Below are 144,179 nucleotides of genomic sequence, written 5' to 3' on the forward strand. Positions count from 1 at the left end.
ATATCCCCACAAAATGCAATAAAATTGGCGGCAGACATCCCCACAAAATGCAAATAGATTGGCGGCAGATATCCCCACAAAATGTAATCAAATTGGCGGCAGATATCCCCACAAAATGCAAATAGATTGGCGGCAGATATCCCCACAAAATGCAATCAAATTGGCGGCAGATATCCCCAAAAAATGCAAATAGATTGGCGGCAGATATCCCCACAAAATGCAATCAAATTGGCGGCAGATATCCCCACAAAATGCAAACAGATTGGCGGCAGATATCCCCACAGAATGCAAACAGATTGGCGGCAGATATCCCCACAAAATGCAATCAAATTAGTGGCAGATATCCCCACAAAGTCAGGTCCCCTGTTAGTGGGGGCCCCCATGCTGGAAGGGGGTGCAGTGGGCACAGAGAGGCAAGGAGGGGGGGGAAGCTTCCCCCCCTCCCTCACCTGGAGCTCCCCCCTCCCTCACCTAGAGCCCCCCCCCAGTTTAGGTAGGCAGGTCACAGGTGTCCCCAGTTAGGTAGGTCTAATATCCCCCCAGCTTGGTAGGGGGGCAGTGGGCACACAGATCGGCGGGGAAGCTTCCCTTCCTCCCTCACCTGGAGCCCCCCCGTTTAGGTAGGCAGGCTGCAGGCGCAGGTCACAGGTGTCCCACAGCGCAGGAAGGGGGGCAGTGGGCACACAGAGTGGCAGGGAGGGGGGAAGCTTCCCCTCCCTCCCTCACCTAGGGGCCCCCCCTTCCGCGCTCCCCCTTCTGCACTCCCCCTCCCTCCAAAATTTCAGTCAGCGGCAGCGAGCGGGGAATAGCTTTACTGGCATGAAGACATCAGTCATCAGAGGAGATCCATCGCTCTGTGTGCCGCTGGCTGGTCTCCGTCTCTCCTGCAATGCACTGACCAATCACGCTCTTGCAGTACTTCCTGTGAAAGCGTGATTGGTCAGTGCATTGCAGGAGACGGAGACCAGCCAGCGGCACGCAGAGCGATGGATCTCCTCTGATGACTGATGTCTTCATGCCGGTAAAGATATTCCCCGCTCGCTGCCGCTGGCTGAAATTTTGGAGGGAGGGGGAGTGCGGAAGAGGAAGCGCGGAAGGGGGGGGCCCCTAGGTGAGGGAGGGGGGGGAAGCTTCCCCCCTCCCCACCGCTCTGTGTGCCCAATTTCCCCCCTTCCTGCACTGTGCCGGCTCTGGGGCCCCCAGGAGGCGGGGCCCACAGATGGAATCATCGGCAGTTCGGTGGGTCAGTCTGAGGCTGCGTCCATCAAGTTCAACCAGAGAACAAAGTACAACACCAGCCTGCTCCCTCACATATCCCTGTTGATGCAGAGGAAGGCGACAAACCCTTACAAGGCATGGTCCCATTAGCCCCAAAAGGGAAAAAATTCCTTCCTGACTCCAGATGGCAATCAGATAAAATCCCTGGATCAACACCACTGGGCATTACCTAGTAATTACAGCCATGGATGTATTTCAATGCAAGGAAAGCATCTAAGGCCCCTTTAAATGCAGATATAGAATTTGCCATAAGGACTTCCTGTGGCAATGCATTCCACATCTTAATCACTCTTACTGTGAATCATACTGACTTAATATCTTACTGTGACTTAATCACTCTTTCCTAAATAAATGGCTAAAATGTTTTTCCTCCATGCGCAGATGATGTCCTCTAGTCCTTTGAGAAGGCCTAGGGGCAAAAAGCTCATCCGCCAAGCTCTTATATTGCCCTCTGATGTATTTATACATGTTAATTAGATCCCCCTCTTAGCTGCGGCAGCTTGGCATTGAGTACGATTATTTAACTTGTTGTCAATGAGTACTCCTAAGTCCTTCTCCAAGTTTGATGACCCCATCTGTATCCCGTTTATTTTGTATGGTGCTAGACCATTGGTACGACCAAAATGCATGACTATACATTTTTCAACATTGAATTTCATCTGCCATGTATGTGCCCATATAGCCATCCTATCCAGATCCTGTTGCGATATGTCACTATCTTCCTGAGAGTTGATTATTCTGCACAATGTTGTATCATCTGCAAAAATAGCAACATTGCTCACTACTGCATCTACTAGGTCATTAATAAATAAATTGAAGAGCACTGGACCCAGTACAGACCCCTGTGGGACCCCACTGCTAACAGTCTCCCATTTTGAGTACGATCCATTGACCACAACTCTTTGTTTTCTGTCCATTAGCCAGTTCCCTATCCATGAACACAGACTCTTCCCCAGTCCTTGCATCCTCAACTTTTGCACCAGACTTTTGTGGGGAACAGTGTCGAGAGCCTTTGCAAAGTCCAAGTATATCACATCTACAGTAACCCCTCTTAGTAACCCTTCAAATAGTTTGCATACAACTGATGTTAAGCTTACAGGTCTATCATTTCCTGGATCTGATTTATTGCCCTTCTTAAATAATGGGAAAACATGGGCTGTATGCCAATCTACTGAAACATGTTGCATTTAACAACATTATTACTTAAACTGTAGTATAGTAAAGCACCCACAAGATGTCACTGTCTGTAATATGCGGCAGTGATCTCTATGGTATTGTGATTTCCTGAATTCATTCAGTTTTTTTCTCTGTTCTAAGTAAGCTGTATTTCCTGATGGTTGTGTATGATTTATCTCTGCAGTAAATAATACTAACCTGCTATACCAGGTGCCTATCTTCGTGTCCCTACCACTTTGCTCCATCAAAACATACCTCTGGATTTTCCAGTGCATGTTCATGAAACTGTGGCCACAGAAGAAGCCTGGGAAATAGTCAAAAAGCGACAGTTCATAGTCCCTGACCTTTCTGCATTTGTTCAGTAATGAAATACTGTTAACATGAAAGGCAAATATCTAATCCTGTTTGGCTCCACAATATGCTGTAAGACATTAAGCCTCTTTGACTCAACACACACTGATCTAGGAGAAAGTAGTGAAAGTGTGAAAACTGAACTTTATCTAATGAATTCACTTCCTAAAGGCACATCCAGCCAGAAATAGATCACAATGATGGCAACACGTAAAAGATTAGTCAAAGGTCAGGCAAATAATTAGCTGAATGTACACAGATGCAGAGAGAAAAGTCATTGAAACCGCTAGTGTAAAAATAAATCCAGACTAATTGCACGGAGAGGCAAGAATTGTAATGCTTAACTTTGCTGCTGGACTTTGCTTAGTAAAGTGTCTGAAAACTTACTTTTTTAAAGTTAGGTAGACTATTAAAGAGAAACACTGAACGTTTTTTAGCTCAAAGGCTTTTTATTATTGTTATTGCTGCTTCCTTTATACATTTCTTGCTGTGTTTATTAGATTTAATTAGCAGCATCTTCATCTTCTGCAGATAAAAGCACTTAATAGGGAATTCAGGTGCATCACACAATCAAAGATATTAAATATTATTATTAAACTCCATTAATGCCAATGTGAACCACCTAAAAAACAAAACAAAAATAAAACAAAAAAAACCCCACATGGGCCGCTTAAAGAGGACATGTCGCGCAAATCTTAAATTTTAAAACACATAAAAATAAGAAGTACATTTCTCCCAGAGTAAAATGAGCCATAAATTACTTTTCTTCTATGTTGCTGTCACTTACAGTAGGTATTAGAAATGTGACATTACCGACAGGTTTTGGGCTAGTCCATCTCTCCATAGGGGATTCTCAGCATGGTCTTTATTCTTTATAAAGACACTCCCCGAAAAAGATTAATACAAAGATGCTGTCCAGCCTCCCTGCTCACTGCACACTATTTTGGCAGTTGGACAGAGCAACTGCCATTCACTAAGTGCTTTTAAAAATAAAGAAAACCCTGAGACCCCCCCTATGAGAAGATGGGCTAGTCCAAAATCTGTCGGTAATGTCACATTTCTACTACTTACTGTAAGTGAGAGCAACATAGGAGATAAGTAATTTATGGCTCATTTTACTCTGGGAGAAATATACTTCTTATTTGTATGTGTTTTAAATTTTAACATTTTCGCGACAGTTCTTCTTGGAAGCCTTAACTGAGAGGGATATGGGTTTTTCCTTTTCAACAATACCAATTGCTTGTCAGTCCTGCTGATCTCTTTAGCTGCAGTAGTGTGTGAATCACACACCTGAAACAAGCATGCAGCTAATCCAGTCTGACTTCAGTCAGGGCACCTGGTCTGCATGCTTGTTGAGGGGCTGTGGCTAAAAGTATAAGAGACACAGGATCAGCAGGAGAGTCAGGCAACTGGTATTATTTTAAAAGGAAAATTCCATATCCTTCTCAGTTTAGGTTCCCTTTAAAGAGGAACTTTAACCCATCATTGAACTACATTCCAATCAGTAGCTGATACCCCCTTTCCCATGAGAAACCTTTACGTTTTCTCCAATAGATCATCAGAGGGGTCTGTATGGCTGATATTGTGGTGAAACCCCTCCCACATTGTGATGTCATGACCAAGATCCTGACAGTTTACTGTCTGTGAACCTCATTGCATTGTGGGAAACAGCTTTTTCCAACTGTTAAACATGCAATATCTCCCTCTGTGCATAGAACTCTCAGTAACGAACATTCCGTACAGATCACCTGGCAGAATTAAAGATGTCACCCCCAGTGATTAATTCCAGAATGTAAATCAGAGATAGGAAAGATCTTAAAATGGACAAACACTGACTAAATAATCTATAAATGAATACTGTAAACAATAAGCAATTGTATTCATTATGTTATTTTCACTACAGTTCCTATTTAAGTGTTTTACTTAGAGAACACTGTTGTCATGATCGCCACTGCCTCTGATTCCTGGTATTTTAATCCCCAAAGATCAGGCCTGTGTTGCGAAAGATGGCCGCGCCCTTTCCTGCACTTCCAGGTCATCGGCATCCCCCTAAACAACACGCACATGCAGCTACAGAAGGTCAGACTGTATAGAGCTTGTGTGCCCTTGCACACAGTGGCTGGATAGTGTAATGGTTAAGGGCTCTGCCCCTGACACAGGAGACCTGGGTTTGAATCTCGGCTCTGCCTGTTCAGTAAGCCAGCACCTATTCAGCAGGAGACCTTAGGCAAGTCTCCCTAACACTGCTACTGCCTATAGTGGCTGCAGCTCTGGCGCTTTGAGTCCGTCAGGAGAAAAGCGCTATATAAGTGTTTGTCTTTGTCTTTCTCAAAGTGCCACACGCAGTAACAGGAGCCAGCTGTATTAATTATAATAGAAGTCGGTGATTTTCAGGGGTGTAGCAATAGCCATAGCAGCCATAGCATCTGCTATGGTGCCCTGGAGAGGAGGGGGCCTAGATGGTACTTGATGTGTTCAAGATTAACTTTGCTTTGTTGCTCTATCCTCTTACTTTGTCTCAGTGCTTATGGACTATACACAACGTGCACTGCATGAGAATGTAAATTGACCAATTACCTCATACTTAGAGGGTAGCGGCAGGTATCATTGCTCAAGAGTGCCTAGATCTAAAGGCCCCATGAACATTTTGCTACGGGGCCCCATTATGTATAGCTACGCCACTGGTGCTTCTAATGCTAATGCTGCAACAGCATCTCTCAGCTTGCTCTGGGCATTCAGAGCTGAGAGATGTGCAGCATCAGCAGCGCGGCTCAGAGGGGCGGAGACAGGGGTGGACGGGATGGACAAGGGGCAGAGCCATAGAAATCAACTCTGCCTCTTCCTACTTCAACCATATTCGACCGAACTGGTCGATTAGTTTGCAGATCAATTTTGGGTCCAGGGGGTGCTCCCACAGCCACTGCATCGGGACAGTGTCGTACGTTTACCTTAAAGGTACAACATCAATATAATAAAAAAACCTTGATAAACATGGGCTTTAAAAAGAGGAATACCTTACCCCCAAGACTATCACACAGTCTTGAGAAAGCCCTTATTATAGCGGGGCGAAATGATCGTCGACCTCCTCCACAACTCCTTGTGATTCACGGCTTGATCAGTCCTTGAACTGGTGTTAGCTGCATTGTTGTTTTATGCTTGTGGGCCACCAGGGATCTGAAACCCTCCTCTTATCAGATGCCTAAGTCAGTATCTGCTTCATCTGTGGGACCATCTACTTTACCAATTCTAGTTACAAGAAAGATATGAGGGTAGAGGAACTTTGAGAAGAAGTTGGCTCAGGAAATTGTGGCCATCTTGGAAGATGTGGCTGGAGGTATCTGGAAGTGCAACTTCAAGACACCTGCAAATTGAAGAAGAGAAGGACCAGGACGGTGTGGGAGCCTTCCAGAGAGACAGAGTATGTGCTTTTCTTCCTTCACGTTCCTTATAGTGCACAGAGGCACAGAGCTCCACTTTACCTATTTGAAAATATATTTTTGGGTTGTGAACAGGCATGTTTTTCATATAAAAATGGTTACTTTGTATTTGAAAAGAACTTGTCATCCCCCAAAAATGATATCAGAATGATAACCTGTAGATTACTGTTCTCTTCCCCTCTCTACTAACAGTGGCTTCCAATCCAGCCTCTCAACAGGAATTGAGTTATCTGCGCATAAGTCAATTTGCAGCCCTAAGTGTGGAACATTTGCAAGACAACCCATCTGCGCTCGTAGTATTTGATTAAAACTGTGATACATGAGCGGACACGAATAATGTTGTACATTTCTTGTCTAGGCTTAATAAAATTGGAGGTTAACCATTTTATTCCTGATGGTGAGACTCACGCCATCCGCCTGTAGACATGAACAGGCAGTGATTGGGGTGTGTCCTTGGCTGCTGCACGTCAAGATTTGGGCATCACCCAATGCCTCATTTTCTAGTCTGTTTATGCCAAACATCAAACGTCTGATTAGACTCCTTAGCCCATATGCAATTTACTTTTTCTCCTGAATTTTCTCTGAGGTGATATTTTTAAACCTTAATAAAATGAACCAACCCACCAGCAAGCAAGAAAAAAACTCAAAATAATGTTGATAGTATTTTCTCAGCAGCTCTTGAGTACTTCATCAACTGTGAAATGCTGAAAAGTTATTTTAAAGAGAAGATGAAAATGATCTCCTAGGAGGTAACTCAGGTGAAAAAGTGAATGCATATGGATGGCTGTTATCCAATTACATTTTCTCCCGGGTTTTCTCTCAGGAGAACATTTTTCATCTTGTCTAAAAAAAAAATAAAAAAAATTGCAATTGAAATGAAAACGTACTAAAAAGATGGTAAAAAAGTAAAATCAATTGTACTGTATGTTTAGTAATTTCTTGCTTGGAGGGAGCTTTAAAAGCATTTTATTGGCAAGATTTGAAAAATGAATAGGATATGGGCCTTTATGTCTGAATAAAGAGCAACTGTCACATGTACTCTCATTTAAAGGGGATCTTTCGCGAAAAAAGTAGGCAGTTAGAAAATGTAACAGATGACAGGTTTTGGGCCAGTCCATCTTTTTAAGGGGGATTCTCAGGGCTTTCTTTGTTTTCAACAGCATTTCCTGAACAGCAGTTTAACTGCCAAAATAGCAAGATACCAGCCGGCCTCCCTAATCACTTGCACACTATTATGTCAGTTAGATTTTGCAACTGTTGTTCAGGAAATGCTGTTGAAAACAAAGAAATCCCTGAGAATCCCCCTTAAAAAGATGGAATGGCCCAAAACCTGTCATCTGTCACATTTTTTAACTGCCTACTTTTTTCGCGAAAGAACCCCTTTAAAAACATGGGTTACCCTCTAATGATAATAAATTACAAACGTAAAACCAGAGCCGGATTAAGACTGAATGGGGCCCTAAGCAAAGCTCCCCTCTGAATATTATATACATATGCACAGTATATATACAGTATATATATATATTATATATATATATATATATATATATATATATATGTATATACATCCCACTAATCCTACTAGTATAATAACATCCTACTAATCCTACTAGTATAATAAATGGGAAAGGTCGGATGTTTGGATGTTTGTTACTCGATCACGCAAAAACGGCTGAACGGATTTGAATGTAATTTGGCGCACACATAGTACATTACCTGGAATAAAGTATAGGATACTTTTTATTCCTATAACCAAAAAGGGGGCGGAGACAAATACAAATTTCACTGGACTAGGGTTCAATTTCAGAAAGGGGGTGGAGCCACAAACAGCCAATTAGATTTGTTTCATTTCAATGCAAATTATTGATTCCAAACACCGCAAAGATCACAAACTTGGTAATTGATTAATTGTGTGTTAGGGTTAGAAAAATAGGCACAGCCAATACCAGCCAAATACATAAGCGGGCAACGCCGGGTCATAAGTGGGCGGAGACAAATACAAATTTTACTGGGAAAATGTAAACCGCAGCCATTCTTACACTGTTAATGGTAGGGTTCTCAAACTTTGCACAGTTGGTCACTGGGTGACTGGGATTAATATTCATAAAGGTGGGAGGAGCCTACAAAAGCCAATCATGATTCACCTATTGATTTTTCAAGGGGAATATTTACATTGCTGCCATTCTTGCACTGTTAATGGCACAAGCCTCAAACCTGGTACAGTTGATCATTAGGTGACTGGGGTTCAATTTCAGAAAGGGGGGTGGAGCCACAAACAGCCAATTAGATTTGTTTCATTCCAATGCAAATTATTGATGCCAAACACCGCAAAGCTCACAAACTTGGTAATTGAGTAATTGATTAATTGTGTGTGAGGGTTAGAAAAGTGGGCACAGCCAACAGCAGCCAAATACATAAGCGAGCAACACAGGGTCATAAGTGGGCGGAGACAAATACAAACTTTACTGGGAAAATGTAAACTACAGCCATTCTTACACTATTAATTGTAGGGTTTTCAAACTTTGCACAGTTGGTTACTGGGTGACTGTGATTACTATTCAGAAAAGTGGGTGGAGCCTACAAAAGCCAATCAAAAATTACCTATTGATTTTTCAGGGGAATATTTCATTGCTGCCATTCTTGCACTGTTAATGGCACAAGCCTCAAACCTGCTACAGTTGATCATTTGGTGACTGGGATTTAAATTGATAAAAGGGGGTGGAGCCACAAACAGGCAATCTTATTTGTTTCATTGTAATGCAGGTTATGGATGCCAAAAACCGCAAAGCTCAGAAACTTGGTCATTGAGTAATTGAGTAATTGTGTGTTAAGGTTAGGAAAAGTGGGCGCAGCCAGCACCAGCCAAATACATAATCGGGCAATACCGGGTCATCAGTGGGCAGAGACAAATACACATTTCACTGAGAAAAAGTAAACTGCAGCCATTCTTACACTGTTAATGGTAGAGTTCTCGAACTTTGCACAATTGGTCACTGGGTGACTGTGATTAATATTCAGAAAAGTGGGTGGAGCCTACAAAAGACAATCAAAATTCACCTATTGATTTTCAAGGGGAATATGTAATTGCTGCCATTCTTGCACTGTTAATGGCACAAGCTTTAAACCTGGTACAGTTGGTCATTGAGTGACTGCGGTTCAAATTTAGACAAAGGGGTGGATCCACAAACAGCCAATCAGATTTGTTTAATCTCAATGCAAATTATTGATGCCAAAGACCACAAAGCGCACAAACTTGGTCATTGAGTCATTGTGTGTTGGGGTTAGAAAAAGTAGGCGGAGTCAACACCAGCCAAATACATACTCGAACAATGCCAGGAAATCAGTGGGTGGAGAAAAATACAAATTTCATTGGGAAAATGTAAACTGCAGCCATTCTTACACTGTTAATGGTAGGGTTCTCAAACTTTGCACAGTTGGTCACTGGGTGACTGGGATTAATATTCAGAAAGTGGGTGGAGCGTACAAAAGCCAATCATTGAGTAATTGAGTAATTGTGTGTTAAAGAGACTCCGTAACAAAAATTGCATCCTGTTTTTTATCATCCTACAAGTTCCAAAAGCTATTCCAATGTGTTCTGGCTTACTGCAGCACGTTCTACTATCACCATCTCTGTAATAAATCAACTTATCTCTCTCTTGTCAGACTTGTCAGCCTGTGTCTGGAAGGCTGCCAAGTTCTTCAGTGTTGTGGTTCTGTGATGCATCTCCCCCCTCCAGGACCCTCTGTGCACTATTTAGATTAGGGCAGCTTCTCTCTTCTCTCTTATCTTTTACAAGCTGGATAAATCCTCCCCTGAGCTGGCTGGGCTTTCACATACTGAGGAATTACATACAGGCAGAGCTGTCTGCACTCTGCAGGAAGAAACAGCCTGACACTTCAGTGGAAGATAGCTGCAGGGGGAAAGAAACACACAAATGATCTCTTGAGATTCAAAAGGAATGCTGTATACAGCCTGCTTGTGTATGGATGTATTTTCTATATGTGGACATACTGTACATCAACCTACTTCCTGTTTTGGTGGCCATTTTGTTTGTTTATAAACAAACTTTTTAAAACTGTTTTTAACCACTTTTAATGTGGCGAGGAGCGGCGAAATGGTGACAGAGGGTAATAGGAGATGTCCCCTAACGCACTGGTATATTTACTTTTGTGCGATTTTAACAATACAGATTCTCTTTAAGGTTAGGAAAAGTGGGTGCAGCCAACACCAGCCAAATACATAATCGGGCAATACCGGGTCATCAGTGGGCGGAGGCAAATACACATTTCACTGAGAAAATGTAAACTGCAGCCATTCTTACACTGTTAATGGTAGGGTTCTCAAACTTTGCACAATTGGTCACTGGGTGACTGGGATTAATATTCAGAAAGTGAGTGGAGCCTACAAAAGACAATCAAAATTCACCTATTGATTTTCAAGGGGTATATGTAATTGCTGCTATTATTGCACTGTTAATGGCACAAGCCTTAAACCTGGTACAGTTGGTCATTGAGTGACTGGGGTTCAAATTTAGACAAAGGGGTGGAGCCACAAACAGCCAATCAGATTTGTTTAATCTCAATGCAAATTATTGATGCCAAAGACTGCAAAGCGCACAAACTTGGTCATTGAGTAATTGTGTGTTAGGGTTAAAAAAAAAGTAGGCGGAGCCAACACCAGCCAAATACATAAAAACGATGCCAGGACATCAGTGGGTAGAGAAAAATACAAATTTCATTGGGAAAATGTAAACTGCAGCCATTCTTACACTGTTAATGGTAGGGTTCTAAAACGTTGCACAGTTGGTCACTGGGTGACTATTCAGAAAGGTGGGTGGAGCGTACAAAAGCCAATCAAAATCCACCTATTGATTTTTAAGGGGAATATTTAATTGCTTCCATTCTTACACTGTTAATGGCACAAGCCTCTTGCACTGTTCATCACTTGTACCTGGTACGCTTGGCCATTGGGTGATTTGGGTTCAAATTCAGAAAAGGGGTGGAGCCACAGCAAATCAGATTTATTTTATTTCAATGCAAATTATTGATGCCAAAGACCGCAAAGCTCACAAACTTGGTCATTAAGTAATTGTGTGTTAGGGTTAGGGAAAGGGGGCGGGGCCACTGGCGTAACAATAGGGGATTTGACCCCTGCCGCCGCGGGGAGTCCGGGGCTTCCCTAGAGCCTGCTCACGGACTTTTGTGAGGCAGGAGTGGTCGCAGCATAAGAGGAGAGCGTGGCCACAGATCGGTGGGGAGGGGGGACATTTCCCCCCCCCCCTTCCTCATCTCGTACTCTCGTCTCTGCGCTCCCCCTCCTGCAATTATTGGTGGCATCGGGCAGCGGCGGCAGGCAGGCTGAACACATACCTCCTTCTCGCCGGAGGTCTTCTGATCACTATGTGCTTCATAGAATTTCCTGTGTAAACAGGAAGTTCTATGAAGCACTTCCTGTGTAAACAGGAAGTTCTATTAAGCACTTAGTGATCGGAAGACCTCCGGCGAGAAGGAGGTATGTGTTCAGCCTGCCTGCCGCCACTGCCACCAATTGCAGGAGGGGGAGCACAGAGAGGAGAGCCCGAGGTGAGGGAGGGGGGGGGGAATGTCCCCCCTCCCCACCGATCTGTGGCCACACTCTCCTTTTATGCTGCGACCCCTCCTGCCCCACAAAAGTCCCTGAGCGGGCCCTAGGGGGGCCCAGATTTTTTTTTCAGGGGGGCCCGGGGATTCCTAGGTACGCCCCTGAGCAGGGCCAACACCAGTCAAATACATACCCAAGCAACGCCGAGCGTCCAGCTAGTGTATATATATATATATATATATATATATATATATATATATATATATATATATATATATATTTATATATACACACACAATATTTGTGTGAACATTGAGTGAGGATGTGCACTACAAGTAGCTAAAAGTACGTAGCTACTCATAATCAAAATTTAAATTAGATAGCCCTGCCTGCGGCAGAGGGGGGTTAACTTACCCATGCCTTAGCCAATGCGCTCCATGTTGCTCCCATGCTTTCCTCTTCTGGGTAAGAAAAAAAAGCAAAGGAGTGACGTGGAGCACGGCTAAGGCAGCGGCATGGGTAAGTTAAACCTCCCCTCTGCCGTGGGCAGCGCTAATTTAAATTTTGATTACAAATAGCCACCTACTTGTAGGCTTGTAGCTACTCACAGTGCAAAACACTAGTCAAATGTGAGGTTGTAATCAGGGTAGGAAAAGGCAAAAAATGAAGTGCTAGCCATAGGTGCAGGGGGTCAACAAGGTGGGGGGGGGAGAAATCAGGATGGGGTGAAACAAATCAAATAGAAAAGTCAGCTGCAGACAGTGGGGAAATAAAAGCACAACTTCCAGCTCAGGACAGAGTACTCACAAAAATGCACAGTGACAGCACTCTCTGCAGGTATGGTATTCTGCAGCTGTCTGTTGGGGTCTCTCTACTCCCCAGCCCCAACCCGCAGTGAGCTGACATTAGGAGCAGGGGGAGGGGCGGGAACGGCACTGTGAGCCCTCTGTCTGGCCCTTTGCTGAGCCCTCTTGTCTCTCCCTTGTTTTGCAGTGGGGTCGGAAGGGAGGGAAGTTTAAAATCAGCTGCTGCTACATTCCTCCTCCTCTCCTCAGTAAATTGTGCATGGAGGTCTTGCCCTGCTCTCATGGGCTCTGGGGATTCTGACTTGCTGTCCCTCAGCCCAGCCAGACCTGTGCGTCTGTTGCCTGCAACTAAACAGCTGATTTGATCAGCTGATCACACAACCCGGCTCCCGATTCCCTCCTGCTTGGCTGCTTCCTTTTAGCCGCCTGCTATGTCTGTGCATAGGAAAGCAGGCGGCTGCAGGTGAACTTTCCAGTGGCTGCTGAGATTGAGGAACAGTGAAGGGCCGGCCGAATTAGCTTCTGATGTGGCCCCATGCAGCTGCTTGAGGTGCTTGGTGGGTTAACCCGGCCCTGCGTAAAACAAAAAAACTTTGGTTTGTCAGAGCATAGAATAGTTTTTCACTTCATCTTAATCCATTCTGAACCTCTCAAAGAAGGTAAAAGTGTTTCTGGATCCTGTTTATAGACTGTATGATCATCTCTTTGCATGGGGCCATGGCTTAGAACACCAGGCTCCATAACCTAGTGTCGAGTCTTATCGGTGGAGGCGTGAACAGGGGAGGACTGGCCAGGGGGGAAGGGGGGAGATTTCCCCCCAGGCTGCCTCTCATTTAATGATTTAGGGCTGGCCGATCCACCAACCGCTTCAATCATTATTATCCAATCGGATGAGAATCTGTGCTGCCACAAGCATGCTCAATCAACAATTTTACTTATTTCGGGTGGAAAGTAGTTCAATCTGAGATGCTGGGAAATCTCAGGCCGATGTGGTCGTGAAGTGCGATAACAAACTATGAACGCGATGGAAACCATGGCCGTTGTCCCTCAAAATGTATTCTGTGCCTTACGGTGCCTGTGCATTTATACTTTACCTGTCATGCTGTCCCTCTAGTATCCTTGATGTTTTTCTGCATTGGCGACCACATGACTACCGGTATATAGCATGTGGGGCGCGTGTGACGTCATTTGGGCTGAGGCTGCCATGCAACTGGGCCTCTAGTTTGTGTTTTCCCTCCAGGCCAAAAGGTCCCAGTCCTCCCCTGGGCGTGAACCTGACTTCCAGGGTACCAGATGGTCATAAAATTGCCAGCTAGTCCAGGATAAAGAAGAGAATGCAGCTGACTACAAAGATCTGGCCAAAATAAAGGTATTCCCAGCCACTCTGGGTAGGGATGGCAATGCTTAGGACAACTCATGGAGAAGTATGTGATCAGTTTGATCAGCCGATAGTTTTGTAAGGCTTAACAGTTATTGTGTTGTCTCGCACACACTACAGGATCAAACCCATTGTCTCTAAGTGGAGTGTGTCAGCTGGAAAAAAAGGGATGACCCCCTCTGCACAATGTTCAGTCATAAGGAGCTGGCACATCCTAGGTGACTCTTTATTGATTCCATATAAAACATATAGTTAACATTTCGGAGCCATACAAGGCCCCTTTGTCAAGGCACAATTTGCTCTTTGCCTTTGAGCAAATTGTGTCTTGACAAAATGGCCCTGCGTGGCTCCGAAATGTTGACTATATGTTTTATATGGAGCCAATAAAAATTCTTGGATGTGACACTCCTTATGATAGATGATAGATGATAGATTTGTAAGGCTCTGATTTGCTGGTCATGATCATGTGTTAAACCAGGAAGTCCTCAAAGTAAATCAGAACCTTGCAATTCTATCAGCTGATCAAATGGATCACATGTTTCTTCATGAGTTCTCCTAAGGATTACAATCCCTTTCCCTGGGATGTTTGGGGGGCAAGTGTATAAGCAATGCAGTATTTTTTTTAAAAAGTGACACTGAAGCGAAAAACAATTATGATATAATGAATTGGTTGTGTAGTACATTAGTAGCAAAGAAATTAGTTTATTTTCAACTATATAGCTTTTTTATAACATTGCATCATTCTCTAATTTTTGCAGTTTACTCATTACACTCAGCATTCTAAATGATTTCACAGAGCAGGCTAATGAACTTTTGAACTTTCCTCTGCAGAAAAAAAAACAAAATACAGTGACAGACGCTTGAGATATTAAGCTTCAGAAGACAGAGCTCTCTGCGATTATGAAAGTCGGAGAGCTCAGTGAAGCTCTTTTGCATACATAACTAGAGTTTCTTAACTCTTCCTGTACTGGAAACAATATTAGACTCGGATCTCTGCTGCTTATGTTTTATTTCTTAGCTGTACTACACATACAAATCATTATATCATAAGATTGTTTTCACTTCAGATTGGGGCTGCACGATTTTAGGTAAAAATTGAAATTGCGATTTTTCTCTCATAAATTGCAATTTCAATTTTTTTTCAAAACAAGCTTTAGCGGTGGGCGGGGTCAGTGTCTGTTACTGTCAGGTTGATGGCAGGGGGCTGAACGACAAGACCTAGTCTAGCTCGTATGAGGGCGGTGAAGGGGGTGGAGCCTATCTATGGCTATTGCTGTGCATTCGCATTGCATTTCAAGTAATGCACATTTATGAAGCCTGAAGCCCTATGATGACCCCTGGGCTTGAACACTGTGCAGTGTACAGGACTCGGCTTATGAGCCGGTGTAATGTCAGAATGGGCAGCCCGAGAGCAGCCCAGCACGCTGCAGGGGAAACGTCATTGCGTAATAGAGCATCGGGCTACACGTCTTCAGTACGCGACAATGTAAAGCGCATGCCCGGTTTTCTGCTGCTGAATTGTATATAAACGTTACTGCCGTAAATTGTCCAGTCCAGCAGCAGGCAAATTACTACCTGATCTCGCTGTTTATGCAGTAAACTGTACAGTACAGTCCAATGTCCAGCAACAAGCACGAGTATGAATACACCAGCCCAGTTTAGAAGACGTCCAGTCCTCTGTCTAGGAGGAGAAAACAATGCAGAAGGGGCGGTGAGCAAGGGGTGGTGTATGCGGCGAGCAAGGGGTGGAGTATAATGAGAAAGCAGAGCAGCACTAAAATATACACATTCTTCACACTACAGAAAACTGCAGCGTTGGAGGATGACGTAGCACGCACGTCCCACAGCCGCATGCGCAGAAGCAACAGAGCTGCCCAACCTGAGGGGCTGCCCATTCTGACACTACACCGGGCAGTGGATCCACGCGCCGAGGAGACCCGCAGAAGCAGTGCATATTCCAAGATGTTAATGAGCCGGGCAGGGCCGGCCCTAGACTATTTGCCGCCTGAGACTATTTGCCGCTATGTGTAAGAGGCACGGGCGGGTAGGACTCACCTCTTCCTCGTTCCAAGCGTGCGCTCCACTGACGTCACTTCCTGCAGCGTTGCAGGAAGCGACGTCAGTGGAGCGCACGCTTGGAACGAGGAAGAGGTGAGTCCTACCCGCCCGTGCCTTTTACACATAGCGGCTGCTTGTATTTAAGGCTGGAGGGGAGCGGAGCACGGGGGACCCAGGCGAGGGAGGGGGGGGGTACGACCCCCCCTCCCCGCCGCTAGGCCCAATACCCCCGTCCTGCCAGCTACCCCTCCAGCTCGGCGGCCGGCTCCCCGCACCCACGGACGGGCGGGTGCCGCCCCTGGAATTTTGCCGCCTGAGGCAAAAGTTTCACCCCGCCTCATGAGCGGGCCGGCCCTGGAGCCGGGCAGCGGGGGGCGGGCGAGTCCAGTCCACAGCGGCGTACAGCTTCACCAATCGCTGGATAGCGATGGTATGACGGCAGCGGTAGGCGGAGCTGCACAGAGCGTACAGCTCCGCTTACCGCCTCCATCATTCCATTGCTATCCAGCGGTTGGAGAAGCTGTGTGCCACTCTGGACTGGACTCGCCCGCCCCCCCGCTGCCCGGTTCATTAACATCTTGGAATATGCACTGCTTCTGCGGCTCTCCTCGGCGCGTAGCGGTAGGCAGACCATGCGGGCACTAAAAACCGAAAACCGCGGATACTGACGATCACCAGATCGTCTTCACAGGAACCGCGGTTTCAGTTTTAAACCGGAAAATCGTGCAGCTCTACTTCAGATTCCATTTAATGGTGGAATCTGGAACATGCAGATTATACATGCACAAATGTCAAATTGTCAACAAATATTTACATACTAAATGTATAAATCAAGACATAAAGCTTCCTTCTGGATAAATTACATTTAATAACATATATAATGAAAACCATAATTCCTAGCACCAAACGCAAGAAGAAAAATCGAAAAAAATAATGTACAATTTCAGCCAACTGAGCCAACATATAAATTCATAGCATCGCTTCACTCCCCAGCCTTTACATTTCCTGTCCGCGAAGCGCACGGAATTATTCCTGCGATGAGTATATACTTGTCTCAGCGGAGATGAATTACAGTATTAAAATGACCTTAAAGCAGAATGAAAGTAATGCAATTATAACTAGATCAATAGCGGATGTGGCTGCTATATAACAACAGTAAATGAAAAGGCGCATTGAGATGTGCACTCCGCGAACACATTTTATGCTGTTTTATATTGATTTCATTTGCATGCATATTATTGAGCGTTTGATTAAAGCAGAGACACTCTGCGATACCGGCAGCTCTGAGGAGAAGCTGAAACGCAATGAGGCGACTTTATCAACTACAATGCGCGGCGAGGCAATGTAGAACAGGAGTAGCAAGACTTTTATGGGACACATTTATTATCAAATGGCGGCTTGATTCAGGAAGTCCCATCTGTTGTTTAGAAGTAGCGCTGTCTCCTCGTAAAACAGGCTTGGGACAATTTCCGACATGGGCGAGTGCTTTGAAGTTATTTCATCTCACTCACAATTTACCGGAATAGTTAAGAACATTTTCGTACCAATTGGGCGGCACGGTAGCGTAGTGGTTAGCTCTCTCGCCTTGCAGCACTGGGTCCCCGATTCAAATCCCAGCCAGGGCACTATCTGCAAAGAGTTTGTATGTTCTCTCCGTGTCTGCGTGGGTTTCCTCCGGGCACTCCGATTTCCTCTCACATTCCAAAAACATACGGATAAGTTAATTGGCTCCCCCTAAAAAAAAAAATTGTCCCTAGACTGCAGCACTTACACTACATAATATAGACATATGGCAATGGTAGGGATTAGATTGTGAGCTCCTTTGAGGGACAGTTAGTGACAAGATATATATATATATATATATATATATATATATATATATATATATATATATATATATATATATATACACTGTACAGCGCTGCGTAATATGTTGGCGCTATATAAATACTAAATAATAATAATAATAATAATATGAAACTCAAATGAGCTCTGAAGGTGTTCTTTCAAGGTCCCTTTAGAAGCTCATAATTGCTCTACCCATTTGTTATACTCACCGGGAGTCACAGGGATTCAGCACCATCCTTCTGTGCCAAACTCTGCCATCTTCTGGGACGCTGCCTTCCTCGCTTCCCCATCCAGCATGCAACTTGGTAGTGCGCAAGTGGTATACGGACATGTTAAGGGGGCACATCTACAGCACTGGTGCAACATGGGGGGAACAATGTATACCACTCTCAGAGTAGTCAATGATTTGCCAGAGGGGTGAATTAATTGCTGTGACATTCCTTCTGTCCAGTGCAAGAGTTCAGGTGTACTTCAAGGTTAGCACTATATATAGAGGTGGGCCCTCTGTACGAAAATCAACCTGTGGTCATCAAGATTGGTTACAAAGAAATGCATGCCAGCCAAAAAGGATCAGGTCTTATGGATTGTTGTTCAGTTCTGCGGACATTACTTATACCAATCATATTGGGAACCTTATCGTTATGGATAGCTGTTCACCACATTATTCAATTCGCTTTTTCTCCTAAGTTTTCTCCAAGGTGATATGTTCATACCTTGGCAATAAAATGCCTTTCAACACCCCAGCAAGCAAGAAAATATACAAAAGAATTTTGATAGTACCTTTTTTACTACAGTACTTTTGACATACTACTACAATGGGAGCTGTTATTGCATATACAGCTAGCCTCCGGTTTACAACTTGAATTCATTCTTAAGCAGACCCTGAGCAGTGGCATTGTGAACTTACATGGGGCTTCCTCCAACCCCTCCCCCCGTAGCCCACGAGGGCCCTGGTTGTCCTTTGGGTCCCCTCCGTGAAATTTGGGCGCACAATGCGCCGCCATAGGCCTTAATGTGAATTATGGCTATAGCAGCGCTCACTCAGTAATTTGGGCGCCATCAAAAGACGAGGCCTAAATGACTATAAAAATAGCTTAATTTGGCCTCCAGCAATCGCTGATAGCCGAATTATGTCTTACCCTAGAGCCATGGTGGCCTCTGGTCCCTTTTTCTATTGCTGGTATAAAAAACGAGCTTACCAACGTCACACTGAAGCCAATTGTGCCGCACTCCCGCCACTGCAGCTCACTCGCCCTGCTGGCGGTATGACAGCAGAGCTCCATGAGCCAGTCGGGAGCAGATTTCATTGGCTCCTGTGATCACTGTGAGCCAGTGTGATTGGCTTACAGTGATCACAGGGTCAGGAGTCAATGAAATCGGCTCCTGACCAGTTCACAGAGCTCTGCTGTCATACTGCCAGCAGGGTGAGTGAATTGCAGCGACTGAAGAGCAGCTTGATCAGCGGTAGCAGCAGGCCCATGCGGAACATGTGAAATCTACACCCTGGGAGGCTTAAGCGGATATAAACAGGGCGTAGATTTCAACTACGCTTGTCCGGAAGAGTTTAATAAGCACTTCTCTTTTAGTATACAGTAGGATGCATACGTTTGGGCAACCTCGCTATTTATCATGATTTTCCTGTATAAATCGTTGGTTGTTACGATAAAAAAAAAGTCAGTTAAATATATCATATAGGAGATGATATTTGAGAAGTGAAATGAAGTTTATTGGATTTACAGAATGTGCGCAATATTTGTTTAAATACAATTAAGCAGGTGCATAAATTTGTCATTTTATTGAATCCAAAACCTTTAGAACTAATTATTGGAACTCAAATTGGCTTGGTAAGCTCAGTGACCCCTGACCTACATACACAGGTGAAAACAGTTATGAGAACGAGTATTTAAGGGGGTCAATTGTAAGTTTACCTCCTCTTTTAATTTTCTCTGAAGAGTAGCAACATGGGGTCTCAAAACAACTCTCAAATGACCTGAAGACAAAGATTGTTCACCATCATGGTTTAGGGGAAGGATACAGAAAGCTGTCTCGGAGATTTCAGCTGTCTGTTTCCACAGTTAGTAACATATTGACGAAATGGAAGACCACAGGCTCATTCAAGTTAAGGCTTGAAGTGGCAGACCGAGAAAAATCTTGGATAGATAGAAGCGACAAATAGTGAGAACAGTCAGAGTTAACCCACAGACCAGCACCAAAGACCTACAACATCATCTTGCTGCAGATGAAGTCACTATGCATCGTTCAACCATTCGGCGCACTTTACACAAGGAGATGCTGTATGTGAGAGTGATGCAGAGCCTTTTCTCTGCCCACAGCACAAATAGAGTTGTTTGAGGTATGCTAAAGAAAATGTGGACACGCCAGCTTCATTTTGGAATAAGGTGCTGTGGACTGATGAAACTAAAATGGAGTTATTTGGGCATAACAAGGGGAGTTATGCATGGAGGAAATAGAACACAGCATTTCAAGAAAAACACCTGCTACCTACAATAAAATATGGTAGTGGTTCCATCATGCTGTAGGGCTGTGTGGCCATTGCAGGGACTGGCAATCTTGTCAAAGTTGAGGGACGCATGGATTCCACTCAGTTTCAGCAGAATCTGGAGACCAATGTCCAGGAATCAGTGACAAAGCTGAAGCTGCGCCGGGGTTGGATCTTTCAACAAGACAACAACCCTAAACACTGCTCAAAATCCACTAAGGCATTTATGCAGGGGAACAAGTACAACGTTCTGGAATAGCCATCTCAGTCCCCAGACCTGAATATAATTGAAAATCTGTGGTGTGAGTTAAAGAGAGCTGTCCATGCTCGGAAGCCATCAAACCTGAATGAACTAGAGATGTTTTTTACTGTAAAGAGTAATGGTCCAAAATACCTTCAACCAGAATCCAGACTCTCATTGGAACCTACAGGAAGCGTTTAAAGGCTGTCATTTCTGCAAAAGGTCTCTTTCACAGTGCACCTGTCTAATTTTATTTAAACAATTATTGCACACTTTCTGTAAATCCAATAAACTTAATTTCACTTCTCAACTATCACTGTGTGTGTCTCCTATATGATATAAATAACTGACATTTTTTATCGTAACAACCAATGATTTATACAGGAAAAACATGATGATTAACAAGGTTGCCCAAACTTTCGCATCCCACTTTATAGTAGCACATGGATCAATATAACTGAATCCACTACAGGATCCCTTTAATAAAAGCTTTACACTTTTATCTTATAAGGACAAACTATCACAAAACATTTATTTGCACATTGCCCTTGGATTTATTTAAAATAATGTCCTAATATCGCAGCATCTAGAATGAAATATCCTCACACTGTTCTACTGATTTAGTTCAGGGAATAACCTCAAGCTTTCCCGGCATTATAATAATAAAAATAATACAGATAAGCAAAATAAAGGTTATCGCTTGGAAAAAATAAATACAACAACAAACGCTTAACGGGTTGCAGAAAATAAAACTGAATTTCACCATTTGTCAAAACCTCTCTTGTCAAGACCATAAAGGTCAGACTTTCTGTGTACGGCTCTGACAACAGTATAAATTAATTTATTTTTGCGACATAGCCTGTCATTAAAAAATCTGGCTGCAATTTATTCTGAAAATTCTAATAAGAACTCAGAACTCATCAAAAATGTTTACTCGGGACTCTTTTACACCAGAAAATTGCAGTGTATGGGGAGAAATGCAATCGTTTTTTCCCCGCATTTGTTTTACATTTTTTGGTCCAATTGTGCAGTGATTGGAAACCAGCATTCAATCAGTGATGAGCAAACAATTTGCATAACCGTAATAATGGTAATTAAGCATTGTAATTCACAATTACGATGTGAAATCGTAATGCAGAATTAATTCGGTTTCTAAGCATAATCAGGAACTGTAATATCACAATTTCATATAATTTTTGCGTAATTTTAGCAAGTGAACCCGAGGTAAGATTGATATGAAGGCTGCCATATTTATTTCCTTTTAAACAATACTAGTTACCTGGCAGCCGTGCTGTTTTATGTGGCTGCAGAAGTGTCTGAACTATAGCAGAAACAAACATGCAGCTAATCTTGTCAGATCTGACAATACTGGCAGAAACACCTGATCTGCTGCATGCTTGTTCAGGGTCTAATATCAGATGCAGAGGGAGGCCAGCCAGGCAACTGGCATTACTTAAAAGGAAATAAATATGGCAGCCTCGGGTTCAATTTAATAGTAAACTACCCATACATGCTATTGTCACACTATGTTAAGGAGAAGTGTGGGAACAAGTCAAGAAAATAATTTTTCAAAAAGTCCCCGTAGTTTTTGAGAAAATAAATTTCAAGAGCGCAAAGGAAAAATGTTTTTTGTTTTTAACTTTTTTATTGAGCAAAAGTTTCAAATGTAACAAACATTCAAAGTTGTTATAACAGTTCACTCATTTTGTCACAAAAAAGGAGAATTAACAGGATATTCAAGGATTTAGAATAAAGCAATGGGCAATAAATATCCAACTATTTAGCCCATAGGAAAAAAAAAGAAAAAAAAAGAGAAGGAAGGAAAATAAGTATAGTAGGGACAACATTTTAACAGTGCTTTATGTCATATGTTCACAATATCACAGTTTCTGATATATATCAATATATCCTTAAAAAGCAATGATCACTTTAAAGTTAGCAAAAAAAAATGTCATCACAATTTAATAATTAGTATTTGGTATTTGGCATCTCCCCTGCGAAATGGAATGCACTCTACACCTCTCCCTCCACTCCCCGTATGTTCCCTTCTGTGTTTCTAATGAAAATTTTTGTAAGTTTCCTTATCCCACCAATCCCAGTTTTGGTCAAATTTTTGTATTGAGTTGTGCAGATTTGCAAAAAAAATTCTCGTAACCATAATTGGTGTCTATTATCTTTATGGTCTCCTGAAAAGTTGGGGAATCAGCATCTTTCCAGTGCCTGGCTATTGCTATTTTTGTTGCTCAGGTAATGTTTGAGATTACTTTTTGATGTACTGATGGAAACTTATCTATCCCCAGATTTAATAAAGCTAGGACTGGGTCCATATCATTTTTTTATTTATTATTTGGCTAATTAGATGAAAAGTTGTATACCAAATTATTGCAATATATGGGCACTCCCACCAAATATGAATCAGTGAACCTATGTTTCTACAGTTTCTCGAGCATTTGTCTGAGTGTATTTGGAAAAAGGAATTGAGTTTTTTAGGGGTATAATACCACCTATATAGTATTTTATGGTTTAATTCTCTGTGATTTATGCATTGAGTGGTCTTGTTTAGAGATTTGATAGCTCTAGTCCATTGATTATCTGAGAATACACTCCTCAAGTGCCTTTCCCATTACGTATGAACCAATGTTTGTTGAAGTTATCTCCCTAAATAATCTCATAGATAGTGGAAGTTCCTTTAAGATTTTTAAAGTGGGGGTTTAGTAGTCTAAATATTTCTTTGTGTAATGGGAGGTTCAAAATATTATTTCTTTGAGTAAGATTTTGAAGCCTTAGATAATTGAACTGTTATTTTAATAGCAGTGGATATTGAGAAGTTAAACTTTGAAATGTTCTAAGCTTGTTATTCTCACATCATTAAAGTTTTTAATTCATGAATTTCGCCGGGGCTCTAATTTAAAGTCTGAAATGAGGTATTTGATCCATTCGAACGGGAAAGGGATATCATTTTCTGGTAGACCATTATTTGGGATTTTTTGGTAGGATCCCCAAGCTTTAAGAGTGGCTTTTTGGGCTAAGAGAAAAGGAGGTTTAGTGGCATGTTTATAAGTATTTAAAGAATAGCAGAAACGGTTGGTTGATTATTTATTGTTTTTTCTATATGTAACCACCTTGCATTATATGGGCTGGAGAAGAACATACTTGAGTGTTCTATAATGGTTGATATATAGTATGAGTGGAAGTCAGGAAGACCCATTCCTCCTTTGGATAAGTGAGTGGAGATTATTCTTTTACTTATTCTTGGATGTTTATTGGAACAGATAAACCTAGTCAGTATTGAATTAAGCTTGTTGAAGAACGTTTTAGGGATTAGTAAGATTATTGTTCTGAATAGGTACAATATTATAGGGAGGATCATCATCTTGACCAGGGCTATTTTAGCAGTCTAGGAGATCATAAATTTACTATATTCATTACATATTTTTTCTATTTTGGTTAGTAAAGGGGGTAGTTTTTAGTATATAGTAATGTGCTTGGTGTGATTAAAGCGGAATATAACCCTGCATTTCAACTTTGCTCTAAAACATTATTTACAGCATATTATATGCAACCAGCATTGTTTTTTACTAGACCAGCATTGGAAGGGTTACACACAGAGCTTTAAAGTTCGTGGAGAGAACTGCTGAAGTTTAGATAGATACATTTCAGTAAACAAAATGTAGCAAGTGAGGAATGTTACACACTCTTTGGCTGTCCTCCAGCTCCTGCACAGTCAGAGAGAGTGAGTCACATTCCACAGTTGTTACATTTTGTTTTGCTTAAATGTATCTATGTAAGCTTAGGATGCAGCAGCAGTTCTCTCCAGGAACTTTAAAGCTGTGTGTGTAACCCTTCCAATGCTGGTCTAGTAAAAAAAAAATGCTGGTTGCATATAATATGCTGTAAATAATGTTTTAGAGCAAAGTTGAAATGCAGGGTTATATTCCGCTTTAAATTGATACCCAAGTAGGGAATTGGTGATTTAGTCAATTTATATGGAAAGAGGAGTTTTAATCTCTGATGTAGCTTTAAGTTAGTTATATAAATAATAATGTCATCAGCATAAAGTCCTATTGTATGTGTTGTTGAGTGAGATACCTGTTATATTTTGTTTGGATCTTATGGTTTCAGCAAGGGGTTCTATTAGAAGGTCAAAGATGAGGGGTGAGAGGGGACACCCTTCTCTTGTTCTGTTTGAGATATCAAACAGATCCGAAGACATTCCTGAGGTATAAACCATGGCAGAAGAAGAGCTACAGACCACCATTAATTGATTTCGAGAATATTTCTGGTATGCCAATTTTTTTTAAAACCAGCTCTAAGTAGGTCCAGTTAATTCTGTCGAAGGCCTTCTCTGCATACAAAGATAGGAGCAGAGAAGGCCTTCCAGAACGCTCCGCAAGCTGAATAAGATTAATTGTTCCTCTAGTGCATACATGTCAAACTCCGGCCCGTGGGCCAAATTTGGCCCTCAGAGCCATAAAAATTTGGCCCTCAAGTGGTTTCCCCACTTTGCATTATGTTTGGCCCACTCTAGACCACAAGTGAAGCTATATTGGAGGTGAAGCCCTAAAAAACCAGGGAGGCCATATGGGGAAAGCACTAAACACCAGGGAACTGTATAGGGGAGGGTGGGGGTCTCTTGACACCAGGGAACTGTATAGGGGAGAGAGGACCTCTAGACACCAGAGAACTTTATAAGAGAGAAAGGTGGCCAGTAGACATTGAGGTTGGCACCAGTGTACAATTTTGGCCCGCGACTAGGCACCAGTGTACAATTTTGGCCTGCGACTAGGCACCAGTGTACAATTTTGGCCCGCAACGAGGTCCCAGTGTATAATTTCGGCCCACTTTGTATTTGAGTTTGACACCCCTGCTCTAGTGGCATCTGATGTCTGTCTTCCTTTGATAAATCCAACTTGATCTTCACCAATAAGATAGTGCATGACGTTTCCCAACCTACTTGCTAGTATTTTTGAGTAAATCTTTATGTTTGTGTTTAAGAGGGCTATTGGTCTAAAATGACTTGCTAAATATGGGTCTTTACCTTCTTTTGGAATAGTTACTATGGTGGCTTGTAGAATTTCTTTATATAGGATACCTGAGGATTTAACGGAGTTGAACAACTTTTCCAAAAAGGGTAGAAGGTAGGGAGTAAGAGAGGTGTAGTATTCAATAATGAATCCGTCTGGAGATTTATTTTGTTTCAATGTTTTAATTGTTCTCAAGAGATCTCTGTGGTTGAGATTGGATTTGAGAGGGATTCAATCTATTGTTGCTTAATTGTGGGAAGGTTTATTTTGGTAAGAAAGTCTTGGAAAAATGGTATTTAACCTCAGAAAAAGGACAATTTAAAAAACGTTTCTATGGTGCATTTTCAAAATTGATTTTTTTCAAAAAAACTTTTATTGACTTGTTCCCACTGTTTTAGTGATTTTGGTGAAAATAGCGTGTATACGGGCTTTGCTATTAACCGCTTGAAATTCTGTGAAAATGCCGCAAAAATTATGCAAAGTTACAAGTGTATTACATAAAATCAATTGAATGTCCAAATCGTAATTACATATAAGACGCACCTTGGTTTAGAGGGAAAAAATCAGAAAAAAATAAAAATAAATAAACCTAGTTGCGTCTATACTGCAGGGGCATCTTATAGACCAGTGATGGCTAACCTTGGCACTCCAGCTGTGACAAAACTACAAATCCCATCACGGCTCTGCCTCCCCCGAGTTATGCTTAGAGCTGTCAGAGTATTGCAATGCCTCATGGGACTTGCAGTTCCACCACAGCTGGAGTGCCAAGGTTAGCCATCACTGTTATAGACTTTTTAACCCCTAAAACTGTCTCAAAGCTACTCTATTTATACTACACTGCTCAACTACACTACAATAATCCCTGTTGCCCCTACCGGTTACGCTACACTTATCCCTGCTGCCCTACCAACTAAGCTACACTACACTACAATTAAACTAAACTACACTAACACTACACTGCACTAAACGACACTACAATTAGCTAAACTACACTAACACTACACTGCATTCAACTACACTACAATTAGCTAAAGTACACTTCGTCATGCGTGACCGACAGCGCACATGCGACGCTAGTGTACAGGATCAGCGTGTATGGAACTAGCGATATGGAGAACCTGGCGGTTCTGCACACCAGTAGGTGGCCAGTGTCCCTGCCTACCCCACTGCAACAGAAGGCGAGTGCACTGCCAGGAGGAGGGGATCAGAGAGGATTGCAGAGGATGCAGGACACGGAGCCAGGGGGAGAGGATCGTGGAGGATGCAGGAGGACACAACGGGGAGGATGGGGGCAGGCATAACGTGGGCGCGGATGGAGCAGCATGCGGCGGAGGAGGGGGGCGGGCAGCAGCCAGTCAGACATGGAATGGACAGTGCAGCATGGGAAAGGAGGGGGCAGGCATGGCACCCCTCTAAATATGCTACTGCAGAGGAGGAGGGAAGCACGTGCAAAATTTTGTATATGTGAATTTGAGAAGGTAATTACTAGAAGAGGACAAAAGTAGGTAATATGTAAAGTACATATAGTCAACTTGTTACATGTGTATGTCCAGCTAAGGTAAAACTATATATACAGCGTTGTGCTTGTACATGTAAGGCACAAATGCGGCCCTCCTTGCCATTGTATGTGGACCTCAAGAAGTGAATCAATGTAAGCAGTAACAGAACAACAGCAAACTGCCTTCCCATCCAAAGCAGCACACAGGTGACCGTGTTACCATGGGCGTAACAATCACCCTTGCAACCACGGCCATCGCAGGGGGGTCCAGAGACTTTGGGGGCCCCTCCTCCTCCCTCTCCACAAACGCAAGTGCAGCCAATTATCAAAGAAACCTTCCCTTTTACTCACAAAAGTCAGCCCCGCCACCTCCTTCCGCCATGCACAGTAGCAGGAGCGTCTGTTATTTTTTCCTGCTTCCAGAGTCTGCTTCACAGCAGAACACGCCCTGCTGCCATTTGCCAGCTCCCGATCACATGACCTGCATAAGGTACGGAGACCAAGGGGGCCCCATGCTAAGATTTTTGCAGGGGGGCCCTATTAATTCTAGTTACGCTCCGCGTGTTACATTGTCAGTTTGAGCTGGGTTGCAGCAACAACCAACAAGACAACCCAGCAAAATTACCATAGGGCCCCCTCCTGGAATCCAAATCCCCTTATGTCGCTGGTGAAACACACACTCATACACACCAAACTCCCCACATCCCCCCTTCCTTCCCCCGACTTCCTCTCCCCATATTGCAGAGTAGCGCAGCAGAGCAGAGTTTACCTGCTCAAGCGATGCATCGGGTCTCTTCTGTTCTTCCCAGCAGCTGCACACTCTGTGCTTCCACACCTCCAGTTCCTGATCACATGACATGCATTGGGAGCCAGAGATATCCAGCGTAGAGCATGTAGCTGTCAGAGCGATCAGAGGAGTCTCGAAGCAGCGCTGGAGCAGGTAAATATTAAACAGCTCCACTGCACTACTCCGCAAAAAGGGATAGGAGAAGGCCCCCAGTCTTGCCATTAATTTGAGACAGTAAGTGTTAACAAACAATTGGACCCATGACTTAGACTATGTTTTAGATTTTGGCCTCTTCTGTGATTGAGTTCAACACCCCTGATGTGAGGCCTCTTTTACAATGTACTCTAAATAACGTATGCGTTTTACTTGATCAGTTGTTCCATAGCAGTGCACTGTGAAAAAGCTTCAGTTTTTCAGCATACAGTGTGAAAGAGGATATAGGGTAACATGGACATTACCTTCAGCTGGGCGTGCAGCCCAGCTGAAGGTAATCAGTTGTCCTTTCAGTTTTAACTGAAAGCCACAGACGCAATGGAGCCTGAATTCCAAAAAGAGTTCTTCTACGACCACAGGATTGCCATACGTTTATGATTCTAAGTTTCTAACAATCATGTTATCTGCTCTCTGCCGGATTTAGCACTGGGCACACTTAGCACATGCCTAGAGGATATCAGAGCGTCGGAGTGTCAATAGGTTGGCACCACATTGTACAGGAATGAGGTGGTAATTGCAGTTTGGAATGTACTCACTGGTTATGTGGAATCCAAGTCCAAGTCACATAAAAGAGCAAAGAGCCATGCACTGATCCATCACCATGCAGATTTATGACCTCCAATAGACAGCTGCAACAGGAAGGATACAGACAGAACATTGGCCTGACAGACGTTTCGCGGGTACTCCCGCTTTGTCAGAGGCCACACAGATCATGGAACTATGTTGAGAAGTGGCTGTCACAGGTTTGCAAACCCACACTCGCCATGCTGAGATCACTGCCCCCAGAGCATGGAAAGCTGGATGGGTGGGCTAGATGGGCAGTCCCATCCCACCCGTGCATCCATCTCTATATGCTACATCCACCTGTGCATGGCATCCAAACAGCATATTCTGTGACTGGTGATCAGTGTCAGACTGGAAGTTGGAAAAGCTGAGGAAATTCCCGTGCTAGCCAAGCAGCAGTAATCAGGTGTTATCGCTCACAGTGAGGACTTGCTGCAGGTTTCTATTGGGAGTGATAACACAGGGTTACTGCTGCTTGGCCAGCAGGTGGATTTCCTCAGTTTTTCAACCTCCCAGTCCAACACCGTTAGTGATGACAGGGTTAATGCTTTGAGCTTCTCTGGAATTCAATCTGTCTTCAAGGCTGGCTTATTTTCATTCCTTCCTCTCTGTACTAGGAGACAGAGCTGCCTCTGTACTCATGGCAATCAATGAGCTAGCAGCCAAAGCACTGAATATAAGCTATATCTATACACCTGTGCTGAATGGAGAGAGAGGAAAGCTGCCTCAGTGCAATTTACTTTTCAATTATTACCACTAAGTGGTCCCCACCAGATTACTGGGGGTGTGAAGGGCTTCTCAGAGCTCCATTCGTGGTTTATAGATGTATTTTGCATTTTCAGACCTTTTTTGTAACAAAAGACAGTTTTCTTAACCACTTCGGTACCAGCTATCTCAGGCCCCAAGGACCAGAGACCGCTGGTACTAATGCCGGGGCTCACCAACATCACGCCGCACAGAATCACTGATGTCGCCGGTCATGCCGCGCAACCATCAACTCAGCCCACCCGCTCTACCGTCTCTATGGAGGCAGAGCTCTGTGAGCCAGTCAGGGGCCGATTTCATTGGCTTCTGACCCTGTTATCAATGTGAGCCAATGAGTTTGGCTCACAGTGATCACGTGGTCAGGCGCCAATGAAATTGGCTCCTGACTGGCTCACAGAGCTCTACCGTAATACCAGTAGAGGGATCGCAGGGTGCAGGGTGATCGAGCTGCAGTGGCGAGAGCAAAGCGATTGGTGGTAGCGGCGGGAGCGCGCAGCAGGAAAGTTGAAATGTACGACCTGTCAGAAGTAAGCGGCCACAAATAGGACGTAGATTTCAACCAATGCAGTCCCAAAAATGTTAAACAAACAATTAAGTGGTAAAAAAAAATTACTACCTGATCTGGGGGGCTAGCTGGATCAGGTGGAGACCCTTACCACAGCTCCCCGCTGCTCCTGCAGTGTTTTATAGATTTGTTTTTAAATGACCACGACCCTGAGGTCACAACATTGCAGATTCAGCTCTGTGCTTCTCCTCCCAGAGCGTAGAGAGGAGCGTAAGGCCTTGCTCACATTACAAATCGCTAGCGCAATCATAGGCGTTGAGGGATTTGTTGAGCGATTTTAAAGGCGCTGTTCCCTGCGCTTTGAAAAGTGCTTTTATAAGCTCTTTTGCTGAGCGATTCATTTTGACACTTCCTGACGTCAGTCAGAATGTGAAAGTGAACAATGTATTTATTCATTAAAGCACTCGGGAAATTGCTATACAAAGCGCTTTGCAATTTCCCTATACTTTCTATTGAACACAAATGTTTAGAAAATGGTACAGGAGCCACGTTTTTGATTCAATAGAAAGCGGAGCGCTCATACTGTATATGAATATGAACACTCCCATAGGAAATCATTGCACAAGCACTTTTAGAGCGATTAACAAAATCTCCAGCACTTTAAATAATCCACACAAACTCATAAGGCTTGATTCACTAAACCATGATAACTTATATCATGGCCGCAGTAGCGTTTTTTGTGCGCGTTTTCGCGTGCAATCGCAAATTTTCCCATTTGCTGGCATGCGAAAACGCTAGCGCAGCCATGATATGAGTGATTGCGGTTTAGTGAATCAAGCCCATAGTGTGAACAAGCCCTAGGGGACCGGGGGAAAGGTGAAGAAGAGGCAGGGAGAGGCGGTGCAGGGGCACGGAGAGGCTGGGAAGCAGAGTTTCTTATGCCAGAGGGGTTTACAGGAGTTCCTTTCCTGCAAAGGAAGCCCCTTGCTGACAACCTAATGTGGATAGATTTTGGGAGGGAAGCACAGCGCGGGAGTGGGGGGGGGTTGGCTTTTAGAGAGCGGCAAGGAGACATGTCATGTAGAAGGGAACATGCCTCTGTGTTCCATTTGCCCCTAAAATCCCCCTTGGGTACACTTTAACTTCACTCAGCAGATGTTTGCTAAAAATAGATGCATTGGAAGGCTTGGGGCCTTACAATGCACTGTAACTACCGATTACATTTGCAAGTCGTGTAACGTTTTTTTGCAACATTGTCCATCATGACTTCAAAGAGCTTTTTAATGCAATTCTGGCCATTGTACAGGGATTGCGATTTGCATTGTTCAATGTTTTTTTGTGCGTGTTTAGAATAGTAAAATCGCTGCAAGATCACTTTTGTACAGCGATTGCAAAACGATTTTACAGCGTTCCTATACTTTGTAGTGGAAAGTAAACACTCCAAAAATGCCGCTCTTGTGGGATCACCCCCATTAAATCTAATTACTTTTGGAAAAGTTTGTGATTGCGGCTGAAATAGCTCTTGGGGGTCCCGGGCCTGAGTAAACAGGCATCAGCTAGAGTACCAACTGTGTCCCATTTCATGTGATCAGGGAAAGTGGACCTGGTAGCTCCATTCCACTTCATTACTGATCTTGTGCTAGAAAATGCAGGTTTATCTCCACTAGAGCATTAGTATGTTGGCCTAGTGCAGAAATATACACAGCAAAATCATATAACTCCCTAACCTAACCTTCTGACTGGCCTATTTTAACCCACAAACTGTACTTAGTTCACATTATAAATCACCAACGCAATCGCTGAGCGATTTTGTGAGCGCTTTTGTGTAGCGATGTTTTGGTCACTTCCTGACGTCAATCAGGAAGTGAACTCTTTGACCTGGAAATGAATAAACACAAAGTATTTATTCATTAAAGCGCTCGGCAAATGGCTTTTCAATCGCTTTTTCAAGCGCTTAGCGATTTTGATATACTTTCTATGGAATGGCAAACGCTCTGGAAATGATGCAGGAGCCATGTTTGTGATTGGATAGAAAGCTCAGTGCTCACATAAGCTTTTTTTTAAATCGCCAGTGCTTAAAAATAAGCGAAATCACTCATAATGTGAACAAGCCCTAATCAAGGATGGCTCGTCATTCCAATCAATAGCTGATACCCCCTTTCCCACGAAAAAATCTTTACCTTTTCTCAAATAGATTATGGGGGTCTGTGTAGCTGATATTATGGTGAAACCCCTCCCACAGTGTGATGTCATGATCATAGTTCCTGAAAATTTGCTGTCTGCGAACCTTGTTGCATTGTGGGAAATAACAGCTTTTTCCAACTGCCAAGCAAGCAATATCTCCCTCTGTGCATAGAACTCTCAGTAACGAACATTCCGTACAGATCACTTGGCAGAACTAAAGATGTTGACGCCTGTGATACATTTCTGAATGGTTGGATGGTGTTAACCATTAGGTTAAAGGACTTACGAGGCGAATATTAGGAAAAAAGTTAGTTACCTTATTGCAATATCAGACCTCAGGGCAGACGATCAGTGCCTCCCCTGTCAGTTTCAGGTGCTCTGTTATCTAAATCCAGGATTCATTACAGGCCCCGACCCTCTGCAGGGTCGCCTGAACGGATGGGATAAGAATTGCCGCTTTAAACAGCAAACGCCTGCGCAGTTCGCATGCCGCTAGTGCGCCTGCGCAGGTTTCCAGACGGTGTCGGGGGTGAGGTCCATTCCTAGCTGGTTAGAGCCAACTTGGTCATATGGATGGTCACTGAAGAGCCGCTGGCTCATATAGAGCAGAGAGTCACTGAGGAGTTGCTGGTGAGCCGGCTCACGTACGAGCGGAGTGCGGATAACAAAGAACCGCTGGTGAATCAGAATCAGAATACAAATTTTGATTCACCAGCGGTTCTTTGTTATCCGCTCGTACGTGAGCCGGCTCACCAGCGGCTCCTCAGTGACTCTCTGCTCAATATGAGCCAGCGGCTCTTCAGTGACCGTCCATATGACTAAGTTGAGTTCTAGTTAACCGGCTCAGCGTTGCTAGCTAGTGTGTGCTGAGGGGGCGCTGCTAACTACAACTGAACTAGTCTTGTCAGCATGTCCAGAATTCCTCCGAAAAAGGGGATAGGGTAGATGTGCTGGCTGCTCGGCGGGTGGGGGAAGGGAGGCCGCGGCGTGTGAATGGATGGTACCGGCAGGGCTGACTACTACTATAGCAGCGGCTCCCTCCTAGCAGCGGCTCACAGCGGGGGAGGGAGCTGCTATGTGGCGGCCGCGAGTCTCACATTACGTATATATCAGTAGAGGCGTTTGCTGTTTAAAGCGGCAATTCTTATCCCATCAGTTCAGGCGACCCTGCAGAGGGTCGGGGCCTGTAATGAATTCTGGATTTAGATAACAGAGCACCTGAAATGGACAGGGGAGGCACTGATCGTCTGCCCTGAGGTCTGATATTGCAATAAGGTAAGTAACTTTTTTTCTAATATTCGCCTCGTAAGTCCTGTAAGGGCTCTGCCTCTGACACAGGAGACCAGGGTTTCGAATCTCGGCTCTGCCTGTTCAGTAAGCCAGCACCTATTCAGTAGGAGACCTTAGGCAAGTCTCCCTAACACTGCTACTGCCTGTAGAGCGCGTCCTTGTGGCTGCAGCTCTGGCGCTTTAAGTCCGCCAGGAGAAAAGCGCAATATAAATGTCTTGTCTTGAATGTAAATCAGGGAGAGGAAGCATTTTACAATCGGCAAACACTGACTAAATCTGTATATAAATACCTTGAAAAATAAGCAATTTTATTCATGATGTTATTTTCAGTACAGTTACTCTTTTCCAGAGTCAAAGCTTGGATTCAGAAACACATACTTACCTAAGGAGAGGGAAGCATCTGTTTCTTAATGAGGCTTCCCTTGTTGTCCTCCAGTCTCCTGATCACTCACAGGAACCCCCTTTAACATTGGGAATGCGTCCTTCTTTTGTCACAAGCGCGGTCATGCTGCAGCTGTGCGAGCATGGCCACCCTGCACAGCAGCACAGAGGTAATCGTGCAAGAGCAGCTCTGGCTTACTGCGAAGGCACGGCCACACTTACACAGGTGCTGGAGGAGGAGCGCAGTCCCGATGTTATTGCTGACAAACTCTTATCAGCAATCTCCTAGGGAATCTGTGGTCAGCGACTGGGAACTGGATATTGCTGAGGAAGACTCAATAGGATCCAAAGGCTTCCCTCTTTTTGTACCCAAGCTGCCGATCAGGTACACTTTAAAGCAGGACTCAGGAACCTTTTTTGGCTGAGAGAGCCATAAACGCCACATATTTTAAAATGTATTGCCGTGAGAGCCATACAATATGTTTCAAACTGGGATAGTGCACATGCGCAGCAGAGGACTCACGTCCCTGTTGCCATTGTGATGTGTATACAATTGATCCGCCGGGCAGCAGAAGTGCCAGACATGTCTTCAGCTTCTCTCGGGTATCAACAACATCAGCAATTTCCCCGAGAGACAGACAGGAGAAATACAGACTAACAGCTTGTACAATTAGCTAGCTGACTTGGGGGTTGATTCACTTTGCAGGATGAGATCCCCGCACATTGGTCCAATAGGCTGCCTGTCAAGTGACAGGCAGCCTATTGGGCCAATCAAAGTGTAGGGATCTTGTCCTACAAAGTCACTGGACCTGACAGAGTCAAGAGTAGGACAATTGGAGCAGCTGTTCGTTTTAGGGAGAGCACAAGTAGGTTAGCAGTGCATGCTACAGCAGTAGTGTGCCTACTTTGAAAATTGTACTTGCGCTGCCACACTAAGCTGCGCTGCTTGAGCAATGTAGCTTAGTGAATCAACCCCTACTGATTTCTCTGTGAGCCAGATGTAGCCATCAAAAGAGCCACATCTGGCTCCCGAGCCATAGGTTCCCTACTCCTGCTTTAAAGCGTACCTAAGATGAGATGTCAGAAAAAATGTATACATACCTAGGGCTTCCACCAGCCCCTTTCGGCCTGATCGCTTCCTTGCCGCTGTCCTCCACCTTCTGGATCCTCCATAAGGTCTCCCGTAATTTTGGCCAGTTGGGGCCAGTTGTGGCATATGCAGTGCAGTTCCCCCATTGTGCGGCCGGGCCACGCATGCGCAGTAAGCCTCAACTATTTATCATCTAATCTCAGGTTCACATTAAAGGAGAACTCTATGAAGTGTTATTGTATTGGGCATTGAGTAAAGCTACTTAGTGATGTGCACTTCGAGTAACTATGAGTAGTGATGGGCTCAAGGGTAGAAAACTATCCGAATCCGTGATTCTAATGAAGCTTAATTGCGGCAGGTGTATGCATGGGGGATAGGGGGTTAATTACCCAGATGTCCGTGCGCTTCTGCGTATCACACGCTCGCACATGTCCAATGGGACGCGTTCCACGACTCAATACCGTGCACTTAGTCCACAGTATTGAGTTATGGAACGCATCCCATTGGACACGTGCGAGGGTGTGATACGCAGACTCGCACAGACTTCTGGGTAATTAACCCCCTATCCCCCATGCACACACCTGCCGCAATTAAGCTTCATTAGAATCACGGATTCGGATAGTTTTCTACTCGTAAGCCCATCACTATGAGTACGTAGCTACTCGTAATTTAAATTAGACAGCGGGCAGAGAGTCGGTTAACTCACCCATGCCATTTTAGCCAATGCGCTCCACTTCACTCCTGTGCAGGAACACGAGTGGAGCGCATCGGCTAAGATGGCACTCTATACATAACAATTGATACGGCGCACCAAAACCTGCCAATGGCAACTACAGTGTCTGAGGTGGAAGAAGGGGATGGGGTTTGCTAATGATTACTACTATACAAAGTATCTATAGAAGTGATGCACAGGACCAATAGAGAGCCAATACTGTAGTTGAGGGAGGGCCCTATTTGGCCCAAGGGCTCTGATGCGGTTGCTACCTCTGCAACCCCTATTACTACTCCCCTGTTAACCCCCAATGTCCAATTTTAACTTCAATTATGAGTAGCTACCCGTAGTGCACATCACTAAAGCTAGGTACACACGCTAAGGCCTGGGACCCACTAGCAGCGCCTTTCTAATCGCTGTGTGACATCACAGGTGCTCCCACGTATACGTCAACTATGTGGGTTGTGTGTATGCAGACGGAGCCAGCGACGGGCAGGTAAAGCCAGCAATGGACAGGCAGCAGGCACTGGGGGGGTGGCAACCAGTGGCGTAGCTAAGAAGCTGTGGGCCCCGATGCAGGTTTTACATTGGGCCCCCCAAACACTTTATACATAACAATTGATACGGCGCACCAAAACCTGCCAATGGCAACTACAGGGTCAGAGGAGCAAGAAGGGGATGGGGAACAGTTTGTTAATGATTACCACTATTCAAAGTATCTATAGAAGTGATTATTACCAGCACAGGATCAATAGAGAGCTAATACTGTAGTTGAGGGAGGGCCCTTCGGGGCCCCTCTGGCCCAAGGGCCCCGATGCGGCCGCTACCTCTGCACCCCCTATTGCTACGCCCCTGGTGGCAACATTATATTGTGGGGCCTCGCCTCGGGAGGCGGCAGATGCGGCGTCACAAGTCTATTTCAAAAAGATTTCAAGCTGAAATCGATCAGGAAGTGGCCTGTGGTGTATGGGCAGCCAACAGATCTCTCCTATCAGATTTGGATCAGAGAGAGATCATTTCTTGGCTGATCTTCTGATGTATGGGCACCTTTAGTTTTCCCTATATCAATAAGCAGCTGCATGATATATCCGCAGGGCAGCACAATAGTGTTGTCCGGATCATGAACGATTCGGATCTTTGATCCGAATCTATTTTATGAGTCGATCATCCGAATCATCAAAATGAGTGATTCGGATCACAAAAGGGGCGGGGCCAGGAGCGACACGCCCCCTCTCAGCGGGAAAGCGGGGTCCTGGAAGCAGAGCAGAGATGGATCGCTCTGTTGGAGGGGACTCAGCCTTGCAGGGACAGGTAGAGAGGACATGGGTGCCACTGCCAGATATGTGTAGAGAACACATACTGGCTGCAATGTGCTGCTCATTATAGGCTGGCTGTTCCGTAGTGCTGCACAGTGATCACATTGGAAGCTTTTGGCTCAGCACAGCTCAGTAACTTTGCAGGCACTGTGATTGCTGGGCAACAGTGGCGTCCCTACCATGGGGCGGCCAGGAGCGCTCCGCTCCGGGTGTCAGCTCCAGGGGGGGTGTCATCAAGGCCTCCCCAGAAGCCTTGATGACACAGGAGGGGAAGCAGCGCTGAAGAAGGGGTGGCAGCGTCGGCGGGGAGGGGGGAAATACCCCCCCACATCTCCCTCACCTGGGTCCCCTCCTTCGGCGCTTCCCCTCCAAGGGCAGAACGGGCACTGACAGGGCGGCTGATAGCCGCCCTCAGTTTACCCGAGCAGGGCTACGGGAAGATGGCCGCCGAAGCCCGCACTGGAGACAAAAATAGACGGCAAGATGGCCGCCGACGCCATCTTGCCGTCTATTTTTGTCTCCAGTGCGGGCTTCGGTGGCCATCGTCCCGTAGCCCTGCACTGATGACGCAGCAGGAGACGGCGCGGGACATTCAAGAGGAGCTGCGGAGGCTGCCTGGGATTCGGAAGAGAGGTTTCATCTGCAGGTAAGTGAATGGTTTTTTTTTCTTTTACAGGTGCACCGGCCCGGCCACCCACCGCTGCTGCCCACCTACCCACCGCTGCTGCCCACCACCTACCCACCACTGCTGCCCACCTACCCACCAGGCTACCCACCGCTGCTGCCCACCTACCCACCGCTGCTGCCCACCTACCCACCACTGCTGCCCACCTACCCACCAGGCTACCCACCGCTGCTGCCCACCTACCCACCAGGCTACCCAGCAGGCTACCCACCGCTGCTGCCCACCTACCCACCACTGCTGCCCACCTACCCACCAGGCTACCCAGCAGGCTACCCACCACTGCTGCCCACCTACCCACCACTGCTGCCCACCTACCCACCACTGCTGCCCACCTACCCACCAGGCTACCCAGCAGGCTGCCCATCTACCCACCACTGCTGCCTACCTACCCACCAGGCTACCCACCACTGCTGCCCACCTACCCACCACTGCTGCCCACCTACCCACCACTGCTACCCACCTACGCACCACTGCTGCCCACCTACCCACCACTGCTGCCCACCTACCCACCACTGCTGCCCACCTACCCACCAGGCTACCCAGCAGGCTGCCCACCTACCCACCAGGCTACCCAGCAGGCTGCCCACCTACCCACCACTGCTGCCCACCTACCCACCACTGCTACCCAGCAGGCTGCCCACCTACCCACCAGGCTACCCATCAGGCTGCCCACCTACCCACCACTGCTGCCCACCTACCCACCACTGCTACCCAGCAGGCTGCCCACCTACCCACCACTGCTACCCAGCAGGCTGCCCACCTACCCACCACTGCTGCCCCCCTACCCACCAGGCTACCCACCATGCTACCCACCTACCCACCACTGCTGCCCACCTACCCACCAGGCTACTCAGCAGGCTGCCCACCTACCCACCACTGCTGCCCCCCTACCCACCACTGCTACCCAGCAGGCTGCCCACCTACCCACTAGGCAATCAGGCTGCTCACCCTTAACCACCTACCCACCAGGCTATCAGCTTGCCAACACTCAAATCTGCTACCGATATTGTGTATTTTGTGGTCAGATCTGCTACCGATATTGTGTATTTTGTGGTCAGATCTGCTACCGACATTGTGTATTTTGTGGTCAGATTAACTGCCGACATTGTGTATTTTGTGGTCAGTTTAACTACCGTCATTGTGTATTTTGTGGTCAGTTTAACTACCGTCATTGTGTATTTTGTGGTCAGTTTAACTACCGTCGTGTATTTTGTGGTCAGTTTAACTACCGTCATTGTGTATTTTGTGGTCAGTTTAACTACCGATATTGTGTATTTTGTGGTGAAATCTGGTGCTGACATTGTGTATGTTCTGGTCAAATCTACCGCAAGATTGAATGATTTTTTTCTGGTCAAATCTGCCGACATGATTGAATGTATTTTCTTGTGAAATCTGCTCACATAACGTGTAATGTCTGGTGAAATGTTCTCGCATTACGTGTATTTTATGTTGAAAGCTTCTGACATTTTGTGTATTTTCTGGAGAAAAGCTGCGCAATGATGTGAATTTTCTGGAGAAAGGTTGACTAAAACTTGGGTGCACTTTTAAATTAGCTCCGCCCCATCCGGTCATAGCCACGCCCATTTTTTCGCCGCGGCGCAGGTGGCGGACCGTGGGTGGTGGGGTGTCTTTCAATACCTAGCACCGGGTGTCAAATGCCCTAGGTACGCCACTGCTGGGCAATTATATAATCCTCCTGCACTCGGCACTAAACAGCTGCACTTATCTTTGGGGAATGCTTTCTTTCACTGTGCAACCTTTTCTTTCAAAGTGTACAGATGAACATGTAGGTGAACTATATGTAAAGCATATGACTTCAGCATGTGGGTATTACGTGCAAACATTTCTGCTCTCTGCTGGTCCCTCCTCCCATCTCTGTCCACTCCCTGCCCTCTGTCCATCTTCTCCCCTTCTCTGGGCTCTATTCATAAAACCTTCCCGCAAGTTTTCCGCTCAAAACAGCGGATTTTCCCGTCCATTTAGCAAAGTGGGCATTCAAAAAAGCTGTTCCCGCATGAAAATCTACAATCCCCCAGCAGAGCGAGACATTTCCGCCTTCTCCAGTGTTTTTCTAGATTAATCTAGAAAAAAGTAACAAAATGGCCATTCATAAAGATTAGAGGAAGCGGTATGTGGACGGGAAATACCGCTTCCTCTGATTTTGCGGATTACATACAAGTGAATGGGACAGACCTCCCAGAGAGAGCAGTGCACGGAGGGACTCTGCCGGCTGAAGTGTTTCCGCATGCCTTCCGACAGCTTACCGCCAGCTTTCAGCGGGAGATCTCCGCTCTTGCATCGCAGCTTTCAAGATTTCTTTGAATGACCACCCAGAAGTGTAAAATACCGCTGCGGTATTTTACCTCCAGGAGTTTTCTCGCAACAACTTTTTTATGAATAGAGCCCTCTGTGTGTCCACTCCCTCCCCTTCTCCTGTCCACAGAGGCACAGACCTGTCCTGCTGTTCATTTCACCCCGAATGCTTCAGGTAGTAAAATGATCCGAGATTCAGATCAAAGATCCGGATCTCTTCAATGATCCGATTCGAATCATCCGGATCATTGAAAAGATCCGAACTTCCCATCTCTACAGCACAAGATGATGCTGATGAGACTGAACAATGCCGCTTTTCTTCCAGCGCTGGTGGGGTTAGTCCAGCGGTGGGCGGGTCTACAGGCTTCCTCTCAGCCAATAAGGAGTTAGTTCGTGTTGGGTGTCAGGAGGCGGCCAATAAACAGCCGGAGTCTGCGGTGTCCTTGTGCTCCTCTGCTCTAGCTATGTCGGCTGCGGTGTGTCGCTGTTTGCTGCTCTGCTCGCTGGCGGTGCTGGGGCTCCGGGCTGATGGAGGGAAATACTCCCGACAGGCGAATGAGAACCGGCCGGAGGGTGTGGAGTTCCGCATGCAAAGGCTCAATCAGGTCTGGGAGAAGGCGCAGCGGGTGAGTGATGTGCGGTCATGTGACCTCTACCATAGATTCCTGTGCTGGGCCGTGAGAGCTGTCACGTGACTCTCTGTATAGCTTCCGCCTGTAGTAATGTGCTACCTGTGCTGTTGAGTGATGGGTAGTGGTAGCTGGGTGACAAGTGATGTGACCTAGTATACAGCTGGCTTATAGTGTGGGGCTGCGTGCTAGGTGGTGGCAAGAGTGCAGTTGTGTGCCAGGTGGTGGCACGAGTGTGTCTGTGTGCCAGGTGGTGGCATGAGTGTGCCTGTGTGCCAGGTGGTGGCACGAGTGTGCCTGTGTGCCAGGTGGTGGCACGAGTGTGCCTGCGCGCCAGGTGGTGGCACGAGTGTGCCTGCGCGCCGGGTGGTGGCATGAGTGTGCCTGTGCGCCGGGTGGTGGCACGAGTGTGCCTGCGCGCCCCAGGTGGTGGCACGAGTGTGCCTGCGCGCCCCGGGTGGTGGCACGAGTGTGCCTGCGCGCCCCGGGTGGTGGCACGAGTGTGCCTGCGCGCCAGCTGGTGGCACGAGTGTGCCTGCGTGCCGGCTGGTGGCACGAGTGTGTCTGCGCGCCAGGTGGTGGCACGAGTGTGTCTGCGCGCCAGGTGGTGGCACGAGTGTGTCTGCGCGCCAGGTGGTGGCACGAGTGTGTCTGCGCGCCAGGTGGTGGCACGAGTGTGTCTGCGCGCTAGGTGGTGGCACGAGTGTGTCTGCGTGCTAGGTGGTGGCACGAGGGAAGCAGGAGATTTTGTTCGACAAGTGGACAAAAAGGGCGCCCCCATTCACTCCCATTATAAATATCGTTTAATGGGCGCTGAACAGGGGGAAAAAAGGCGCCGGAGATTATTAACGTTTTACAAACGGCGCCCGGTGGTTTTTAAGGTTTTATAACTGTGCTTGTGGTGATTTAACTTTACAAAATGAGTCTGTGACGAATAACGTTTATAAAGATATTAAACATATTTATCCTGTTTAATTAAAACATTATTTAACATTTTAACCCTTACTGTTTGTAAAACATTATTATTCACAAAATAAAGCGATCAGTACGTATCGTAAATTGTAATATATTTTTTACAATCACTATTTGTAAAACATTTCTAAAACATTATTAGTCACCCAAAAAAATTATTTACATTTTTTTTATTTAAATGTTTTATTTATTAATGTTTGTAAAACATTATTATCCATAGGGGGTCTTAGGTTTAGGCACCACCAAGGGGGTCTTAGGTTTAGGCACCCCCAGGGGGTCTAGTGGTTAGGGATAGGTACAGGGAGGGCTTTGGGGTGGTTAGTTTTAGGCACCACCAGGGGGGTCTTAGTTATGGGCACCACCAGGGAGGTCTTAGGTTTAGGCACCACCAGGGGGGTCTTAGGTTTAGGCACCACCAGGGGGGTCTTAGGTCTAGGCACCACCAGGGGGTCTAGGGGTTAGGGATAGGTACAGGGAGGGTTCTGTGTGAGAGTAGGGTTAGGTATAGTTTTAGTACAATTTTAATTATACTAATCAACAGTTATTATGAATGCCAGGTGGTGGCACGAGTGTGTCTGCGCGCCAGGTGGTGGCACGAGTGTGTCTGCGCGCCAGGTGGTGGCACGAGTGTGTCTGCGCGCCAGGTGGTGGCACGAGTGTGTCTGCGCGCCAGGTGGTGGCACGTGTGTCTGCGCGCCAGGTGGTGGCACGAGTCTGCGTGCCAGGTGGTGGCACGTGTCTGCGCGCTAGGTGGTGGCACGTGTGTCTGCGCGCTAGGTGGTGGCACGAGTGTGGCTGCGCGCTAGGTTTTGGCATGATTGTGCAGATGGGTGCTAGGAGTTGGTATGAGTGTGACTGGTTGCTGGCCGGTGGGCTGCGTGTGGCTGGGTGCTAGGTGGCGGGCCAAACTATGACTTGGTGGCAGGAGTGTGGCTAGGTTTTGTAGATCTTGCAAAACAATTATTATTTATACATGTAGTAAACCTGAAAATAACGAAGTAGGTGAAATCAAATATTGTTGTTTTACATGTACTTGCCATTTCATGTTTCCTGTTAGTGCCACTTCTGGCATACATTGACTGAACATATACTGAGGGAAATCTCTAGTCGGGGACACAGCAGTAATATGACCTCTTTCCACACTAGTTATATGACCTCTTTCCACACTATCCCAAATTAAATCTGTTTAAGCTTTCAATGTTCAGCAAGACATGCAGAAAAGTGTCGCAATACCATTATGAAATGAAGAAAAACAATTCACGCTCTGCTATTGAGAAATCGCTGTGCAGGTTGATGTGGTTTCCACTGAAATCTGTCCTATAATCCGCATTGTTTTTGGATAACTGAATGCTTGTGAAACAGGAAGTGACATCATTTAAGACCAGTGTTGCACTGAGCGTGGGCCCAGTGCAAAATGTGACACACCTAATGGCATTTGTGTATTAATAAGGTTGGATCTCACCAAGGGAGAAAAAACAACTGGATTTTTTAATAAATATGTTTGTTTTAGCAAAATTTGAAGCCCTCACTTTTGAGTCCAATCAAATTATGGGGGTGGTGTTGTAAGGTCAGGCAGTCACTTGCTAAACCACACCCCCAGCAAGAGAGTTTGGTATAAATAAATCCAGGCTGTATGGACATAAAGGGAAGAGGTATAAGGAGGCTTCCATATTTCATTTTAAAAGGACCCTGAGCAGACGGTTAAAATGAAACTCTGCACTTAACTGGGGCTTCCTCCAGCCCCCCTTAGGCTGTAAGGTTTCCCCGGTGTTCTCCTGCTGGCAGCCCTGTTAAGCTGGTGATTTCAGGCGAAATCATGCACAACTGTGCATGCGTGGCCCATCCGCGCACCCGGCTCAATCACGCGCATTTAATTGTAAGCCTCCTGCCCATGCTTAATTCTCGAAAGACTGAACGTGCAGGAGACTTATGGCGAAGGGCGTGTCACAGTGCGCGGATGGGCTGCGCAGACACAGTACCTCGTGACTTCGGCCTGAGGAGACGCAGCGGACACCGAGGGACCTCATGGCCTATGGGGGGCTGGAGGTAGGTAAGTGCAGCTTTTCATTTTAAACGTCTGCTCAGAGTCAGTTGCTGGACAGCCCTGCTGATTCTCTGCCTCTAATACTTTTAGCCATAGACCCTGAACAAGCATGCAGCAGATCGGGTGTTTCTGTCATTGTCAGATCTGACCAGAATAGCTGGATGCTTTTTTTTTCTAGTGTGATTCAGACACTACTTCAGCCACATAGACCAGCAGGGCTGCCAGGAAACTGATATTGTTTAAACAGAAAGAAATATGGCAGCCTCTATATTTTTCTCACTTCAGGTTCCCTTTAACTAAATATATCCTCTTTATGTGTGCAAGTAGAAGGAAAAGTTCATGAGGGCGTTAACGACGGCTGACACACTTGTCACTTAAAGGGAACCAGAGATGAACGTTTCACACAAAATAAACATATCAGTCGATAGCTTGTAAAGAATAAATGCTCTACCTGATAATTTCGCCGCTCTGGTGTGCCTTTTTTAGTGTTTTTTTTTATCCATTATTGCTCCAGGAAAATCAAATATGGCCGCCGGCTCATATCCCTACTGCTTCCGGGTTATGAGTTGTTGTTCTGGATGTGCTGTCTAGGCTATATGAGAAAGGCTGCTGTGTGCTTTCATTTTGGTATGATGTGCAGCTGCCTGTAGGAAGTGTCTCTCATAGGAATGAAACTGCAGTCATCATCAGTATCTACAGTATGCAGACAGAGCACACAGGGATCATATTGCAGCCACAGAGCTTCTCTCTCAGCAGGAGCAGCCCCTTCCATGTCATCACAGCTCTCAGTATGCAAAGCAGGAAATCTAAGCCAGGAGGTGGCAGGCTTGGGCTTGAAAAGACTCCACAGTGAAGAGTGACTCAGCTATAAGGTCAAACCTAGACTGAGCCTGTCAGGGATTCTTATCACAGCTGCTAATAGACTAATTAAGCAGATAAGAATGAAACTAAAAGCAGGGTAGGTGTTTACTGTCATGTTCCCACTGATAAATGTAATAAAATACATGAGGGTGCTTCGTCTCTGGTTCTCTTTAAAGGACCACTATTGCGAAAATCGTAATATTTAAAATACATTACGGACAGGTTTTAAACAAGTCCATTTCTCCAAAGGGGATTCTCAGCATGGCCTTTATTCTTTATAATGACACTCCTTGAAAAAAGATTAATACAAAGATGCTGGCCAGCCTGCCTGCTCGCTGCACACTTTTTGTAGCAGTTGGATGGAGCAACTGGCATTTACTAAGCGCTTTTGAAATTAAACAAAACCATGAGAATCCCCCATGAGGAGATGGGCTAGTCCAAAATCTGTCGGTTTTGTCAAATTTCTACTACCTGCTGTAAGTGACAGCAACGAAGGAGATAAGTAATTTATGGCTCATTTTACACCGGAAGAAATGTACTTCTTATTTCTATGTTTTTAAATTTTACGATTTTCGGGATAGTGGTCCTTTAACCACTTGCCGACCACCCACTACCAATTGGCGGCGGCAAAGTGGCACCCCCAGGACCGCGTAACGCCAATTGTGACAAAAAATTAAATCTATGAACTCACCATCCTCTTAACGGAATACCTTGAGGTAGGCCTGAACGATTTTAGGAAAAAATTGAATTGAGCGATTTCTGTCTGAAATTGCGATTTCGATTCTATTCACGATTTCCTTCAAATCAAGCTTTGTTCCCCCTCTGTCCCCCTGTATCTATTTGTGCCCCCTTTGCCTCTTTATGCCTCCTCTGAGTCTCGCTCTTGCCCCCTTTGTGTCTCTGTGCCCGCTCTGTTTCTCTCTGTGTCTCCCTCTGTGCCCGCACTGTCTGTGTCTCTCTGTGCCTCCTCTGTCCTCGAAGCTGCATCAGTTCTGGACATAGCTTCAAGCACGAGTCCAGCGATGCCCGTCTATCCACTTCGCCTCCTGCCAGTTCTAATCCATGGAATACTTCCTGTAGGTCATGTGACAGAGTAACACAGTTTTGCCAAGCACCAGAGCCGGCAGACGATGATAGAGGATGGAGAGCGTTGGACTCGAGCGGTAGGTATGTCCAAAGCTGCGGGCTGCACGCGCCGGGACTTTGGGGAGGTTTGCAGCCATTTCTTCAAACTTCCCCATGTGGAACTTATGTGATCGCGATAATTGTTACTTTGACGATTCCGAAATTGTGATGTTGGTGATCACGATTTCGGTTTAAATTCGATTTATCTTTCAGCCCTACCTTGAGGTGTCTTCTAAAATGGGGTCACTTGTGGGGTTCCTATACTGCTCTGGCATTTTAGGGGCCCTAAACCCTCAAATTCTCCCCAGACACCCCCCCCCCCCCCCCTGTGTACTGTATGCATCGATCCCCCCTGATCACCTGTCAATCACCCCCTGTCACTGCCACCCATCAATAAGCCCCTAACCTGCCCCTTGCGGGCAATCTCCCACCCACACCATTAGATCGCCTGCAGACCCGACGTCAGATCACCTCCCAAGTGCACTGTTTACATCTGTTCTCTCCTCTAAACACCCACTAATTACCCATAAATCACCCCCTATCACCACCTGTCACTGCTGCCCATCAGCTTAGACCCTAATCTGCCCCTTGCGGGCACCCAATCACCTGCCCACACGCTCAGATTGCCCTCAGATCCCCCCCTTATCAATTCGCCAGTGCATTATTTACATCTGTTCTTCCCTGTAATAACCCACTGATCACCTGTCAATCACCCCCTGTCACTGCCACCCATCAATCAGCCCCTAACCTGCCCCTTGCGGGCAATCTGATCACCCACCCACACCAATAGATCGCCTGCAGACCCAACGTCCGGTCGCCTCCCAAGTGCACTGTTTACATCTGTTCTCTCCTCTAAACACCCACTAATTACCCATCAATCACGCCTTGTCACCACCTGTCACTGCTATCCCTCAGATTAGACCCCTATCTGCCCCTAGGGCACCCAATCACCCGCCCACACCCTCAGACCCCAGCCCTGATCACCTCACCAGTGCATTGCTTGCATCTATTCCCCCCACTAATCACACCTTAAGACACCCATCAATCGCCTCCTGTCACCACCTGTCACCCCCTAATACACCTACCCATCAAATCAGGCCCTAATTTGCCCCGTGTGGGCTCCTGATCACTCGGCCAAACCCTCAGACCCCCTTCCGATCACCTCCCCAGTGCATTGATTGCATCTATTTTCCCCTCTAACCACCCCCTGAGACACCCATCAATCACCTCCTGTCACCCCCCCCCCCCCCCCCCCAGCACTCCTATCCATCAGATCAGGCCCAATACAACCTGTCATGTAAGAGGCCACCCTGCTTATGACCGGCTCCACAAAATTCGGCCCCTCATAGACCACCTGTCATCAAAATTTTCAGATGCTTATACCCCTGAACAGTCATTTTGAGACATTTGGTTTCCAGACTACTCACGGTTTTGGGCCCGTAAAATGCCAGGGCAGTATAGGAACTCCACAAGTGACCCCTTTTTAGAAAAAAGACACCCCAAGGTATTCTGTTAGGTGTATGAAGCGTTCATAGAAGATTCTATTTTTTGTCAAAAGTTAGCGGAAATTGATTTTTATTGTTTTTTTCACAAAGTGTCATTTTTCACTAACTTGTGACAAAAATAAGATCTTCTATGAACTCACCATACCCCTAACAGAATACCTTGGGGTGTCTTCTTTCTAAAATGGGGTCACTTGTGGCGTTCCTATACTTGCCCTGGCATTTTAGGGGCCCTAAACTGTGAGGAGTAGTCTAGAAAACAAATGCCTCAAAATGACCTGTGAATAGGACGTTGGGCCCCTTCGCGCACCTAGGCTGCAAAAAAGTGTCACACATGTGGTATCACCGTACTCAGAAGAAGTAGTATAATGTGTTTTGGGGTGTATTTTTACACATACCCATGCTGGGTGGGAGAAATCTCTCTGTAAATGGACAATTGTGTGTGTGAAAAAAAAAAAAAAAAAAAAAAAAAAAAAAAATTATATATACTATATGTCATTTACAGAGATATTTCTCCCACCCAGCATGGGTATATGTAAAAATACACCACAAAACGCATTATACTACATCTTCTGAACACGGCAGTACCACATGTGTGGCACTTTTTTGCAGCCTAACTGCACTAAGGGGCCCAAAGTCCAATGAGTACCTTTAGGATTTCACAGGTCATTTTGCGACATTTGGGTTCAAGACTACTCCTCACGGTTTAGGGCCCCTAAAATGAAAGGGCAGTATAGGAACCCCACAAGTGACCCCATTTTAGAAAGACAAAAAATAAAATCTTCTATGAACTCACCATGCCTCTCAGTGAATACTTTGGGATGTCTTCTTTCCAAAATGGGGTCATTTGGGGGGTACTTATACTATCCTGGAATTTTAGCACCTCATGAAACCTGACGGGCTCAGAAAAGTCGGAGATGCTTCAAAATGGGAAAATTCACTATTTGCACCATAGTTTGTAAACGCTATAACTTTTACCCAAACCAATAAATATACACTGAATGTTTTTTTTTTTATTATTATTATTATTTGAAAAATGTCAGCACAGAAAGTAAAAAAGTCATCTTTTTTTTTTTGACAAAATTCATGTCTTTTTTTGATGTATATAATAAAAAGTAAAAATCGCAGCAGCAATCAAATAGCGCCAAAAGAAAGCTGTATTAGTGACAAGAAAAGGAGGTAAAATTCATTTAGATGGTAGGTTGTATGACCGAGCAATAAACCGTTAAAGCTGCAGTGGTCTGAATGGGAAAAAAAGGCTCTGGTCCTTAAGGGGTTTTATGACTGCAGTCCTTAAGTGGTTAAAATTGCTGCCATTCTTGCACTGTTAATGGCACAAGCCTCTGACCTGGTACAGTTGGTAATTGGGTCACTGGGGTTCAAATTCAGAAAAGGGGACAGAGCCACAAACCGTGAATCAGATTTGTTTCATTTCATGGGAAAATACAAATTATTGATGCCAAGGACCCCAAAACTCACAAACTTGGTCACTGAATGACTGTGTGTCCAAGTTACAAACAGTGGGCGGAGCCAAAAACAAATTTCACTGGGAAATGTAAACTGCAGCCATTCTTACACGGTTTATGGCAGGGTTTCTAAACTTTGCTCAGATTAATATTCAGGGAAGTGGGTGGAGCCTATAATAGCCAATCACAATTCACCTGTTGATTTTCAAGTGGAATATTTCAATTTGCTGCCATTTTTACACTGTTAATAGCAGATGCCTCAAACCTGCTACAGTTGGTCATTGGGTGACTGGGGTTCAAATGCTGGAGAGGGGGTGAAGCGACAAACAGCTAATCTGATTTCTATGGGAATATACAAATTATTGATGCCAAGGACCCCAAAGCTCACGAACTTGGTCATTGAGTGTTTGTGCGTTAGGGTTAGAAAGTGTGCGGAGCCAACACCAGCCAAATACATACCCGAGCAACGCCGAGCAATCAGCTAGTTAAAAATACAGGGACTGCTTTATTGAAGCAGCACAAGTAACTAATTTTGATTGGTTTATTTCATTTTTGTGGACTGAGCACAGCTATTACTGTATACAGTATATACATTATTTTTAATGACTATTATCTGAGAAATAGAACATTTTATCATATTTTCTATTTTAATTACAAATTCATTAGGAGTCGGAGTCAGTGCATTTTACTCCGACTCCAGGCACCCAAAATTGCTCTGACTCCACGACTCCGACTCCACAGCCCTGGTTTTGGGGTGTATTTTTACACATACCCATGCTCGGTGGGAGAAATAGCTCTGGAAATGGACAATTTTGTGTAAAAATAAATTGGTAAATTTAAAAAAAAAAAATCTCATTTACAGAGAGATTTCTCCCACCGAGCATGGGTATGTGTAAAAATACACCCCAAAACACATTATACTATTTCTCCTGAGTACGGCGATACCACATGTGTGACACTTTTTTGCAGCCTAACTGCGCTAAGGGGCCCAAAGTCCTATGAGCACCTTTAGGGCTCGTTTCCACTATCGCGAATCTGCATGCGTCCAACGCATGCAGATTCGCACATGTAATGCAAGTGGATGGGCCTGTTTCCACTGTAGCGTTGTTGAGGTGCGTTTTTTTCAGCGGTAAAAAACGCACAAAAGAGCCAACGAATTCGCCTGCGAGTGGAATGCATGCGAATCGCCGCTAATGTATTTAATAGGAAATTCGCATGCGGCTATGGTATGCGAATTTTCATGCGAATTCGCATGCGAATTCGCATAGGTACCAATGTAATTCAAACAGGCAGTGACATGGTTAATTTCGCATGTACCCTCACCTATGCGAATTCGCATGCGAATTCGCGGCAAAAAACGCGCAAAAATTCGCATCCGCATGCTAATTCATGGAATTTCAACAGCGGTGGAATCCAGGCGATTCTGCACCGCAATAGTGGAAACGAGCCCTTAGGCTTTACAGGGTTGCTTACAATTTAGCACCCCCCCCCCCCAAAATGCCAGGACAGTAAACACACCCCACAAATGACCCCATTTTGGAAAGTAGACACCCCAAAGTATTCAGAGAGGGGCATGGTGAGTCCATGGCAGATTTCATTATTTTTTTTTTTTTCACAAGTTAGCAGAAATGGAAACTTTTTTTTTTATTTTATTTTTTTTGTCAAAGTGTCATTTTCCGTGACAAAAATAAAATCTATGAACTCACCATGCCTCTTAGTGAATTCTTTGGGATGTCTTCTTTCCAAAATGGGGTCATTTGGGGGTGGAATTCTAGCACCTCATGAAACATGACAGGTGCTCCAGAAAAGTCAGAGATGCTTCAAAATGTGAAAATTCACTTTTTGCACCATAGTTTGTAAACGCTATAACTTTTACCCAAACCAATAAATATACACTTATTGGATTTTTTTTAATCAGACATGTAGTACAACAAAATTTGGACAAAAATGTATATAGAAATTTTACTTTATTTGAAAAATATCAGCACAGAAAGTAAAAAAAAAATCATTTTTTGGCAAAATTCATGTCTTTTTTGATGAATATAATAAAAACTAAAAATCACAGCAGCAATCAAATAGCACTAAAAGAAAGCTGTATTAGTGACAAGGAGGTAAAATTCATTTAGGTGGTAGGTTGTATGACCGAGCAATAAACCGTTAAAGCTGCAGTGGTATGAATGGAAAAAAAGTGTCTGGTCCTTAACCTATTTTGGTTTCTGGACGTAGAAACTACGTCCAGAAACCATGTGCGCTACCGCGCGCCCCCGCGGCCGATCGTGCACGCGCACTCCCGGCCGCGGATTCGGTAGTCAGGGAATCAATGTATCGGACTATGAAGTCCGATCACTGATTCCTCTCCCCCGCTGAAAAAGCGACAGCTTCTCTCGGAAGCTGCGCCTTTTCTGGCCATTCACTGCCTGATGCGCCACTCTAAGCGTGTGTTACGCTTAGAGTGACGTCATGTAAACAAACTCATGGCCGCCATCTTGTGGCCAAAAAGTAATACTACACCTGAAAATAAAAATGAATTAAAATCAACACACATTTACATTATAAATCTATTGTTTACCCCCCACCCTCCCAAAACTACCCAAATAAAATGTTTACTATAAATAAAAAAAAAACATTACAATAAAAAAAAAAAAAAACATGTAAATATTTACCCTAAGGGTCTAAACTTTTTAAATATCAATGTAAAGATGAAATATTTCTATTTTTTTTTATTTTAAACTTGTTAATAGTGATGGATGCAAAATGGAAAAAAATGCACCTTTATTTCCAAATAAAATATTGTCGCCATACATTGTGATAGGGACATAATTTTAACGGTGTAATAACCGGGACATATGGGCATATACAATACGTGAGTTTTAATTATGGAGGCATGTATTATTTTAAAACTATAATGGCTGAAAACTGAGAAATAATGAATTTTTTCCATTTTTTTCTTATTCTTCCTGTTAAAATGCGTTTACAGTAAAGTGGCTCTTAGCAAAATGTACCCCCCAAAGAAAGCCTAATTGGTGGTGGAAAAAACAAGATATAGATCAGTTCATTGTGATAAGTAGTGATAAAGTTATAGGCTAATGAATGGGAGGTGAACATTTCTCTCGTGAAAACCACGGAACCTGAATGGGTTAAAGGTAACCTTAAGTCTCCCAAAAAAATGACTTTTACTCACCTGGGGCTTCCCTCAGCCCCCTGCAGCCGATTGGTGCCCTCGCCGTGTCTCGGAGATCCTCCCGTCCTCACCGGCGACCACTTCCGGTTTCGCCGTCAGGACCCGACAGGCATGGGAACACGAGTGATTCTTCGCGTTCCCAGCCACAATATCGCCCCCTATGCTGCTATTGCGGCCTCCTGGCCTAAAGGGAAGGTTCATGCAAAAATAAAAATACCAATCCACTTACCTGGGGCTTCCTCCAGCCCGTGGCAGGCAGGACATGCCCTCTGCAGGCTCCCGGTCATCTCCGTTGGTGCACCCGACCTGGTCAGACCGACTTCCAGGTCGGGCTCTTCTGCGCTCCAAAATGAGCCTCACTGGGGCGCGCTGACGTCATCGGACGTCCTCCGGGCTGTACTGCGCAGCTGCAGAACTACTGCTCCTGCGCAGTACAGCCCGGAGGACGTCTGATGACGACGGCGTGAGGCGCACGTTGGAGCGCAGAAGAGTCCGACCTGGAAGCCGGGCCTAGCCAGTAGCGCGGATCTTCCCTTTTAAGTGGTTAAGCACTGTCTATTTAAATGAATGGACAGTGCCAGTGCCATAATTTATGTAGCTTCCAGGATCGTTAAATGCTGCAATTCCGTGCCATCCCGTGGAGGTCAGAATTTACATGCATATTTTCAGTAGTGCACTTGTGAAAAACATGCAAAAGTGTGCTCCCAGCCTCAAACACAGCAAAGGGAATTCTTTAGCAACTACGGGTTTATATGTGGAACAAAGACATTTCATTGCGCCCGAGTTTGGACCGCTTTAAGTAAGGATTAATTGTGTGTATGTGGGGGGGAAAGCGCGCGAGAGAGTTCTGAACATAAAATTCTTCATACATGTGCAGACTATCTGCAGTTGAGGTTGCTTTAAGGCAGCCATACACTGGTTGATTGCCACCAGATCGACCAGCAGATAGATCCCTCTGTGATTGAATGTGATCAAAGAGGGATTCATTGGCTGCCTACGCTGCAAACAGATTTTGAATAGATTTCACTATGAAATCGATTCACAATCTGTGGCGCTACCGCCGCCCCCAGCATACATTACCTGATGCGGCCGGCGCGAGTCCCTCTGGTCTCCGCTGTCTCTTCTCCGCTCTGGGCTTTAGCTTCACTTTACTTCCGGTTGGGGGAAGTTTAAACAGTAGAGGGCGCGCTACTGTTTAAACTTCCACCGACAGGAAGTGAATGAAGCCAGCCGGAGCCCAGCGCAGAGAAGGGACCGCGGGGGCGCGGAACAGGAAATGTATTGCTGCTAGCGTCGGCCCTTGGACATTCGAACGCCGCTATCGACACACTCCCGACCCGCCGGAAAATCTTACAATTTAAAACACCTACAAATAAGAAGTACATTTCTCCCCGAGTTAAATGAGCCATAAATTACTTTCCTCCTATGTTGCTGTCACTTACAGTAAGTAGTAGAAATCTACATTACGGACAGATTTTGGACTAGCCCATCTTCTCATAGGGGGGTTCTCAGGGTTTTTTATGTTTAAAAGCACTTGGTGAATGACAGTTGCTCAAAATAGTGCACAACAGCCTTTCTCAACCTTTTTACCACGGAGTAACCCTGCAAATAATTTTTGGATCTCAAGGAACCCCTGCATTTATTTTGCAGAAGGCATGGTCTTTAAAAGTATGTGTGGCCGTTTATTTCACTACCCCCATTACACTGCCACTCATTATACCATCTCCTGATGCCCCAACTTTAGTGCTTCTTGTTACAGTATCACCTATTATAATGTGCTCTATTATACTTCCCCCACGATGGGGGAAAATGCCAGGGAGCCCCTGCAGAGTACTCAAGGAACCCTGGTTGAGAAAGCCTGGTGTACAGTGAGCAGGGAGGCTGGCCAGCGTCTTTGTATGAGGGCTCGTTCCCACTATCGCGAATCTGCATGCGTCCAACGCATGCAGATCCGCACATGTAATACAAGTGGATGGGCCTGTTTCCACTGTAGCGTTGTTGAGGTGCGTTTTTTTCAGCGTGAAAAAAACGCACAAAAGAGCCAACGATTTCGCCTGCGTCGGGAATCCGTGCGAATCGCCGCTAATGTATTTAATAGTAAAAACGCATGCGTTTGTTACATGCGTTTTTACCCGCGATTTCGCGTGCGATTTCGCACCTTTTTCAATTTTATTTAGCCCTGGCAGTGTCATGGTTAATTTCGCATGGCACTCTGCCACGCGAAATCGCATGCGAAATCGCGGGTAAAAACGCATGTGGAAACGCATTCGCATGCGTTTTTACAAGCGTCGGAATGCGGCCGAAATCGCGTCGCAACAGTGGAAACAAGCCCTTAATCATTTTCAGGGAATGTCTTTATAAAGAATAAAGGCCACACTGAGAATCCCCCATGAAGAGATGGACTAGCCCAAAATCTGTTGGTAATGTCAGATTTCTTTTACTTACTGTAAGTGACCACAACATAGGAGGAAAGTAATTTATGTCTCATTTTACTCTGGGAGAAATGTACTTATTTGTATGTGTTTTAAATTGTAAGATTTTTGCGACAGTTCCTCTTTAATATCTGCACTTCTCAGATTTTTAACTGTGAACTTAGAAACAATACTTTTATTGTTGGAGTGCAGCACCGTAGACACAACTCTTCTGTGATGACCTAATCGCTGAACAATTAACTAAGCTTTTTCAGGGGAGATTTTTTTTTTTTTTTTTTTAAGTATACCAGAGTCCCGTGTTTCCATCCTGCCTGGTCATTGTTCTACCTCTACAAGGAAAGCGCCTCAACCGTTTCTCCTTGCCAAGTCCACAGAGGATTATGGGAGATCATGACATACAATCCACTCTCCTTGAGGCTGTGTCTGCATAGAGCGTGTAGTGAGCATGCTCCAGATTACCTGGCCAGAATTCATGAAGGGGAAATTAGTACATTGCTTAGATGTACTCCTAAGGCAACGGAAAGGGACGCGGTGCAGATAAAGGTTTCTTTGCAATTGCTGGTTTCACACACTAGGATGTGATGCTTCCCATCAGCCAAGGGTGAGAACCTTTGACCTGCTCAGAGCTGGTGAAAAGCCTCTATCACCCATTTGCAGACTGCTTCTTTTGCCTGAGTCAAGTATTAAGTACACCGCACGGCCGAGGACATTTGGGTGCCTCCATAAGCTGTAATGTGTGTTACGGCTGTAGTGGCTCATTGAGTAATTTGGGCGTTGGCAAAAGACTGAGCCGAAATTACCAGAAAATAGTGCAATTCAGCCACCAGCAATAGTTGAAAGCTGAATTGTATCTTACCCCCATTGTGCGGCGCCTTGGAGGGGGAATGGTGATTAATACCACCGGAATATTTGCCACAGTAGGGTTTTGTTTTGTTTTTTTTCTTCACACTGCGCCTAAATTTCCCAATGCCTTAATTGGTGTGTGTAGGATTTTTTTTTTGTCTTCTTTCTTCTTTTTATTCTTGTTTGAAGAACTGCCTTCTGTCCACTGATCCCTGCCGAACTACCGTCACTGCTTGTCGCTACCGCTGCTCCTATGCTGGGCCCTGTTGGTCTCCCCTCCACAGAGCCACTCCTCCCAACAGGTGTGCCAGGCAGCGCTACTCCCCCCCCCCCCCCCTACAGGACTGCTAGGCACTTCGATTCCGTCCACCACCACCCCACTCTTCCCCAGGACCCCCCCCCCACTTAAGAATGTGGTGAGCCCCGGCAAAGCATCTTTGAACCTCCTGCTGGGGCTCCCCATTGATCCACGGTCTAAACCAATAAGAATCCTCACTGAAAAGGATTCTCATTGGCCAGTTAATAGACACCCGCTACCGCTTCTACATGTTGGGCTCCCCTGGCGCTGTGCACTGACCCACCAGGACCGCCACAGCTCTCCTCTGCTTCTTCTTGACGCACTGAAGCTCCAGCTAAAGCATCTATAATGCTCCCACCGGGGCTACCTATTGGTCCATGTGGTTTGCTGCAAGCTTATTACTTTGTATTGCATATGGCTTTAGGGTACTAAGCTTTATGTCACTTATTTACATGCAATTAGAAAGAAAAATAATTTGGCCAGAACTTCACTTTTTTAACTTTATTAACTGCTAAAAGCTGTTACTTGCTCATTTCCTACTGTCTCTTGGGTGGAGCCAATGTTCATATTAGTTAAATGTTTTGATCATCTCTGCTTTGTCCTATTGGTCTGTCCATCAGCTCCAGCTTTCCTCTGTGAAACTTGCGGAACTCCACAGTGATCTGAAAATACAAGAAAAAGATGAACTGAACTGGAAGAAGCTGAAGGCAGAAGGGTTGGATGATGATGGGGAAAAGGAAGCCAAGCTCAGGAGATCTCTCAGTGGTGGGTATTCATATCACGGCAAATCAATAGAAAGCAAAATCATTATTATTTAGTGTTTTATATAGCACTGACATCTTCCACAGCACTTTTACAAAGTACAGTATAATGTTGTTTATAGTAAACTCTGATATAGTACCTACATGTACAGCCCCCGGCCAAATACCACTATAATTATATGGGAGTAACACCTGATATAGCTATCCTGATATAATAGAACTTCTGTTTATAATAAACCACTTTATTTGTTTATTTTTATTTTTTTGTGGCTCCTGGTGTATTCTGTATCCAGCTATAGTGGAAAGTGGGTGGGCACATGCATCATATGTTAGTCAGAGACTCATGGTCCATGGACAGGCTGGCAGCAAATTGTAGCCTGCTCGCTATTTGCTCACCACTCTGAACCTGCGTGGATTATCTCAAAAGCACCAGCTGATGAGACCTATGCTTCCTGTAGAAGCTGTTGCATGATAATTGCATGCAAATCCCTGCATATTGAGCACTGCATTTTGATCTAGCATAAACATTGCCTGTGCTCGCTTGCTGAAGCATTGAAAAGAAAAAAAATGACTCCAAATTATTGACTGAATAAAGATACAGCAGTGTTCGCCCCAGAAAAAAAAATTTTTTCAGCCTGGTGCCATGAAAAAGTAGCCGGGCGGGGCAATATGAGAGAATGCAGGGCCGGTGCTTCTGTGCGCAACTCTGCTCAGAGGAGGAGGTGAGCGGATGACAGCCGGGTGCTCACTAAAACTAGCCGGGTGGAGTACCTAGCTAAAAGAGCCTGGGGAGAACACTGTACAGCACTATAGTATACGTTCTGTGCTTGAGTTTGACAATTTCTGATATAGTAAACCACTTTTCTCAGTCCTTGGGAGTTTACTATAATGGGATTGTACTGTGTGTATATATAGTATTGTCACCATCTCTCCCTCAGATGGGCTCAGTATCTAATCCCTACCTTATTTGTATGTCCATCTAGTCTAGGGCTAATTTTGGGTTTTCCGATGTGGCAGGCAAGTCCTAGTCATTATCCAGGCAATGGTTGATGACGGTTTAATAGTTGTCAGAAGTTGAGGCAGGTGGTAGACATGCATTGTTGGGCCCGGCAAGGTTTGATAACAAGGGCAAAAAACAAACCAAAATTAGGAAGCAGAACATGGGATGCTGGTTACACTGCAGGTGCTGTTTTGAACAAACAGCTCTGAATGTCTTCATGTCTTTAGAGACTCCCACCGGGATTCCTGGTTCTTTCTTATTGCTATAGCTGTTGAATACTTATTTTTGTTTGGTATTTTATTTAGTGCTTCTATCTTCTGCAATGAATTATCGTCCATATAGTTATGTCATTAGCTGTCCCTCAGAAGCACTCACAGTCTAATCCCTACCACAGTGATAGTCTAATATCCAAATTAGACACTGGTGCAATATATAGAATTGGTAGACCTAGTAAATACAGTGTCAATTGTAACATGATGAATAAAATGTATAACAAATTCCAAGACACAAAAGGGTGGGAGAGCCCTGTCATTGTGAGCTTACAAATGAAAGGAATGGGGGGGGGGGGGGAGGGGTTGGCAAAAGGTGTGGTAGTATACTAGTAAGACGTACAACTGGGCCAGAGTTTGAAGGGTATGCTTGTCAAAAAAAAGTGAGTTTCGAGGGAGCGCTTACAGATTTCAGAGTTTGGAGAGTGTGCTGGATGTGTTTTAGAAGGAGATTCCAGCGGAGGGGTGAGGCACGTGCGAAATCTTGTATATGTTACGGCCAGAACCCGAAGTGTGGCCACTTCTAGTTCTGGCCGGCCACTTCGGGTTCTGGCCGGCCAATGCGCGAAGTGGCCGCAGCGCAGCGGCCAATGTTAGAAATGGAATGTTTCCTTTTAATATGAATGTAGTTTTCCTGGCCGTCTCTGGCCAAATGTAGCAAAAAAAAAACAGTTCGTTCATTGAATGAAATGAAGCCGCCCGGCTTCTGCTCCGCCTCCTCTCCTCCGCCCCTGCCTCTCTCTCTCTCTCTCTCTCTCTCTCTCTCTCTCTCTCTCTCTCTCTCTCTCTCTCTCTCTCTCTCTCTCTCTCTCTCTCTCTCTCTCTCTCTCTCTCTCTCTCTCTCTCTCTCTCTCTCTCTCTCTCTCTCTCTCTCTCTCTCTCTTCTTCGGGCAGCCGGCGGGGACACGCGTGTCCCCGAGAGTCGTTCGTGGCGCCAGGAAAGCAGAGCGGGGAGGCTGCAGACATTGCTTCTGCCAGCCCCCGCTCTGCAGGGACGAACGACAGGATTGCCTGCCGCGACGAAAGACTCTGGAGGGGACACGCATGTCCCCCGCTGCCAGTGTCGGGGAGAAGAGAGAGAGAGAGGCAGGGGCGGAGGAGAGGAGGCGGAGCAGAAGCCGGGCGGCTTCATCTCATTCAATGAACGAACTGTTTTTTTTTTTTTTGCTACATTTGGCCAGAGACGGCCAGGAAAACTACATTCATATTAAAAGGAAACATTCCATTTCTAACATTGGCCGCTGCGCTGCAGCCACTTCGCGCATTGGCCGGCCAGAACCTGAAGTGGCCGGCCGGAACTAGAAGTGGCCACACTTCGGGTTCTGGCCGTAACATATACATGAAAAGGAGATGATTCTAGAGGAGGACAAAAGAAGCTCTGTGTGCAGATCTGAGATAGCAGTTTTGTTGGTATCTAGAAACTTCTAGTGAGATGGACAGGGGAGAGAGATAGTGGAGAGGAGGGCCTCTTTTGATCCTGTTTTCATTCACAATCCATATGAATACATAAAGCAGGGCAATGTTCTTCTAGCTTTCAAAACCAATGAAGAAAGAAGTTTTTCAGACAACTTTTTTTTTTTTTTTTTTTTTTTTTTTTTACATTCAATACACGAACTAATGAAAGTACCGTAATGCATTGGCTACTGGATTTCAGGTTCATCACATTGAAAGCTGTACTTTAATTAATTTACTTGTAGAGCAAGTTTTTACAATTTGTGCCACTCTGCTTTATTAAACAGTAATCTTGGCCAAGTACGGGCTGGATGGCAAAAAGAAAACCCAAACAGAAGACAGTAACTACATTAAGGAAGGCACAGAGAATGATGCGTTGAGTGATCCGCGTTTGGAGAAGCTGTGGAACAAGGTAAGAGCTTTATTCCCCAAGCAGCACCATCATTATAGGTCCAGGATTGCTTTTTGTTGCTCCCAGAAGCCCCTTCCTTGGCAGATGTTCTGTTATCGAGGTGCTGTGTGCAACGAGAACCGAACATAATCATGATGTTCAACAGACTCTTCCCCATCCGCACAACAGTGAAGCCAGACCATGATGCCTGTAGGGGTTCCTGATCACTAATAAATGGCTAATCTCCCTGCCTACTCAGTAATCTCTGAGAAAGGTTTGTAAGATCAGACTCCAGCCATAAAATAGAGAAACCAGATGTACTGGATATTGATAAGGATGAAATGCCTCTGATCATGGTAACAAGCAAGATCGATAGATTTATTTACACGTGAGAGTTACAGCATAAAAGAAGCAGAATAGAGATAATAAATCAAGATCTCCTATACAGTGCATGGGTCACTGAAGAATGGTAGTAGTGATGGCCAGAATTGTTTGCTGGTGAACACTCCCTGTGCAGTGACCTCGTGGTTACTTTCAGTCGGCGAAGTCCATCAGTAGTGTGCAGTCCTGGTGGTGCGCATCATTAATCCTGTGGCCGGTAGCACTCTGCCTGACGTCATGCACAGAGCACTGTAATCTCTTTTCCACTGCCATGTTAGCATGGAGCCAGCATAGATTTGTCTTATTAAAGCAGATCCGAGATTAAAAACGAAGTAACTTGTCGATATATCTTATCTAAAGTTAAAGCGGAATGAAACTCAGCATTTCTTCTTTGCTCTAATAGATTTACAGCATATTATATACAACCAGCATTCAAAAGGTTACACACAGGACTTGGAAGCGTCCCGGCCAGCAAAGCTGGATGCATCCGAAGTTGTAGATAATGTTATCTTGTGTTTAATTGTATCAAGTGAAGAATGTAAATAAACACTTTTGACACTGCCGGGACCCCTGAACAAAGTCAGACAATTTGGAAAGCATTTCTGCTTGTTAGTACATGAATAAAGCAGTTATAAATAAAATGCAAAGTCAGCTTTCAGAGCAAAAAAAGTGTACGTTGGGAACGTATAAATACTAATACTTATGCACAAAAGCAAATATGATAACCGTATGGCATATAAAAAGTAGGAAAACCATGTTTTTATAGAATATTATGTCAGGGTTTTATACCGCTTTAAGATAGTTTACACAGCAAATCTAGCTGCAAACTGCTTCCCATCCCACACCTGAGATTGTGTGTGCTTTCCTAAAAAATATGGGCCTTGAGGACAGGGTTGGGGAACTCTGCAAAAAGACACTAAAAGTGAGAGGGATATGGAGGCTGCCATATTTATTTATTTCCATTTGAACAATACAAATTGCCCGGCTGTCCTGCTGATCCTCTGCCTCTAATACATTGTCAGAAATGTTTCTGCTGAAATAAATCTTATCCCAGTCAGCCTATCCATCGCCAACGAGAGGGAAGTTTGTCATCTCCCCTCCCAAATTTCTGCTCCTCACTGATTGGCTGAGGGCAGTTCAGTGTGAAGCTGCTGAAATCTGATCTTATGCTGTGCTCATGTGTTTACAAAGCTAGCTAGCTATGACTGCAAAGGGACGAAATGACATCAGGTTTGGCATCAGTAAGAGGGAATCAAGGTGGCAAATGCCAAGAACAGAATTCTCTTTAGTTACTATATAAAATTCACTGAAATCAAAACATGGACAGTACAATACATGTTATGTAGAGCAAGTAAATATCTACTTATATGTTGTTTGTTTTGTTTGTTTGTTTTTTTTGTTTTGGTTTTTTTTTTCTTTTTTTTTTTTTTTTCCCTGGCATAGTAGCTGCTTTAAAGAGAAACTCCAACCTAGAATTGAACTTTATCCCAATCAGTAGCTGATACCCCCTTTTACATGAGAAATATGATGCTTTTCACAAACAGACCATCAGGGGGCGCTGTATGACTGATTTTTGTGCTGAAACCCCTCCCACAAGAAGCTCTGAGTACCGCGGTACTCTGGGCAAACTGCCACAATGTAACAATGTTCACAGACAGGAATTAGCTGTTTACAGGTGTCTCTAACAGCCAAAACAGCTGGGAGCAGCTACATAACCTGCCCACAGTAAAAATGTCACCATGTAATAAATGTCAGAATGTAAATCGGGGAGAGGAAAGATTTTACAATGAGCAAACACTGACTAAATCATTTATACATAATTATTGTAAAAATGAAGCACTTTTTTTTTTTTTTTTTACTACATTATTTTCACTGGAGTTCCTCTTTAAAGCTGCAGTCAATTAGATGAATATTTACCTTTTCTGAATTTGCAGGCAAAGTCCTCTGGGAAATTCTCGGAGGAAGAGCTGGATAGTCTGTGGCGGGAGTTCCTCCATCATAAGGAAAAGATGAACGAGTACAACATCCTGCTGGACACTGTGACCAGGACTGAAGGTACACCATGCGCGCATAATGTCAGCACCCACCATGTACTGCTTCTTCCTCATTTTATAGTTTGATGTCTTTTTGTGCATTAAAAGCTGCTTTGAAGGACGACATCACCTTAAATTGACAGATCTGTTTACTTGTTGCCACCTGCAGACTTGCGAAGAGCTCCATAAACATTTCCAGCTCTGCCCAAAGATTACTGCAAAGTCATGGTCTTGCTCTTGTTTGATGGGCTCATAATTATGTGGAATAAAAAGAATTTAGGAGTCCAGCTGCCAGAGTGTCTATACTTGTTCTAACACTGTGGCTGAGGGAAAGAGAAGACAAACTCTCACAGAAATGGCCAGATTTTCCTGCAATCGACTGAGACTTATGAGAAGCTGGTCAGTTATAACTGGAGAGGGACTAAAAAATGCTTGAGTTATGTTTTTGTACACACAGATTACTGCAGCAGACTCCAGTGCACCTGAGCAGCCATGGAAACTTCAGACCTCAATAGTTTGATTGTGTAATGTGCATCCATGAGTCATTGTTCTTGTCCTATACACTGATAAGCAAGCTTGTGGGGCTCATCTCTTCTGTGCTATTATTCACCTTACAGGCAGTGGCGGCACTACATTGGGACACTGCCCTCCCCGGGAATCACTGTGCACTAAACCTCCCCATCCCCCACGCTCAGTAACATACAGTTAACTGTTACCAGGCTCCTAGAGCATACACTGAACAGGACAGGGTCTGTAAAAAGGCTCTCCATGTTAGCTGGAGTATATGTAGGCGTTAAGTAAACTAAGGATCTTATCTGTTTGCCATAAATACCTCACGATCCTTACAAGGTCCCTTGTTAATGTATCTGGATGACCCTTAAAGGGGCACTATGGTGAAAAATTGTAAAACTTATAATATGTGCAAACATAAACAAATAAGAAGTACGTTTTTTTCCAGAGTAAAATGAGCCGTAAAGTACTTATCTCCTATGTTGCTGTCACTTAGGCCTGGTGCACACCAAAACCCGCTAGCAGATCCGCAAAATGCTAGCAGATTTTGAAACGCTTTTTTTTTTTTCTTTTTCTGTAGCGTTTCAGCTAGCGTTTTGCGGTTTTGTCTAGCGGTTTTGGTGTAGTAGATTTCCTGTATTGTTACAGTAAAGCTGTTACTGAACAGCTACTGTAACAAAAAACTCCTGGCAAACCGCTCTGAAGTGCCGTTTTTCAGAGCGGTTTGCGTTTTTCCTATACTTAACATTGAGGCAGAAACGCATCCACAATCCAAAAAATGCCTCACCCAGGCATTTTTCGTTTCTGCAAAATGCCTCCCGCTCTGGTGTGCACCACCCCATTGAGATACATTGACCAAGCAGATCCGCAGCCGCAAGCGGATCTGAAAACGCCCAAAAAGCCGCTCAGTGTGCACCAGCCCTTACAGTAGGTCGAAGAAATCTGACAGAAGTGACAGGTTTTGGACTAATGCATCTCTTCATGGGGGATTCTCAGGGATTTATTTCTTTTCAAAAGCACTTAGTGAATGGCAGTTGCTCTGTCCAACTGGCCAAAAAAACTGTAGCGAGCAGGTAAACTAGCCAGCATCATTGTTTAACCACTTGAGGACCCACCCTTTACCCCCCCCCCCCCCCCCCCTTAAGGACCAGCGCTGTTTTAGCTGATCTGTGCTGGGTGGGCTCTACAGCCCCCAGCACAGATCAGGGTGCAGGCAGAGCGACCAGATCGCCCCCCCCCCTTTTTTCCCCACTAGGGGGATGATGTGCTGGGGGGGGTCTGATCGCTCCTGCCTGATGGGTGTTGCGGGGGGGGGGCACCTCAAAGCCCCCCTCCGCGGCGAGATTCCCCTCCTCCCTGTCCCCCCTGGTGATCTGGGCTGCACAGGACGCTATCCGTCCTGTGCAGCCAGTGACAGGCTGTCACCTGTCACATGGCGGCGATCCCCGGCCGCTGATTGACCGGGGATTGCTGATCTGCCTTACGGCGCTGCTGCGCAGCAGCGCCGTACAATGTAAACAAAGCGGATTATTTCCGCTTGTGTTTACATTTAGCCTGCGAGCCGCGATCGGCGGCCCGCAGGCTATTCACGGAGCCCCCCGCCGTGAATTGGCAGGAAGCAGCCGCTCGCGCGAGCTGCTTCCTGATTAATTAGCCTGCAGCCGGCGACGCAGAACTGGTCCTGCAGCTGCCACTTTGCCGACGCGCGGTATGAGTGCGCGGTCGGCAAGTGGTTAAATCCTTTAGGGAATATCTATATATATATATATATATATATATATATATATATATATATATATATATATATATATATATATATATATATATATATATATATATATATATATATATATATATATATAGTTTCCAGCTTAAAATTTTTGGGAGTCACCATCGCAGAGAACCTGTCCTGGGCTGACAATGCTTTAGCTCTAACTGGCAAAGCACAACAACATCTCTACTTTTTGAGGAAACTAAGGAGCGCTAACCTCCCACAGAAGCTGCTGGTTAATTTCTACAGATGCACTATAGAAAGCGTTCTGACCAATTGCATGACGGCCTGGTACAACAGCTGCACCAAGGCTGTCTGACCAATTGCATGACGGCCTGGTACAACAGCTGCACCAAGGCTGTCTGACCAATTGTATGACGGCCTGGTACAACAGCTGCACCAAGGCTGCAGAGAGTTGTTAAAACAGCAGAAGCCATTATTGGCACTGAACTACCATCACTGGAACTTTTGTATAATACTCGCAGCGTGAGAAGGGCCAAAAACATTATCAAGGACAACACTCACCCTGGAAATGCCTTGTTTGAGATCCTTCCATCAGGTAAACGTTTTAGATCAATCCGCACACACACAAACAGACTGAAAAACCGCTTTTTCCCATCCGCCATAAACTTGATGAACTCTGAATCCTCTCCGAAATAATTAACACTGTGTACAAATTGTTAAAATATCTAATACCTGGCATACTTGTATAATTTCTTCTCTTTCTACCTTTGTTACTATCACTATGTTCCCTATTTGTCATGAAAAGTAATTTCGTTGTGTTACACAATGACAATAAAGTGATTAAATTGAATTCATATCTCCGCTCTTCCAGTTCAGTAAGCCAGCACCTCTGGACAAGACTCCCTAACACTGCTACGGCCTATAGAGCATGCCTTAGGGCCCGTTTCCACTATCGCGAATCTGCATGCGTTTCCTGCATACAGATTCGCACAGCCAATGCTTGTGGATGGGCCTGTTTCCACTTGTCAGTTTTCCTGACCGTTTTTCTGTGCAGGATTTTTCTGCACGGCCCTCAGAATTCGCCTGCGTGTGGAATGCATGTAAATCGCCGCTAATGTATTTAATAGGGAAATCGCCTGCGGCTTTGGTATGCAAATTTTCATGCGAATTCGCATGGAAATCAATGGAAAAGCACACCGGCACTGCCATGGTTAAATTCGCATACAGCCTCATCCATGCGAATTTTCATGCGAATTCGCACGAAAATATGCATACAACCGCATGCAAATTTTTACCGCGGCGATTCGCACCGCACAAGTGGAAACGGGCCCTTAGTGGCTGCAGCTCAACCGCTTTGAGTCCACCAGCAGAAAAGCACAATATAATAATAAAAAAAAATCTTAGAAGCGATCACAAAATGCTGCATGTCCTGTGATTATGATTAGCTGTAGCCACAATCGCTCTAATGGGTTCAGTATTATTAACGCTCCAATAAATGTCTGGGGAAAAGCAGAGAGTGCGATACTTGAACATTCTAGGATGTTGTTGACATTTTGAAAACCTTCTTCAATCTTTCTAATAACTTTTCTCTAATTGTCATCCGGGACAACCCGAGATCCGGTCCCGCCCAGGATCTGGGGAAACACCCAAATCAAGAAGTTTAAAAGCCCCCGCCCTCCCTCAATCCTCAGTTCATCTGTTTCCGCAGCGGAAACACCTGTTGGAAGCAAGCTCCGTTGGAATATATTGTTTTATTGTTTTCTGGTACTCACCAGAGGGTGGGTGTTTTCTTGGAAGGCAGAGGGACTGGTCAGTGGAGTGGCGTTTGCGGAGGTGGGCGCTCAACTGCAAATTCCTCTACATCTAGGGAGGCAGCGACCGAGTGGCATTTTTAGTGTCGGCATGCCTTCCCTCTCCTCGCCAGACGCCGGCTCTGCAAGGCGTATCCGGCGTCAGGCTTCAGCGGCCTCCGCGATGACGTCAGGCGCAAGAGGCGGAGTGCGCACGGACGTCACGTGGCCACAGGAGGGGAGGATCACGGGGAACCAGGAAGTAAAGGCAGCGTGCTCCTGGCGTCTCCCCTAGCGTTCTGTGTCAGCGGAGGCATGTCGCATCAGCAGCAACAGCCGCAGCCGCCACAACAGCAGCAGCAATCGGAGGTGGCAGTGCCGGCAGCCAAGTCCTCCTCACAGACGCAGCCATCCGGGTCAGGGGTGGTAAGTCCTCCAGTGGAGGGTGATGTCTTGCTTATAACTGTATCACCTTGGATGACTTGTCAGTTATGCGCCTGTTTTTTTTGTATGTTTTATTTCAGGCAAGAACTGAGTCTAAATCTAATGTTCCGCCCAAGTATAAAAGATGTGGGTTGTGTAACACTAAGATCGCTCCAGATGCCCCTAGAAATGTTTGTCAAGCATGCACAGATTCTATTGTGGTATCAGAGACTTCTAATATTTTAAAGGGAGTTATGGAGGCAGTCAATAAGAATATGCAGGAAACATTTAGATAAATTTAAGGAATCTTTTGTTCCTCCTCCCTCTGATCCCCTGCCAGGCCCTTCTACAGTGCCTTCTGGGGTTGGGGTGCAGCCTCCTTCCATAGCAGATATTTTGGGAGCTGAGGAAGAAGAGGAGGAAGAGGGGGAGGATATTTCTGGGTCAGTCTCCTTAGAGGAGGGGGAACAACCCAGGTCGGAGGACTCAGAAAAAGAGGATTTAGTGAGAGCTCCTAGATTCCTCTTTTCCCCAGATGAATCTTCCGAACTATTAAAAGCTGTATACACCACGGAACAGATTAAGGAATCAGTTCCAGAGATTACACCTCAGGATCAGGTATACTCAGGTCTGGGCCAGGCTACAGGAAGAGTGTTTCCCATCCATAAAACTCTTCAGGAGATTATTACCTCCCAGTGGCAGAATCCAGAAAGGCCGTTATTTATACCCAAATCCTCTAAAAGAAAGTTTCCTTTTTCTCAGTCAGAAATTGATAAATGGACGAAATGTCCAAAGCTAGACGCCTCCTTATCTAAATACTCCAAAGATTCCGATTTTATCTTTTGAGGATTCGGGTGTCTTCAAGGATGTAATGGACAAAAAAGTGGATTCCCTACTAAAAGCCTGGGAATCGGCAGCTTTTGGCTTCATCCCAGGGATTTCAGCCACCTGCATTTCTCGCAACTTAAGAATTTGGATGGATAATCTGATTGAGCAAATTTCTAAGGGGGCTCCTCTTAAAGATTATGCAGCCTCCCTTCCTGTGGTACTTAAAGCGGTAGCTTTTTTGGCCGACGCAGTCACGGAACTCATTCAGGTTTCCGCACGTACCACGGCGTTAATTAATTCTGCACGGCGGGCAATATGGCTGAAAACCTGGGAGGGGGACCAGACATCTAGAAACAGGCTCTGTTCGATCCCTTTTGAGGGTAATCTATTATTTGGATCGGGTCTAGAAGATATTTTAGCCCGCTCGGCAGAAAGAGGGAAACAATTCCCCAATAAAAAGAGAAAGCCCAGAGCTAAAAAACCTTTTGTTCCTAAAAAAACAGGGAGAGGAACAGGTAAGAAAGAGGAATGTGCAGAGGAAATGGTCCTTTCCGAAAGGAAAGGGAAAAGGGGGTTTTGTCCTTGGCAGGACAGACCCTCCCAAGCAGAATAAATGACGTTTTACCAGTAGGGGGAAGACTGATTTATTTTCGGTTAGAATGGGAGAAATTAAATCCCAATCCTTTTGTTTTTCGTATTATAAAAGAAGGCTATCGTCTTCAGTTTTCAGTCAAACCCCCTCTAAGAAGGTTTGTGAATTCATTTCCAAGGGACCCGGAAAAAGCCAGGGGCCTGGAAATGGAAATTCAGAAACTTCAGGAAAAAAGAGTTATCATTCCAGTTCCCCAGGAGGAGAAATTCCAGGGGTACTACTCCCATGTCTTTCTGGTGAAGAAAACCAGCGGGGAGTTTCGTTTTATTTTGAATCTGAAGTCTCTCAATCCATTTCTGATCTACAAGAAATTCAGGATGGAGAGCATTTATTCAGTAAGGGGTCTATTGCAGGGGAAGGAATTCTTTGTCTCAATAGACCTCCAGGACGCCTACCTGCACATCCCGATTTTTTTTTTTTTTACAGACATCAGAGGTTTCTAAGGTTTGCAATTCAAACTCCTTCCCATGTTCAACACTTCCAGTTTCAGGCGCTCCCATTTGGCATAGCATCAGCCCCTCGAATATTCACGAAGGTCCTGGCAGAGATTATGAAAGAATTAAGGATCCAGGGAATCTCGATAGTTCCATATCTGGACGATCTTTTGGTTTTTGCGGAGACAAGGGATCTGGTGTGTTCACACCGGGATATTGTCATCAGGACTCTGACTCAGGCTGGATGGATTGTCAATTACGACAAGTCAGCTCTGCAGCCGGTCCAGCAAATGTTTCTGGGCTACAAGATAGATTCTATGAAGAGAAAAATCTTTCTTCCTCCAGACAAAGTTCTGAAAATCCAATCAGAGGTAAATTCTCTGATGGTTCAAGAGAGATCTTCTCTTCGCCACATCATGAGAGTCCTCGGTCTATTTTCAGCATCTATCCCTGCAGCGACGTGGGCTCAGTCTCACGGCAGAGCGCTACAGTCCCTGTTGCTTTCCAATTGGGACAAATCGGAGGATTCCCTGGATCTACTAATTTCTATTCCCGACTCAGTAAAGTCCAGTCTTCTCTGGTGGTTGGACAGTCACAATCTCAGCGAAGGTCGATTTTGGAGGCAGATAGATCCAGTAAAGATCTTTACGGATGCAAGTTCTTGGGGTTGGGGTGCAACAGCCAGGGGGAATCACGCTCAGGGGAGTTGGCCTCAGGCAGTCAGCAAGAAATCATCCAATTTCAGAGAACTGATGGCAGTACAGAAGGCCCTTCCATCATTCCAGTCTCTAATAGAGGGGAATCATGTCCTTGTGTTTTCAGACAACGTCACGACGGTGGCTTATCTGTCAAAACAGGGGGGAACGAGGTCATTCGATCTCATGACTCTCTGTTCAGAAATTCTGACCTGGGCAGAACTTCGCATTCTGTCCTTATCAGCGATCCACATAAGGGGGTCTCTCAATGTAGAGGCGGACTTTTTAAGCCGCCAACAAGTAAACCAGGCCGAATGGGAACTCCATCCAGAGGTTTTTCAGAGTCTGGTGGTGAAATTCGGTCTACCAGAGATAGACCTATTCGCATCCCCAAAGAATGCGAAGGTGGAACGATTTTTCTCCCTTCACAGAAGCAGCAGGTCTCTGGGATTGGATGCGCTAAATCTTCCTTGGGAATTTGTTCTGGGGTATGCCTTTCCACCAACAGTCCTAATTCCTCAAGTTCTTCTAAAATTTCAAAGAGAAGGGGGGAGCCTAATTCTGATAGCACCCCAATGGCCAAAAAGGCCTTGGTATGCGACATTACTGAAAATGACAATTCAGCCTCCATGGCCCCTCCCACTCCGTCCGGATCTATTAATCCAGGGGCCTCTAATCCATCCCAATCCAGATTTGTTCAAACTGGCAGCCTGGATCCTGAGAGGGTAATCTTAAGACAGAAGGGATTGTCAGAGAAAGTTATCGAAACCTTAATGAAATGCAGGAAGCCTGTAACTCAGCATTTATCGCAAGGTCTGGAAGGTCTATTTAGCATGGTGTGAGTCTAAGGCGAGGGATCAGCATTCAACCAGTTCTGTGCTGGAGTTTCTCCAGGACGGATTTGAGATGAAGTTAGCTCCCAGCACTCTCAAGGTCCAGTGTTCGGCTCTATCCATATTGTTGGATAGACATTTGGCGCGGGAGGAATTAGTAAAGAATTTTTTTCAAGGCATTACAGAGATCAACTCCAGTTAAATCAAAGATTTTTCCTCAGTGGGATCTGTCTTTAGTACTGAACAGACTGACAGGTGGTCCTTTCGAACCCATAGAGAATATTGATATAAAATTTTTAACACTCAAATTGGCCTTTTTGATTGCTATAACGTCGGCCAGGCGTTTGGGTGATCTTCAGGCATTATCCATCAAGGACCCATTCCTCATTATCTGTCCTGATAGTGTAAGACTCAGATTAGACCCTTCTTATTTACCTAAGGTAACATCTAAATTTCACAGGTCTCAAGAAATCATTCTTCCCTCATTTTGTGATAGGCCAGCTGGGGTTAAAGAGGAATCTTTCCATTGTCTGGACGTTAGGAGATCTTTATTAGTTTATCTTTCTAGATCTAGAGAGTTTCGGATATCCAGTAGTTTATTTGTCCTATTTTCAGGGAAAAATAGAGGTCAGCAAGTGTCCAGACAGACAATCGCAAGATGGATCAGGCAGACCATTACCTTAGCATATGAGGGTAGTGATAGTCCCGTTCCTAGTAACATTAAAGCTCACTCAACTCGCTCTTTATCCACATCATGGGCAGAGAGGGCAGGAGCCACCATTCACCAGATTTGTCAAGCGGCAACATGGTCAAACGCATCTACCTTTATCAAGCATTACAGAGTGGATGTTTTATCGCAACAAGACCAGTCGTTTGGCAGAAAGGTGCTTCAGGCGGTGGTCCCTCCCTAGGTGAGTCTTTAGCGAAGACTTCTTGTCTATCTCTCGGGTTGTCCCGGATGACAATTAGAGAAATACTCCTATTAGACCTACCGGTAATGGAGTTTCTGGTTGTCATCCGGGACAACGTCTATAACCCTTCCCTTTCCTATCCAGCACCTTTCTGCTATTTAGGAGCACAGGGAATTTTTAGTCACTAGAGGTGTCTAGCTCTTCCTTCACCTTGGTGTTTCTAGGCTACTTACTTTCAGACGCACTGAGGATTGAGGGAGGGCGGGGGCTTTTAAACTTCTTGATTTGGTGTTTCCCCAGATCCTGGGCGGGACCGGATCTCGGGTTGTCCCGGATGACAACCAGAAACTCCATTACTGGTAGGTCTAATAGGAGTATTTTTAAATTGCAGGGTGGCTTGTGTAGCAACAAAATATTTTGAAATTGGTTTATTTGTTAATCATAGTTGGACACTGACCTAAAATCAACTCTGAAGAGATTAAAAAAAACAAAACATTATTTTGACTATATATCTTTATTCGTCTCATTGTAGTTTGGCCCACTGTTCAATAATGGCTATTGATGCAGACACCTGTGGTGATTCTTCTGCCGTTTGGTTAATCTCCTCCCTCATCCTGGACTGAGATTAAAAGAAGGCCTGCAAACAAATGTCCAGTGACTGAGCGTGTTGGAGAGTCTCTCTGTGAGGCCAGCATATTGGACAGCTTCCCAGAGTATTGTCAATACAGAAATGATTAGAGAGGGAATGGAAAGCTCTCACAAGGGCTTCACAAACTCATTGCTCGAGGCACCAGAGGCAGCGGGAACAGAGGCTCCACAGAGGCATTGTGTATTCCTGCTGTTTGCTGGAGGATTTCGGGGAAATCATAGTCGCCGTTTCAGGGTGAGGTGCAGGTGATGACAGGGTTTAAAAGTCTTCTAAGAGGTTAGGGATAAGCCGCTGGCAAGTGAATCATTCTTTTCTAATCCTTAACCTTAACTGACATTTGTTTTGCACTGAGAAATGGATAACCGTTAGAAATATGATATCTAAACAAAATGCACAGTTCTCATACAGAAGACCTCATTCTTCCAACTCTTAAAGCAGATCAGAGATGAAAAAAACTGACTATAACCACTAACAAGTAACTTGTCTGTCTATCTTATCTAAAGTTTAGATAGTTTACACAGCAAATCTAGCTGCAAACAGCTTCAACAGTTTGATTATTTATTCCTATGATACAATGAGAGTGGCCATGTTCTGTTTGTTACATTACACACAGGCAAGCTGATCTGCACCTCCGGCCCTCAGCCTGTGAAAACTTCACTCCCCTCTCCTCCTCTCTCCTCCCCTCTGCCTCTGAAATCTCTGGCTAGTAACCTCCTCCGGCCCAGACTGAGCTCCCATAAGCCCTTGCTACTAACGCTAAGAGTGCCAAGGCTCCCTGGAGAAGCTCTGGGCGAGGCTTGTTTAGTTTATAGGGAATTAGATTATAAAAATATAAAAACAAAAGAAAAAAAGTATTTGGCTTGAGGAATGCCCTAAAAACCATATAAAAGGAACACAATTATGCGATGAGTAAAAGTTTATCTCGGATAAACTTTAAAGGGAAATAATATGGGGGGGGGAGGGGGAAATAAATACAGAATCCGGTTAACTGGAACTTGAGTAACCAGCAGTCTCAACCAACCTGCACAAATCACCGGCTGTGCTCACATTGGTGAAGGCTATTTGTGGCTCTGCTGTGCTTAAATGCTGTATTCCCACGGCTCCCTCAAAGTTAATATACTTTAAATTACTGCATTTTACAGTACAGTATCTTACATCTCTGACAGCATGGTTATTTCCTGATATATATTTTTTTTTTGGGGGGTCTAAAAGCGGTATAATTTTTTCTTGTGCTTTTTGACCCTAACATTCAGAAAAATTATACCGCTGTGAGAGCTGCAGTAGCGCCTGCACATTACTCACCTCCCAGGGATCCAGCACTGCAATTCTTCCTCCTGTCCTCCAGGTGGCACTCTACTTCTGTGATGAGATCACCGTTTGTTGTCATGTGATAAATGGCGCTCTTACCCAAGGGATCGAGATCCTCGAAGGACCTGAGAGACTGGCTGCAGGCGTCCAGCGAAGCAGGTTACTTCGGTGCTCAGCACTGGGTACCGTCGTAGCAGCAATGCTATGATGCGCGCCCTGCGCAAGAATAATTCAGGGATGGCCAGAGGGAGAATAGTATTTTACGATACTGGGGAGTTTAGTGGCACGGGGAGAGCCATCATTCGGCTTGCCCTGTGCCCAAATCGCCGGCGACCGTACCATATGTATGTGGCGTGGTGAGTGATAGCTGCTGCTGCACAATACCTCTCGGTGGCTAATAATCTTTTGTCTCTTGTTGTATTTACTGGCTTTTCCCTTAAAGGGGAGCTGTTAGGTATAGGGTCTCACAGAAAAAAAAACACATATCGGTAGCTAAATATTGGCTGTACTTACATTCCATATGCATTTCACTGTCCACGTTTGGATTTCACAGATTTTTTTATATAGTATTTGCAGAGAATGGTGCTCCTGACAGCTCATGGCAGGTTCCATGATTGTCTGTCTCCTATGAAGCCAATTGTGATGTCATGTCCTCCCTGCTTCCTGATGATTTGACTCACAAAAAAGATCCTAATAGACAACACTACTGTGCAGTGAATATTAATTAGCCATGTGGCTAGGAACAATAGCGGACTCATGCAGTATACTCTAACGGAACATGTGCCCTGTGATTTTTCAGTGCTGTGAGTTAGGCTGCTGTTACAAGCTGCTGTAACATGAGCCTGTAACTTCTCACTGTGAAAGCAGCCTTAGGGCGGGATAGGGGAGGACCAAGGTAGTCCAGTGGGGAGAAGCAGCCCCAGAATGCTTTGCAGTATCTGTTATGCGTCCTGCAGCCTCCTTAGGAGCTTGAGAATAACCAGCCTTGCTGTTCAGCACACATCAAAGTAAGAGATTTTTAACTTCAATATTGCCTTTTTGGCTTCCTTCTAAACTGTTTAACACAGGAGAATAGAGGTTTAAATTAGCTTTTGCAGCCTGACAGTTACTCTTTAAGTACTTTGTACAAGCTGTACAGTTTTTTTTGTATAAAATGATCATCTAAAAGTGAAATGAATGCTGTTGATTTAAGAAGACCCAACACCGAAATCACACATATGAAAATCTATAAGCAGCAAAACTTGACTGAAAAAAAAAATAAGTTGCATCGGGCAAATCAAAGTCAGGAGCTGCTGATCAATTGATACATCTGCCAGTTAATTAATCACCAGCTCCTGGATTTGATTTAGCAAACATGGCTACCATTTCTGGTCAGATTGAAATTTGAATATTTGGCAGAAGGTTCGCCCTTCGCAGGATATGAATCAGTAGGACGCAGTCGAGTGGGGCAGCCATTTCTGCAGATTGCGTGGCATGTTCTGCTTCACAGTCGTGGCTTTATTGCTTTTATGTAATGACCATCTGATCTCATTCAGGCAGTTTCCAGTTAATATGCGGCATGAATGATGGCTTGATACATAGCAGAACTATAAGCCAGGTCTGAGGTGACCTTAGTCAGTCCTCGGCAAGTCAGAAGTTTTGTTGATGAAAGGTAAAGCAAGACACCAGGGAAAGGCTGATATTCTGCAAAACGATTGGACTGCTGAGCACTAGGGTAAAGTCCTTTTCTTTGAGGCCCCTTTCCAAATGTATGGGGCATCTGGCAACATGATTGTCCAGAGAAGAAAAGGTGAGTACCACCTTCAGTCCTGTCTCATGTCAACTGTTATGTGTAAGTTAATAATAATAATTATAATCTGAACATTTGTATAGCGCTTTTCTCCTGTTGGACTCAAAGCGCTCAAGAGGCCACCCTGCAGTGTTAGGGAGTCTTGCCTTGAACTCCTTACTGAATAGGTACTTGACCTAGCCAGGATTCGAACCCTGGTCTCCCATGTCAAAGGCAGTGCCCTTAACCAGTACACTATCCAGCCACTACACACTAAGTTACACACATGCAGCACGGTGGCGTAGTGGTTAACACTCTCGCCTTGCAGCGCTGGATCCCAGGTTCGAATCCAAGCCAGATCAACCTCTGCACGGAGTTTGTATGTTCTCCCTGTGTCTGTGTGGGTTTCCTCCGGGCACTCTGGTTTCCTCCCATATCCCAAAAACCTACTGATAGGTTAATTGGCTCCCCCCTAAATTGGCCCTAGGCACATACACTACACAATACATACATAGACATAGGACTATGGTGGGGAATTAGATTGTGAGCTCCTCCTGAGGGACAGTTAGTGACAAGATGATATACTCTGTACAGTGCTGCGGAAGATGTTGGCACTATATAAATACTAACTAATAATAAAAGTATCCAGAGTCCATTCATGTGTGAGGCTGCTTCTCATCCAAGGGAGTGGGCCCACTCTCAATTTTGACTAAGAAAACAGCCATGAATAAATGATGATGCTAAAACATCCTCAGACAGCAACTTCTTCCAACCATCCAAGAACAATTTGGTGAAGAAACCATGCCTTTTCCAGCATGACAGAGCACCATGCCATAAGGTCGAAGTGGCTCGGAACAAAACTTTAAATTTTGGGGCCATGGCCAGGAAACGCCCACATCTTAATCCAATTTGGTCTTTGAACTTTTTGGTCAATCCTCAAGAGGCGGGTGGACAAAAAAAACCTCCAAGCATTGATTATAAAAGAATGGATTGCCATCAGTCAGGATTTGGCCCAGAAGTTGACAGCACGCCAGGGTGAATTACAGAGGTCTCAAAAAAGAAGGGCCAACACTGCAAATATTGACTCTTTGCATAAACTTGATGTAATTGTCAATAAAAGCCTTTGAACAGAGCCGGCATTTCAAGTGTGGCAAAGTAGTCAATTGCCCCTGGCCCCAGAGTCCATAGAGCCTCCCAAAGAGTCTGCCCTTTAAAAATGTGTGGGGCTGACGGCTACTGTGGCGTGTAAGGAGTGGTGCTGGTGAGCGTCAGGCAGGGAGAGCTATACTTTACCTGATTCTGCCATGCTGGCCCGGCTGCCTTCCGCCTTTCTTCCTGGACCTAGTGGTGAGATACACCACAGATGGCTGCTTCGGCGCTCTCCACCTCGTAATGCAGGCATGTGACGTCATGTCAGTACGTCCACACCTGGAAGGAGGGAAGAGGTGCCCTGCTATCGCCGCAGGTGGATCCTCAAGCTACCAGAGGGATCATGACGGTGTCTTAGTAAAGTTGCAGTCATGGGTGGCCTCAGCCAGCTCAGGGGCTAAGTTTGCTGGGGAGTTAATTTTGTCCACGACTGTACACTACTAGTAGAGTGAGAGTCTATTCCTCTAAGTAGAGCCTTCCCTGATTACACCCACCTCCTCCCTCTACTTCCTCCTGTGGCGTTCATAAGAAATGAAGAATGTGAAAATGGTTTATGTGCAGTGCATACATCTTAGTGAATTGCCAATTATAATATATCCCATGCAATAATTGGCATATAAAAAGAAAAAAGCAAACAAGAGCTAAGGCTTTAAAGCACAGGAATTTGAAAAGATTTTGTTGCCTGTTAAAAGTTCTCAGCTAATGATCACCTGTCGTTTTTTATTTATTTGCAGAGATGCACAAAAATGTGATTAACCCAGATGAGCACGAGGTGAAGACAAGCTATCTGCACAGTAAACACGCAGATCTCAAAGATAAGCTACGAAGCATCAACCAAGGGTACGATCGCTTGCGGAAGCTGAGTCACGAAGGGTACACCGGTGACCGAGGTACGGCCCTGCAGAGTATCCACACTTGTGTCAGGTTAAAGGGAATCAAGCAGCATTTTTGATTCTTGCAGCCTCTTCTGTTTTCTAATAGCTGAAGGAACTATAGCGGTAGGAACTGCCATGTTTCACCTCTTCCCTTTATCAAGGTGTGAAGTTAGGCATGTGTGACTTCTCTAAACTGTTTGAAGCACAATGTCCTAATCCCCCACCCCCGCTGATTAAGGCTTTTGTGCTACTGTGCGGTAAAACTAATTAGAGCGGTCTTTATCTGCCTTCAAACGTTTTTAAATGTAAAAAGAGGTAAAATGGAAGTTATTTTTATTGATGTGTCACATTGTTAGCATGCATTTTTATGTGCTATTGAGATGCTCTGGGGGTTAACCTCTTTAGTGGTAATCCCAAGACTCGGGATGAAAATCCGCAGCTCAGAGCGGTAATCCCGAGCCTGAGTGAGTTATATGCAGGAGCTGCTGCTGATCTCTCTGTTTTGTTTTTTTTTTGTTTGTTTTTCTAATAGTTTGTGAAAAAATTGCATGGCTTTTAGACCCTGAATCTGGAAATATTAACGCCAGGGAGGTAAAAATGCTGCTCGGTTCCCTTTCCCATGGGCAGCTGAAGGAGGGAAATTAGCCGCCTTTGAGCTGCTCCCATTTTGCTAGCCCTCAGTATGGGCAGTAGACAGAAGGCCTCCCTATGTAGTTGCATCTGAGCAGGGTGGTTGTGGTCTTCAGATGCTACCTGAGACCACCGCACTTCAAACATGACACGCACGGAATTGCCAAACACTGCCCTTTAAGTGGAAGCTGAACCAGTGCATATGGTTGGCAGCAAGCGAGCCCTGAGGGTAGAAGTTGCAAATTACAGTCTCTTTTTCACTGTACTATGTCTATTAGAGCCCAATGGGAAAAAAGTTAAACTTTTGTGTGGGTGCTGTTGTGTTTTTGTTTTTAATTTTTGTTAGTGAAAGCCTGTTCTTCTTCTGTCAGGCTGACTTGTCTGTTTCCCATTTAATTTGCTGTCTGCAAATTGGTCATGTAACCAGTAGCTACATTAAAACACAAAGGGTATCTTTGAACACAAGGGCGCCTGAGTCGAGCAGCTAAGTCAATTCATCTCAGCCAGAATTAGTTTTTCTTTTCATTAGCTTGAATACTGTCTTCCTGCAATATTTTAAGGCATGACATAAGGAAAAGAAATACTATATTATAAAAACTGCACAAAGCTGATACAAAAAAGGAGGTACCTTCTTATAATACATACTAGTAGGCCTAAGCCTGTTACAATAACGGGCTCTAGGCGTCCCTCATAACACCCCTCCCGCCCCTTTCACTGCCGTCACGTCAGCGCGCATGTGTGCTCCCTTGCACCGCCGGTGCGCACACGCCCGCCTCCCTGGCCCCGTCATCCTCCTGTCCCAACGGCCACCCACGTGCTGCACATGCGCAGTAGTGCAAAGGCACGGACACAGGGACAGGAGAGGACGCAGGGACAGGGGGTTTATTGTATAGGATTAGAAAGATTGATCTGTATACACGCTTCGGGACTGTTGTAGTTGGAACCTATGTCCTGCTGGTGGCTCTGACGGCGTAGATTCCAACTATTCACTGCCGCACACTTACGCCGCTCATGTCACTGTTCCGTCGCTGCACCCACTCGCTCTGCTGTCGCAGTGAAAGATCCCCTTTTTGTGTGTATGGCACACACTGATGCTATTTTAAAGGATACCTAAAGCGAGGAGTATAAAGATGGCCATATTTATTTCATTCTAAACAATTCCTGTTGCCTGGCATCCTGCTGATCTTTCTGGCAATAGTGCTTGAGTCACACACCTGAAACAAGCATGCAGCTAATCCAGTCAGAATCGCCTGATCTGCATTCTTCTTCAGGGTCTGTGGCTAAGGGCTCGTTTCCACTATTGCGGTGCGGAATCGCCTGGATTCCACCGCTGATGAAATCGCATGCGGATGCGATTCTTTCCCTATTAAATACATTGTGTGCGATTCGCCTGCATTCCACACGCAGGCGAATTCTGCAGGGTGTTCCGCATAAGTGGAAACAGGGCCATTCACTTATATTGTCTATGCGAATCCGCATACGCAAGACGCATGCAGATTCGCGATAGTGGAAACGGGGCCTAAAAGTATTATAGGAAGAGGATTAGCAAGAAAGCCAGGCAATATGCATTGTTTTAAAATGAAATAAGTGTCAGCCTCCATATGGCTCTCACTTCAGGTGTAATTTGTAATTGTGTACCAGCTTTTCAAAATCCTCTCATAACTATTTGTAAAGGAAACATATTTTTTTTCATGAAGTTTAATGATCATATTCGTTGTTTCAGAATTTAACGAACCACGGGTCAATGATTTATGGGATATGGTAATGAACGGAAATTTTTCTGAGAGCGAATTGGAATCCTTTAAGGTAAGTTGTGGGGTAAGACTGAAGAGACTCGAGGGTAGATCAAGCATATAGTGTTGGATGGCTCAGGCATTCATTATGGCTTTGGCACAGGGAATTGTTTTGCTAGCTAGCGATTCTTAACAACAAGCTGTCCATGGCAATGGGGGTGGCTGATCACGTGATCAGTGGCTAACTTTTTACAATCTTGACATTTATCGTACCTGCGGCAATCCTCAGATCAGCTTCTGTATGTTTCAGGAAAGTTTGATTATTTATAACCAAATAACTAAAAAACAAACCTGAACTGAAAATAAACCTATGAGTTAATGAATTGGTTGTAACTGAGTTGAAGTGCTGAGAACATCTGCAGACAAAGTACGGGCTGCTGATAGCTCATATTTTATAACGTAAATACATACGATACAGCGATAAGCTTCTATTTTAGAATGTAAGTAACATTGATAAGGAGATGACATTTATTGATTGGAGACTTGATTTATGTTTTAAAGGGAACCTAAAGTAAACTAAAACAAATCACTTACCTGGGGCTTCTACCAGCCCCCCTGCAGCCACCGTGTGCTCGCGCCATCATGGAACGATTTTCCAGCCCCCCTGCAGCCACCCTGTGCCCTCGCCATCCTGGAACGATCCTCCAGTCCCCTGCAGCGGCTGAGTATCGTTCCTGACGACTCAGCCAGTCAATGGCCACTACACCTGCATGGCTCTGGCCCGTGCGTATCCTCAGTCACGCTCCCACCACCGGCAGCGTTCTGCACATGTGCAGTACGAGAACAATTGAAATGTATCAGTTAAAAACTGCATCTTTACTACTTGCAAGGGAAATCCCTGTGGAATTTTATTTATTTATTTTGAAGTGAGCAGTAAGGTCACACAAGCTCTCTAAGGTGCTTCTAGTCCAGAAGGCTACATGAAATCCTATTCTAAGCTAACAAGCGTCTGATGCTGATAATTGACCACTGAGGCCCCTTTTGCACTGGGACCAGGGCTGGATTTAAGCAAAGGCCACATAGGCCATGGCCTAGGGCACCACAGGATCAAGGGCGGGTGGGCAGCAGGCTATACTAAGGGAAGGGTCACCTTGCTACCTATACTGGAGAGACGGAGGTCATCAGGCTATCTATATAGAATGTGGGTGGTCATTGTACTTCTTATACTAGAGAAATGGGGAGGGGGAGGTCATCAGGATACCGATACTGGAGGGAAAGGAGGGTCATCAGGCTATATAAACTGGGGGAGGTGGTGGGAAGGGTCATCCAGCTAACTATACTAGGGGGAAGGGAGGCCCATCAAATTTCCTGACAGTGGCCTTGGGTGGTAAAGAGTACAAATCCGGCCCTGACTGGGATGTTGCCTTACCCTGCAGTAAAAACAGGGTAATGCAACACCGATGAAAGTCTATGTGACCTTTCATACTGGGGCAGTGTAACGGGATGCAACAGAAGTGACGTGTTTTGCTGCCGGCCAATGCGAGAGGAACAGCATGTTGGGGGCCAGCTTGCGTGGCGACGTGCGGCAGACTGGAAGTTATATAAGTTTATGGTGCTGCTCTTTTAAATTGTTCGCCGCAAATATTCAATTATTTTGTCAATACACATCCATGCAATTCGTCTTTTCGGCCACAAGAAGCGCTAGAGAACCTCACTTTCTGTTTGGCCTGATGCCAGAACGGGGATTACCGCGCATTAAGGCAACTGATCTTGATTAAATGGAAACAATTATGCCATCCTCCATATGTCTCTCACCTCAGCTTCCTTTTTAATGTGAATGATTGCTGCTATAGCAAATGGCAGCAATTATTCAGTAAAAGTTTTTTTTTTTTTTTTTTGGGGGGGGGGGGGGGGGGGTTAAAAAGTAAAAAAAAACAAAAATACACCTTGGTTTTCTGTGTTTGAGTAAGTTCCACCCCTTCCTGTACAAAGCCCCTCATCTACAGAGCTGGACACCTCTTAGAAAACAGAAGCTGATTGGTTAGTCATGCATATGATTGATGGACAAATTACTTCTGTGTTGTTGTTGAGGTATGGCTTGTTTACATTAGCATAAAACATACGCTGTAGTAACAGTACCATCCGTATTGCTGATAGCATTTTAGTGCACAAAAGTTCAAAGGGTCATTACGGTGCTTCTCTGTGTTTGAATGAGGCCTCTTGCACACTGCAAATCACAAATCCAATTTACGATTTTGATTTTCCCTAGAAGCTATCAACACAAGAAGAGCAATGCAGCATGCGGGACCGATTTCAAATCAATTAAATATTAGAATCGCATGTAGTGTGCAAGAAGCTTGAAGCAGATTTTAAGAGCTGGTTCACGTGGCAGTAAATGACAGTCACAATGCTCATCATTTCAGGGCTGTCCATCCAAGTGAATGGTCATCTGCTGGCACAATCATTGGCAAACACCATGCTCTATCACACCATTGTCTTTATTTCCCTACAGGGTTGGGTAACCACAGCACTTCCATGTAGGGGCCAAAACCCTATGCACCTTCCGAACAACGGGGAACCGATGCCTAACGCTTCGCTGCTCATTTGTAGAGAAGTTTTTACCATCCGCTGAAACACGACATGCCCGTGTCCACCCGGCCCTACATTAGACTGTCACAGCTGCGGTTTAGAATGCAGTCTTAAAAATGAAATCTTTAAAGAGGAACTCCAGTGAAAATAATGTAGTAAAAAAAGTTCTTCATTTTTTTACCATAATTATGTATAATAGTCAGTGTTTGCTCATTGTAAAATCTTTCCTCTCCCCGATTTACATTCTGACATTTTATTACATGGTGACATTTTTACTGTGGGCAGGTTATGTAGCTGCTCCTAGCTGTTTTGGCTGTTAGAGACAGCTGTAAACAGCTAATTCCTGTCTGTGAACATTGTTACATTGTGGCAGTTTGCCCAGAGTACCGCGGTACTCGGAGCTTCTTGTGGGAGGGGTTTCAGCACAAAATCAGTCATACAGCGCCCCCTGATGGTCTGTTTGTGAAAAGCATTATATTTCTCATGTAAAAGGGGGTATCAGCTACTGATTGGGATAAAGTTCAATACTAGGTTGGAGTTTCTCTTTAAACTGAAAATAAATGATGTATCCTCTGCTTTAGGTTTCCAATGTCCTATTTACCATTAGTCAAACACATACAATTATCTCATACGTTTTTCAGTTCAGGTTTGCTTTAATGAGTCACTGATTAGGAGCGCACATTCAGGTCAGCTCTTATTATTCCCTTAATGAGTTCGTGCTTCTTCTGGGGCAGCGGCTTACTAAATTGTGACGCCATAGGATGAGCTGACTGCCAGGAATACTCAACAGTGGCGGTTTACTTCTGTCACACATTTGCATTACACGTGGATTGGATGCTGGTCTCCAGTTGTAAGCGCCAGAGTTCAGTGGGGGAAACAAGCTGACTGCCGTTGTGTGGCTGAGTGTCAGAATGGAACGTACGCTCTCCCTGATTGGGATGAGGTTCTCCCTATATGACAGTAAGGCCAGATCACTAGGAATTGCTGCAGCGCTTTAAACTCCCTGGTTTCAATTTCCCCAGGATTCCAGCCAAAAATGTATCCAATTAATTTTCATAACCTTTTTTCCTGTAACTTGCCAAAATGTGTCAAGCAAGGGTCTAGTATACAGTGCAGGAGAGTATTGACGTGTATGCATGTCAATACTGTTCACAGCATGTTTTGTATTGACGTGTATAATTGTCAGTACTGCTAGGGAGGTTAAAATTGATGCAGTGCTGTCACGGACGGTTGCGGGGCCGCAGATGTGTCCTGGAACCGCACGTGAAGAAAAAGCGATTGCACTCGATTCTCTGCATCGATTGCGCTTCAGATCAATAGAATCTGGGTTGATTGTGTAAGAGGATCTACAGTCTTTTCTTAGCTGAGAGAATCTCTGTAAAAGCCTGGGGGGAGGTGTTAATTAGCTTGGACATATTCCCTGTGGAAGGCAGAATAACATGGAGGCATACATTCCCTTTTCTGTTCTGGGAACCAGGTGACACCTAGCTGATCTCATGTAGATGTTAATTAACCAAAGAGTGATAAGGAGGTCTAGGTTCAGCCAGGCAGGCTACGAATCCCCGAGAGGTCTTGACACCTTGCTCCCTGGTAAGGATCAAAGGGAAGCCAGCTGATAGCAGCTAGCACACATCCTGAATAACCTGAGTCTCATAGCATAATTCATAACTTCCCAGATCTGTCATATTTCTGGGGTTCCTGAGATGGCAGCTTCGCCAAACGTGGGGGAAGTGTAGCATGAGTCCCGGTGCTGGTTCTGAGGAAGTTTCAGAACATTCTGAGGTAAAGACTGCCAGTTAGGCAGTTTGAAAGTGCCCTGATGATACCACAGGGGTCCCACCCCTCATGTCTGGTATCAGGGCGCTGGGTAAATCGAGACAGACCTGAAAATGTTAATAAATCTGCCCTGACCTGTACCGTTCTGTGAGATAGAGCCCATGTATGGTTAGATATGATTTCTGGTCCCCAGGACAAGGGGAGGGCTCATCTCATGTTCTAAGGGGGTGTGTGGCTCCCCGACCTCACTCCTACTGAATCAGGGGCATAAGAATGGCAGAGGACCCAAACTCAGTGTCCTCCACCCTGAAACATCATCTTGATTTCATCTGTGCCAGCTTGAGGATATGCTGGCATCCACCTGGTCTGAACTCTGAACTTTGAAACCAGGAACTTTACAAGTTTTCCCACTAAAGGACATCTTTCCAGGAACTAAGTATTTTTTCTCCCTTCTTTTATTTTTCATACTGGCTATTACTGTTTTAATAATTGTTGATTTTAATAATTGTCTGTATATATTAATTATTTATATTGCTTTCAATAAACCGACGCTATCGTCAGTTGTTGTTCTAGCTACCCTATTATTCAGCACACACACAGAAACTGATCCCAGGTCTCTGGAGAGACGCTACTACTATTGTTTGTTGTTGGCTAGACAGAATAGAGTGTGTTTAACCGTTTTTAGTCGCAGAACTAGTCAGTCAGCGGGCTCCTCGGGCCCATGGTAACCGAGGTGGTGGCAGTTATACCCTGAATCGTGTGTAAGTTGTAATTACCGTACCTCACAGGCTCCCTTCTGGTTTGTCTGCGGCCAATTCCCCAACGGTTCCTGCGCATTGACTGCGACCAGAGTTCGCATGATCCGTGCGCTAGCACCGTTTGGAAGGCAATTTGCGGTCTGACCACCAGGGCCTCCTGTGAAAAGTGCTATGTGCAGTGATTCTTAGTGCGATTGCAATCGCATTTCTCGGCGCTTGGAAGAGCTGTACAGTGCTTCCAATTGGTGATTTTCAGGTGTTTTTTTTTTTTAATAAACTTTATTACACTTACCGGATGTCAAAAGCCCGGCTTCTGTCCATAGCCCGGCCCCCTAAAGGAAGAGGTCATGGGTGTTTCTGTAGGACCAATCAGAGAAGCGCCTGTGATCTCTGCTGCTAGGTGGCAGAGCTACAAACGGAAGCCGGAAATATGGACGCCTGGTAAGTGCAAATAAATGTATCACTTTTCAAATCGAATTAGTAGCACTACTATACACCGCATTGAGCTCAAAATGCTGCATGTCCTGCGGTTGCAATTTCCCCTAATGGCAATCGCACTAGTGGGTTTCCCACAGCTCCCTTTCATTGGCAAACCGTTTGTGGGAAATCGTCGTCAAAATCGCCCTAGTGGGTCCCAGCTCTAAAGTCTCTTTTCTACTATGAAACACTATTACAATTGCAATGCAATCACGTTTCAGACGAGACAAGCAAAAGGTGCAAGGAATTTGGGTGGCCACAGGTCATAATGTGAATTATGTCTATAGTGGTGCTCAAACAGTAATTTGGACGCCCTCAAATGACAGAGCCCAAATTACTATAAAAACTGTGTCAATAGCAGGCAGCCGTAATACGTCGTTCCTCTGAGTCTGTGGCTGCCTGGAGGGAGAATAGTAATTAACGCTGCAGGGTGAACTGTTTTTCGGCTTTGCCCTGAGCCCAAATTGCCCAGCGCTGTTTTTGCATGTATGCTGTTTCAAACTATTGTAATTGAGCTACTATACTCATTATAGGAGTTCAATCACACCCAAACCAGTCAGAGCGACTAATGCATTCAGGACAAAATCACAACGCAATTGGATCGCACCAGTTGAAACAGCTGCTGCATTCCCTGAATCAAATTGCTCTGAAAATGCAGCAAGCAGGAGTTTGAGATTTTGCCAAATCTGTCGCTGTGCTTTTCTTAGTGATTCCTTGACAGTGCAAATCACATCCGAAAACGCTCCTGTGGGACTTGTTGCAGAGGGTTACATTGGGTATATAGCTTAAAGTTTTCTTCAGATTGGTATGTATTCATGCTTTTCCTGAGCTCCAGGCACAACTGTTAGGCTCGGTTCACATTAGGCTGTTTTCAGCCTACGTTCCGCTCCGATGAGCGGAACGCCGCAGCAATGCTTTCCCGATGGGAAAGTTCACATTACTACTTTACGTTCCCTGTGTTCCGCTGATTAGAGCGGACGTTCCCGACGTGTCGAGACCTTGCGAACGCAAGCATACGGGCGGATGCGTCCTAATGTGAACCCGGCCTTACTTCAGCCTTCAAATGTTGCTGTCATCTGTATTGCAAAAGGAATAATACTGTATCTGCAGTTGCTATGGTTTGTTAATCATCCTTCCCACAGACCTGCTGGATGGGTGCTTTCCTGTAGACTGGGCGCAGAACGGGATTCTTCCTTTTTACTGTGCTTTTGTCTTGTTTTTTTAAGGGGAACCAGAGACTACGCACCCTCATGTATTTTACCATATATATCAGTGGGAACATTAGAGAAAACACTTACCCTGCTCTCTGTTTCACCCTTCACTGCTCAGTCTTCTTCTTAGCAACCCTGATAAAATCCGCGACTGAGCATTCAATCTGGCTTTGTTCAGGAATCATTATAGCAGAGCCAGAAGGGGGCAGGCTTGGGCTTGAAAAGACAACAGAGAAGACAGACTCGGCTATAATGATTCCTGAGCAAAGCTAGACTGAATGCTCAGTCGGGGGATTTTATCATGGCTGATAAGAAGCAGGCTGAGCAGTGAGGGATGAAGCAGAGAGCAGAGTAGGTGTTTCCTACTGATATATATGGTAGACTACATGAGGGTGCTTCTTCTCTGGTTCACTTTAAGTTGTTCTTCTTCGCAGTAAGTTTTAATACAATAGAATCTCGGTTATCCGACACCTTACGGTAGTGTTCCCCAACCCTGTCCTCAAGGCCCACCAGCAGTGCATGTTTTGTGGAAATCCACAGAGGTAGGTAATCGGCTCTGCTGAGACACTAATTACCTCACCTGTGAATGTTTGTGGTTTCCTGCAAAACATGCACTGTTGGTGGGCCTTGACAGGGTTGGGAAACTCTGCCCTTCGGGGATTGGCAAATGCTGGAAAAATGTAATTTCTGGTTGCGTGAGAGTTACTATTAAATATAGGCCTAATTAAAACTGCAATTTCTACACCATACATTCTGTATTAAAGTGATACAGATGCAAAATTAAAAAAAAAAAAGTATACTTGCCTATGGAGACTGAATGCTCTATATTCCAGAGAGCCCCTCACGGTCCCCTCATTCCAGCGTTGTCACCCCCATTGCACGTATTCGACCACCTGGTTGAATGCACCTTAGGGGATCCTTGAAAGCACTAGCATCCCCAAGTGGTTCCCAAGACAGGCGGCTCCATACTGCGCACTCTCGCATGCGTAGTTTGGAGCCACCTGTCTTCGGAAGCATTTAGGGATGCAAATGCACCCGAGGCCTACTTTATTAGGTGGGTTCTAACTACATATCAGAGTATAGTATTACATTTTCAAGTTCAGCATGAATATGAAGAGCAGTTTTATTTTGTTGTTAATTCACCTCTGCACATGGTTGTTTATTAATGCAAGTTTAAATGAATTGCAGTTCACTTGAATTCACGTTTAGTAACTTGGTGTATGTTCTCCATATGCAGCTCAGTTATGAGTTCCTCTGGTTCTGTTCCCATTTTGTGTAGACCTTCAGTTTATACAATTGACCTACAAGATGACTTGTGTGGAATTGGTTAATTTTTTTTAGCAGAAGTATAAAAATAGCCTGATGATTCCCCTAATGAGACCTTTTTTTCCTGGAGCTCAGTAGATGTGTTGCCATCAATATATTGACCATCTTACAACCAATGCATACATTTTGAGGCATTGATGGTAATGGTATTGACCTGGTCTTACAACTGCCTGTCTTCCCTAAAGGAGGAATTGAAACACTTTGAAACTAAAGTTGAAAAGCACCAGCATTATCAGAAGCAGCTGGAGATCTCACACGAGAAGCTGCAACACATTGTAGAAACTGGCGATAAGGAGCACATAATGAAGACTAAAGAGAAACATAATGCCCTCACAGACAGGATCAAGGAGTTGGGCTACAAGGTGAGAACCCGATGAAGAGCGGGCAGACACATATTTAACCACTTAACATCTCAGATCTCAGTCGTTTTCAGCTTATGCATCCGAGCAATGTTCACCTCCCATTCATTAGCCTATAACTTTATCACTACTTATCACAATGAACTGATCTATATCTTGTTTTTTCCGCCACCAATTCGGCTTTCTTTGGGGGGTACATTTTACTAAGAGCCACTTTACTGTAAATGCATTTTAACAGGAAGAATAAGAAAAAAAATTAAAAAATTCATTATTTGTCAGTTTTCGGCCATTATAGTTTTAAAATAATACATGCCTCCATAATTAAAACCCACGTATTGTTATTGCCCATTTGTCACGGTTATTTCACCATTTAAATTATGTCCCTATCACAATGTATCGCGACAATATTTTATTTGGAAATAAAAGAGCATTTTTTCCGTTTTGCATACATCACTATTTACAAGCTTATAAAAAAAAAAATAGAGAGAAATATTTCATCTTTACATAGATATTTAAAAAGTTTAGACCCTTAGGTAAATATTTATGTTTTTTTTTTTTTTTATAGTAATGTATTTTTTTTTTTTTAATTAAACATTTTATGTGGGCATTTTTGGGAGGGTGGGATATAAAAGTGTTTAATTTGGGGAAATATTGGTGTATTGTAATGTTTTTGGGAATTTACTTGTAGTTTTACTTTTTGGCCACAAGATGGCAATCTCGATTTTTTTTTTTACATAACGCCACTCTAAGCGTACAATGTACGCTTAGAGAGACACAGCTTCAGAAAGAGCGAAGCTTCCGAGAGAAGCTGTCGCTTTTTCAGCAGGGGAGAGGAATCAATCATCAGGCTCCATAGCCCGATAAATTGATTCCGTGGCTACCGACTCCGCGGCCGGGAGTGCGCGCGTACGCGCGCGATCGGCCGCGGGAGCGCGCCTGTCCTCCTTGACGTTTTTATACGTCAAGGAGGACAAAGTGGTTAAGGACAATGGGTTTCTTCTGTTTTGCAGTTATGTCTTAAAGGGGAACTCCAGTGAAAATAATGTAATAAAGTGCTTCATTTTTACACTAATTATGTATAAATGATTCAGTCAGTGTTTGCCCATTGTAAAATCTTTCCTCTCCCTGATTTACAGTCTGAAATTTTTTTACTTGGTGACATTTTTACTGATGGCAGGTGATGTAGCTTCTGCATGCTTTTTTGGCAGTTGGAAACAGCTGTAAATAGCTATTTCCCACAATACAGCAAGGTTCACAGACAGGAAACTGCCAAGAGTACGTACTTTTCTTGTTTCTTGTGGGAGGGGCTTCACCACAATATCAGCCATACAGCGCCCCCTGATGGTCTGTTTGTGAAAAGGAATAGATTTCTCATGTAAAAGTGGGTATCGGCTACTGATTGGGATAAAGTTCAATTCTTGGTCAGAGTTTCTCTTTAAGACACACCTGAATCGGACCAAAACAGTACATTTTTACTTACCTGGGACAGGTCCCTCTATGTCTTCCTGGTCCAATTCATTGTGCCACTGTCCCCTCTGGAAGATATGCGACTAGACTTCCAGTCGCGGGCTACTACTCGTCTAAACACCTCCTTGATTGCACTTCTGTTGTCGCGAGCATTCTATGTATGTCTACTGTCTCTGGCATGCACAGGATGCGATCGAGGCTGCGGTCGTATGGGACTGTGCATGTGCAGTAGCCTGTGACTGGTGTTCTAGTTACAGGGGGCAGCAGAACAATGCAGCGGGCAGCGACGTGATCAAAGTAATGGGCCGTCGCCGTGCTCTGATCCGCTTGTGGGTCGGGGCTGCCGTACACGCTTGATTATTGGCTGAGGCAGTCTTTATCTGTCACCTCTGTCCACTTTAGCCAAGTGTGTGTACAAGCCTTGAGTACACACATATACTGTAAGTGTGTGTGTGTAATTAGTATGTGCGTATTAGCAGAACCTCTATACAGGAAAATCCATTATTTAGGTGTGAATGCTCCCAACATGAACTCTAACACCAACTCAAAATTCATCTCAAAGATTTCAAGGGTCCCCAAAGGTGCACATGATCTCTGGGGGAGAAGGCTGCCTGATATCCTAGGCTGAGAATCACTGGGAGGGCGGGGCTACATACCAATATACATATTAGAAGACTGTCTGACACTGAACCCTGGATAACTAAAGGATAAAAATTTAGTATCCTGAAAAAATGGATTCTGTTCTGCTGTATGTCATTATGGGTTCTATTAAATTAATCAGAGGTGTTTCTGCCATTGGTGTACTGTGTCCACCTTTCTTTTTACTGTCAGTGTCCTGGCTGAGCTTTGTGCCTGAGATTGCAGCTATTGCCTCGGCCGTCATCCTGCTGCCCATAAACTATGAATGCTGCATTCTCGAAACATCAGTTCCCTACTTAAAGAGCAACTATAATGTGAGTTCCAAAGTGAAAAAGTAGCAGGATGACACCTTCTATGACTGCCCCCCCCCCCTTTTTTCTTTGTTTTCCTTTTTACTCATTGCAGCAACAGGTGACTTCAGTATTAACCACTTCACCACTGAGGGGTTTTACCCCCTGACCACCAGAGCAATTTTCACCTTTCAGCGCTCCTTCCATTCATTCGTCTATAACTTTATTATTACTTATCCCTATGAAATGAACTATATCTTGTTTTTTTTGCCACCAATTAGGCTTTCTTTAGGTGGGACATTATGCCAAGAATTATTTTATTCTAAATGTGTTTTAATGGGGAAATAGGAAAAAATGTGGGAAAAAATTATTATTTTTCAGTTTTCGGCCATTATAGTTTTTAAATAAAGCATGCTACTGTAATTAAAACCCATGAAATGTATTAACCCATTTGTCCCGGTTATAAAACCATTTAAATTATGTCCCTATCACAATGTTTGGCGACAATATTTTATTTGGAAATAAAGGTGCATTTTTTTCAGTTTTGCATCCATCCCTAATTACAAGCCCGCAGTTTATAAAGTAACAGTGTTATACCCTCTTGACATAAATATTTAAAAAGTTCAGTCCCTAAGGTAACTATTTATGGGTTTTTTTTATTGTATTTTTTTTTTTTTTTTAATTACAAAAAAAAAATAAAAATTGGGGAGTGTGGGAGGTAATGAGTTAATTTATTGTGTAAATGTAATGTTTGTATATGTAAAATGCTTTTAGGGTGTAGTTTACTATTTGGCCACAAGATGGCCACAGAGTGTTTGTTTACATGCGACCTCCGGACGCTTACAGGAAGCAGTAGGAGGCTGGGAGACGCACAATGATCTCGCTGTTTCTGAAAGAAGCAGCAGATCATTGCGGGGGCTAGATCAACGAACGGGAATGGATTTTCCCGTTCATTGATCTCCGAGCGGGCGGCGGCGTGCACGAGCGGCGGGTGCGCGCGCACGAGCGGCGGGAGCGCGGACAGCGGCGGTAGCGCGGAAGGTACGGATTTCTCCGTCCCTGGTTTTTTAGGAGGGAAAAAAGGGGCGGAGAAATTCGTACCGCTGGGGGTAAAGTGGTTAAGCAGGAGGGAAGCATTGCAGCAGGCCTGGTGTGCGCTATAGTGTGTTAGTGTGACTACTGTAGTTTGCAGTACACGCCTTTTCTCTTCACCCCTCCTCCCTTTGATTGCCTGGCTCAGCGACATGTGATAACACACCTGGGCTGCTGTAACGGCCGCCTCCCTGCCTATGGCACAATCTCTTAGAGCAGCCTTTCTCAACCTTTCAAGGAACCCCTGCCAACAATTTTTTGATCTCGAGGAACCCCTGCATTTATTTTGCAGGAGGCATAGTATTTAAAAGTAGGTGAGGCTGTTTATTTCACTACCTCCGATTACACTGCCACTCATTATACTGTCTCCTGAGCCCTCAATTTAGTGCTTCTTATTACTCTACCACCTATTATAGTGTGCTCCATTATACATCCCCACGATGGGGGAAAATGCCAAGGAACCCCTGCAGAGTCCTCAAGGAACCCTGGTTGAGAAAGCCTGTCTTAGAGACTTTGCTTGGGAAGAGAATTTCTATAGCAGTTTTTCAGAAAGGGGTGTGGCTAAACAACAAAACCTGCATTTTCTGCTACAAAAGGTCAGTTTTTAAACATTTGCTACTCTATTATAACTTCTGTGGCCTTTATTTTTACACTTTAGATCCACAATAAGGTGGCCACTAATGATACAATTTGCCAGCTTACAAACGATTCTTTGTATGAACAATCGTAAATGATAGTTTGGGACTACAAATGGTCAAAAATCTCCTAACCAATTACATCAGATTGACAGGATCCGTCCGGAAATCAGATCGATTTCATTAATCTGATTGAATTGGTTAGGAGATCTTTGGCCATTAGTGGTCCCAAACTATCATTTCTGATTGTTCATACGAAGAACCCTTCATAGACAAAATGTATCGTTGGTGGCCACCTTTAAATACCTTTAAATACATCAAACATTAGAAATGCACTTTCCCTTTTGCCCTGTTATACACGGATTTAACTTGTGAACTCAGCTGAACTCTTGGGGAAGAGAATTCTATTGTGCCCGTCTATCTAGGAGTCCTAGCGTGGTTTTTATTGTCTTGGGAAATGTAAAACATCATAGAGAACAAAATCTGTATTCCGCAGCAGCGAGATGTTCTTTAGCTGCTGACATTTGTGATGTGCTAAAAAGAATAGAATTGTTAATGTTGGCTGGAACGAGGTGCTTCTCTCTGTGCCTCTCCAAGCTCCCCTCCACCACAGTGACTGCACTTTTATCACCGCTACATTAGCACATAGTCCCTACAGTGTTCAAGGGTGTCGTTTTTACTCTGAAGACTCCAAGCTATATAGAGTTTTTGGCTCAAAGCTCATTCGGTATTTCAGTGTTCTGTGGTACCAAAGAGCTGTACTGCCTAAATTATTTCTCTTGGTGGTTCTCTGCACATGATTTGCCAGACTGGCAGCCCTGTGTGACAAGTTAGACAGGAATCCAACTCGGATTGTCAGATTTACATTTTATGCGGTAGAGACATTAGCAGGCGGAGTGTGAACAGCCACACATGAGCAATAATACAGCCAGTGGGATAGAAGAAGTCAGCGCATGATGCCACTTCCCCTGTGACTCAAGTACTTCTTAAAGGACAACTGAAGTGAGAGGGATATGGAGGCTGCCATATTTATTGCCTGACTATCCTGCTTATCCTCTGTTTCTAATACTTTTAGCCATAGCCCCTGAACAAGCATGCAGCAGATCAGGGGTATCTGACAAGATAAGCTGCATGCTTGTTGCTGGTGTTATTCAGTCACTACTGCAGCCCAATAGATGAGCAGGACTGCCAGGCAACTGGTATTGTTTAAAGGGAACCCGAGGTGAGAATAATATGGAGGCTGCCATATTTATTTCCTTTTTAAGCAATACCAGTTGCCTGGCTGCCCTGGTGGTCCTCTGCCTCTAATACTTTCAACCATAGACTCTGAACAAGCATGCAGCAGGTTGAGGGTTTCTGACAATATTTTCAGATCTGACCAGATTAGCTGCGTGCTTGTTTCTGGTGTTTTTCAGACACTACTGCAGCCAAATAGATCAGCAGGACAGCCAGGCAACGAGTATTGTTTAAAAGGAAATAAATATGGCAGCCTCCATATACATCTCACTTCAGTTGTCCTTTAAAGCCCATCTAACCCCGAGGCTGAACAAAGCAAATCACACTATGGATAAGTGAGCTTGCTTCAATCTGGGGTGACCATTTGACACTCAAAGTGGGAAGAACAATAGATGCCAGACTACTACGTATAGCGTACTGTATGCTCCAAATGCACTTTGGAAATCCACCTGAAGTCGTAGCTTAAAGCGGATCCGAGATGAAAAACTAACCATAACAAGTAACTTGTCTATATATCTTATCTAAAGTGTAGATAGTTTACACAGCAAATCTAGCTGCAAACAGCTTTAATAGAATATGATAATTTATTCCTGTGATACAATGACAGCAGTCATGTTGTTTGTAAACATTACACAGAGGCAGGCTTATCTGTATCTTGAGAAAAAAAACCTAATTCCCCCCCCCCCCCCCCTCCTGCTCCCTCCTCCCATCTGCCTCTGAAATCTCTGGCTAGTAATACCTCCCCCTCCTCCTGCCCAGACTGAGCTCCCATGAGCCCTTGCTACTGTCTGAAAGTGCCTTGGCTCTCTGAAAACCTGTGGGCGTGGCTTGTTTAGTTTATAGGGAATTAGAGTATTAAAACAAAAAAGGGTTAGGCTTGAGGAATGCCCTATAAACAATAGGAAAGGAACACAATTATGCAATGAGTAAAAGTTCATCTCGGATCCACTTTAAAGAGAATCTGTATTGTTAAAATCGCTCAAAAGTAAACATACCAGTGCGTTAGGGGACATCTCCTATTACCCTCTGTCACAATTTCGCCGCTCCTAGCCGCATTAAAAGTGGTTAAAAACAGTTTTAAAAAGTTTGTTTGTAAACAAACAAAATGGCCACCAAAACAGGAAGTAGGTTGATGTACAGTATGTCCACACATAGAAAATACATCCATACATAAGCAGGCTGTATACAGCATTCCTTTTGAATCTCAAGAGATCATTTGTGTGTTTCTTTCCCCCATGCACTGAAGTTTCAGGCTGCTCTTTTCTTCTTGCAAACAGCTTTGCCCTTGTTTGTAATTCCTCAGTATGTGAAAGCCCAGCCAGCTCAGAGGACGATTTATCCAGCTGATTAGAGCAGCTTCTCTCTTCTCTCTTATCTAAATAACACACAGGCAGTGTGCATAGAGGGGCCAGAAAGGGTGAGTTCATAGCAGAACACAACACTGAAGAACTTGGCAGCCTTCCAGACACAGGCCGACAAGTCTGACAGGGGAAAGATACATTGATTTATTACAGAGATTGTCATAGTAGAAAGTGCTGCAGTTAGCCAGAATACATTAGAATAGCTTTTGGAACATGTAGGATGATAAAAAACAGGATGCAATTTTTGTTACGGAGTCTCTTTAAGCAAAGTGGGGGTGTAGAGTTCCTTTACTAGCAAGTCCACCTTGCTAGTAAAGGAACTCTACACCCCCACTTTTCTTAAAGTTATGGGGTGGTTGTTTTTGTTTTGTTTGTTTTTTTTCCAGTTTGGAATGGTCAGCACTGAGTAGTAGCAAATTTATTAAGAATTTATTTCAAGGCATCTGCCTTGTGTAAGAACATTGTTGATTATTGATTTTTGAAATGCTTTACAACGCATGTTGGCTAACCTATGGGGATGAGTTTGGGTTGACTAGCCTATGTGGGTGGGATTGGGTTGACTAGGCTATGGGGATGGGTTTGGATTCACTAGCCTGTGGGGATGGGATGGGATTGTATTGACAAGCCTATGGTGATGGGATTGGGTTGACTACCCTATGGGAATGGGATTGGATTGATTAGCCTGTGGGGATTGGATTGGCTATCCTATGGAATTGGATTGGCTAGCCTAAGGGGATGGGTTTCAATAAACTAGCCTATGAGGGTGGGGTTGGATTGCCTAGCCCATGGGGATTGGATTGACTAGCCTGTGGGGATGGGTTTGGGTTGACTAGCCCATGGGATGCATTTGGATACCACCCAATTCCAGTTGGTTTGTTCTAGAGTAATGGTGGGCATACACGGTGCAATTCTGCGCCGGCATCGAGCCGCTGGTTCGATGCCGGCTCGTCCGCGTGGGCACGCGGATCGATTCCCGCTCGTCCCCGCCGGCGCTTTTAATCAGAGCTTCGTTTATTTCTATTGTTCTCTCCGCCGGTATCGAGCGCAGAATCGATCCGGCGGGGTATCGGACAGGTTGGATCTTATCAATAGAGCCATCAGCGGCTCGATTGATAAGAACTATTGCACCGTGTATGCCCAGCATTAGACAGATCTTTCAGAGTAACTTTGACCACTGGTATCTCATCTTGTAGTTCTTTTAGTCTTATTTGTCTTATATCACCAAAGACGGGCACAAGGCATAGCTTTGCCTGCCGCTTGCCCATATTTACTTGCATTGCCTTGCTCTCAATTGAATATGCTGCTACATTGGATTTAAGTAGCACAACTTAAGGTCCATACTCACGGGGGACGGCCGTCGCCGCAACCACGTGGCACGCGCGTGTTGCGGCGACAGTTCCCCCGTGTGTATTACGCGCGCACCCCGAACCGTCGCCCGTCGGAGCTGTCGCCAGGCGATTGACATGTTCAATCGCCGGCTACAGCTGTCGCCGCAACCTCGCCGGAACTGTCGCTACTACCGCGTGTGTACACGGGATAGCGACAGGAGACCTACGCAAGTGAATGGAGCATCCGGCCGGGGGATGCTCCATTCACAAACAGCTTCCGCCGCTTCTCTGCCTTTCTGGCGAGACGTGTGGACAGCTGTTGCTGGCAGGGAGCTGTCGCTCCCTGTTCACGTGCACACATGCAACGGGGGACAATTGTCCCCCGTGTGTATTTAGCTGTACTTTGTTTACTTCATATGTTTACCAAACAAGCTTTAGATGTGTCTTCTGCAGATGCTAGGTAGGCCTACCTTTCCTACAAGTCAAAGTAGATGCTTGTTTTGCTTCTACAGTGTGCTCATGTTTTCAGCGCTTTAAATAAAGAGATAACTGAAGTTGGCAAAGAACAGAAAGTCAATACGGATTGATCAGTTTTTCAGATGATTGGATTTTGCTGTTTACCTTCTTGGTCTAATCTCATTGACCCCAATTCTTTTAGTAGTTTTGTAACTATTCTCACCTCCATTCTAATTTCAAGGCACTGCACAATCTGGTCACTATAAAATATTATACAGTGGGATGCGAAAGTTAGGGCAACTTTGTTAATCGTTATGATTTTCCTGTATAAATCATTAGTTGTTATGATAAAAAAGTCAATTAAATATATCATATAGGAGACCCACGCAGTAATATTTGAAAGTGTAATGAAGTTTATTGGATTTACAGAAACTGCGCAATAATTGTTTAAATAAAATTAGGCCAGTGCATAAAGTGGGGCACTGTTGTCATTTTATTGATTGCAAAACCTTTAGAACTAATTATTGGAACTCAAATTGGCTTGGTAAGCTTATTGACCCCTGACCTACATACACAGGTGAATCCAATTATGAGAAAGAGTATTTAAGGGGGACAATTGTAAGTTTCCCTCTTTTCTCTGAAAAGAAGCAACATGGGGGTCTCAAAACAACTCTCAAATTACCTGAAGACAAAAGATTGTTCACCATCATGGTTTAGGGGAAGAATACAGAAAGCTGTCTCAGAGATTTCAGCTGTCTGTTTCCACAGTTAGGAACATATTGAGGAAATGGAAGACCACAGGCTCAGTTCAAGTTGAGGCTTGAAGTGGCAGACCGAGAAAAATCTCGGATAAACAGAAGTGATGAATGGTGAGAACAGTCAGTCAAACCACAGACCAGCACCAAAGACCTACAACATCATCTTGCTGCAGATGGAGTCGTGTGCATCGTTCAACCATTTGGCACACTTTACACAAGGAGATGCTGTATGTTGGAGTGATGCAGAGGAAGCCTTTTCTCCACGCACAGCACAAACAGCCGCTTGAGGTATGCTAAAGCACATTTGGACAAGGCCGCTTCATTTTGGAATAAGGTGCTTTGGACTAATGGAACTAAAATTGTGTTATTTGGGCATAACCAGGGGCGTTATGCATGGAGGAAAAACGCAGCATTCCAAGAAAAACTACTGCTAACTACAGTAAAATGTGGGGGTTCCATCATGCTGTGGGGCTGTGTGGCCAGTGCAGGGACTGGGAATCTTGTCAGAGTTGAGGGACACATGGATTCCACTTAGTATCAGCAGATTCTGGAGACCAATGTCCAGGAATCAGTGACAAAGCTGAAGCTGTGCCGGGACTGGATCTTTCAAGAAGACGACGACCCTAAACACTGCTCAAAATCCAATAAGGCATTCATGCAGGGGACAATGAATATACTGTAATTGAAAATCTCTCATTGGAACCTACAGAACCGTTTAGAGGCTGTAATTTCTGCAAAAGGAGGATCTACTAAAATATTGATTTCATTTCTTTTTTTTTTTTTTTTTTTTTTTTGTGGTGCCGAAATTTATGCGCCTGCCTAATTTTGTTTAAACGATTATTGCACACTTTCTGTAAATCCAATAAACCTTAATTTCACTTCTCAAATATCACTCTGTGTGTCTCCTATATGATCTATTTAACTGACTTTTTTTTTTATCGTAGCAACCAACGATTATACAGGAAAATCATGACGATTAACAAGGTTGCCCAAACTTTCGCATCCCACTGTATACTAAACTTAGACTTAGTAATCCAGCAACTAGAGTTTTAGTGCTGTTACCACTAGGAAATGCATTTGCAGCTTGAAAACTCATGCATTTCCATGCTTTTTCCACATTTCTTCTGAATTTGTGTTTTGTCAATGAAGAAAACCCATAAAAAAACGAAGAAGCCCGGCTTCCAGATACAGACTATATGAACTATAAGGCCTGGGACCCTGTAGTAGCACTCCTCTAAGCACCTGTGATTTGAAAAGCTCTTGCTAATGTAATGTTATGTGGGATTATTTTTAAAAAAGCACATTACTCAGGTGGGGTCACACCCATAACATTACATTAGCAAGAGCTTCAAATCACAAGAGCTTACAAAGTGTTTAGAAAAGCACTGCTAGTGGGTTCCAGGCTTAACTGCAGGACATGCTGTTCTGATGTTGAAAAAACTATGTTGGGCGGGGCTTAAGGTTTCCCCACCCATAGCTCTGCTCAAGATTCTAGCTCACGGCAGAACTACAGGATGCAAGTCACCCCCATGACTGTGATGGAATCTGACGTTCTCATGTCTACCAGCCTCTACGAATATACCATATGGTTGAACCAACTGAAATAATATATTCTTTTTCTATTTCCATTTAGGTGAAAAAGCATCTTCAAGACTTAACCAGTCGGATCTCCAAGAACGGGTTGCCCCACAATGAACTTTGAAACGCGTGATTTCATAGCCTATAGACGTTTCCGTATATTCCATCAATATGGTACCAAGCTGATTCTGGAAACTCCCAACATTCATTCCAAGATGGTGACTGAAGAAGGTGTTCAGTGAAGCAAAACGCGGTGGACTTCAGGGACGAGTAATGAGATGCAAAGAATTCTGAGTTGTTGCAAGTTTTATGCAGCTTGGAAGTGGACTTATCAAATGCAGGTGGTCCATTTTCAGGTCACATAAACGACCATCAGTTGAGACTTTAATTAACATCTCATCGACCATCCCTAATTGACTTTAGGTGTCCATTATTATGATTTGAAGGTAGAGCGAGTGAACTTCAGCGATGGGAGAGCGACTGGTCCGTGGGGTGTGCCATCGGTGATTTCTGGTCCTTAAGGGGCCAGAGACTGCTGGTACTAAAGTGGTTATCATATGTTTTCCTGCACATGACTGCATATTTAAATTCAGTTTTGATTCACAACACTTCTCTAAAGGTGCCATTAATGGTACAATTTTTAGTGAACGATCGTATTTTCAATGAGATTTTTCAGATTGCGTTGTATGAAAACAGATAACTTTGTGGGCCCAATCATTCTTGAACAAATCACATTATCGATCAACATGGAGGACATTTTCTCATGTGGTCTCAACCAGTTTAGATATTAGCGTATGTTGAATTCTATAATGCTGTGGATCACTTTAACGTGATTTTCTTTCAATATGAAGGCTCTTATCGAAAATACAATCCTTCACACTGTTAATGGGCACCTATAGGGTCTGTACACACACCCAATTAATTGGTCAATTTAACCACTTCCATGTAGTATGAGGGCCAAAATATTTTGAATACTATGAACAGGTTGTGCAGGTAAACCCTACAGAACAGGGGTAAAATTGGTCAATCACTGGCCAATAAAAATTGGATGGGTGTACACACACCCTTAGCACGCCCCTCTGCGTCTACAGAATGTTTTCATCACACATCAGCATCATGACTGCTGTCCTCCTAATTACCATTATCGCCTGCTAATAATTTTTTTTTCTTTATTGCCAGGAGAGGAAAATAATCATTCCAATCAGCTGAAATTTGTCGCTGCCTAAAGCGTTTAGTTGTTACTTGCTGTATTATATCATGGACATGATGTGATCATTGTTTGTATTCATCATTCACAATGTTTTTGTATATTATTGCCTCAGATGACTTTTACATTGCCTTTCGAGATTCGCTGATTGGAATCTGAAAATAAATATTTTGTAGGAAACTTCTGCCGTCGATCATAATGTTTGCCAGCATAAAGTTTTACACACACACACACACACACACACACACACACACAGATACATACACACACACACACACACACACACACACACACACACACACACACACACACACACACACACACACACACACACACACACACACACACAGATACATACACACACACACCACACACACACACACACACACACACACCACACACACACACACACACACACACACACACACACACACACACACACACACACACACACACACACACACACACACAGATATAGATACACACACACAGATATAGATACATACACACACACAGATATAGATACACACACATAGATATAGATACATACACACACATAGATATAGATACATACACACACATAGATATAGATACATACACACACATAGATATAGATACATACACACACATAGATATAGATACATACACACACATAGATATAGATACATACACACACATAGATATAGATACATACACACACATAGATATAGATACATACATACACACACACACACACATATACACATACACATAAAGGTGCATAAACACACACCTCACTCAGCTTGCCGTGATCAGAACTTGATTCCTCTGGTTTCAGTTCAAGGCTGAGTGCCACGCAGATGCGTTATGAGTCTACAGGCTTTGAGTAGGGATGGTCAGTGAAATGTAAATAATTCAGAGTTGATGCAGAACTTCCTCTCTGCTCTAAAAGATTAGCCACAACATGGTAACCTTTAGGCCCCTCTTACACTAGGCCATTTTTGTTGCATTGTGTTACCCTTTCTGCACGCAGAGTAATGGTACACCAATGAAAGTCTATGGGGCCTGTCAGGAACCGGCCCTGCGGCAAGTCTGCATATACGGTTCCCGACTGCGGGTTTGACCAGATCAAGCGGGGAGCAGCCTTATTCAAGCTAAAACAAGGCTGTGACCCTTTAGAACACTTCTCACTGCCACCACTATCTGCCGCTAGACACTTCCACTCTGCTGTTGAGTGATATGCACGCAATCCGTGTTTTCGTATTCGGGTCAGAATTGCGCTTTAGGCCGATTTACGAGAACGCCACGCGCGCACACACACACAGTACAATCGTACAGTAGCAAGACACAATCAGGCACTGAACTTTGTAACGCAAGTTACACTGCAGTCTCTCCTTCTAGGCTATGAGCGTTAGTTTTAGTACAGCAGATGTCAAACTTATTAAATAACAATGTAACCACCCTGGCGTTCTATTAACTGCGCCAGGGTGGTGGCATAGCCTTCTTTTTTTAATACTTTTTTTAAATCCTGTAGCTAGCCTAGTTCTAGCTACATGATGCCCCCTCCCTGCGGCATCCGCCCTTACCTTTCGATCGCCGCCGGCGTGTACCCATGTAAGGAAATCCCGTTCTGAACGGGATTTTCTTGAGGGCTTCCCCCATCGCCATGACGTCGTGACGTCAGACGGAGTCCCGATCCACCCCTCAGCACTGCCTGGCACTGCGCAGTGGTCTCGGCGGGGGGGGGGGGGGGCGTTACGCAGTGGGTAGCGGCGCATCGACGGCGATCGGGACCAACACGCAGCAAGCAAAGTGCTTGCTGCGTGTTTTTTAAAAAAAAATTGTGAAAATCGGCCCAGTGGGGCCTGAGCGGCGCCCTCCAGTGGTCATGGACAAGCTGAGCTCGTCCATACCGCCAAGGAGGTTAATATTCCAGAAAAAGTGGAACAATGGAGGAAATAATATATACAAAAGATGTACAGAACACAAGGTAAAAAGTTACAAAATAAAAGTTCCGATACACACAAGGATATTTGCATAAAAATAAATTGGGAGTCAAACGTTACCAGCATATACAGAGCGTTGTTTGCGGGAGAACGCAGCTTCTGGTCAGACCAGAATAGCCCTAGCGTTTGCTATCTCCAAAGAGCTACCAGTTGTGACTGTCCTAGCTGGGGTTTTATAGCCCGCTTTGGGGCCTGGGGCATTTAAGGGTCAGTCCCAAATTGTTTGCACAGAACGTTTGTCATATCCCTTCTGTGATATGCGAACTTCAAAGGGTTCCTGTTTCAGCTTTTGAAGTTTGCAGATTTCAAACACTCAAATGTTTTCAGAACAATATTCAGACCACAGGTAAAATTGTATCAAAAGGACTTCAAAACACTTCACCCACGTCCCATAGGCTGTCATATGTAATCTTCAAACATTCCTGTGTTAGCTTCCACTGTCCCCAGACTCTGGTAGTCTTGATTTGTATATTGGGACAATGGGCTGTCTACATGTACACAGTGTTTAAAGCAAGGCAACAAAAGACAAGAGGGGCTCGTTATCTAATTACCTCTTTCCTAATTAGAAGCAGACAATGATAGCTTCTCCCCCTGGCCATTGAATGCAGAGTTAATTTACATTTATATAAGGAACTCCAGGAAGCCAGACTGGCCTACATCCACCTCTGAAAGCTACACAGCAGAGGAAAAATATGTTCCTGTATTATCCTTAACATCATAACTAGCTGCTATCATAACACCTCCCCTCTTCAAGATGGCGCTGGCAGTCGATTCTGACGAATCGTCTTGCCAAAGCCTACACTGACGGCCGGGCCTGGGGGGGGGGGGGGGGTGTAACTCCTTAGCATTCTTATGAGGGTTCCCCACCTGGCAGTTAGCTCCAAGCTATACGGCTGGAAAACTAGGCAAGGTGGCTGCAATGCGTCGTTGCCCCTTGCAACCGGACGTAACCAACTATGGGGATGATGGTCCATGACGACCGTGAATTTGCGACCATAGAGACAGTGCTGCAGCTGGGGAAGGGTTCCGACCATCACTACACGCACTTTCTCTATAGTGGCAGGAGCTATCTCTCTGTCCCTTTGGGGAACGATATCTGCTAGTCTGCCTCCTCCATTTCGGACAGCTCCGAGGGAATAACTTCCCAGAACCCTCTCAGCCTGCCCCCTCCAGCTGGTGACCTGCTGGCCAGGCCCCTGAGCTCTTCCAGGCTGCTGTCAAATCGAACAGCCCCAACTAGCTCAGTGCTGCCTGTCACACACGCCAGGAAGGCTGCAGACGGAGAGGCTCCTGGGCCCTCAGGGCCAGGTTCCGAAGTGGATGTTCCTGACCCAGCAACATTTGCCACTTTAGTGGACAGTCCCTCTGCTGTAGACCCGCTAGTGCTGCTGGTTTCCACTGCAAGGGAGGGAGCGTCCGCATCATACATATCATTGCTCATACCTTTTATTTCAAAATCACCTGAAAGAGAAAGATCTGGCCTAGTGCCATCTGTCCTTTCAGTGGGCAGTTCATCTGCTGAAGCCCAGCGAACACTGCTGGTTACTCCTGCAGCTGGCGGAGTGTCCACATGACACACAGCATTAGGTAGTACAACACATATGACATCAGCATTATCAGCCCTACATACAGTGGGTTGCAAAAGTATTCAGCCCCCTTGAAGTTTTCCACATTTTGTCATATTACTGCCACAAACATGAATCAATTTTATTGGAATTCCACATGAAAGACCAACACAAAGTAGTGTACACGTGAGAAGTGGAAGGAAAATCATACATGTTTCCAAACATTTTTTACAAATAGAGTGCACCTGTGTGTAATCTAATGTCAGTACAAATACAGCTGCTTTGTGAGGGCCTCAGAGGTTGTCTAAGAGAATATTGGGAGCAACAACACCGTGAAGTCCAAAGAACACACAAGACAGGTCCAAGACAGGTCAGGGATCAAGTTATTGAGAAATTTAAAGCAGGCTTAGGCTACAAAAAGATTTCCAAAGCCTTGAACATCCCAAGGAGCACTGTTCAAGCGATCATTCAGAAATGGAAGGAGTATGGCACAACTGTAAACCTACCAAGACAAGGCCATCCACCTAAACTCACAGGCCGAACAAGGAGAGCACTGATCAGAAATGCAGTCAAGAGGCCCATGGTGACTCTGGACAAGCTGCAGAGATCTACAGCTCAGGTGGGGGACTCTGTCCATAGGACAACTATTAGTCATGCACTGTACAAAGTTGGCCTTTATGGAAGAGTGGCAAGAAGAATGGCAATGTTAACAGAAAAGCATAAGAAGTCCCATTTGCAGTTTGCCACAAGCCATGTGGGGGACACAGCAAACATGTAGAAGGTGCTCTGGTCAGATGAGACCAAAATGGAACTTTTTGGCCAAAATGCAGAACGCTATGTGTGGCGGAAAACTAACACTGCACATCACTCTGAACACACCATCCCCACTGTCAAATATGGTGGTGGCAGCATCATGCTCGGGGGGGTGATTCTCTTCAGCAGGGACAGGGAAGCTGGTCAGAGTTGATGGGAAGATGGATGGAGCCAAATACAGGGCAAACTTGGAAGAAAACCTCTTGGAGACTGCAAAAAACTTGAGACTGGGGCGGAGGTTCACCTTCCAGCAGGACAATGACCCTAAACATAAAGCCATGGCAACAATGGAATGGTTTAAAACAAAACATATCTATGTGCTAGAATGGCCCAATCAAAGTCCAGATCTAAATCAAATCGAGAATCTGTGGCAAGATCTTAAAACTGCTGTTTACCTATGCATAGGAAAATATTGCTTCAAGACGAGAAATTCTGACATCTATATAGAGAAATACGACAGGATATATAGATCATATGGAGCGGCAAAATTTTTTAAATGGGGAAACAAGTCAGGAAAGCTATTAGCTAACCTGGCCAAGGGTAGGAGATCTTCTCCGATCATATCGGCAATTAGAAATCAGGAAGGAAAGATCCAGGCCACTCCGGAAAAAATACTTAGTGTCTTCCAAAATTTCTATAAGAATCTCTATAAATCCCAACCTAGAAAGCCGGAAGACCAAGATGACTTTTTGCGATCAGTTAAATTACCCTTTCTAGATGAGGAAATTCTTGATCTTCTGAATGCCGATGTCACATTGTAACGAACGGTGAAGCACAGAGAGGATCTGATTACCGGTGATCTGCAGTATCACTGGGAATGCAGATGTATACCCGATTATAAGTGATCTGCAGTATCACCGATAATCCGATATACCAGCTAACCTCTGTTCACCTGAGTAGAGTGTAGTGTTTGGTGTAACAGTAACACTTAGAGGACTGGGCCTCAGTGCAGTAAGGAGTACTGCACGGCTTCCTTCCGAAGACCTGACTCTCCAAGGCGGGAGGAGTCAGGCTGACAGTAGGAAGGATAGTCTGAAAGTGACACTCAGGAGGAAGTGTCACTAACAGGACTGGGAACCGCCTCCAAGGGTAAGGTCGGCTCTCGAGGTCGGACAAGCCAGGTCGTAAACACACGGACAGATAAAGTACAGATACAGTAGGCAGAGGCGGAGTCTAAGGTACAGGCAGGGTACGGCAACTGGGTATCAGAAATATCGAGGTACAAGATCAGGAGGCAGAAACAGAGTCTGAGGACGAGCCAGGGTTCGGCAACAGAGTATCAGAAATATCGAGGTACAAGATCAGGATTCAGGAGGATAGTCAGGCAGGCAAAAAGTCATAACAGATGATCACAATCAAACTAGTACTTTAAGCTATCAACAGAATCTAGCTTAGTGTAGGATTACAGCTCCAGCTGGTCCCGGCACACTAACGGATCTGACTACAGGTCTGAGTGCTCTCACGTATGTGTTTGCAACGCCAGACACCAGAGGAATGACCAGGCTCCAGTATATATACTCTGAGGCTGCCCAGTGCCTCCCCTAAGTGCTGGACCAATGGGGTGTGGAGCCAGTGTCAGCTGACCAGCCTGGTCAGCTGACTACCTCTGGCTACCACATAAGCCCTGCCTTAGTGCGCGCGCACGCGTCACTCTAAAACCAGGGGGACTACGAGTCCCAGCCGCACCAGCACCGCTCTGCGGTGTCTCAGCAAGGGGCCTATGCGCGCTAACCGCCGTGTCCAACGCGGCGGTTCCTCCGCGCTCCGCACAGCCCTGCATGGAGGCAGCCGCCTCACGCTGAGAGGAGGCGGCTTTCCCTCCGCACTCTGCCCTGCCATCACGGGAAGCAGCCGTCCCACGCCGAGTGGAGGCGGCTGCTTTCCCGCAAAGCCTCACACACATCAGGAGAAGTTTCTACAATTATTAAAAATATGACATTAGGTAAAGCTCCTGGCCCGGACGGCCTTTCACCAGAATTTTATAAACTATTAAAAACAGAAATCTCCCCACATTTAGCCTGTCTCTATAATGATGTTTTGACGAACCGCTCCTTCCCCGACACAGCCAATGAGGCATTTATAAAATTAATTCTTAAGCCAGGGAAAGACCCCATTGAGCCAGCATCATACAGGCCTATCTCTTTACTTAATGTGGATTTCAAAATCTTATCAAAAATCCTGGCCGACAGGTTATCCCACTTTTTACCGACTTTAATTCATGATTCTCAGGTGGGCTTTGTCGCGGGCAGGAGTGCTGTTACAAACATCAGAAAAACACTGGCTGTCATGGAACACTGCAGGCTGGGGAATCGGGGAGCGCTGTCGGAGGCCTTCCTGGCTCTTGATGCTGAGAAGGCCTTCGACAGCGTAGAATGGTCATGGTTGATCAAGGTATTAGAGAAGCTTGGTTTTTCAGGTAATTTTTTATCTTATATCAAAAATATGCATGCCTCCCCAAGAGCGCAAATTTCTCTGCCATTTGGATTGAGTCAACCCCTTGGCCTTGAGAGAGGGGTGCAGCAAGGCTGCCCCCTATCTCCGCTTCTCTTCAATTTGGCCATTGAGCCTCTGTCCAGGTATTTTCTCCAAAACAACATCTTTGAAGGAATATCACTGAATGAACGACAGAAAATCTACGCTACACTCTTTGCTGACGATATTATGGTATTCATGGCAAATCCAGAGAAAGACATTGCACACTTAATACATCATATTAAGAAATTTGGAGCCTCTTCTGGCTTTGCCATAAATTACTCTAAGAGTGAGCTCTTATTTTTGTCACCCTCACGAAATGCGATTCCTCACCCTAATTAAGACACCATAGGCCTCCAATGCAAATCTGCCCATATCACTTACTTAGGTATTAAGATACCCAGGCAGATAGACCAACTTTATGGCTTAAATTATTCTCCACTAATACAAAAGATCATAAAAGAACTACAAACTCTCGACCCCCTTCCAATTTCACTAATGGGTAGAATACAAATAATTAAAATGTTTAGCTTTGGACGTCTACTCTACCCTCTTCAAACTATCCCAATCCTACTTAAACATAGGGATGTTCAGCTACTAGAATCAACATTTATACGTTTCCTATGGAAATCTAAAAAAGCAAGAATAGCATTGTCCAAATTGAAAGCCACAGTTCCTCATGTGGGAATAAATTTCCCTGATCTGAGGACTTACAATCTTGTAGCAAATTTTCGGCATATCCGAGATTGGATTGGTGGTACTAACTACTATACACCTATTGACATAGAGTGCGCGCTAGTCCAACCATATACTCTCACTGGAATCTTACACACCCCTCTTAAAACTCTGCCACACAAGATAAAGCAAAATGTACTCCTTCTAGACACTTTAATAACCTGGCGAGAGATTAGGAAGAAATATGATCTTATAGGACATCTTTCTCCATTGTCTCCATTAACAGGAAACCCAAGTTTCCTCCCTGGGAATATGTATAGTACCTATACTAAGTGGGCAGCATTGGGTATAAAAAATTTGGGAGCTCTCTTGGATACTGAAGGAAAAGTAATCTCCTTCCAAAATGCGGTTCGCCATAAAAAAATTCCATCAGAACACTCCTTTTACTATGGTCAATTAAAAAGCTACTGTCATGGGACATTAGGCCAAAGAGGCAAAATTCTAACAAACCCCCAATTTGATAATCTCCTCTCCAACCTTAAAGAGAATCTGTATTGTTAAAATCGCACAAAAGTAAACATACCAGTGCGTTAGGGGACATCTCCTATTACCCTCTGTCACAATTTCGCCGCTCCTCGCCACATTAAAAGTGGTTAAAAACAGTTTTAAAAAGTTTGTTTATAAACAAACAAAATGGCCACCAAAACAGGAAGTAGGTTGATGTACAGCATGTCCACACATAGAAAATACATCCATACATAAGCAGGCTGTATACAGCCTTCCTTTTGAATCTCAAGAGATCATTTGTGTGTTTCTTTCCCCCTGCAGCTATCTTCCACTGAAGTGTCAGGCTGTTTCTTCCTGCAGAGTGCAGATAGCTCTGCCTGTATGTAATTCATCAGTATGTGAAAGCCCAGCCAGCTCAGAGGACAATTTATCCAGCTTGTAAAAGAGAAGAGAGAAGCTGCTCTAATCCTAAATAATACACAGGCAGTGTGCAGAGAGGGGCCTGGAAGGGGGAGATGCATCACAGAACCACAACACTGAAGAACTTGGCAGCCTTCCAGACACAGGCTGACAAGTCTGACAAGAGAGAGATAAGTTGATTTATTACAGAGATGGTAATAGTAGAACGTGCTGCAGTAAGCCAGAACACATTAGAATAGCTTTTGGAACTTGTAGGATGATAAAAACCAGGATGCAATTTTTGTTACGGAGTCTCTTTAAAGAAAAAAAAATCTCTCTCGTGGCTCTACTCAGTGGTTAGAGAAACCCAGAAAAAAAAGAAAAATTTCTACCAACATCTTCAAAAATGGGCGGATCTGTCAGGTAAGACAAAGGAGGATATTGATATAGCCGTTAAACAGGGATGGCAGGCAGTACGGAAGTCCATTCTAGGAGAGGATTGGCGGGAATTGTTTTTTAAAACGGTCTATAGGGCATACATACCCATTACTGGCCCTTTTAGACATCAAGGAGAAAAACAATTTGTGAACTGCCCAAAATGTTCTCACTCCACTCCAAATCTGGATCACATGCTATGGTCTTGTGCATCTATCCAGAAGTTTTGGAATGAAGTCTTGACTTTCATTGAAAAAATAACAAATAATAAACGGACGCTGAATTTAATTTACTGTTTATTTCATAGCCTAGAAGTAACTACAGACAAAGACAGACCTAAAATCTCTAAATTTGAACACCTTGTACTAATTGCGGCTAAAAAAGCGGTCCTAAAAAAGTGGCTAGATAATACTCCCCTGGGAATCCCGGACCTCATTATATTATTAAAGCACCTTCTACAACTGGAGTGCTTAAATCTTGAACGACAAAAATCCAAAACTATCACCAAATTCTTTAAAACATGGCAAAAGTTCATTGAAAAGACCTTCGACAGAACTCAAATTCTGGAGTTGATGAATTTTTTTAAAAATACCACTTGGTATTTAAAGGGCAAGATTGGGGGCTACCTAGGTAAACTAGAAATATGACTAAGGGGAGAGAAAACTCTAAAACTACTGATGTAGGGGAGGGTGGGGCGTGGAATGTTACCTACACAAATTTAGAGGTGAGTGCCTGACTCAGGGTTAATACCATTAGAATTTTATTCTATTCTTAGGATCTTAGGCCTACAGTCAACGGAGGACGATGATATCTGGATTACGTCACAGGAATGGACAAAGACTTATTATTATTACGAATATCTTTTCTTTTATCATATTTCCGTAAATATGTCATAACCTCCACTGTACGGCCATTTTCTGATTGATGTTCAAGTGTTAAAAAGTGATTTGGCGGGAAATCTTCTGTATTAGATATTCTCTACAATTATTATTGTATTTCTGATGCTTAATCACAAATAAAAATTATATTTAAAAAAACTGCTGTTTACAAACGCTGTCCATCTAATCCGACTGAGCTGGAGCTGTTTTGCAAAGAAGAATGGGCAAGGATTTCAGTCTCTAGATGTGCAAAGATGGTAGAGACATACCCTAAAAGACTGACAGCTGTAATTGCAGCAAAAGGTGGTTCTACAATGTATTGACTTAGGGGGCCGAATAATTGTGCACACCCCACTTTGCAGTTATTTATTTGTAAAAAATGTTTGGAATGATGTATGATTTTCGATCCACTTCTCACATGTACACCACTTTGTATTGGTCTTTCATGTGGAATTACAATAAAATTGATGCATTTTTGTGGCAGTAATGTGACAAAATGTGGAAAACTTCAAGGGGGATGAATACCTTTGCAACCCACAGTATACTGTCATTTAGAACATCACATACAACATCAACATCTGCATTGCTACTCAGCACTTCACAAGTAGCATCAACAGTTCCTGCATCGATCGCCTCGATAGTCTGTGCATCATAAATGACCTCCTCAGTTTCTGCATTCCCTGTATCAACATGTCCCACTCCAGGCCTAGGCACTGGAGACTCACTAGGACTGGCTCCTAGTTTACTGTCCGTAGCCCCTGGAGCCTCACCAGCACCCCCCACATGCAAAGAGTTATCACACAGTACCTTACATGAGTCTGGGACTTCTGGTGGGAATGTAGGCTCCATGGGGGCTAGATTAGGCTCATACCGGGCTACTAACCGTCCCAGGTCAGTACCCAGCAAAACGGTGGGGATTTTGTCGGTTACTCAAACTTCTTTCATTCCACTGCCGGCCCCCCGATCCAGGTGGATCAAGGCGGTGGGTATGGCTGGGGTGACACCCCTAACTCCTTTGACAGCACTCATTTTCCCAGGTATGTACTGCTGGGGGTGTATGAGAGTCACTTCTGCTCCAGTGTCTCTCAGCCCAGTGGCAACTGTACCCCCAACCGTGACAAGCTGCAGATTCTCCATAGCTAGTGGCATTCCTGGTAGCACACAAAACAGCTTGGACTTCACTGGGGTTTGAGGCCTCACTGGATTTTGGGGCCTCCCTCTTCCTCTCTGGGCAAGTCATGCTGATATGACCACATACAAAGCATTTCCCGGTGTTAGTGGTTGGTTGCTTGAATCCAGGAAGCAGCGGTGCTTGCCTCCTCTGGGTGATGGGTGAAGCAGGTTTAGCGATCTGTTCTCCATTCCATCTGGGCGTAGTAGTCCTCCGGGACTCTGGTGCTCGATGGGCTGTGTAGGAATCGGCAATTTCAGCAGCCTCATCCACGGTCTTTGGCTCTTGATCCAGCACAAACAGCCGGACCTCAACAGGACAAGTGTGGAGGAACTGGTCTTTAATCATCAGTTCCTGCAGGGCATCAAAGGTTTTAACAGACAGTCTTTTTAACCACTGCTGGAAGCACTGCGCGCAGGTTGCATGATCCAGGTAACTATCATTAGGACCTCACTGCACTGTCCTGAAACGTTTGCGATACACCTCTGGCGTGAGGCGATATCTTTTAGCAATAGCCTTTTTAATGGCCTCATAGTCCTCTTCTTCCTCCTGTGGAAGCCTCACAAACTCCTCCAGGGCCTCGCCTCTCAGCTCTGGTGTGAGATACCTTGCCCACTGCTCACGGGGCACCCCATCCTGCCGACAAGTCCTTTCAAACTCCTGTAGGAAAGTGTCTATGTCAGAGTCCTTGTCCATGGCGGGGAACTTATCCAGGGGGATTCTGTGGACTCGCTCACCTTCACGTCCGGGGCCCCTGGTCATCGTGCGAACCAATCGTGTGTTTTTAAGCTGCTGAAGTCTAGCCAGCTCCAGCTGGTGTCACCCTTCAGCTCTTCCCTCCTCTGTGTTGTGAGCTGCATCTGCTGGTGTTGGAGCAAGGGCTTGCTCTGCCTTATCATACTCCTCGAGGGCACGAACTAACTGCTCCTTAGTCTGGCCTCTCACCGTCTCGATGCCTCTGTGCTCACACAGGTTGAGTAAGTCGTTTTTGATTCTGTTTCTTATAGCTGGTTGTTTTCTGAGCTATCGTGTTGCCAAATAAAAAGAAAAAAGGGGGAGGGAAGCAAAATGCCAAGTGTGTATCCTTGAACAGAAAAAGTATATAGATTTTGCACTGAGTAGACTTCTGTAGGCTATTTGCTTCTAGCAAGCTTCCCTTAGTACTCAGAATAGTGAGCTAAATTGCGTACCAATGTACTAAAAGTTCCCACCACTGCCAGCCAATTATGTCAGGAACTAGCCCCGCAAGCCTGCAGATACGGTTCCCGACTGCGGGTTTGACCAGATTAAGCGGGGAGCAGCCTTATTCAAGCTAAAACAAGGATGTGACCCCTCAGAACACTTCTCACTGCCACTACTAGCTGCCGCTAGACACTTTCTCTCTGCTGTTGAGTAATCTGCACGCAATCCGCGTTTTCGTATTCGGTTCAGCTTTGCACTTTAGGCCGATTACGAGAACGCCACGCATGTACACAGTACAATCGTACAGTAGCAAGACACAATCAGGCACTGAACTGTGTAGCGCAAGTTACACTGCAGTCTTTCCTTCTAGGCTATGAGCGTTAGTTTAGTACATCAGAAATCAAACTTATTAAATAACGATTTAATATTCCAGAAAAAAAGGAACAATGCAGAAAATAATATATACAAAATATGTACAGAAAACAAGGTAAAAAGTTACAAAGATAAAGGTTACGATACACACAAGGATATTTGCATAAAAATAAAACGGGAGTCAAACATTACCAGCGTATACAGAGCGTTGTTTGCGGGAGAACGCAGCTTCTGGTCAGACCAGGATAGCCCTAGCGTTTGCTATCTCCAAAGAGCTAACAGTTGTGACTGTTCTAGCTGGGGTTTTATAGCCCGATTTGGGGCCTGGGGCATTTAAGGTTCAGTCCCAAATTGTTTGCACAGAATGCTTGTCATATCCCTTCTGGGCAAACTTCAAAGGGTTCCTGTTTCAGCTTTTGAAGTTTGCAGATTTCAAACACTCAAACGCCTCCAGACCAATATTCAGACAACAGGTAAAATTGTATCAAAAGGACTTCAAAACACTTCACCCACTTCCCGTAGGCTGTCATATGTAACCTTCAAACATTCCTGTGTTAGCTTAAACTGTCCCCAGACTCTGGTAGTCTTGATTTGTATATTGGGACAATGGGCTGTGTACATGTACACAGAGTTCAAAGCAAGGCGACAAAAGAGGGGCTCGTTATCTAATTACCTCTTTCCTAATTAGAAGCAGACAATGGTCGCTTCTCCCACTGGCCATTGAATGCAGAGTTAATTTACATTTATATAAGGAACTCCAGGAAGCCAGACTGGCCTACATCCACCTCTGAAAGATACACAGCAGATGAAAAATGAAAAAATATGTTCCTGTATTATCCTTAACATCATAACTAGCTGCTATCATGACAGGGCCTGGCACACTTGCCCCATTGCGTATCTCTACATCTTTCAATATAACTGTATGAAATTCTGCATTACTTGTTTTCTACCTGTATTCTAAAGCTGTAACTGTTCATTATTATTTAAAGTGTACCTGGAAGTGTACCTTTCCAAGGAGGAGGGGGGTGGCCTCATTATGGTGGGAGGGTCCAATACAAAGTATTTTGCATTCAAACTATCTTGGAAGCGAACCTCCTCCAATATTGGTGATTTGGTGCATCTGGTTTGAATGCAAGGTGTGCATGTTGTCTACAGGTAGGCTCTACACACCAATGGAATTAGTCATTCAGATATAGTTTGTTCCAAGAAGCGCTGCCTTTCACTGCTGCATCCAAAGAAACCGTTACATACTTAACTCAGTAAAGGAGAGGGAAGCCTCTGCATAATCCAGAGGCTTCCTGCATTTTCCTCGCTCCCACTGATCCAGCGAACAGGGTTGCACGGCCGTGCTCCAGTCCGTGTGTGGCCACACAGTGCAGGCGTGGTGATGGCCTGTGCAGTAGCATGGAGCCACTTGTGAGGGAAGAAGAGGACTGATGAGATCAGGGTGAGTTGGGAGAACAATGCCCTCAGCCAGTGCTCGGCTGATTCGATTCACTAAGCCAAGCATGTCAAACTCCACCCCACAGAGCTACCAAATTTGGCCCCCAAGTGGTTTCCCCACAAGGGAAGCTATATTGGAGGTGAAGCCTTCGATCACCAGGGAAGGTATATGGGGAGGAAGGCAGAAAGTGATAGACACCAGGGAACTGTTTAGGGGTGTGATGGGAGGAAAACGGGGAACTGTATGGGGAGGGAGGGGGAGCACTAGACATTAGAAACCTGTAAAGGATAGGGAGAACCTCTAGACACCAGGAAACTTTCAAAGGGAGGAAGGTAGCCACCACACCTTGAGGTTGGCCCGTGACTTGGTTCCAGTGTTTAATTTCGACCCACTTGGTATTTGAGTTTGATACACCTGCACTAGGCGTATTAGTCCCCGATATGCCAAGGGAGATTGGAGATACATACATCATGCTTTAGTGGTCACGTATGGTGCTCCTAGTTTTTTGTCTCTAGTGTTTCATCATAGAACATCCAGGGAAAGTAAAGAGACTGGGAGAAGCCCCGTTGGTGGAGATGAGACATGGGAGAAAGCTCCGTGGCCCCTACACTCAGTATGGCTCGGAGGAGGGGACTGGGGACCTGGCAGGCAGCGCACAGATTTTCAATAGATTTCATGCTGAAAATGTATGTACATTGTCTGCAGGGATATGATTAGATAGACTCTGATCAGATAATGATCTGGGAGGGGTCTCTGATTGCCACATCAACTGTAGTATGTCCAGCTTGAGGTGCAAGTCGAAACCAGCTGGATTTAAACAACACTTTTAATACACTCCTTTTTGGCCTCTATCACTGCAAGGTGAAGACGAATATGGCTCTCTGACATCACTTGTGAAGTTGAGTACTGCTGATACAGGAAGGGCGAGGTTTTAGGGCCCATTCACAATGGGGAGCTTTTGGGGCAATTTCCACAGTGCTTTGAATAGCCATCGCTTTGAAAAGAGACACTGTAATTTATAGTTTATGGCAGTGATCTGACTGTAGAGAGCGGCGATTCGTGGAAATCAGAAATGCAGTGCTTTTTCGCAATTTTGGAGCAATCGCGGTTCGAATGTTGAAAAGATTGTGATTGCTCAAAAAACGTGTTTGTGTTCAATGTAAAACTAAAAAATGAACTCTGCAAAATGCTAGCATTTTTGTAATTTCCAATGTGAACTGGGCCTTATAGTATCCTTTTAGGTCATGGAGTACCAAAAATCACTAGGATTTTTTTGCTAAGGAACCGAAAAGTTAACCCGCTGAAAAAACCCATGCCAAGTACACTTGTCACTACACATGAGCAAGAAGCACAGAATATGTTGGTTGAAAACCATGACAGGAAAATGCTGTGGAGGAGTCTAGTACTGAACATACTGCGTGCAAACTGTTTTTGGAAGCCATCGTCCTCCATTTGCTGCATCTGTTTTGAATGCAAGTTGTGTAATCTGCCCGTGTTTTGGGATCTGCACATCTATGCAGCTGGTCAGCTCGGGTGCAGCCTGCATTTGGAAGCACTACCAATTTCTCCTGTTGAAAACAATAGGAAACTTTAAAAAACAGTAAAGTGAAAAATGTGTGACTTAACTGAAATTTCCTAAATAGTTTGCCATGTCCATGATGAAAAAGAATTGGATTTTTATAGTGTAATAATTAGGCATTTATGCTTCAGAGATTATGACTTGTATGCGTGGTAAAAGGTAAGTGGATAACCTGGAACTCTGCCCTCTTTTACATAAACTTCCGTTTAGCTTGCGGTTCTGAGGAGATTTGGCACACGTGGAGTTATAGGATAACACCCTTCAATGCTCTGGATGTCAAGGGCAAATGGCAATCAATTTTCTCCTCCGCTACTGATAAAATGTGGCGGTTCTGCTTGACATGCTCCCCTAAATGAGGTCTCTACAAACCGCACTAGGACACAGGATTCCAAAGCTTATCTACACTACAGTGTCAGTGATTAGAAAGCCAATATCTTCCATACTAAGTGCAGCCACTGCCAGTGCTGGAATTCTGCAAGATAATGAAAAATTCTTCCTGTACTTAAAAGGTATCTATAGTCAGAAAGAAAAAGAATGACCAACAAGATTAGAAAGTCATATACACAGCAGTCCAGAACGTCTCTGTATGATTGGGCCGGCATGTTAGTTATGTTGCCTATATCTGTATAAACATAAACCTCAACATATCTCACCACTTCCGTCCAAGGACATTTTGTTAAAGAGGAACTGTAGTGAAAATAATATGAATAAAATGGCTTTTTTTTCTACAAAATGCATAAATAGATTACTTAGTCCGTTTTTGCCCAATATTAAATCTTTTCTCTCTGATTTACATTCTGAACTGTATCACTGGTGGTGACATCTTTAGTCCTGCCAGGTGATCTGTACAGAATGTTCGTTACTGACAGTTCTATGCACAAAGGGAGATATTGCTTGCTTGGCAGTTGCAAATAGTGATGAGCACAAATTTCGTATAGACAGAATTTCTGGAAAAACCTTAACTGATTTAATCTTTTTGTGTAATTTTCGCGTAAGTTTGTGCCAACTTTAGCAGTGAATAGCAAAGCTACATGCTTACATACATGCTATTGACACCATAATTTCTGTGTTTAAAGAGAACCCGAGGTGGATCTTCGAGGGGGTTGATGGGGGAAACCGAGGCATGTCCTCTGCCTAATGACATGGCTCTGTGTCCTCCAACCGCTGCTCTCTGCCCCTCCACCTCCGCACTATAGCCCTCGAGTTTAGCTACAAGATTTGTCGCCATCTCTGAGGTAAACACAGGGGAGAGGAATTCCCTGTTCAAAACACCCGTCAGGGGCGTTGCTGCAGGGTTTCCTGAGCTTCCATTGGGCAGCTCTCCCTGGCCACGTCTCCTTCCGCTCCCCCGCCTCCCTGCATGCTATGGGTGACGCACGGTCCCGCAAGTGAGTGGGCCATTGAGGCGCACGTGAGCAGCGGTTTTTGCGGCTACCTGATCCGCTCAGCCCTACTTTTTTTTTTTTTTTCTGAGCCCATCTCGGGCTCTTTAAAAGACATTTTTCCTTTTGCATTTTAAAAATCCCTTCTAGGCCACTGTGATCATAGGCATCAATAAGTTGCCTGCGTCACTTCCAAAGTAACGCATTACTTCCTATTTAGCGTACAGTACTTATTGTACACTTATAGGAAATTATGTGCGAGGACATCTTGTGGCCAAATAGTAAAATTACACCTACAATAGGGAATAACATTTTTTTTAATATGTATGTCGAGATGGTATATTATTATTAAATTATGGGCTTGTGATTAGTGATGCATGTAAAACTTAAAAAATGAATAAAAAAACCTTTTTTATATCCAAATAAAATATTGTCACCATACATTGTACTAGGGATATAATTTAAATGATACAATAACCAAGACAAATGGGCAAATAAAAATGTGTGGCTTTCATCCACAGTTTTATGTTTTATTTTGAAACTATAATGGCCGAAAAATGAGAAATAATATTTTCCATTTTTTTCCCTTATTATTCCTGTTAAAATGCATTTGGAATAAAATAATTCTTATGGAGGCCATACATGGTACAATGTTTCCATACAATCTTACCATTTCTATGTAATATAAGGTAACTGCCTAAATTATCCTTTCAGTATATTCACTTAATTTGCCCTTACACTACATAGAAATGGTAAGAGTGTATGAAAAAATTGTACCATGTATGGCCACCATTTGTATAATGTACCACCCAAAAAAAAAGCCTAATTGATGGTGAAAAAAAAAAACAAGATTCAAATCATTTAGTTGTGATAAGTAGTGATAAAGTTATTGGGGAATGAAAGGGAGGCGCGCTGACATGTGAAAATTCCTCTCACTATAAAGATTACCCATAAAGTGAAAACAACCCGTGGGCTGAAGTGGTTAAGCAAAATTTTGTGTACTTGTAGTTAGCTGATTTTGATCATCTCTAGTTGCAAAAAGCCATTATTTTCCACAATGCACAGTGGTCAGGACATTACACAGTGTGAGGGGTTTCACCACATTATCAGCTATACAGGTAAAGATTTCTTGTGGGAAAGAGGGTATCAGCTACTGATTGAGGTGAAGTTCAATTCTTGGTTAAAGTTCTTCTTTAACTGATGGGTGTCAGCAGTTGTATTGAGACCATATACAAATTTATTGTCAGACCTGGCTGCTTTTATAATCTGACCAGCATAATGATCCTGACAGGTGTGGCATGTATTTGTATTCACCATTAATCCTGATAAGAACACCCTATGGGGTCAGAAGGCAGAGCTTATATATATTTTTAAGCTCCACCCTTTCCTGTTTATCAGAAGAGGTGAGGCTGCTACTTGTAGCTATGAAACGGCCGCTGGGAGATTTGGGGGCAGGGTAAAGCCGATAAACAGCTCACCCTGCTCCTGCACAAGTCCCGGTGGTGTCAATTACTATTCCCCATTCAGGCCGCCATGGATAGTGGGGGAAAGATGTAATTAGGCTTCCAGCTATTGCTGGCGGCCGAATTACAGGGTTTCTGTAGTAATTTGTGCTCCGTCTGACCGCCGATATAGCCGCAATTCCTATTATGGCCTATAGTGGCGCCGACTGCGGCCAAATCTACTGCACTGTTTTTACAGCGCTTGGCTACTTGTATCTTATTCAGCGGCCAGGCAAGTCTGTGAGCAAAGACAGGAGATAATTACAAAATAATTACAAATGAACTTATTTTTTAAAAATATACTTGATAAGTTAAAAGCATAATGTATACCCTGTATAAGTGATAATATGACTTGCCTGGTGCATGTATGTGTGTTCTATAAGCTTCTGATGTCGTGTTACAATTCATACTTTTGTATCTGGTCACAGGAACTGTGTGCCTATGTATTTGTTTCCTCAGTGTGAGACTGACTAATGGTTCCCATGTATTTTTTTTTTCCTTTTTTATTGGTCAGTGCAACGTGACATTTCACACGACATCTGCGCATGCTCTGGAAAAATGTAATTGGATTGACTCGTACACACTGGCAGACTGCATGATATCTGTTCAGTAGTAGTCTGAGTTGATCTGCTGCATAGATTGGGCAGAATTCTCGCGGTCGATCACTTGTCGTTTTCCTATATTTCTTACAATAATTGCCATCTGACACTGAAATCTGTTGTTCGTTGGATGTTTCCAATGAATTTTATATAGCATATAATATGGTATAGGCAATAGCAAGGGCTTAACTAGAGAGAAGCAACCCATGCGATCGCTAGGGGGCCCCAACTACTAATCTTTCCTACCTTCCTACCTGCAATACTGAGGACTTTCAGATCAGGTGTTTTTGTGGCTACACTTGTTATGGGTGTGAAGATCATAATGGGCACACTGTGAGGGCCAGTGCACACCAAAAAGGGCTAGAGTAACGCTCAACGCTTTTTGAAGTGATTTTTTTAGGTGATTTTAGGCATGTGCCTAGCGATTTTCTAAGCATGCCTAGTGATTTTTGGAGCGTTTTTGTGTAGCGTTTTTATTTTTTGTTACAGTAGAGCTGTAACTGAACAGCTTCTGTAACAGAAACACTTGGAAAATCGCTCTGATGTAATGCTTTTTAGAGCTGTTTTCTACTTACCTATACTTAAATGAGTACTGTAGTTGGTTTGGGGGAAAACGAGCTGAACTTACCCGGGGCTTGTAATGGTCCCCCGCAGACGTCCTGTGCCCACGCAGCCACTTGCCGATGCTCCAGCCCCGCCTCCGGTTCACTTTTGGAATTTCAGACTTTAAAGTCTGAAAACCACTGCGCCTGCGTTGCCGTGTCCTCGCTCCCGCTGATGTCACAAGGAGCGGCCTGCGCAGGCACAGACCATACTGGGCCTGCACAGTACGCTCCTGGTGACAGTGGGAGCGAGGACACGGCAATGCAGGCGCAGTGGTTTTCAGACTTTTAAGTCTGAAATTCCAGAAGTGAACCGGAGGCGCCCCCTCCGGAGCATTGGTGAGTGGCTGCACGGGCACAGGACGTCTGTGGGGGACCATTAGAAGCCCCAGGTAAGTTTAACTCATTTTCCCCCGACCCCCCTACAGTATCCCTTTAATCTTCAGGCTGGATTGCCTCAGAAATCAACAGAAATGCTGCAGGACCCGCGTTTGCGTTTGGAAAAAAATCACATGGCTCTGGTGTGCTCCATCACATCCTAATACATTAGCCAAGCGTTTTTCTAAGCGCAAGCGTTTTTAAAAGCACTCAGAAGCGCTCTTGGTGTGCACCAGCCCTGTGATGGACCCCCAAGGCTGTGAAGGGGAGGCAAGGGAAGGGGTGTGGACATTGGGGATCTATGAAAGTTTCACTGGAGAACCGTATGAATTGCAGTTACGCCGAGGAGTGGGAAGGTGGGGGGTTGAAAAAGGATTCATGCTGGTACCTTAAGAATCTGGAGCAAGATGTGATGGAACATGTAGAGGAATTGCATTTTTCCTAGCATTCCCCTTTATTGCGCTATATTCTATTACCGGAGTGTAGATCTCCTCCATGTATCTCAGCTTTGCATTCCTCTACACACAATATACAATTCATATTCTTGTCATGCATATTTGTAGGAGATACAGTCCTGACATCCTTAGAAAGAGGTTAGAGATACATAATGTAAGATATGGATATTGCTGTGAGGTGTCCTCTGAGTAAAGCAATGCAGATATGTTTTTACAGTCTGCCCGGTATTGCGTGATCCTACCATTCAGCAGGAAATTATTTCAGCATAACAATGGGCTGCTTAAGTCCCGAATATTGTTTCCTTTCCCTCAGAATTCATGGCATTGGTTCCTTATATCAGACTATCCTGACATGATGTACAACATACACCTCACTGAGAGGACACCGTAATGGATGCAGATTCATATCTCTCTATTACTCCTTTTATTCTGTTTCCTGGAACCGGGAGCTCCATCCACACAACACAAAAGGTTATAGTGATTTTCAAATCATAATGCCAATGTAACTATTTTGGAATAGTAAAGGCTCAGAAAAAAAAAACATAATCAGGCTTGCACTGACTAATTATACAGAGGAACTTTTGCATAAAGGGGGGGGGGGGGGGGAATACATTGCAAAGCGAGAAGTTAAAAAATAGATGAGAGATTAAAGAGAACCTGTACTGAGTAAAATTATTTAAAATAAACACATGAGGTAACTTCAATTGAACATTACATAGTTGTCTTGCCATCAGTTCCTATCAGAAAGCTCACCATTTTCTTCTGACAATGATCCCTTCCAGTTCTGACAATATTTTGTCAGAACTGAAATATATCAGTTGCTCTCAGTTATATATCAGTTGCTGTCAGTTACATCTGAGAGGAGAACGGATGTGTCCATGTTTCCCTATGGCTCAAGTGGGCGATGTTACAGTTTAACAGTGTGCTGACCAGGAAGCTGTTATGGTGTAATGGCCATTTTCAAAATGGAGGACAGAGAATTCCCTTGATCACAGTGGACAAACAGGACGCATGAGAGGAGAAAAAGATTGAGGAGTAGACTACACGGGAGGTAAGTATGACTTGTGTATGTTGATTTTCACTTTTAATTTTCAGTACAGGTTTTCTTTAAGGAATGATTGAGATCCTCCATGTAATTTGTTCATATTGTTTGAGCCACAATTAGCCTGCACCTAATCATCTTTACTATTGGCAAACATGAAAAAACAGACAGCTCCAACGGCCATTATCTATAGCCACTCCCTCTAACAATGCAATGGGCTAAAAGGTTGTTTTCTTTATCAACATACTGTATATATGCACAGATGAAGATACTGATTGCTTGGCAGTTGGGAACAGCTGTTATTTCCCACAATGCAACGAGGTTCACAGACAGCAAACTGTCATGACATCACACTGTGGAAGGGGTTTCACCACAATATCAGCCATACAGCGCCCACTGATGATCTGTTTGAGAAAAGGAATATATTTCTCACGGGAAAGGAGGTATCGGCTACTGATTGGGATGAAGTTCAATCCTTGGTTACAGTTTCTTTTTAATTGCTGCTGTATAGATCTCACCTTCTCCACCTGTCAGGAGGTAAGGAGGGTAAATCTGAAGCAACATACACCCACACAACTACGGTCAGCCAAAGGGATCGGGACTTCAACTCAGTTTGAGGCTGAGTGCTGAACAGACATGTCATTAGCCTATAGGCTAGTGACTCATTCTGTTGCTATGCAGGGGGTCAGGAGGTATGGTGCAGCACGTGATGGAGCTGCTTTGAGTGAGGGGTAAGTAGGAGTAAATACGCTCGGCCATAATGATCTGGCACCCACTCTGGATCTGCACATTGGGATCGCCGTACACTTTTCCCACAATGCAACAAAGTTCACAGAAAAGAATCTGTCAGGACCATGGTTATGACATTACACTGTGGGAGGGCTTTCACCACAAGATTAGCCGTACAGACCCCCCTGATGATCTTTTATGTGAAAGGGGGTATCGGCTACTGAGTGGAATGAAGTTCAATCCTTGGTTTAAGTTCCTCTTTAAAGGACGCCTGAGGTGAAAATAAATTCATGAAATAGGTTTCAATATTTTTTATTGGGTTTTTTCAAAGAAAATTCTTACAGCCAATTTACATAAAAAAGTCCTCAAAACAAATTTTATCACAAAGTGCTAAGTTTACATTACAGTTGTTTAACCTCCCTGGCGGTAAGCCTGACACAGTGTCGGGCTAGCCGCCGCAGGGGATCACATGGCCCCGGGAGAATTCTTTTAAATGAAAACTGTTTTATATTGTTAAGCTAGCACAATCTATGAACTATTGGCCCTTGTTATCTCTTTCCTGCTCTCAGAAGCCATTTACTGCTAGGAAAGTGTTTTATAGTTGTAATTTCTTATCAGTGAGGGTCACACTGTAGTCTGACTCAGTCCTGACTCAGACAGGAACTGCCACTTACATACCTGATGTTTAACGCTTTCAGGCATAGAAAGAAAAAAAGGAACACGGCATAGTTATTTGTGTGCTAGGCACTGTGCAAACACATGTCTATCTCATCATGTCACATGTAACTTCGGGTATCCTTTAAGCCTAATGTTTTACAGTTTGTTTGTTTTTAGCCAGTCTTTTTTTTTTTTTTTTTTTTTTTAGGCAACAAGGAGGAACATAATTAGGCTGTGCTTCCTTTGCCAAAACAAATTCTCTCCCTCTTGGCATCTGTCAGTAAAGGTGGCCATACACTGATAGATTTGCAGCAGATTCAACCATCAGATAGATTTCTGTCAGATGCCTGTCAGGTTCAGTCTGACAGGAATCTATCTGATGTGTGCCACATACTAGCAACAGATTTCAGAATTAACTCTATTGGAAAGCTATTGAAAATCGATCTAAAGGCATTACTGCACCATTAGATCCAATGCATCTCTATGGGCCATCGATCTGCTGCCAGCAGCAGATCCACCTAAATTTTCCATCCTGTCACATAGATCAAATCCATCTAAATCGGCCACAAATCAATCGATTGATAGATTTGAAAGAATCAATTTCTGATTGATTGATTCTATAGAATTGATCGATTTATTATTTATTGTATTTATAAAGCGCCAACATATTACGCAGCGCTGGACAATAAATAGGGATACATACATTGCAACAAGGGGTGACAGACAGAGAGGTAGCAAACGGTTATACAACATAGCACAAGGTTATACATACAATCAGGGTATAAAATGCGGTTTACAGAGACCCGGCAAAACAAGTACGAGTTAGTCCATGAGAAGGGTGTAATTGCTGGGGTAGTAAAATTAAGAAGGACACACTAAGGGAAGGGGGAGGCCCTGCCAAGGCTTACAATCTAAAGGGTGGGGGGACACATAAGGTAGGACTGTGGAAAGGGTGATTGATAGAGAGTTAGAGTGTGGTAGATGTGAGGTAGGCTATTTTAAAGAAATGTGTTTTGAGGGCTTGCTTGAAGGTGTTGAAGGAAGGAGCGAGTCTGAGGGGGAGTGGAAGGAAGTTCCATAGGGTGGGGGCAGCTCTTGAGAAATCTTGTAAGCGTGCATGGGAATGAAAAATGCGTGGGGAGGTCAGGCGGAGATCATTGGAGGACCGGAGGGGACGGGCAGGTATATATTTGTTGACGAGCTCAGAAATGTAGGTTGGGCAGGTCTTGTGCACAGATTTGTAGGTAAGGCACAAAACCTTAACTTGATCTTGAAGCTGATAGGGAGCCAGTGTAGGGCTTCGCAGAGAGGAGAAGTGGAAGCATAGTAGTGGGAAAGTCTGATGAGTCTAGCTGCTGCATTCATGACTGATTGAAGGGGTTCAATGCGTTTTAAGGGGAGGCCAGATAGTACGGCATTGCAGTAGTCATGGCGGGAGATGATGAGGGCATGGATGAGAAGCTTGGTAGTGTCTGGGGTCAGAAAGGGGCGGATTTTGGAGATGTTTCGAAGGCGGAAGTTGCAGGTTCTGGTAACATTTTGGATATGTTGGCTGAAGGAGAGGGCAGAGTCTAGGGTGACGCCCAGGCAGCGGGCCTTGGAGGTAGGGCGGATGGTAGTGCTGTTGATAGTGATGTGAATATCTGGGAGTGGTGGTGCAGAGCGGGGCTGGAAAGTTATGAGTTCAGTTTTATCCAGTTTAAGCTTCAGGAACCTAGCTGACATCCAGGAGGAGATGGTTGATAGGCAGGAAGAGACCTTGTCCATAGTGGAGGGGGAGAGATCGGGGGTGTGGAGATAGATTTGGGTATCATCGGCATATAGGTGGTATTTGAAGCTCAGGAAGGAGATGACTTTGATCGATGGCTGAAATCAACTAGTGTATGGGCCCCTTAAGACCTTTTGAGCGACTCATCATTTCCTGACTAGCAATGGCAAATCAATGTATGCAGGAATACAACGGCTGGTCTGTCCATCCTTTTGTTCCCAGCAAATTCCGTGGGAAGCTTCTTGGTCCTTTCACATGCATGACCTCATCAGATTACTTCGCAACGGATGAAGAAACAATTGTTTGTCATTCATGAACGGTTGGAAGAAACCATGTCTAATCAATGGACAATCATTGTTCATGTAACGATCGGGGTCAGCACACAGAGAGAATCTGATTGTTGATGATCTGCAGAATCATCAACAATACAGATGTATACTCGATTATGGATGATCTGCAGAATCACCAATAATACAAGTATGACTAACCTCTGGACACCTAATGAGTTAATGTGTTTGATGAACTGGAGGCTATCTCCCGAGGATCGGGAAATATAAGAGACTTGGCCAAGAGCCACCTGAGGGGCAGGTGGCCCTGGGCAGTACAGAAACTATCTCTTGATAGTGAGGACCTGGTAACCAGGCGAATCGGCGGGTAGCGGCGGCGATCGCATACCACACGCAGCTAGCAAAGTGCTAGCTGCGTGTAGGAAAAAAAATTATGCAAATCGGCCCAGCGGGGCCTGAGAAATCCTCCTGCGCAGGTTACCCCGAGCTGATAACCGGCAAGGAGGTTAAAGAGAAACCATAACCAAGAATTGAACTTCATCCCAATCAGTAGCTGATACCCCCTTTCCCATGAGAAATCTTTTCACAAACGGATCATCGGGGCACTTTGTATGGCTGATATTGTGGTGAAACCCCTCCCACAGTGTAATGTCAGGACCATGGTTCTGACATCACACTGTGGGAACCTTGTTGCATTGTGGGAAGTAACAGCTGTTTCCAACTGCCAAAACACCAAGCAGCAGCTACTTCCACTGACATCACCTGCCAGCAGTAAAAATGTCACCTTGTGATATATGTCAGAATGTAAATCAGGGAAAGGAAAGATTTTACAATGGGCAAACACTGACTAAATCATTTATACATAATTATTGTAAAGATGAAGCACCTTTTTTATATTACATTATTTTCACTGGAGTTCCTCTTTAAAGAGGAACTCCAGTGAAAATAATGTAGTAAAAAAAAGTGCTTCATTTTTTACCATAATTATGTATAAATGATTTAGTCAGTGTTTGCTCATTGTAAAATCTTTCCTCTCCCCGATTTACATTCTGACATTTATTACATGGTGACATTTTTGCTGTGGGCAGGTTATGTAGCTGCTCCCAGCTGTTTTGGCTGTTAGAGACACCTGTAAACAGCTAATTCCTGTCTGTGAACATTGTTACATTGTGGCAGTTTGCCCAGAGTACCGCGGTACTCAGAGCTTCTTGTGGGAGGGGTTTCAGCACAAAATCAGTCATACAGCGCCCCCTGATGGTCTGTTTGTGAAAATCATTTTATTTCTCATGTAAAAGGGGGTATCAGCTACTGATTGGGATAAAGTTCAATTCTAGGTTAGAGTTTCTCTTTAAGTCTCCCCTGCCCTCAGAAGTTGTATTCTGTCAGGAAAGGTTTTATGGCTGTAATTAGCTTATCAGTGACGTTTACTATATTCTGGGCAAGGTACCCACAAAACAGAAGCTGTCACTTGCCTTAAAATTAACTCTTTCAGGCAGCAAAAGAAAAACAGGCCGTTATTAATATGTTTTGTACTGTACATACACATATTTATTTCATCATGTCACATTTCACCTCGGGTACACTTTAACCACTTTACGACCGCTCCACGCCAATTGGCGTAGACGCCGTGGCAGCCCCAGGACCGCCTAACGTCGCTTGGCATAAGGCCCTTGGGGTGGAGTTTGCAGGGGGATCGCGCGCATCCCCGCTCTGATGGCAGAGCTCCTCCCCGCCTTCAGTCTCTCAGCGGCGATCGCTGCTAGGAGATTGTTAGACGGTGAAACCGCCATCTATTTACTCTGTACAGCGCTGCGATCTAATGCAGCGCTGTACAGGGGACAGCCGAGTGTCACTCGGCTGTCCCCTACAGAGGCACAAAAGCGATCCGCAGCGCTGTATAGGGGACAGCAGTGTCACTCGGGAATCACTTGTGTGCCGAGTTGTGCGGCCCTGTATCGGGGCCTTAAAGCTGCAGTGGCCCATTTGTTGAAAAATGGCCTGGTCTTTAGGGGGATTTAACACTGCGGTCCTCAAGTGGTTAATAGTACATGAACCGTAGTGACTGCAATATGTGAACACCATGCTTCCGTATAGTAGCTGTGCTGCGTTCCTACTACGGCTGTATTTTGTTGACGTTTGCAGTCTCCCAAGCGAACAACAATTCAGCTGCAGCTAAAATTGGGGTGAACCGCTCCTGTTCACAAGGCTTTACTTTGCTTTACATATACAGTACCTGAGATGGTATAAAATAGAAAAGTTACATATACCTGGGCAGGGGCGTAACAATAGACCCTGCAAGGGATGCCGCCGCAGGGGTGGCCAGAAGCTGCAGGGGACCCTGTGGGAGGAGAAATTTCTTTTCTCTGTCCTGAGATACTGACAACCAGGGGCGTCTGTGTCATTAGGCAACTCTAAATTTTTGCCTATGGCGCAGTTGGTGGCAGTGGGCGCTCTGTGCGTGTGTTTATTTATTTATTTTTTCTTTCAGCCAGCCAGGTCGGCGCTGGCTGTGACAGGCAGCTCAGCCTGTGCCCGGCGCCGCCTACTGGTCCGCCCCCTTCCTCTTCTCCGTTCAGAGCCTCCGAGCAGCACGCACGTTAGTTTATATGTGCAGTGCGTGCTGCCGCCTACTGGTCCGCCCTCTCTCCCCGCCCCCTCTCCTTCTCTGTGCTGACTGGTGCTGAGCGTGCGATCGCCGCACACGCTGATTTACACACCGGCGCCGCCCCTAACTCCGCCCCCCGCCTGTCACACGTGGTTGAAGTGACGCACCAGGGCGGCTGGCTTGGCTACACAAATGCAGAGGCGACACCGGCTCACAGTGAGTGCCCTCTGCCTCTGCTGCTCGCAGGCTCAGCTCTTGATAATTTTTTTATATGCACCCCTGGCTGGCCCTGATTACCATCCCCCCCTCCCTCCCACGCTCGCCCCTATATATCCCTTTACAGGCAGTGGCTCCTATAAATAAATATGACAGGCAACGACAAAAAAAAAATGACAGCTGGGACAGACAAGACCGTTGCTGTTTAGTGGTTGTATTTCCTGGTGAACGCTGGCCACATTATTATTATTTCCTGGTGAACGCTGGCCACATTACGATTATTTCCTGGGGAACGCTGGCCACATTAAGATTATTTCCTGGGAAACGCTGACCACATAAGATTATTTCCTGGTGAACGCTGGCCACATTACGATTATTTTCTGGTGAAGGCTGGCCACATTACGATTATTTCCTGGGGAACGCTGGCCACATTACGATTATTTTCTGGTGAACGCTGGCCACATTACGATTATTTTCTGGTGAACGCTGGTCACATTACGATTATTTCCTGGGGAATGCTGGCCACATTACGATTATTTCCTGGGGAACGCTGGCCACATTAGGATTATTTTCTGGTGAACGCTGCCCCATTATGATTATTTCCTGGTGAACGCTGGCCACATTATGATTATTTCCTGGGGAACGATGGCCACATTATGATTATTTTCTGGTGAACGCTGGCCACATTACAATTATTTCCTGGGGAACGCTGGCCACATTGCGATTATTTTCTGGTGAACGCTGCCGCATTATGATTATTTCCTGGTGAACGCTGGCCACATTACGGTTATTTCCTGGTGAACGCTGGACACATTACGATTATTTTCTGGTGAACGCTGCCGCATTACGATTATTTTCTGATGAATGCTGCCCACATTACGATTATTTTATGGTGAATCATTGCTGCGTTATAATTATTTTATGGTGAATCATTGCTGCGTTATAATTATTTTATGGTGAATCATTGCTGCATTATGGTTATTTTCTGGTGAAAGATTGCCGCATTATGATTATTTTAAGTGAATCATTGCTGCGTTATGATTATTTTCATCAGGGGGGCACCACATGGGGGGAGGGAGGCGCCACAAGTTTTCTCGCCTGGAGTGACAAAATGGCTAGAGACGCCCCTGCTGACAACTAAGAGCACAGAGAGAAGAAGCTTCCTGCTCTCTGCACAGTTGTTCTTATGACTGCATCTGCTCAGCCAGGAATCATACAAAGTTTTCCTGACAAAGGTTTGTAGACAGGTGGGTGGGGCTACACCCCGTAGTGCGTACTGAGCGCTGGAATTGGCCGGCCGGCCGCGCTGCAAACGAAATTGTAATCGCACTACTGCTCCCCCGGGCCAGGCTGCTTGAGGGGTAGAGCTGGGAGCCGAACGGAGGAGGAACACTGTAGTCTCCATGAAGTAAAGGCTGGACAAGATCCCTATAGCATCACCGGAATCCATAAGGGTGAACAAGGAGAGGAGTGATATCCAGGAACACCAGATAGTGACCGCGGCTTGGAAACGCTGTTTCTGTCTGGGAGGCGGTAAGATCTATGAGGCAGCTAGCCTGTCATTACAGCGGTCTGGTATAACTGGAAACTTCTGCTTGTCAGTGTTATGTCAGCAAATGGTCTATCTCCAAATCATCAGGCAGCTATACCTATCTCCACACTCTGAATACCGGTACCAGAGTGAATGGAGTATATGTGGGTGGCTGTGTGTTGAAATGTGAGGAGCGCTCCGCACTGTTTTAAGTGTTTTTAGGGCAGGATTGTACTGTGCAGTTTTTGATACTCTAAGCAACATTAATAAAGGTATTTAATTTTTGTACTCCCAGAGCGGCTGCATAGTATTTTTGTATTGAATTGGGATCATGTATTCTCTATGAGCAGCTCCTGTGTATGGTCACGTATACAGTTTTTGGGAACAAACACTGGTGAGTGAGACAAATAGGTGTTCTGTATTTAAAGGTTTGTAGACAGTCCATATCCAGTGTGCAGTAGGCTCTTGTGTACAGTGCCCGGCCCCCAGCCTCTCTACCTCTTCCCTAGCGCTCTGTACTAAAGTGATGTTGGAGGAGACAGCAGAGCCAGTTCTGCCCAAGCCTCTATACCCCCTCCCCAAGTGCTATTTACTGTAGTGTTGGAGAAGTCTGCAGAGCTTGAGTTCTGCTCCATCAGAAATGGACAGAGTGAGTGCAATAAGCTGAGGCTGGGAGCACACTTGTCTGTCAGTTTTCTGTATGTTTTTTCTGCACACCATGTGTGTCTGTGTGAAAACATGCACGTCCTATCATAGAAGCTAATGTAATTGATAGAGAAAATGTGTGCAGTGCTTCACTACTGTTTTTATCTGTATGGGGAAAACACATTCGAGTGTGCACTAGCCAACTGAATAATATTGGTTCTCAGTTTACCTGTGCAGAAAGGGGGGACATCCAGAGTTTTGCAGGGGGACCCAGTGGTTTCTAGTTACGCCCCTGTACCTGGGGCTTACTCCAGCCCCCTTCAGGCAGGTGGAAATAAAGCTCCCCGAACAGCGGGGATGTCAATATTTACCTTCCTGGCTCCAGCACAGGCGCAGTATCGGCTCTCCACTCGGAGATAGGCAGAAATAGCCAATCGCTGTCAGGCCGCTCTACTGTGCAGGCGCAAGTCACCAATCTCCATGCTGAGAGCCGAAACAACGCCCCCGCTGGAGCCAGAAAAGGTAAATATATCAAGCCTTGTCAGGCTTGTCGAGCCAGGATTGCGGGACTCTTCGGGGGAGCCAGCGCTGGATTGCCTGCAGCTACAGGGGAGGGGGAAGCCTCATTGGGACCCTGAGGCTTCCCCCTCCCAAGGTGATTACCCCCCAGGGGAACTTTTTTTTTGGTACAGGTTCTCTTTAAAGGAGTCGTCAAGCAACTCATGCTACCCATAGTACTACTTGCCCGGGGCTTCCTCCAGCCCCTGGCAGCTGCTATGTCCCTTGCCGCAGCTCCACTGGCCCCCCGTTCCCCGGCGGTGCGCAGGCCTGCACACCGTGAACAGAGCCTAATGGTGGCCATATATGGTACAATATTTCATTTTTTTTCGATTAGATAATTTAGTTCGATTATTCCGTTAGATCGACTATAAAGATTTTTTCAGCATGTCCAATCAGAATTTTCTCGAAAAACGGGATAGTTGTTTGAATTTCTTGATCGAAAAAAAATATTTTCAACTTTCATTCGATTCGATCATTTAGATTGAATAAACTGGAAAATCCAAGGCTGCATTTCCACTTGTGCGGTGCGGAATCGCCGGTATATCACCGCAGACGAAATCGCATGCGGGTGTGCGATTTTGCATGCGATTTCACATAGGGTAGTAGGTGGGCGATTTTAACCATGTCACTGCCTTTGTAAATTAACATTACCTCCTATGCGAAATCGCATGCGAAATCGCGGGGAAAAACGCATGCCAAAACCGCATGCGATTTCGCTATTAGATACATTGTATGCGATTCGCTTAGCGGTGTGCGGGGAGCGAATTCTGACGGCTCTGCCGTGCAGATTTTCCCCGCACACAAAAACGCTCCGCACAACGCACAAGTGGAAACAGAACCCATCCACTTGTATTGACTGTGCAAATCCGCATGCGGACAACGCATGCGGATTCGCTATAGTGGAAATGAGCCCTAACTTATTTATTGTATCGTGTATGGGCACCATGAAGGTAGACATCAGTTGAAAAATTTGAATATTGTGCAAAAGTTCATTTATTTCAGTCATTCAACTTAAAAGGTGAAACTTAAATATAAACTTTCTTACATGCAAAGCGAGATATTTCAAGCCTTAATTTGTTATTATTTTGATGATTATGACTTACAGCTTATGAGAACCCCAAAATCAAAATCTCAGCCCATTAGAATATTGTGAAAATGTTCAATATTCTAGCCTCAAAGTGTCAGACTCTAATCAGCTAATTCATCCCAAACACCTGCAAAGGGTTCCCATTTCATACATTAGTTTCACCATATAAAGAGAAACCGTAACCAAGAATTGAACTTCACCCTAATCAGTAGCTGATACCCCCTTTCCCACAGGAAATCTTTACCTTTTCTCAAACAGACCATCAGGGGGCTCTGTATGGCCGATATTGTGGTGAAACCCCTCCCACAGCGTGATGTCAGGACCATAATTCCGACATTACATTGTGGGAAACTTGTTGCATTGTGGGAAAAAAACAGCGGTTTCCAGCTGCCAAAAAAGCAAGCAGCAGCGACATCCACTGATATCACCTGCCAGCAGTAAAAACGTCGCCATGTGATAAATGTCAGAATGTAAATCAGGGAGAGGAAAGCTTTTATAATGGGCAAACACTGACTAAATCATTTATACATCATTATTGTAAAAATGAAGCACTTTTTTATTACATTTTTGCTGGAGTTCCTCTTTAAGTTAAATTACGGAAATAAAAGGGGATCCTCACAGCCTGGGGAGCCCATCCTACAAGGGTCAAAAAACAAGTGTGGCCAGCATAATCTTCACACCTGACCTGAAGGATGGACCCCTTCATTGGAAGTAGGCGGTTTTAGTAGTTGGGACCCGTCAGAGCTCTGGGCTCCCCTGCAGTTGCACGGGCTGCTCCCCCATAGTAACGCCCCTGCTTTAGGATGCAGGAGATATTTTGAAGGCTGTACAGACATCGGCAAGCCAGTTAGGTAAATAATATTATTTTAAGTGTATCTGAGATGGGGATACAAAGAATAAATGTACATTACCTGGGGGTATCTCCAGGCTCCTCTGGCCTGATAAGTCCCTCGTCGTCCTCAGTCGCCACCTGGTTTGACCGCAACTGGCCCCGGCAAGTTATCCAGTCGGGGGGCATTCGGCGCAGGCGCAGTCTAGCTAGGAGCATTCCCTGGTCTCGCAAGCAGTAGTACTGCGCAGCCGCAGACCGCTCCCAGGAGAGGGAGCGAGATAAGGGAGCGCGAACGTGGGCTGGTCGCACATGCACAGTTGGCCCCGGACCAGAGGACTTTCTAGGGCCAATTTCGGACAAACAGGGAGTTGGACAAGGATGGCGTGGGAGCGATCAGACCGAAATGGGCTGGAGGAAGCCCCAGGTGTGTGTATATTTCTTCTTTACATGACCATCTCAGGTTCCCTTTAATAAGTTACTTATATCACATCCTATCTTTCACAAAGGCGGTTACACTTTAAATTCTGTCCTTTATCTGCTTTGAGTTCTTTCTCACTGTATTAAAATCTGTAGATCATACCAATACTTGGCATTCTAGATTTATTCATCATACATTTCCAAGGCAGCTAAGAATATGCGTATAATCTCTAGCAGCTATACATTCTCTTTAGGGGCATCAGATAGGTAATCTCTTTTTAGTGCATTTTGCTTATAATGAACAATTTTCAGTTTTCTGGATTGTCAGTTTGCATGCTTTAAGCAATTTAATAACTCTCACCTCTGTTCTGCTTACTGATGCAGTATGGAAATGACTATAGTAAAATTGCATAAAGGACAAATCAGCAGCTTCAGAAAGGCAGGCCATTAAAGATGGGGTCAGAGACGTTTGCATGTTGATGAATTTTTTTGGGTAAATTAGAAATCCTTTTCAAATTGGGATCACCAGAAGAACATTGCGGCTGCCAGGCAATATGATCTTGTAAAGATTTAGTCCCAACAAATATTGTTTTATCTGTAAATTGTGGCTCTTTTGAATAATCAAAGGAATAGCAGTCTTAAAGAGATGCTAATGCGTAAAAAAATAATGATATAATGATTTGTTTGTGTAGTACAGCTAAGAAATAAAGCATTAGGAGCAGACATAAGTAAGAAACTCCAGTTGTTATCTATGCAAAAGAGCCATTGAGCTCCACGACTTTCAAAGTTGCAGAAAGCTCTGTTTTCTGAAGCTTGTTATCTCAACTGTCAGTTAGGCCTGGTGCACACCAAAACCCGCTAGCAGATCCGCAAAATGCTAGCAGATTTTGAAACGCTTTTTCTTATTTTTCTGTAGCGTTTCAGCTAGCGTTTTGCGGTTTTGTGTAGCGGTTTTGGTGTAGTAGATTTCATATATTGTTACAGTAAAGCTGTTACTGAACAGCTTCTGTAACAAAAACGCCGGCAAATCCGCTCTGAACAGGCGTTTTTCAGAGGGGTTTGCGTTTTTCTTATACTTAACATTGAGGCAGAAACGCATCCGCAATCTAAAAAATGCCTCACCCCGGGAGTATGCGTTTCTGCAAAACGCCTCCCGCTCTGGTGTGAACCACCCCATTGAGATACATTGACCAAGCGTATCCGCAGCCGCAAGCGGCTGCAGAAACGCTGAAAAACCCGCTCGGTGTGCACCAGCCCTTACTGTGTTTTCTTTTTCTCTGCAGAGGACAGGACAATAGTTCACTGGCCTGCTCTGTAAAATAATTTAGAATGCTGCGTAATGTGTAAACTGCAAATATTAGAAAAGGATGCAATGTTATTAAAAAAAAACACTATATAACTGAAAATAAAAATATGAGAATATTTTCTTTGCTACTAATGTTCTAGTAAATATCCGGGCTACACAACCAATTCATTATATCATAATTTATTTATTTTTTTGCTTCAGTGTCTCTTTAACCACTTGCCGACCGCGCACTCATACCGCGCGTCGGTAAAGTGGCAGCTGCAGGACCAGCGACGCAGTTCTGCGTCGCCGGCTGCAGGCTAATTAATCAGGAAGCAGCCGCTCGTGCGAGCGGCTGCTTCCTGTCAATTCACGGTGGGGGGCTCCGTGAATACCTGCGGGCCGCCGGCTTTGAGGTGCCCCCCCCCCCCCCCCGCAACACCCAGGCAGGCAGGAGCGATCAGACCCCCCCAGCACATCATCCCCCTAGTGGGGAAAAAATGGGGGGGCGATCTGGTCACTCTGCCTGCACCCCGATCTGTGCTGGGGGCTGCACAGCCCACCTAGCACAGATCAGCTAAAACAATGCTGGTCCTTAAGGGGGGGTAAAGGGTGGGTCCTCAAGTGGTTAAAAGGAACCCAAACTGTGAGACCTATGGAAGCTGCCATACTGTATTTATTTAATTGTAAACAATACCAGTTGCCTGGCAGTGCTGCTGATCTTTCTGGTCACTATGGTCTAAATCACACACCTGAAACAAGCATGCAGCCAATCTTGTCAGATTTGTCATAGACATCTGATCTGAATGCTTGTTCAGGGTCTGTGGCTTAACAGGAACCATACAAGTATGAAAGTTTAAGTGTTCAACATAATTTTTACAACTTATCTCTTATAAATAAAATGCTATAAATTAGGCCCCATTCACACTTGAGCGTTTTGCCGGCGATTTCGGCAAAACGCTCAAGCGATGGGGCTTTTTAAAGCGCTAGTGCAATAATACCCTATGGGCCCGTTCTCAGTTGGGCGATTTGCGTTAATCGCCGGCACGCCGTCTCCTTTTTGCATCTGTGCTCCCTACCACCTTATGCATTTTCAAATGATTTATTTGCAGCTCTAAAACAGATTACCTTTGACTGGAAGAAATGTATAATTGTCAGTTATATTTATTAATTATATAGCGATAGATAGATAGATAGAGAGATAGATAGATAGATAGATAGATAGATAGATAGATAGATAGATAGATAGATCTTTGTTTTGTATTTTTCCAATTAAAATAAACAAGAAAAAAATGACGCACCACACGTAATTTGGGGGGAGGGATATGTGTCAATTTGCTGAAAACACATTTTATTATTTTATAATGTATATTTTATTTTAATTTCAAATTTTAAATGTGTAATTTTTGATACATTCATTTTATATCAATTATCCCAAAATGGAGAAGGTACAATTAACTTTGAAGTGAATCAATACATAGCAATGTTAACATAACAAGTTATAGGATGTAGTAGATGCAGTTTGACCAGAACATACAGGTGAAACTCAATTTATTTCAGTTATTCAAATGAGGCCTCTTTCACAGTAGGACGTTGCGTTTTGATGCGACGTTAAAGTCGCAACGCAAATTACAACGCAACGCCCCGAAAAAGTCGCAACGCAACTTAATGCCCTGTTACGGTCGCACACAGTAGAGCATACAGGCAATGAAAAGCATGCTTCCAAGTCATTACTGAGCATGTGCAAACAGTCCAACGCAGCTAATAACGTGTATAGCGCACTGCATGCAGTACTTTCACTTAACGTGCAGCGTTAGTCACCAATGCAACGTGTGCTCTGTGAATGGGGCATTGATTTTTCATCGCAGTGAGTTATTCTGCGTTAAATGTTGTTTTAACGTGCAACTTTAACGTCGCACTGTGAAAGAGGCCTCAAGGATGAAATAAATATATGAAACAGGAAGCCTTTGCAGGTGTTTTGGATTAATGAGCTGATTAGAGCCTGACACTTTGAGCCTAGAATATTGAACCTTTTCACAATATTCTAATGATCTGAGATTTTTATTTTGGGGTTCTCATAAGCTGTAAGCCATGATCATCAAAATGATAAACAATAAGGGCTCTTTCACACCAAGACGTTGCGTTGCAGGGGACGTTAAGGTCGCATAACGTGCCCCTAACGCAACGCATGGTGGTGCTAAAGTTGGACGCTACATAGAGCCGCGTTATGCTGCTCTTGGTGCACCGTTTTCGTTCGATACTGGTAGAACGAAAACGGCGCATGCGTCAAAAGACTGTGGAGACCACGTGATCGGAACACTCCGCATCACATGGTCCCGCCAGCCAATCGTCGCACAAAGCAGCCACTCCAGGAAGTAAACACGTGACGTCACACAGTGCAGTGAATATTAATTAGCCATGTGGCTAAGCACAATAGCAGACTCTCCCCTCCTCCTCCAACATTACTGAGCATGTGCAAACAGCAAACGGCTAAAACCACGTATAACGCACAGCATGCTGAACTTTCATAGAACGTGCAGCGTTTCACTGTAGCGCAACGTGGGCACTGTGAACAGTCCATTGATTTTACATTGCTGTGCGTTGGGCTGTGTTACAGGCTGCTCTAATGTGCGCCTGTAACGTCCCACTGTGAAAGCAGCCTAAAGGTTCGTATACACGTCCGATAAAGATCGTTCGTTACGAACGATTCGTGACGTTTACACGATATTCAAATTAGACTGAAAAGATCGTTCGTAATGAACGATTGTGTACACACGTGAACGATATAAGTATAAAGTACTGAACGACGAACGATAAAAAAATGCGTGCGCAAACGGAAGTGACGTTATGACAGGCAATAAGAACATGCGTTATCGGACGATCTTTGTACACACTGCAACGATTGAACGATTATCTTTCGAAAAAATCCGCCGGGTTGGATCGGTCCGATTGAACGATAACGATCGTTATCGTTCACAAAAACGATCGTTCACACTTTTTGAACGCACGATTATCGTTCCGATTGTCGTTATCGTTCGTTTTTGAACGATCGTTATCGTACGTGTGTACTCAGCTTAAAGGCTTGAAATATGTCGCTTTGCATGTAATGAGTCTAGTTTCACCTTTTAAGTTGAATTACTAAAGCTGAGTACACACGTACGATAACGATCGTTCAAAAACGAACGATAACGACAATCGGAACGATAATCGTGCGTTCAAAAAGTGTGAACGATCGTTTTTGTGAACGATAACGATCGTTATCGTTCAATCGGACCGATCCAACCCGGCGGATTTTTTCGAAAGATAATCGTTCAATCGTTGCAGTGTGTACAAAGATCGTCCGATAACGCATGTTCTTATTGCCTGTCATAACGTCACTTCCGTTTGCGCACGCATTTTTTTATCGTTCGTCGTTCAGTACTTTATACTTATATCGTTCACGTGTGTACACAATCGTTCATTACGAACGATCTTTTCAGTCTAATTTGAATATCGTGTAAACGTCACGAATCGTTCGTAACGAACGATCTTTATCGGACGTGTATACGAACCTTAAGGGTTTTTTTCACACTAGAGGCTGCGGTAGAAAAGGCTAAAAGGCTGCCTTTTGCAGTCAGCATTTTTGTGGCCTTTCCATAGCGTTTTCAAAGCTTTTTCATAGCGTTTTACAGCTCATATGAAAACGTCCTTTTTTTTTTTCCTTTTAAAAAGAAGTCAACAAGTCAGCTTTGAAATGCTGTGAAAAAGCTATAAAAAAGCTGCAGTTTGCCTTTTCCATTGACTATCATTGAAACGCGAAAAGCCGACGTCGGCTGTAAAAAGCTCCGGGGAGCATCAAACAGCAATGCCCAAAAAAGCTGCTTTAGGTGTGAATGGTAAAATGAAAGTCTATGGAGTTTTATTTTACCTCGGAAATCACAAACTATGGTCTTGGCTGTAAAACGCCCAAACTAGCCTCTAGTGTGAAAGAGCCCTAAAATAAATGAACTTTTGCACGATATTCTAATTTTTTCGAGTTTCGCTTGTATATTGGGATAACATATACAACGCATTCAAAAGTAGCAGTGCATAAATCAAATTTCAAAGGTGCATAGGAAGATATGAAAAAAAATAACACTCACAATGAATTGCAAAAAAAATATTGCACACATTTCATAGGCATTCCTTTTTGATATTTTCTTTACACAAGAAAAAAATCCATGTATATCATGTATAAATTGTATTATTACATTCTGTAGACCACAGTAAACGATGTCATCTCTGTCTATCTATTTGTTAATTATTTACATTCATGCAACACCATAGCACAGTAGAAAAACCTACAGTATCTCCTTGTGTTTAAATAATTTACAGTTATGAATGCTCAAAAAACTGTTAATTGTAAAAATGTACTAATACTGTACATAAATGCCCTAGGTAGAATATATGGTATTAATTAATGAATACAGTAAAACGATTGATGCCTTTGCTTTTTTTAAAAAAAAAAGTGTGAGAGAGAGAGAAATGAATATGAAAAAAAGAGAAAAAAAAAGTCTTGTGTGTAAGACAATACATCTGAGGAGGTACGGTATGTTGCAGAAAACCTTCACATATAAAAGTAATTTATGTATAATAAAATTAAATAGTACATGTTAAGGTGAACAATAAATATTTTATAGTAGCTATACATACAAAACTATATTGTAATTTCTAGGAAAAAATTCGCTTGAAAATACAAGTATATACTGTATTTGATGATTTTGTTTAATATCATCTCAGGTTCAAAAGGGCATTTACTTCATCCTGAACTTTCTATTTTCCAGGAAGAAATATCACTTTTTGGAATGACCCCTGTATCTAAAGACTACGCAAGGTTCCCTTCTTGCTAGTAGTCTTGCTAGGACAACCACAGGCCTGAGAGTTTAGGTCTCAACACCCCGTTAAGCCGTACAGAGCATTTTTGACCCCGTCCTGGTAATGGGCAAGCATTACAAAGTCAAGCACCCATTTTTAGAGCCAGTTCTCCCAGGAACAGGACAGAACTTTTTTTCTACCAAAAACTATACACTTATTCTTTTCTTATGTGACATCATTGCGGCTGAGGTCCTTTCTTCTTCTGCTCCAACTCCTGAAGACGATCTTCTCTGGCTTGTGCATGCTGGGAGCCCACTTTATGTGCTGTCTCAGTTGCTGCAATGTCTATCTGAGCATACCTAGTGGAGCCTCCGCCTGAAAAACAAATAAAAAAACTATATAGGTGATCTGAAATAAAAATTAATGATGTGGCTTGAGAACATGCAGATGACACACAACTGTATCTGTCCTTCAAGCCTGGCACCCAAGACCCATCAGCATCCATAAATGCGTGTGTAGTGGATTTACAAAATTGGATGAACACCAGCTGGCTGAGGCTGCACTCTGACAAAACAGAGGTGTTAGTGGTATGTGGTCCACACATGATGGATAAAGTTCAAAACGCTCACCACCTCAAACTAGCAATTGGGGGAGATACTGTACAGTATAAAGACTCTGTGCGAAACGTTGGGGTGATCCTGGATGGAAATCTAAAACTCAAACAGCAGATATCAGCTGTCGTCAAGTCTTCCTTCTTCCATCTAAGAAATATAGCGAAAATCAAACACCTTATCCCAGCTGAAGACCTACCTACCCTGGTTCATGCATTTGTATCCTCCCGTCTAGACTACTGCAACGCCCTGTTCATCGGATCTACAGATAAGGTTCTGCGCCCCTTACAGCTAGTACAGAATGCTGCAGCCAGACTCGTAGCCAATGCCCCCCGCAGCTCACACATCACCCCAGTACTGCAAACTCTTCACTGGTTGCCAGTAAAATGGAGAATCAATTTTAAGATCTGCCTGCTGACATTCAAGGCTCTACACCACATGGGACCCAAATACATAGCGGATCTATTGGAACTTTATGCCCCTCCACGCACCCTCCGCTCTGCCAACAAGATGAAGCTGGTTATTCCCAGGATACACTTAACATTTGGTGCTCGGGCCTTTTCCTATGTAGCCCCTACTCTATGGAACTCACTTCCACAATCAGTACGAGAGGCTCCCTCTCTGGACAGCTTTAAAAAAAGACTAAAAACTCACCTCTTTTCCCTAGCCTTTGAGACTGCATAATGCAGGGTCACAGCGCTTTGAGTCCCCAGGGAGAAAAGCGCTATATAAATATTATTGTTATTGTTATTCTACAATTTAACCTTTTTAGCCGCTTCAATAGAGATATCTCGCTTGAGATAAGTGCTCTGCGTTTAACCTCAGTCAGCAGAACTCGTGCTGTAAATACTTGGAATGCTTTCATCTCTCTCTCTCTAGCAGAAAATATAGAGACTGGAAGCAGAAGTCCTCTGTTATTGTCTCACACTGCCCCCTAGGGACAAGTGGCTATAAATACACATCACAGCAGTACTAATTAGAAGCATAAAAATATAACAAATACCGTATTACAATTTTTAAAAAGTGCTAAAATAAATGGGCCTGGAGCATTTGCAAGCCTCTAAAATACATTAACTGCTAAAGGGATAACAGAGCTGTTAAGAGAAGGCAGAAACTGGGCTTAAAGAGACACTGAAGTCTCTTAAAATCCATTTATTATAACAAAATCCTCTTTAACATATTAGCCCTAACTAAACCGCTGCATCCCTGCGGCTGTAATCTCTCTAAATTTCCCCAAACGCGCCCTCCCTCTCCCCTGCAAAATCCACAACTTTCTTGGTCGTGGATTTTTCTGCCCTCTACTCTTCCGTGTGAGGCAGAGCTATGAGCTGCAGCCCTGCCTCACACGTGTCTGTCAGCGGTGGATCTCCGCCTCTCCCCTCTCTGCAGATCATAGGTCTGCCTCTCACGGAAGCGCTGCCCGGATTTCCCCCCGGGGAGTTTGGGGGGATTTAGTTAGTTTAGAGCGGTGGGGATGCAGCGGTTTAGGTAGGACTATTATGTTAAAGTGGATTTTTTAATAAAAAACTGATTTTTTTAGAGCCTTCAGAGTCTCTTTAAGGGAACCTAAACTGAGAAGAATATGGATTTTTTCTTTTAAAATAATACCAGTTGCCCGACTCTCCTGCTGATCCTGTGTTTCTAATACTTTTAGCCCCAGCCCCTCAACAAGCATGCAGATCAGGTGCTCTGACTGAAGTCAGACTGGATTAGCTGCATGCTTGTTTCAGGTGTGTGATTCAGCCAGTACTGCAGCCAATCAGATCAGACAGCTAGGCAACTGGTATTGTTTAAAAGGAAATATCCATATCCCTCTCAGTTAAGGTTCCCTTTAAAGAAAATCAGAAAATTCTTGAATACATTGTGGGGAATGACTTTGACTGCAAACAGAAGCTGCAGTAGTACAATAATAATAAAGATTATATTATTATATTATCTGACATTGCATGACCCCACATAAAACATTTAAACAGATAACAATCATATACTAATACTGCAAAAAACCAAAAGATGTTGTTATAATAATTATATTCAGTAACGACACACCCCGTCTATGATTTTATCTTGAAGTCTGTAAATCTAATAGATTTCATGTGTTCATCTCTTCCACTGCACATTCTCTGGTCTCTTTGGCTCCAGTGTGTCTTGGGCCAAGTGCCTTATCAAAACGTTGCCCAACAATTTGCAGTTATGTCTCTAAATGCAGGACAGGTTTTCTAGATCACTCTCCAGTGATCACCAGCCCATGATCAAAGCCTATATATTCCCTACAAATAGCAATGGTCAATGAGATGCAAATAATTTTGAGTTGATTCAGGATTTTTTTTTGCTCGATTTCACTGCAATTCAAAGAAAACAATTGGTGGTACAGAAAAGTCCAAGGTTTTTTTTTATTTGACTGAGAAATCTGACTGAATGTCCAGGGTTTTTTTTCGATTTTTTGAAATTGGACGTGTTAAATTCAGAACAACTTTACCAAAAATTGTATGGTCGGTGATATATTGTTACATAGTCATTAAGACATACATACATCAAGTTCAACCAGAAGTACCATATTTTCCGCTGTATAAGATGCTCTGGAATATAAGACGCACACGAGTTTAGAGGGCAAACCAAGGAAAATAAAATATGCATACTAAACCTGGTGTGGCCACGTTCCAGGAGCATATTGTACATGTTCTCCCCCAAATGGTGTCCTCCTATGTGCCCCATGTGTCCTCCATGTCACCCCTTGTTTCCATTACATACCTCCCAACTTTTTGAGATGAGAAAGAGGGACACTTAAGCCACGCCCATGCCACGCCCCTGATCACGCCCCCGCCACACCCCTAGTCACGCATACAAAAAAAATTTCATGAGAAAAATATGTTGATTTATAATTCAAACCACACTAGTCCTTTCTATCCTGGTTCACTTCCCTTCATTTAAACATTTAAAAATTAGTAATATATCAATTTAAAGGATGGGAATAAAGTTTAGAGTCAATCAAACACACTTTTTTTTAGTAGAGAAATATATATATTTACATAGAAAAAGGGACAAAGTCCTGAAAGAGTGACAAATGAGGAGGAAAGAGGGACAGAGGGGCAGGGCTCCCAAAGAGGGACTGTCCCTCCGAAAAAGGGACAGTTGGGAGCTATGCCATTATGTGTCCTCATGTATCCCCGTGTGTCCTTTTGTGTCCTCCATGTGTCCTTTTGTGCCCTGTATCCTCATGTGTGCTCCTGTGTCCCCCATATCTTCTCCTGTGTCCTCCATGTGTCTTCCTGTATCACCCCATGTGTCCATCATGTGTCCTCCTGTGTCCCCCATGTCTCCCCGTGTGTCCTCAAGTATCCCCATGTGTCCTTCTGTGTCCCTCATGTGTCCTGTGCCCCTCATGTGTCCTTCTGTGTCCCCGTGTCTCCTTCTGTGTCCCCCATGTCTCCTTCTGTGTTCCCCGTGTCTCCTTCTGTGTCCCCCGTGTCTCCTGTGTCCCCCGTGTCTCATTCTGTGTCCCCATGTCTCCTTCTGTGTCCCCATGTCTCCTTCTGTGTCCCCGTGTCTCCTTCTGTCTCCCCCATGTGTCCTCCTGTCTCCCCTTGTGTCATCCAGTCTTCCCCATGTGTCATCCAGTCTCCCCATGTTTATTCCTGTCCCCCCCCCATATGTCCCCTTCTGTCTATATCCGTGCCTCCTCTCCCTCCCCCTTATGTCTCCTGACTTCCACTTGAAGCAGCAACGTACCTCATCCATGCTCCCGTGGCGATTGTAGACCTCGGCGCTCCCCTATTAGTCTCCGCTCCCTCCCCCTTGTCTCTCCTAGCCCCCTGTGTGTTGTGGTGTATAGTGGCAGCTTACCTTCCATGCACCAGTGTTGAAAGCAGACATCCGTCTCTGCTCCACTTCTCCCTCTAGTGTCCAGCTTGAAGTGATCACGTCATCAGTTCAAGCCGCCCACTAGAGCGAGAAGTGCAGAGGAGACGGATGTCATTGTGGCAATTGCCAATGTGGTGTTCAACGATACTGTAATTATAATGCTTAACAGAGAATGATAATGCGATATTGATAGATGTACAGAGATATCAAATGTGAAAAATACATATTAAAAAAGGTATTCATATTAAATACCAAAAAGATCAAAAGTTGATTGAGTGAAATATTTTTCAATCCAACCAACTTTTTCCCCATATGTAATCTTTTTTTACTAAATCGCAGCAATCTCAGACACGTGTGTGGTACCTCGAACAACATCCTCCAAACTTTCAATGAACTAAAAAATTGGATCGGTTTGATAGAATAGAAAAAAATTGTACCGTGTGTGGCCACCTTACGAGCTAACACCCCACTATGTTCTCCATTACCCAGTTACACACAACAATAAAACCTATGAACCTCAACAATTCAATATGCATAATCCAGAAACTCATTTTTAAAGCAACCCTAAAGTGAATATAAACGTTGACTCTGAGATAATGCGTTGTATGTGTAGTACAGCTAAGAAATGGAACGTTAGTAGTAAAGAACATAGTTTCATGTTGCTTTCCAGTACAGGAACTTCAAGTGAACCTCCAGACTAGAGACTACAAATCAACTCATCAGCACTGAAAAGGCGTGGTGTTTCTTTAATAGTTTCACAGCATCAGAACTTTGATTTTCTTACCCAAGTCTCATTTTTAGCTGCACTGAAGAAAACTGCCCTGGCATTTTTTCGTTTGATGCTGTGCAACGCATGACGGGATTTCTCATGTTGTTCTTCTATTGCAAAATGTTTTTTTTTTTTTTTTTTTTTGAATTTGAGATTTGAAGCCTAGCGCACACAGCTGGGAGGGGTGACCAGAACACAGGACAGTTAGAACAGTGTCTCATGCTCCCTGTCACCTCCTTTCAACCAAAAAGATGGCTGCCCCCATGAAAAAAATAGCTGCCCCCATGAAAAAGATGGCTGCCCCACGAAATCACAGACATTTGCCTGTTCTTTTAAAACAGGGTGGGTAAAGGCCCATACACACGTCAGATTTTTCCGAACGACGGGTCGTTTGAACGTCCCGTCATTCAGTCGTCCGCACGCTAAATCGGGCGTGTGTACAGACAGTCGTTCAGGTGATAAGACTGGTCTTGAGCGAACCAGTCTTATCACCCGATTGACAGTCTGTACACACGCCCGATTTAGGGTGCGGACGACTGAACGACGGGACGTTCAAACGACCCGTCGTTCGGAAAAATCCAACGTGTGTATGGGCCTTAAGAGTTTAAATTACCTATCTATTTTAATTAACATAACTAATGTAGCTTAATGACAGTATGTTTGTTTAGGCTGAAGTTCCCCTTTCAGTTGTTATCTCAGCAAAAGAGCTTCACTGAGCTATTTGATCCACTGGGTCGAATACAGTCCTGTTTTCTGAAGCACGTAAAGTGGACCTGAACTCAGAACTTCCTCTCTGCTCTAAAAGATTTGCAACAGCATAATAGCTTTTAAAGAAAACCATTTATTTCTAACAGCTGATACAAATCCTTAAATAAATCTGCACTGTTTCTACTTCCTGCTTTCAAGGAAGCAGGCACATTGCATCCTGTGCTTTCAAATGAGCTTATCTGTCTTATCTGCTGTG

At 44.4% G+C, this 144,179-nt stretch overlaps 2 protein-coding genes across 3 annotated transcripts in view; one reads left to right on the top strand and one right to left on the bottom strand.

The window, feature by feature from the left end:
* Positions 1 to 40,397: 40,397 nt before the first annotated feature.
* On the top strand, positions 40,398 to 99,267 carry LRPAP1 (LDL receptor related protein associated protein 1). The gene is made up of 8 exons (XM_068276217.1): positions 40,398 to 40,607; positions 55,955 to 56,099; positions 59,104 to 59,228; positions 61,523 to 61,643; positions 76,041 to 76,196; positions 78,535 to 78,617; positions 86,867 to 87,043; positions 97,936 to 99,267. Exons 1-8 carry the CDS (start codon positions 40,446 to 40,448, stop codon positions 98,002 to 98,004), a joined length of 1,038 nt encoding a protein of 345 aa, XP_068132318.1. The 5' UTR covers positions 40,398 to 40,445; the 3' UTR covers positions 98,005 to 99,267.
* Positions 99,268 to 137,869: 38,602 nt separating this feature from the next.
* DOK7 (docking protein 7) overlaps positions 137,870 to 144,179 on the bottom strand; it is a 214,803-nt gene continuing 208,493 nt past the window's right edge. For both annotated transcript variants that reach the window (XM_068267203.1, XM_068267194.1), the window contains one exon: positions 137,870 to 138,352. In XM_068267203.1, the coding sequence (XP_068123304.1) occupies positions 138,213 to 138,352 (140 nt within the window). In that variant the 3' untranslated portion in view covers positions 137,870 to 138,212. The remainder of the gene's footprint in view (positions 138,353 to 144,179) is intronic.

The sequence above is a fragment of the Hyperolius riggenbachi genome, chromosome 1 (assembly GCF_040937935.1).
Source record: "Hyperolius riggenbachi isolate aHypRig1 chromosome 1, aHypRig1.pri, whole genome shotgun sequence".
NCBI lineage: Eukaryota > Metazoa > Chordata > Amphibia > Anura > Hyperoliidae > Hyperolius > Hyperolius riggenbachi.

Bases quoted from the DNA above. Each gene is read 5' to 3' on its own strand.
- LRPAP1 (XM_068276217.1), top strand. From the start codon at position 40,446: ATGTCGGCTGCGGTGTGTCGCTGTTTGCTGCTCTGCTCGCTGGCGGTG. The intron at 40,608-55,954 runs GTGAGTGATGTG...TCTGTCCATCAG, and splicing joins TCTGGGAGAAGGCGCAGCGG to CTCCAGCTTTCCTCTGTGAA. The intron at 87,044-97,935 runs GTGAGAACCCGA...ATTTCCATTTAG, and splicing joins TCAAGGAGTTGGGCTACAAG to GTGAAAAAGCATCTTCAAGA.